General features: G+C 32.1%; 10 protein-coding genes, 1 long non-coding RNA gene, 1 other non-coding gene and 2 pseudogenes across 15 annotated transcripts; 6 read left to right on the top strand and 8 right to left on the bottom strand.

The window, feature by feature from the left end:
* Positions 1-5,966: 5,966 nt before the first annotated feature.
* On the top strand, positions 5,967-6,968 carry LOC122587945 (annotated as a pseudogene).
* Positions 6,969-10,080: 3,112 nt separating this feature from the next.
* On the bottom strand, positions 10,081-15,991 carry LOC122586633 (MLO-like protein 12). The gene is made up of 15 exons (XM_043758615.1): positions 15,581-15,991; positions 15,411-15,468; positions 15,105-15,262; positions 14,770-14,886; positions 14,595-14,655; positions 14,367-14,455; positions 12,640-12,714; positions 12,432-12,526; positions 12,259-12,308; positions 11,802-11,842; positions 11,246-11,419; positions 11,116-11,151; positions 10,912-10,979; positions 10,752-10,812; positions 10,081-10,642 (listed from the first exon to the last, which is right to left on the bottom strand). The coding sequence occupies exons 1-15, from the start codon at positions 15,704-15,706 to the stop codon at positions 10,184-10,186; spliced, it is 1,668 nt and encodes a 555-aa protein (XP_043614550.1). The 5' UTR covers positions 15,707-15,991; the 3' UTR covers positions 10,081-10,183.
* A 31,365-nt stretch (positions 15,992-47,356) lies between these two features.
* LOC122589108 lies at positions 47,357-50,684 on the bottom strand. Its single transcript, XM_043761351.1, has 4 exons — positions 50,542-50,684; positions 49,158-49,311; positions 48,794-49,078; positions 47,357-48,170 (listed from the first exon to the last, which is right to left on the bottom strand). Exons 2-4 carry the CDS (start codon positions 49,290-49,292, stop codon positions 47,541-47,543), a joined length of 1,050 nt encoding a protein of 349 aa, XP_043617286.1. The 5' UTR covers positions 49,293-49,311; positions 50,542-50,684; the 3' UTR covers positions 47,357-47,540.
* Positions 50,685-55,174: 4,490 nt separating this feature from the next.
* Positions 55,175-63,319, bottom strand: LOC122588566 (transcription factor GTE6-like). Of its 2 annotated transcripts, none has more exons than XM_043760703.1 (9): positions 63,183-63,319; positions 62,795-62,947; positions 61,813-62,028; positions 61,552-61,629; positions 60,758-60,982; positions 60,455-60,553; positions 58,344-58,402; positions 57,682-57,832; positions 55,175-56,037 (listed from the first exon to the last, which is right to left on the bottom strand). In XM_043760703.1, exons 2-9 carry the CDS (start codon positions 62,906-62,908, stop codon positions 55,816-55,818), a joined length of 1,164 nt encoding a protein of 387 aa, XP_043616638.1. In that variant the 5' UTR covers positions 62,909-62,947; positions 63,183-63,319; the 3' UTR covers positions 55,175-55,815. The 2 variants fall into 2 exon arrangements, with proteins under 2 accessions (XP_043616638.1, XP_043616640.1); XM_043760705.1 differs by having other exon boundaries at positions 55,967-56,037; positions 57,646-57,832.
* Positions 63,320-67,672: 4,353 nt separating this feature from the next.
* On the top strand, positions 67,673-71,352 carry LOC122589846. Its single transcript, XM_043762167.1, has 7 exons — positions 67,673-67,825; positions 68,920-69,006; positions 69,492-69,531; positions 69,968-69,995; positions 70,139-70,209; positions 70,448-70,574; positions 70,995-71,352. Exons 1-6 carry the CDS (start codon positions 67,763-67,765, stop codon positions 70,546-70,548), a joined length of 390 nt encoding a protein of 129 aa, XP_043618102.1. The 5' UTR covers positions 67,673-67,762; the 3' UTR covers positions 70,549-70,574; positions 70,995-71,352.
* Positions 71,353-75,693: 4,341 nt separating this feature from the next.
* TRNAP-AGG lies at positions 75,694-75,765 on the bottom strand. Its single transcript has one exon. It is a non-coding gene; the product is annotated as a tRNA-Pro (tRNA).
* An 86-nt stretch (positions 75,766-75,851) lies between these two features.
* Positions 75,852-78,572, top strand: LOC122588990. Its single transcript, XM_043761217.1, has 2 exons — positions 75,852-76,003; positions 77,602-78,572. The coding sequence occupies exons 1-2, from the start codon at positions 75,928-75,930 to the stop codon at positions 78,261-78,263; spliced, it is 738 nt and encodes a 245-aa protein (XP_043617152.1). The 5' UTR covers positions 75,852-75,927; the 3' UTR covers positions 78,264-78,572.
* Positions 78,573-88,125: 9,553 nt separating this feature from the next.
* LOC122587946 lies at positions 88,126-90,371 on the bottom strand (annotated as a pseudogene).
* A 2,817-nt stretch (positions 90,372-93,188) lies between these two features.
* Positions 93,189-95,691, top strand: LOC122588949 (pentatricopeptide repeat-containing protein At2g42920, chloroplastic). The gene has a single exon (XM_043761168.1). It carries the CDS (start codon positions 93,391-93,393, stop codon positions 95,050-95,052), a length of 1,662 nt encoding a protein of 553 aa, XP_043617103.1. The 5' UTR covers positions 93,189-93,390; the 3' UTR covers positions 95,053-95,691.
* Positions 95,692-95,960: 269 nt separating this feature from the next.
* LOC122588782 (elongation factor 1-alpha-like) lies at positions 95,961-97,639 on the bottom strand. Its single transcript, XM_043760979.1, has 2 exons — positions 97,168-97,639; positions 95,961-97,065 (listed from the first exon to the last, which is right to left on the bottom strand). Exons 1-2 carry the CDS (start codon positions 97,627-97,629, stop codon positions 96,178-96,180), a joined length of 1,350 nt encoding a protein of 449 aa, XP_043616914.1. The 5' UTR covers positions 97,630-97,639; the 3' UTR covers positions 95,961-96,177.
* Positions 97,640-103,845: 6,206 nt separating this feature from the next.
* On the bottom strand, positions 103,846-104,472 carry LOC122587947 (agamous-like MADS-box protein AGL61). The gene has a single exon (XM_043760098.1). The coding sequence runs from the start codon at positions 104,470-104,472 to the stop codon at positions 103,846-103,848; it is 627 nt and encodes a 208-aa protein (XP_043616033.1).
* A 24,535-nt stretch (positions 104,473-129,007) lies between these two features.
* On the bottom strand, positions 129,008-136,937 carry LOC122589747 (pentatricopeptide repeat-containing protein At2g16880). Of its 3 annotated transcripts, none has more exons than XM_043762077.1 (3): positions 134,553-136,937; positions 133,008-133,109; positions 129,008-129,398 (listed from the first exon to the last, which is right to left on the bottom strand). In XM_043762077.1, the coding sequence occupies exon 1, from the start codon at positions 136,896-136,898 to the stop codon at positions 134,568-134,570; it is 2,331 nt and encodes a 776-aa protein (XP_043618012.1). In that variant the 5' UTR covers positions 136,899-136,937; the 3' UTR covers positions 129,008-129,398; positions 133,008-133,109; positions 134,553-134,567. The 3 variants fall into 3 exon arrangements, with proteins under 3 accessions (XP_043618012.1, XP_043618011.1, XP_043618010.1); XM_043762076.1 differs by lacking the exon at positions 129,008-129,398 and adding an exon at positions 130,158-130,544; XM_043762075.1 differs by lacking the exon at positions 129,008-129,398 and adding an exon at positions 132,438-132,892.
* On the top strand, positions 129,186-130,348 carry LOC122589748. The gene is made up of 3 exons (XR_006322320.1): positions 129,186-129,264; positions 130,077-130,164; positions 130,267-130,348. It is a non-coding gene; the product is annotated as an uncharacterized LOC122589748 (long non-coding RNA).
* LOC122587948 (protein IQ-DOMAIN 2-like) lies at positions 130,354-132,207 on the top strand (the record flags this gene model as incomplete). The annotated part of the gene is made up of 5 exons (XM_043760099.1): positions 130,354-130,504; positions 130,571-130,614; positions 130,907-131,122; positions 131,542-131,661; positions 131,743-132,207. Coding segments are annotated over 5 exons (996 nt in total), but the record flags the coding sequence as incomplete, so codon positions are not given.
* Positions 136,938-144,179: the final 7,242 nt, after the last annotated feature.

The raw sequence follows: 144,179 nt of genomic DNA on the forward strand, positions 1-144,179 counted from the left end.
TTGTGACAAAATTTGTCTTAGTCAATTGATCATTAATTTGAGTCATAGTTTGACTAGTGGGGGTCCTGAGTTGATGTTCTTCTCTACGACTATACTTATTGGCTATGATTTCGGTTTAAAACAAAATGAGTATTATTCCGGAACTTATTTGAATACTCATAGATAAATGATCGCTCGGTCAAGTGGGAGAATGTTGGAACCACGTTAGTGTGACCGTCACTGATCATGTGTCATTCCTGATATGATAATTGACGATAATGAAATCCCTATGTCTAAGTAAATATTCGATGGACGTATATACTCTTAAAGGCATATTATAGGGTTTCCCATTAGGTGATTGGACTTGAGAGGACTAATGAGGCACGAATTAAACACCAGAGGGACTTAATGTGAAAATACTCTCCTTATATATAGAGAGAGTAATTAACCCTAATAAAAACATATAAAGGGTTAATCACAAAAAAAAAATACACAGCCTCCCAAATCATAAAATTCGTCCATCTTCTCTGTTGAATTCATTAGAACCGAATTCATCACTCCATCCTAAATCAATCATCTTATTTTGAGAATCCGAAATCCATGACAAATATGTTTAATGCCTTTACAGGTTCCTCTGGATCTCACGGTACGTATATATTACAAATTGAATCATATTATATTACAACAATGTTTGCTTGTTTGATCATAAATATTATCCTGATATTTGTGTAGTAGTAGTAGTGTGTCTGGTTGGAATGTTATCAAAGTTTTTCAAATGATTAATTTGTCTATTTGTATGATAAAATTTGACAAATTTAGAGGTAAGTTTCACATTTAGTGCATGATGTGAGGAGTCATATGTTTTGAGGTATCGTGTAGTACTACTGATAGTTCTTTCCTTTGTTACCACACATACTTTCTTTTTCTCTGCGAATCAAGACAAGACTGGTACCTTTGTGATATTGTAGCTAGGAACAAGTCAAGGCGGGTAAGGTACGTTGGGTCAGCTGACAAACTCTCCATGTTTCTTAGATCATCAATAACCAATACATTAAATGTATCACAAAACTATAATGTTTTGATAATAATCTAAAGTTTACATAATATATAGAGTGGTTTTGAACATTTATGTACTCGTATAGTCGTATATATATGAACAATGGCACCTGCTTGACTTAATTCCTTTCTAGTCAAATCTTTAAACCTTTTAATCTGTTCAACACATCACACGTTAAAATCCAAGATGTTTAAAATATGTAAAAGTGATGCTGAAATGTTTAGGTGAATGATGGTTTATTTTTTGTATCCTCTTACCCAAAAAACAATGATGATTTATTAAGCTAAAAAATTAGTTCAGCTGTCTCTTTGTTTAAACTTAAATTATCATTTTAACCACGCAAGGCGACGGTGGTTACGGCCATGATTGGTAGTGGTGGTGGCGTGACAGGTGGTGGCGATGTGATTATTATTGTAAAAATAATTAATTTAAAATGGGTAATGTAGTTATTTTAGAAAAGTTGATGGGTTTATGTTGTAAATTATTTCATTAAGGGTATTATAGGTATTTTAAGTGAAGATGTTTAGATTAATGTATAAAAAAAGAGAGAATTAATTAATTCATTAAGAGTAAAATGACCATTTCGTATGGGGCATTTTTATGAGATAGAGTGTTAAAAAATTTTTAGGAAAAAGAGTGTGATAATTTTTATAAAATAGTAAATATTATGGGCTTTCAAGGAAAATATTACTCGTAATAGTTTTATGGGCTTTTAAAAAAAAGATTGTAATCCTTGGCTAATATAGAACCAACAAAGTCCTGGAATATCTATACTGTATATTTATATATATACTGCCAAAGACCTCATTATCTTATTCGGTTTCCTATTGATATATTGTAGAGAAACTTTAACATGTAATTGAATGGTGCTTCTTAATAATCTTCTATATCTCTCATTTTTTCCATCATCATTTTCTGTTCTTTGTATATTTTTAAGGGTTAAGTGCATGAAGATGTAACAAACTATGATCAAAAAATTTGTGTGCATGAACTTATAAAATCTTTATTGCGTGCATAAACTTAATATATATATATATATATAGTATGCACGAATGACCGGATGTTTAGTTAGCCGGTTACAATTGTGAATTCTTTAGTGTTTTTTTTTTGAGTTCCTTACATACAATAGAGATTTTGTAAGTTCATGTACACAATAAATTTTCGTATAGTTTATTACATTTTTATGCACTTAACCCTTACATTTATTAACAAAGTTATAATGATGTGAAACGTGCATGAAAAATGGCAAACACCAGCAACCTAACTATCTAACATTCTAACTACACACATGTAACATCCTGAATTTTTATGACCAATGAAAACTAACCTTGATTATAGTTTTGACATTAAAATAGTTTCCTAGCATTTTATTTTTGAATACGGGATTAAATCAGTTGGAACTTTAGCGGATAGCGGGTAAAATACTCTTCTTTTTTGTCAAGGAAGTGGCACTTATAGGAGTTGCCAACCATTTTTCTTTGTGACTCATATCATTAGTTTCTTCTTATTCCTTTCTTCATTTCCATTGATCTTAATTTCTAGTTCAAATTCAAGTATTTTCATCTTTCATTCAATTTATTAGTTCTCTTAAATTACAATATCAATAATAGCCATCTTTTAGAGAAGAATAATTTTAGGAGAAATGGTGTATGTGGGTGTATGTATGTTGTGTGGGCTGAATTTCAAGAGCAAATAGAGTGGAGAAGAGTTTGTGATCTTAATCCTTGACTTTATTCTTGAATCCTTGAGTTAATGATTTTCCTTTATCCTAATTTTGTTTTCTTTTAGAAATTAGGGTTCTTACTATAAAATGAATTGGGGAAATTTGGGGATTTCTTTATAATAAGTTAATTTCTTCAATACAAGTTAGAGTTCTTGAAATTTAATAAATTTAGGGGTTTCTAGTTGGGTGCATGAAAGTTTAGATGAGTATTATGTGAGAACAAAACTGGACAGATTCTGTCTGTGATTTTGCAACGTGTAAAACACCCATATATTAGACTTTTCACCTTGTTGAGTCCTAAAAAGAAAATGTAGGTTATTGTGTTAGCTCGAAGTGGCCACTGGAATGAGTTTAAAATATGGAGTAGAACTCGAGTTATGGATTTTTGAAGTCAGTGTGGTCATTCTGAATTTTCAGCAAAAACAATTTTGTATCAGTTTTTAAAACGAGTAAAACACACTCATACGGGTCAAATCTTGTGTTGTTCACTGAAGATAAAATGTACCTAAAAGGGTTAGATTGAAGTGTCCACTAGAATGAGGTCAAAATATGGTGTAGAACTCAAGTTATGGTCATTTGAAGTCAGAAAGGTCAAAATTGTTTTGTTAGTGAAAACAGTAGCAGCGTTGGTTTTTAAAACGACCAGAAGTCATCTATGAAGGACAATTCACATATTGGTCACTAAATATAAAATGTAGGTTTATGTGTCATATAAATTTGGCCACTGAAATCAAGTAAAAAAAAGTTAGTAGAACTTGAGTTATGCTCGTTTGAAAGGCAGCCTAGTCAAATATAAAAATGAGGATTTTGCTATAAAAGTGAGTTTGGCATTATGAGAATGATATAAGATTAGTATAAGATTGTAAATGATAGGTTGGGTGTTGAAATGCTAGTAATTATGGCTAGACGGCCTAGTATGTGATTGATGATCCTATATGCTTTTGTGATTTGTTGATAGGTTGAAACATACATATTTTGTATTATTGCGGTCATCTTCATTTATGATCTTGGTTGTCGCGGAGGGGGTGAGTATTCTTGCATACTTTTATATATGCGTTGGGTCGATTACCATATGATGGTGGATTCCGTATGTGGTAATCGATTTGGCGTTAAATCTAATTTGGGGTATTGTGATTATGAGGCCTAAGAACCTCTTAAGATATGATGTATGAGGCCATAGAACCTCTTGTGAATGGGGCCTAAGAATCTTGAGATTATTGATATTGATTGTGTTGATATAGCTTATATGGATCCATGTAATGCGTTAAAGTACAAAGGTGAGCATGTAGATATGGTATGACGGTACCATAGGCTACATGTAATAGTCCTTTGTGTGTTGCCCTCTTTCGTGTGTATAAACGTATGCAAGATTATTCACTAAGCTTTGCTTACCTTTTAGTTGTTTACCCTTTTTATAGGTTGTCACATATGTGAAAACAAAGCTAAGTAACATAAAGATTGAAGTTGAATTGTAAAGCTTGAAGCATATCATATTCGCGGTAAAATGGAATGATGCTAGAACATGTAGTAGCCTTTTGATCTTAGCTCATGATATGTCATTTTGGTAAAATTGTTGTTATGTCAACTTTTAGGTTCAAGGAGTTTTTGGTTATTAATGAGTCATTTTGTAATAAAAATGTAGTGATTATAGTTAAATGTATTTTAAAAACTTATTATCTGTAACAGGTTTTTGATGTAGATTTTACAAAATGGTCATGCCGAAATTTCCAATTTTTATGCGTTGTCTTTTATAACGAGTTTTGGTAAATGTATTTGTCGAGATTTATAATTGAGTGCATTCTTAGTTAAAAAAAAATTCTTATAAAATGGTCGAGTCTAGTTTGGTCCCTTCAACACATTCATCAGAATTTAGAACCATAAGAGTTGGAAAAAAAAAGATCGGATCCCTATATCTTGATGATGATGATGCCAAATGAAGAACAAACACAACCACTGATGAAAAACGATGTTAACCCATCGCACATATTCCTTTTTCTGTATTTCATCATGAAACCCACAAACAAGTAATTCCTTTTACACACCCCGCCGCCGGAAAAACCATGGTATTGTTGATCGTTCACTGTTACCGTCTTTTGCTTTTTCTTCTTCTCTTTGATTTTATTTATTTTATCTATATATGTGGGAAATGAAAAAAAAAAAAGAAAAAAGTGAAAATTGTAAAAATCTTGATACAACAAGAGGAAGACACAATTTTGTGGTGGGAAGGGTTTTATAGTCAAAGACATCCAACGTGTTAAGATAACCAGGCCCACATAATCTTTTACCCGATTTCATGATACAATAAACATTTAGCAGAGTTCCTTACATATGATAGAGGTTTTGTAAGTTTATGCACACAATAACTTTTTGGGCATAGTTTATTACATTTTCATACACTTAACCGGCCGACATAAGTCTTTACCCGGTTTCATGATACAATAGACATTTAGCAGGGTTCATGCATATGATAGAGAATCTTTAAGTTTATGCACACAATAACTTTTTAGTCATAGTTAATTACATTTCCGTGCACTTAACCCTAATTTTAAAGAAGTAATAGAAATATCATTGTTTTTTATTTATTTATCACAATGTACATATTTCATGTGTTTGGTAAAATGTATAAAAATTAATAGTACTTAACTCACCTCCCATATTTTTAAGGTATCTCCTATAAAATTATTATATCTTTGTTAACATGAATTTTTGATTTGTAAGGTGAATTTTAAGGCCTACCTTATAAAATGCTAGAAATATCCATGTCTTTTTATCTGGCACAATTTGGTTTTTATAAAACTCTAGCACAATTTGGTTTTATAAAACTCTAGTTTAATTAAGAAAAATCTACATACAATAAAATTAATGTTAGGTATATCAGAATATTTCTATTAGATGAAGATTTAATTGCAATTAAAGTTAATTTTGATGACTTGAATGAATGAAGTCATCAGTTAACAAAAAAACCCTTTTAAAATTTGCATAATTGTTCATTAGATCACAAAATAAATTGTACCCAACCCGACCCGTTCCACCCGTTTGATTTTGTTGCCTTAAATAATCCAAAGGACCTAAGTTAGTTATATTGCTTGATAAAAAGGTAGTCATATACAACCGTTTATACGCGTATTTTTCATAAACCCTCACTAATTGGCATATTCATTCATTCGGCGTATTTTTGAGAAATAATTAACAAGAAATTAAGAAAGAATGGATGAGAGGTATGAAAGGATGATGGAAGTTGGGAGTGGAGCGTTTGGTGTGGTTTGGAAGGCAGTCGATAAGCAAACAGGGGAAGTCGTGGCGGTCAAGAAACTCATGGAAAAGTATGACAGCAACAACGAATATCTCATCCTCAGAGAGATCAAGGCTCTCAAGAAGTTGGACAACCATCCGAATATCGTCAAACTCAAACAAGTCCTCAAAGAACACGACGACCTCTACATGGTGTTCGAGTACATGGAATGCAGTCTCTACAGAAGTATGGTGCAACGAATCAAGAAGCCGTTTTCAGAAGACGAGATCAGAGACATGTGTTTCCAGTTGTTTGAAGGTCTTGCGCACATGCATCGTAACAAATACTTTCATCGTGATCTAAAACCCGACAACATTCTTGTGTCCGGAGATGTTATAAAGATCGGTGATCTTGGCTCTGCCCGGATGTTTGATGATCGATTTCCATATACGGATTATATCACCACACGATGGTATCGTGCTCCTGAAATCCTTCTTGGTTCGAATAATTATTAACCCTCTGTTGATATGTGGGCTATGGGTGCAATCATGGTCGAGTTATTTACGTTCGAGCCCTTGTTTAAAGGTTCTTCTGAACAAGATATGATCCATAAGATTTCCAGGGTGTTGGGCACCCCGACAGAGAGTACATGGAGCGATGGTGTTCGTCGTGCAAGAGAGATCAATATTCAGTTTCCAAAGTTTATTGGGATTGAATTTTCTGAACTGCTTCCGTATGCTAGCCCGGATGCAGTCAACCTGATTAGTTCACTTCTTTCTTGGCATCCGTGGGGGAGGCCAACAGCGTTGGAGGCGCTTCAGCATCCGTTCTTCGACAATAGTAACCATGTTTTACGTCTCAGATGGCATGATTCCAGAGATATTGCATCTGCCAAAAGTAACGGAAGATTTGTATTCAGAAAAGCGATGGAGCGGGAGCAGTTGAAGCAGCAAAGAAGGATGAACGATTGGATTTAATCAAGGGAAGAACTGATGATGATATCTATGCCTCTATCAGAAGTAATCAGTTAGTATATATGTTGGCTAGCTGTTAGCTAGAAACTAGAATGTTTGTTGTTGTTTAATTCCCGTTGTTGGTGATGATTTTTCTCATGTCTCTGTAAGTGGCTAAGTTGTACTTTAGCCCTCTAATATGGCCTTGTTGAATTAATATAGTACTATTGTTTTGCCCTTTAAAAAAAAAACTTGTGAAGTTACAAGATATGTAACAGATACATGTTTTTTTTTTTGTTTCTATTAATGTATAGTATGACTGTGATATAGGATATATGGTTTTTTGTAGACATGTATTGTTTTTGGGTGAATATGGGTTTGTAGCCATATTATTACAAATGACGTGCATTCCATGTCAGAGTAGCAATGTTGTTACGAACTTGTTTCATCTCATTCGTTTTTCCTCTAGATTCACCGTCGATGCTTGTGTCATGGTTAATTACTAAAGGAATAGTTCAACAAACTAAGTCATATATATTGGCTCATGCATATAAATTGTGTTGTAGGCTAGCTTTACGCATTAATTAGCAGGCAAAGTTTTGTGTAAAAGTGACTTATAGTTATAAGACGTTCAACTCATAATTAAATAAGAAATCTAAAAAATTAAATTAATGGTAGCTAAAGGTGTACACACAAAGGATTTACGCATACAACTATTCAAAGGATTTTTCTAAGTCATATTTTGCAGAATGCATGTATATATATGAAAGGATTTTTCTAAGTTATGCATGTTCATGTTCAGTTTAACTATGCAATCAATTAAGAGCACCACATTACAACAAGCGAATCAACCAATCTGATGATCCAGTCTATATATAGCAACTAAAACCTCGATCTTTCAGTTTCACTTTTTTACTAATATATGCCACAAACCTATATTATGACCTTGCATGAAACCTTATAATAAGTTATGTCATTCTTCTAGCTACTTGAATTGATTTCTTTAGCATTCAATTTAATATACTTATAAACAATATATATCCATACAATATTTTAAACAATCAATCGCAAACACAAAAAACAATTGAATTGAAAAATTAAACCAATATAGGTTGTCCGTACCAAAAGCAAAAGAGATGAATGGCCTGACGAAATAATTTTTAAGGAGTAATCCAAGAGAAAACCGGAATACGCCTATTAGGTTTTAGATGATTTCAATGTCGTATAGAAGAAAAGGATTTACGTGGGAGATTATCTAAAATATTGGAAGGTTATAAAGGTAATTTCATAGACTAATTAATACTCCGTAGCTTTTAGCTTCTTTCAAACGCTTGTCTTACTAGCGTTTCAAAATGGGCTTTTTCACCCAACCCAAAAGCTTCTAGCCCATCAACCAAACAAGACTTTTTTATTGGGTAGGAGCTTTTTTTAAAATGCTTAAAGCTCCTACAAGCTCTCAAAAGCTCATTGCCAAACACAACCATTGTTTTAGTACCAGCTGTGAAACTGGTCAGACTCTCTAAAGTTTTTATACACTACTATACTTTTTGTTTAAAATGGATTTGTTAATTCGAAAAATGATGCCCGGAACAACATTTGGAAGTCAATATCTGTCAAGTGGGAAAAAAGTACGCAAAGCGTTTAACAAGAACACTGATCAAGAAACTGTTTGAAAAGTACGAGTCGTGGAACGTGCGAAAAACTTGAGAGAAGTTAAGTCACTATTGAAGTTGAACAATCATCCTTCATTGCATTATTGCGTACTTGAAAATGTCATTCAGTTGTAGCAGTTTTGACCTATTGACTTATGAATGAGCCAATTCAGGCAATGGTTTATCTGTAGTGGGTCATACGGGTTATAATAAACAAATTCACTTTACAAGGAAATAGAGGCAATTGGTTCAGCATTCTCCTGCAGTATATATCTACACTATGTTGGTTTAATTGGTTTATTATGGTTTATCATAAGTTTTAGAATGCATGGAATAAGCAAAATTAGTCTTCACGTGTTGCATTAGAATATGCATACTGGAAATTGAAGATTATAGTTTTGTGGTTTTATTAATTAATAGTGTTTAGTCAAGTGGAATTGGTAAAATGCTTTGACCGGTTTTCTTGGAAGTGTACTTTGACTTGATAGTGGTACACGATATGGTTTAAACGTGGGTCATAGTGTACCAAGTCTATGAGTAGAAATAGTCTTTAGGCAGTATCTTTATTCCTGATTTGGTATCAGCCTATATATTTGGCCCGTAAGTGTTTCTGGTCAACCTGAATAGACTGGTACTGGTTTAAACCAGACAAAAAGTAGCACCATGACCTTATATATAGGCTGATACCTTGCCAGTCGATTTAGCTTTGCCATTTTAGTCTCAATGACACAATGTGCCGATGCAAATTATGATGTTAAGGATGCCTCTTGAAGTAGCACACCCGTTGGATGGCAAATTGTTGAAGAATTTACATCTTTGGGCGTGTACTAGTATCTAAATGCCATACTTCCCATCAAGTTATGCTCTACATACTGGTCATCTACCCTCCAACTGTTGTTTTGAACTTTGAAGGTCATTCGACACTTGATGTACTGTATATGATATGCAAGGTGTTAGGCACCCCGACAGAAAGTACTTTGATTAATGGTCGTAGTCTTCCACATATATTTTTTCAAGTATTGGTTCCCAGAGTTTCTTTGTTTTCAGTTTTATATTCTGCAGTGTTTCCATATGCTAGCCCGGCAGTCAATCTGATTTCTACACTTCTCTTATCGGATCCAAGTAAGGACCTACGTTAATTTTATTTATAGATTCGCCATTACTTGAGAGGAATTTCTGTTTAACTAATAATTTTTAATAATCTGTAATTAATTCAAATAAGGCCTGATTCTTTCAAACTGTTATACTTAAAAGTGATGCTCATATATGCTATTACCACCAATTAATCGATAGAGAGTATAAATTTCATTAAGCAAGAATACCTCATTGGTAATTTCTCTGTTGACCCCCTGAAGGACGACACTACAGTTCACTTAAATAAGCTAGGTCTGATTGATAACTAGAGGCTGATCCTAAGTATACAAATTGTGAAATTTTCATTTATAAAATATGATACTTTTCAAGCTCACTTGTTTAAGTGATTATGAATTTAAACTAACATATTTAATAAAAATCAAAATGATACATGTATGCAACGTACATCTTCAATTTCCTGTGACAAATTAAAAATCATTCAAAATGCAATATTTACTTGCTCTGTCCAAACGAAAAATCTGAAATATCAACTTCATGTTGAGTCCTAACCGGTCTTGGCCCAGGTGGCAACTGGGTCGTTGAGCTCGAGCTTGGTCTTTGAATCTCAATTTCTTGAAGATCATGTATGTCTTCTTCACTTGTGAACTGATCAGGCTCTTCATATTTGCGGTGGTGGTGGTGGGTCGAAGGAGACTCATTAGCCCAACCCTCATGTTCAAAACCCGACCCTCTTGGAGAGTTAGAAAGGCTATCAAGACTATTGTCTGGGTATCTATGCAAAAGATGCATTGGAGAACTTCCGTGGAGTGGGGTTCCGGGCCTGCTTGAGAATGGTGAGGTTGGAGCTGAATGGTTGCCATGCCTAATGTTCTTTTTTGCATTGTGGTGCCAACCTTTTAGTGCTTTCGCTACATTGTCACTAAAGATGGTTGTTTTCATTCTTGAACCCATCTGTTGTATAGTCGACAACAAACAAAACATACGCTAAAAGTTAGCTAAATCGTTCAGTGATGCACAATAACTGTTATTGATAACATAGATGTTAACCAAAAACGTTTACCTGTGTTACTAAGGCGTAGAGAGGCAATGTCACATAACTGCATATAAACTGTATCACCACCCTGAAATAGAGCAAGAAGCTACATTTTAGTATAAAAATTCTTTAGTTTGTTTTCACCACTACAACATAGTTTGATGCCAACTGGGGTGATTATACTTACGCCATTGTGAGCCTGATTATAATGTCTGCATTGTGCTCGTGATAGCAAGATTTCAAGCCAAATTTATTCTATAAGAAAAGAAAAACAGAACAAAAAGATACTTATAGCCATTGAAAAAAAGAACTATCAATGAAATTGGTCAAATACTATCAAATTTATTTGAAGAAAGCAAACAGATTTCCGTATTGAGGTGAAAATGCTTACCCAAGTCCACAAAAAATACGCCAGTTGAAATGCGTTCTGTAGAAATCAAGCAGAAGAGTGTAATTAGAACATAGTGTTAAGTTAACAATAGTGGTGAACAAACTCATAATTAGGAGATCGGTTTGTGAACCTGAAAGAGAACGAAGTTGATCAAGAGGAGAACAAGTCGTGGTCGACCAAACCAGAAGAGATCATCCCCGGGCTGAACCTTTGGTGTACCCTTAATCACATCTGCCATTTCATGAGTCCTTCTCCCCATCTTTGTGATGATCACTTGTAGCTTTGCCCCCACAATAAGTATTATCTGCATTGTACCCATAGATATAAGATTCATGTCATCAAACCCGACGACAATATGAAGGACCCGTTTGTTATTGCATTTTTTGAACAGCTAAATATTACATCAAACCTCTATCAAGTGGGCTAAACACACGTTAACGTGTACAATGGGACTCAGTAACCATAACTTTTTAGTTGTAAGGCTATCATAAATACGGCTCACTAGACCAGATGAAGGACCTTGGGACCGGCTTTGTGAAGTGGCTTATAAATAATTAAAAGGTAGTAATATAATGATCTGACAAGATATTGAAATCTTAAGAAAGCAGATTACATCATACAAATCGGGTAATCTGTCAAATATAATGATCTTTTATACATAACATGAGAATAAGAATAGCACTTACAATCAATGGGATGAAGGGCAGCCATAAGAATGAATACCAACCTGTTGCCACAAAGAAAAGGGTAAATTTCAAAACAATAAATAAATTATTTTTACCTATTTTTTGGAAAAGAAAATTATAATTATAGAGATATTTTATGAACTTATAAGCTCATTAGTGTCACAAAACTGTGATGACTGATGACTGTTTTGTGCATGATTTAGAAATGTTTCTAAGTATTATTTTTTAATTACTCGTAGAAATCAAAGGTACCAAAACAAAGGATCTAAAAGCTATAGTTCATTTGTTACAACTTTAATAACACAATTGACTAATATGTTGTTTAACTTATTACAATTTTAATTACATGAAAGATGCTTGAGTAGAACTTATTGGAAAGTCAGTTTTCGTGTCATTTACACAACTTTGATCTAATAAATACGAAAAATAATAAAAAAAAATATATATCGTTGCTTACCATGTGTGCTTGTGAGAAGGAGCAAAACGGCAAATAACCATACTATAGGACTGCATTATATAGAGATACAAATTATAAGGTGCTATAAGCGTAAATATAAAGACTTTATTTTAATGTCTATATTAGAATTATAATAATGTAAAAAGGTAATACAAACAAATAAAATGAGCAACCTTATTTCAACAATCGCTTTGAAATCTTCATCGAGGGATCTACTGATATAATTGTGGAAATCAAATGATTGTTGGCTCTCTGCTGTTAAATGTGTCTATATATTTTTTTAAAAAAAATAATTACTTAAGACAAAGTATATATAGATAAAAATAAAAGAAGTATTCATTGATGATAACAATATTTCTTTAACATATATATGGTACTTACATTGATGAATCCATGTCTCAGTGTCATATAATCAACTTTGGCTACTGACGTGAAAAATTGTCTGAAAAAACATCCCTGTATTTATATATCAAATTAAAATTAGTATTCAAAAATCAGAGATTGTACTTCTTTTGAAAATTTTGGTAAACATAGCTCGAAAATTCATGGTTTATATATACATAAACGAATCCTTAAATGCTTTTCTGAAATACATTAAATAGTTATATATTTACCATAGTTATTAGGGACCGTGCTTTTAATATGAAAAAATACAATTTTTTTAGACGTTAAGTAAAATCGTAAGAACTTCATTTAACATTTTTTTAAAATTATATATAAAATTACCATGTATTTTTAAATAATATAATTTTTAATCATAATATCTGATATTTTTTTACACCTTAACGATAGATCAAAAAGTTAAATTTAAAGACATATACGACTTTTAATAACTCCAAAAATATGATGATTATTATTATACACATCATAAAAAGAAAGTAAAGCATAATATAAATAAGAAATAGTTATATTATAAGTAGATTATATTATTTTATTGTAGCTCACTTCTAAATTGCTCATGACTATTTTATGAGTCAATCAAATATTACTAGAGAGGAAGAGACGACAGAATGTGTAAGTGTACGCAGCCCTCTAGGTGAGGAGAGACGAGAGGGCGAGAGATGAAAAAGATTGATTGTGGTTTCTCAATCCATCTATCTTATTCTCTCTTGTTTTATCTATTTATTTATAATTATAATTGTAAAAAAGAAAAAAAGAAGAAAAAAAAAAAAGAAAGAAAGAGAGAAATGAGAGATGGTAAAAAAAAAATTGTATATTAGTTAAGATGGGGAGAGATGGATGTAAGAATTAGGAAAAAAATGTGAGAGATGAAAAATGGATGCTCTATCCTCTGTAATGCTCGTTTAGTAATATGTACTCTAATCCAGTCATACCGATTTGACCTTCAAGAATTAACGATATAATTATCTTTGACCAATTATTACAAAGATATGTTAGTAAAATAATGGTAAAAAGATGAATTCAATGCATCGCTCCTTCTTGTAAATCATGTGTGGAATTATTTATTATATTAAAAATTTTAATATTAAAATATAGTTGGCTAACTTCTATCCATAGAAATGGTCAAAGTCAATTTTAATTATAGCGTAATGATGATATGTAGATAATGATTATCATAGTGATAACGAAAAGGTAAGGTCTTGATTAAAAAAATATCGTATATTCTTTATAATAACTAACTAATAATTATAATTGTGCATATTAAAAGGTTTTTTATATTGTACGTCAACTTGAAATGGTCAATATCTATAGTTTAATGCTAGTTTAATGCATAGCCTAAATGATCACTGCAATTGGCCCCTCTTGTGTGTGGTGGTGTTTCGATTTTATAGTGATCAGATATTGATTGTACGTATTCTTTTTATGAGAACCAAAAATTTTGCACATGTTTGACTTTCTCAAATTCTAGATATTTTTTTGATAAAAAATGATATGATTTAAATATATATTGCATATAGTTTTGGATGAATTAATTGAAAAATCCATATATACTAGCTTTATCTATCTCAAAATATTAGGAAGGTATATTTAAAAACGCCACAAAGTTCTAGCTATAAGCTTGTATAACAAGAAAACTATGTTTTCAAACTAAATTGAAGTTATATATAACACTTTGGTTGAATTTGATTTATTTATAAGCTACTTACAATCCATAAGAGAGTTGTCGAGTTGCTCCAAAATCTCATATGCCGACGTCCAAATGTCGTCTCTCTTGCAAATCTAAATCTTTCTGGATCTAAATACAAATAATGAATAATAAGCGAATTTTCTATCAATTAACTACTATACGTTTGAAGTTTTTTCGATTGTTTTAATTAAACTTAATCAAGAAACTAACCAACTTCTTACACTCTTAATACAAAATAAATACTTACCATTATGATACTGGTATTCAACTGTCTTTGTTTCATCTTCCCAAGCCCTCCATTTCCTCATCTATAATATAATTATAATCATTAGTAATCTTAATTAGAAGTCACATATTATAAATGTACGTATATAGTTAAGTTATACATTGGTTACATACATAATTAAGATATACAAATATACCTTGAGTCTGCCCAAAATTAAAGTAAGAATGCAATAGATGACATGAACCACGGCCAACACAAATATAAATATGTGGAGTTGATGTATGGCATAGTTTGACACCAATTGCACCTTTCCCTGAACAATTATTCAAAATAATTAAGTGCTTGCATCAAGTGTATACAAAACTATTATATATAGTTTGGTGTCTTGAACATTGCATACATATTATTTAATTTGATTTTCTTTACATAAATGCAACATATATACAAGGCCGGCCACAGATTAGTAAAATTAAATTTGACAATAGAACATCATTGTGATACAAAATGACAAACATATTATTCAATTCGTACCTTTTTATAACAAGGATCATAATCATAATAATCTTCGTCATCTTTTTCAGAACTACAAGGGTGCCATGTCCTTCCAACTGTCTTTGGAATACATATTTCGGATATCGGTTGTTGTAATACTGTTAGTAGCAATGAGATGAATCCTAGAAGCATCAACTCTGGGAACAAATTTGCCAAAATATAACATGTTACAAAACTATATATATATGACAAAAGAGAATATGTGTGGCTGTTAGATACCTAAGCTTAGGTATAAAACCCTTCACGTAATACAATGAAGAAAAAATAGATCGATAAGTAATTTACCTGCTTTGATCTTCTCAAGGGCTTCATGGAGTGCTTTCTTGTGTTTATGTTGTAACCACTATGGAATTTATATAAACATCAATTAGACCATATATATGTGTATATATATTTTTTAGAAATGTAGATGATTTAAATAATTAGGATATGCATAAAAGATAGGACATATATACATGGCCAAGTAGATGAAGACCATATTCAAGAGCAAGTGAAATGGCAAGTATTACAAACACAACCACTGCTACTGCCCATGTTGGTGTTATCTCTAATGGTCTCTCTTTTTGCTTCTTTGCATCCATCTCTATTATTTCGTTTGTAACCTTCTATATATCGATCTATCTCTATTCCCGTCTTCTTATAAATCAAGAATACAAAGATACGCGCCTATAAAACAGATGTTGTTCAAGTAAAGTCGTGGTATCTCTCTATCTATCTTTTTTGAGATAAATTATTTCACTTTCTAAATTTGTATATCACTAGTACTTATTAATTTCTCTTTTCTCTTTGACAGAACAACAAGTGTAAGAATGAGGTGAGTTGGGTGATACAAGTGTGGTGTTGAAGACAAGGTTATTGAAGTTGGGTTCCAAATTGGGAATAGGTTGGCTTGTATATATACATACTCATCAAGTTTGTATAAATGACAAGTTTCAAAGACTTTGACTTTACCTAATCAAACACATAAAGATAAGAATAAAAATTCAAATAACACACATAGAATAGCAAAACTAAAAATCAAGTTGAATAACCACGCGGCCCACCCATCATCATGACTTGGTCCCAAAATGGCACCAAACTTTTGGGAACCAGTTTTCTTTCTTTCCAGTTTTTGATTGGGTGCATTAATTAATAAATAAAGTAGTTAACTATATATGCATTTAATCTTAAAATAATATCTATATTAATCAAAAAGGAAAAGTGAAGGTGGGATTGTCTCATACTCAAGCTGAGTGAAAAAAACTCTTCACTTTTTATTCCATAAAATTCATGGGTGTCTCATCATATATAAAAAATATTTAAATAATTATATGAAAGGTTTTTCACGTACGTAAGTTTGGTGGGTGACAACCATACACTTACTTAATAACAATAATCCCTAACGGTTTTTGTCAATAGTTTGAGGGTAAATAATATAACCACGTTTCTGGCTAGCTAATTGAATCCGTAACTATCAGTTTGAAAACACGGACGTTATCATTTAATGATACACCAAATTCCTTATCTAAATCCTCAATTTTAAGGGGTGAGTAAATGAAGCAGACTCACTGTTAAATGGATTCTTTTTAAAATTCAATTAACTTTATAGATAAAGTTTAGAAAATCTTGACTCTTTGATTAAAATTAAGGGTTAAGATCTAAAAGATGACTTTTTAATCTTAACTATTGTTTTTAATTCAATGGTTCAAATCCCACAACTTTACCTATAAAGTTCATTTGAACTTTAGACGATCTCAATCTCTGTTAAATACCTCTTTGGATGACAAGTTTGTCAACTTTATCCATGAATTAACTGTACGTAATTAAATTTGTCAGTTTATGGCCTGCATCTTATGGTCTAGCTTCAAAATAATAATTCTAAGAGGGCATAAGATTACGTTTGTAAAAAAGATTTTAAGTTTAGAAACTAAGTTTTGATAGAAAAAAAAACAGTGTTATTTCAATATCACAGTTTGTTTTTATAAAAACACATATAATTAAAATTTTTTACCAAACTAAAATAGAATGGACACATTCTTCCCCCAGCAAAGGACTTCATTATAAGTAAACTCAATAATCATGTAATCGTTTAAAACCGAAATTTCAACGGTCATTTTAAAACAATTACAGCCTGATACCTCATTATTTTTGCTTTATAAAAATTAATTTTTAAACCTATATAAACACAAACCTGTATAAACACAATACGATGAAAACAACTTGAGTATTTTATGTGAGTTGGTTATGGCGTTCTCAACAAAGAAGAATGCACGAGCAAGTTTTGACTTTAATTAAGAGCAAACGGATTCTATAGTTGAGATAAAGACTTTGGTATGTTTAGCACAAAAGTTTCAACCGGAGGTTATGGTTAGAGGTAGGGATGGTAATGGGGCGGGGATTGTCGGGGATCTCAATCTCCATCCCCGTACCCGATTTTCACTTGTAATCCGTATTCTTGTCCCCATCCCCTACGGGGAATTAAATTACATCCTCATACCCGTCCTCATCGGGTATCGGGGATCCCCGTCGGGTATCGTTGATACCTTTTTGAATGAACATGATTTATTTTGTTAGAAGATATGTAAGAGAATGTGTATTTTGACGTTTTTTTTCTATGTATAAATTAATATATGTGTTAAGTAAATGATTAATAAAGTATAACACATAAAAAGTATTAAATAAAAGTTTTAAACTTAAAATTGATTCTAAAATATAGATAAGAACTTAAAGTGATTCTAATAAATATATATAGTATTTTCGGGTTCGGGTATGGGGATCGGGGATTTAAGGTTTTCCATCCGTATCGGGGATGAGATTTACATCCCCGTACCCGTTCTCATCCCCGGTCAACTCGGAGATTCCCCGGTCAAATCGGGTACGACTATCGGGTTCTCCGTTGAGTACGGATATTTTTGTTATCCCTAGTTAGAGGCTTGGAATTGGAGTTTGTAAATGGGCTAGGGCGGCCAATCTCAACAAAGAAGACTACACGACCACTTTAACTCTAATTAAGAGCAAACAAAATCTATAGTTGAGAACTTCGTTGGACAATAATGCATTTATATCAAAGTTTTTCGCTTCTATCTTGTTTTTTGTAAGGAAAATAAAAAAGATAAAAGAAAAAACACACATGACAATTGTATTTAAATTAACGACGAACAACAAATGGGATGTCTAACCAAATTAATTAATTTTCTTTTAAGACTATTTGAAATTTGTTGCAGCAAAGGACAAGTCCACATGCCCAAACAGGTTTGCTAACAATTCACTTGTTAGACAACTATATACAAAAGTACAAATACAAATATACAACCATGGAGAACAAGAAATACAAGTATACATATATGTAAGAAGAATAAACAAGTAAGTAACGGAGAATGGCTTCTTCTACGGGTTTTGGGTCCCAATACCTCGACGGTGTATGAGGGAGGTTAAGATGTAGACAGGCTTACCCCTACCACGACGGTGTTGAGAAGCTGCTTACAGGTTCTATCTAAAGAGAGAAAAGGACCTCTAGCCTTGCAAGGGTGTTAACCACTTGATCCAACTTTGCTGCTTACATATATGTAAGAACAATGTGAACTACAAATTTATATCTATCTCTACTACATTATAAAGCATTTCTTCCCTCTATTTTTTCAACTTTACACAAATGAAAACCTCAAAATACCCTTATCACTTATTCATAATACCCTTAGAATAAATCTCAACCACTCATTTTTCTCTCTACTCTATAAATTTTACTAATTCATTCAAAATCTTTTATCTCAAAAACCGTAAATTGATAAATTATAAAAGTTATATGGGTGTTCTTAAAATTTCATGCTCTTTCATTAGAGATGTCATTCTATATACTTTTAACGAATTTTTAAATCTGAGGTGGAGCCCGTACGGCTAAGGCATTTGGTTATTACACTTTATGACATGTCACAACTTGTGACCTATCACAACCTATAACTTATCACCCTACCATCTTATCACCGCAACGCGCGGGTACTTGCTCTTGTACTATATTATAAAGCAAATCCCCCCTGTCTAAATTTTAAGTTTCAATATTTACTTTCCCAAAATATCCTCATATCTGTTCTATATTTACCTAAAGGAACTATAATACTCTTTCTCTCTCCTTAAATCTCAACCAATCATTTTTTTTCTCTCATCCATAAATCATTTATTCCTCCAATTCATTCAAAATCTTTTATCTCAAAAATCGTACATCAATAAATTATAAAAGTTATATGGGTTTTCATAAATTTTCATACTCTTTCATTAGAGATGTCATTCATTATACTTTCGACGAACTTTTAAATCCGATGGCGGAACCCACACGTTTAAGGCATTTGACTATCATACTCTATGATCTATCACACTTTATGACCTATCACCCCCACCATCTCATCGTTGTAACGCGCGTGTACTTACTCTCATATACATTAATAGCCATATTAATCACCATATTATGTCTAAATCTTAACTCCGAGATAGCTAAGAGGGATAAGAAAAACTAGAGAACGGCTCAAAAAAAATCCACAGGACTAAGTACCGAGGCGCTGATTTTCACCTTAACTAGCTCATTTTCTAACAGCTCGTTTAGATTTGTGCTGTGGAGGGGCATTTCAAAGATAAATGTGTTAAATTTACGACTTTTCTTCTCAATTTGTTTATATGTACATTCGTAGATAGGGCTGTCAATCTCGACCCAACCCGAAACTCAACCCGAAAAAAGTCAGGTTAGGGTTGGGGATTTTTGACCCACCAACCAGAATTTTTTCGGTTTGGGTTTGGGTTGTTAGGTTGTCAGGTCGACCCGTCAACCCGATATTTTGAAAATATTTGATTTATATATAATATATTATACTCCACTATCTACTTATCCATACGCTCATTTCTCATTATACTCTACTATCGTTTTACTTTGTTTGTTAGAATATGTTGGAATGTGCTTTACTGTTTATCGTAGATCCATGTTTATTAGTATTTCATATTGTTATAGGTTCTATATCTGAATATATTAGTTTAATTATAATGGTTGTTTATGATCATACACTAGGACTAATATGCTAGGATGGAAAACACTAGTCGGTCTATAACTAGATATAAAAAGCGATTCACTTGTAATCGAGGGATCTGGAACCATAATAATTAGGATGAATTGAACATGATGCTTAACAATATCAGATGCGATCCAGTGACTTGTAATTGAGCACTGTGGTACCGGAGATAATTATATCTGGTCATGGCTTAAGAGCCGGGTAATTAAAAGATGAACTAGTAGCACAAACTTTAGGTTATTAATGCTTAAACAATAAATCTAACGAGAATTTGTTTATAGGGTAGTGTGTCTAACGACAACACTAGTAATCAGGAAAAGTGAATCTAACGAGAATCTAAGCCATGATTAAGTTTTCAACTGTTTAGCAAACATGTAGGATAGTATTTGGTCGTACCATGAGATCGGAAATGCCAAACAAGTATTTTAATTTTATTACTGTTATTTGCTTTTCTCAAACTACTTTCAGACTGAGCCTCTCGCTAAATAAGCGGTTGCGGCTTTTATTTACTTTTTATTGCATTAATATAATAGGAAATCGTGACAACCCCACAACCGCTAGAATTACACGCATTATTAGATTAGGTAGTGCAAGTGTCCCTGCGAATGATCATGTAATTTACCACTAGACTATACTACACTGACCAGGTTCTCTACTCGTAAGTGTTTGTGTGTTTTAGGTTGATTACTTGTACAACATTTTATAAATTTAAAAGCAGAAATAAAAACAGACATCAATTATTCCGTTATATATTTATATATATTTTCTTATCAGGTCATATGGGTTGGGTCATAGGTTGACGGGTTGTGGGTCAGGGTTGAAATTTCTGACCTGAAACTTTTAACGGGTTGAGTTAGGGTTAGAGTTTTTCAACCCGCCAACCCGAACTTGAACCCATTGACAAACCTACTCGTAGATGGTATCTGTTTCTTTTAATAAAAAATTTATAAAAAAAAATGGAAGCTACTTTTTTTTATTGAAAAACAAAACGGGCTTTAAATTTATTTCCTAGAGTTTATAATTTTGATGGAAGTTAAGCAAATAATTAAGCCGAGTTTTATGTCTAATTAGTAATTAATCATTAACATATATGCATGGTTGAAAATTAGTATATAAAATTAATATTCGATAAGGTCTTATCATTTCATATTCTCTTTTAGGCTCAAGAAGAGTTGAGAGTTGAGACGTCCTGAGGCAGTGAGGCGAGATGTGTCATTCAGTATATATTTAAAGATTTTTTTATTAAGTTAAAAATATTCAACTTATCATTGGGAATATGATGTTAGTATGTGCGCGTCGCGTTGAATCTCTCTATATAACGTAACTAGTTCTAATACCCATACAATGTACGGTAGCTATATAGATTGTATCATAAAAAAATTCGAACATGTTTCATACATGATTCGTGAATATGAAATAAATTGTTGTTAAAGTAAATCGATTACCGAATGTAACTTATAATATATGGTAACGATAAATATAATATATGTTTAGTTAGAATTTTCGATTAACCTTAAATTTTAGAAACACATCAAAATCAGAATTTGTAAGCATAATGGATGATGATAAATAGCCTTGTGATTTCATATGGTAAACTTAATTTTTGAAGTTTTCATGTTAATAACTTATTATTGTAATTAATATAGGTATAATAGGAGTTGACAGACGGAAGATACATAAAACAAAGTTAAACATATGTATTCAATAAAAACTAGGGAAAATTCCATAAAAAAGTAACATATTTACATGAAATTCCTATTACAGGTAACTTATTTTGTTTTCGTCTATTTAATGGATCCTATTTTCAAAAAATTCCTAATAAAGGATATATCGTTAGTTTTTGACAGACGGAGCTCGTTAAGTGTCACGTCACCGATGTCACATCATCAGTTTTGATTACGTGGCACTTGACTTTGACCGACTCATATATATATCGAAACTAGACCGGTCAAAGTCAAGTGCTACGTTATCAAAACTGATGATGTGACATAGGTACGTGGCACTTAACGAGCTCCGTCTGTCAAAAATTAACGATATACCCTTTTTTAGGAATTTTTTGAAAATATGATCTTTTAAATAGACGAAAACAAAATAGGTTACCTTTAATAGGAATTTCATATAAATATGTTAACTTTTTATGGAATAAACCTTAAAAACTAAATGACAACGTACATGAGAAAAACATATAAATTGCAACTAAAATTTATGGTTACCAAAAAGTAACATCGTTTGAAATAGGAGTACGCAAAAGTAAGGATAATAGATAATGGTATTTATCACAAGAATATATATGCAGAGAATGTGTAAAATATATACAGAGATCGTCCCGATTCTTGTTGATATATTTATATTAAGAAACAATTAGTATTGCATTAGGAGATCAATAGAAGATCGAATTTAATAAGGTATCTCATAATTTTAATTTTAAGGTATCTATAAATTAAGAATTAGAGTAGATTAGATTTACACTAAATATGACGCATGTCGTTCAAAGCATGTGCCATATGTCGTTTAAAGAATGTCTCAGTCCTGATTTAGTTTATTAATAGATAGATAATATAAACTATGTTTAGACTAATTATCACTTGTAGTCTATGTTTGATTTCTTTTGGCAATAATCCCTTAATTCCCGTAGAATGTAGAAATTCAAATAAAACAACACACAACTCATATAATATATGTTTATAATAATTAAAAGAGAAGAAACATTAATTTAAACAATGATTTAACATAACACTTCCAACTTTGAACCGTTCTTTTCATCTAGCGAATAAATGGTTTTATTTAACAATAACATAACATAACAAATAGGTACTAAATGTCACGAGGAACTTAATTGTTAATTAATTGAATGTTTATACATGTTGACGAAGTCTTGGTTCTAGTCTTTCGACTAACAATTAATGACAAATGGAAAATGCCAACAAAATTAGCAATATGTTTTTGGCCACTGATATTCGGTTTCTATTATTTTTAATGTATTCTGTGGGGTTAAACTCAATTTGAATCGTTTAGGTTGTCACGAAATTGTATATGCATATTTCATCAAGAATTTATAGGAAAAGCCTTTTAAACTATTATAAAAAATACTGTATATGTGACTATGTTTATAATGTAATGTATGTAATATTCGTTTCAAGTTTCAACGGTAAATAAAAGAATGGAACGGTCCCCTCAAATCTTAGTATAATAATCCATCGGATATTGCCATACTAGCTAATACATTTTGTTATATTAATCCATAGAATATTTCCAGACCAATAAAATTCCCTTGATTTCTAGATGATATACAATTTATACATCTAAGCGAATATACCATTTTTAACTTACCTTACATTTTGTTTTCCATCCATCTTTTTAAATTTAACTAGTGTTCAGGTCCGTCCAATGGATGGATAGTCTCAAAATATATTAATCAAAGCATAAGGTCAGAATTCAAATATATTAAATAGATACCAAATTTAACTTGGAGATTTGCTAGCCGAACAGCCACTCCATCGATCAAAATACTCATACAATTTTTCGCTCATCCACCATTGACTGAGCCATGTATGGTATTGCCCTGCAAATAGCAACAAAAACATGGAAAAATCTGGTAAGTTCTCTTAGTGTGTTTCTATATATTTAATCCAATTTTAAAAAATAAACCCCAAACAAATTAACCAAAAGAATCGAATAAACATCTTTGCATACGGAATCTTACAGGAGAATTATTATGGATAAAAAAAAGGAACCCAACCGAGGACATTCCAAACGTCGATCAAATGATTTTATTGGCTAATGCAAAAAAGATAAGGAAACAAATTCTTGATCAAAAAAGGAGTCGAGCCAAAAACCTTGCAAAGCCATTTCCTGTTGTGGTAACATAAGGTGGATCAAAGAGTTTTATCTAAAGGTATTATTTAAAATTGATATCATGTTTTTCATAAGATCTGAAGTATATCTGTCAAACACAATCTAAAATGATGAATTGTTGCACTATGCTAAATAATCATACTAAAACATTAAATACCATCTCAATATGTAGCATTTTCTCCTGATAGAATAACAGCGACTAAAAAATTACACTATTAATGAGCTAGTTTCAAAACAGATTCAAAATAATCATAATCTTACTCATAGCAAAATTCAACTATTTATCTAAAACCTTATAGAAAAATATAATCGTGAATCTTAAGTATATACCATTAATGAGCTAGTTTTAAAACATAATCAAAATAATCAAAGTAAAAATATTAAATTAATCAGAAACCAACTCATAGCAAATTTAGACTATATATTTAAAAGGTTATAGAAAGATATAATCATAAATTCTAAGAGTTAATATATAGGTTACAAATAATATATAATATTTAAATTAGTTAAGTCATATATCACAACTTAATCAATACGAAAGATAAAGAAGAAACTTACGAAGATTAACTCCATATAAATATTGATTCCAGTTTACCCCTTTTTTTTCAACTTTAGTTAAATAAAAAATTTACAGTTTCTTATATTCTAAAAGTGTAAACTATATAATTTGAAAAATACATACCAATTCATCAGCAAATACCATCTCGAACGTTTTGATTTTCATCAGGTTGTTCCACTCTGAAACAGTCCATACATGCACAACACGGAGTCATAAATGATGGTTAACATGTGTTGGCTTTAAAATCTTCAAGATTGTGGTCATATTTTTTGTAGTTGAAGAAGACGCCATAACTAACTATAATGTACAACAAGCTAAATTAAAAGAAATAATAATAACGATAACATAAGAATTCAATGTTAAAAAATAATAATGATTAATTATGTGCAAAGTACATAAAAAGAAAACTCTTTTGTACCAATAAAACCGAAAAGTGTAAATTAATTATTTTTAAAATTGGGTGAAGTTGTAAATTGGTGATGGAAAACCAAAAATTATAAATTAATTATTTTTAAGTGTAAACTGGTGATGGAAAACAAAAAGTATAATTAATTATTTTTAAATTGGGTTAAAGTGTAAATTGGTGATGAAAAATCAAAAAGTGTAAGTTCATTATTCTTAATTTGTGTTAAAGTGTAAATTGGCGATAAGAAACCCAAACTGTAAATTAATTATTTTAGATTGAGGTTAAAGTGTAAATTGGTGATGGAATACCAAAAAGTGTAAACTAATTTAGATTAATATTAAAAAATTTGGAGGATTAATAAAGAGGGGAGATTAGGCTTTAGGAGGGGAATTAGGGGTGCCAAGTGTACCTCCAACCCCCTCTTTTAGTTATATTATAGATAGATATATAGTTTATAGTAGGACGTCATATATATGTTAAAAGATGACTAGCACAATACCCACACAAAACAATAATATTAAATATTTTGTTTAGACTATCCTATTTCACGTACTACAAGAAAATTCATGTCGCAAAATCCATACTAATATCTACAGTAAGAAAATGTCCTCGCGGAGAGGAAGTTGTCGAAGCCTCATACCTAAAAGTTTCCCGCAACAACGGTCATATTATAAAACCAATTGGACTTACTTCTTTTGTCTTTTAGCAAGCTTTAGTGAACACATGATTTCTTTAAAAAAAAAAAGTTGCTTGTTAAAAGTTAATATTTTTATAGTGTGTGATTGTAACAATCTTATAAGTGGTGTCAATGGCGGAACTTGAACACTTGTTATGGAGGGGCGGAACTCAATGACACATAAAATTTAGTTTTGTTAGAGAGACTAATATGTATCATGAAAATTATTTTTGAAGAATATATAAGTAAATTAGTATTAAAGATAAATACTTTTGAAGGGGCTGGAACCCCCTTTGGCCCCTTAAAAGTTCCATCCTTGAGTGGTGTAATAGTAAAAATATAATGCTTTGATTATTAAAAAAAAATGAATTACTATTTCTTATAATTAAAGATTATAAACTATAAAAGTTATAATATATTATAATGATAATTATATAAAGGGAAAAAATGACCAGATTAATAGGGCTAGTATAATTATATGATTATATCTATATATTTAACTTATTTTACATATTTATGTATGGATAAAAATAATACAACTTATTAAAAAAAAGTAATGGGAGGAATCCTTGCTTCGGTACCACAATTGAATACTTATCGACTCATTTCGTATGAGACATTTGTTCACACTTTTAATTAGTGTGAACAAATTAAAAAAGAATATTCATGCTTTTATGTATGTAAAAATATGCAGAATTAAAAATGTAGAAATTTATCCTCACTAAAAAGTGTGCAGTTCATACTTTTTAGTGTGGACTTTCACAATTATTTTGTAACACTCCATTTGTCCACACTAACTGACTCACTTGGTATGAGACATTTGTTCACACTTTTAATTAGTTTGAACAAATTTAAAAAAAATTCACACTTTTATGTGTTTAAAAATATGTAGAATTAAAAGTGTGTAGAAATTTATCCATACTAAAAAGCGTGATAAAATTTTTATCCACACTAAAAATATCTACACACTTTTAATACTACATATTTTTACATACATAAAAGCGTGACAAAATTTTTAATTTGTTCACACTAACTAAAAGTGTAAACAGATGCAACATCATTTGTCGTGCATCCTAATCCTCACATGATCTTGGCACCCCCGAAAGATCGAATTCATGCCTTTAGAACTTTACACGCAGGCCTAGACTTCATTGGTAATAAATATTTTAAAGGATTTGTTTTTAATGCTAAATGGGGATCGAATTTGAGACCTTATGGTCATTAAATACTCTACTTACTTCTATGTCAATTCCTTATTAGTAAAAATAATAAAATTTATGTAGTAATAAAAAAACAAAAAATATAACCTAATAATCGATCCAACAATATAATGATGACACTTCGACACTTTGAATAATCAAAAGAAAATTTTGGAGAGGGAATACGTGAATTACGTTTTTCAAGTGATAAAGACTTTAGATGATTAATTAAGTTAATTTGTGTTTTTTTTAATTGAACAGTAATTAAGTTAATTTGTTAAGTTATACATCATAAAATAGTTTTAACTTTAAACTTAAAAAACATTTTAACCATTGATTATTTTAAATTTCTTAGGTGTATACATGGGGCTAAGTTATTATAGTTTTTGTTAATTAACCAAAAAAAAAAAAAAAAAGATTACTTAAGTTGACGTTAACAAATAAGTCAAGAAAGGTCACATATGGGGGAGGAATGACTCTGTAATGTGTTTAGAACACATTAAAATATAGGTGATCAATTACGTATGATAGAATTAGTCACTGATAAATTTTGTTTTGTTTACGTTACATTTAAAAATCAGGAAACATATATTTTTTTCGGCAAACTATGTAATTCTAGACTAAATTATGAACCTTTTAGGTTTTTAGTTATAAGTGTTTTAACTCAAGTAAAATATGATATAAAATATATTTTATATATGTATTGTAAAACCATATAAAGAAATTGAATATAGTTCATGAATTTTTTGCAACATTATTCCAATGACGAAACAAAAGCTCCCGGCCAATCCCTCTAGACTTCACGATCGCAATAAAAGCTTCACGAGGTTGTTTGACCTCTTGCCTTGATCTCAACTTAACGATCTTGATCTTCATTAACTCCGTAAGCCAATTTTTGAGTCATATCAACACTAGTTGTCTTGGCACCAAAAATTTCCTTCTAGCACCAAAATTTCAGTCGAACTTCATTTAGACTCATTCCAAGCTCGATTTTGCATCATTTCTTGGCTTCACTTGGGTCCAAACTACACGTCAATTTCAACACTACACGTACGTTACTTGGTTCTCGTTTCTTTCCCCATTTTCATCCTATTTTCTTTGCTACTTTTATGGTATTAGATATTTATATCTTTTCTTTAATCATTTTTGATGACGTATCCACCCAGACGTTGGCACGTTGGGTACGTCCCAAAGATGAACTTCGCGTTCGATAAATAAGGAAAAGATATGTGCTTATCGTTAATCCCCACATTTTAGGGAAAAGATAGCACCATATCACTTATTCTCGGAAAGGATATATTGCATATCAAAAACACTACTTAGGGGCTAAGTCACGAATCCCCTATAAATAGGGAAATGATGGCTAAATCGACTAATAATCACACACACACATACTCGTCGTACAAGAGGTACAGTCTTACCATAAGGGAACCGCCAAATAACAACCATATCCACCCTCATTTTCTCGTTCTAAGTTACTGGATTGGCTATACAAACAATTTTTTTCCTTTTTTTCTTTTGTTTTCGGATATGCTATACATTTGTTGTTTTTATCTATTATCTTTATTTATTATTTTTATCATTATCATTAATAATAATTGTATTCGTTCAGATTCATTTTTTTTTTGTTTGATTGTGATGTTTGCAACATTATTTTATATTAATATTTAGGTTATTGTATTATTTATTTATTGAAGTATATGTTGGGTTTTTTTCCCTTCTTGGCTACTAACGAATAGTCTTGTTAGTATGTTTTTTGAAATATGTTTATTTCATGGTTACTTATACATATACATAATAAAATATCATCTAGCAATATATTATAACCTATATAGCTCATGTTAGAGTGTCGTTTATAGAACAAAGTGACCATGAAATTATAATTATGATCATTGTTTGTTGGTTTTGATTGGAGAATGTTTCTATGACAAATAAAAGAGTAATTAAGTGACATACAACTTATTGCCGTTAACACCTATATAAAAGGTTAAAATGGTAATTTTTTATTCAGATTATACATTTAGAACAAGAATCAAACATATTTTCTCATTCAGAACCAAGTACATTCAGAGTGTTTGAACCATTCAGAGACTTTAAAATCATTTAACACAAAATCATTCTGTGTTATCAAACACAGTCTAAGTGATCAATATAACAATATACGACTTAAAATGAATACAAATAACGGATTCCTAATTGTGACAGGAAGCACCATTGGTAAGAGTGGATCACGAACCCTTTGCTTGTAGGATGAGCACCAAAATGAATGATGTCTGTGAAAGTCAACTAATAGGTTTCCTCGCTGAGTGTTTTCTGCTTGTTTTGCATTTGGTTTGGATTTTCCATGAGAATGCATCAATAACATGTCGTAATTTCGCGTATTAGTTTTACTGCAATTGACATGAGTTTTTCATCAATTTTGAAGTAGTTTCATGATGGGTCTAAGATTATGTACAAAAGTACACATTGTTTAGTTACTAGACTTTGGATTTGTAATCAGTATTTTGTTAGATATTTTGTTAGAAGATTTTATTTATGATATGATTTTCTATTTGTTAAAAAAAATGTATGCTAACAGATATAAAAATTTCTAAAAAGGTATTTATTCGCTGATGGTATAACATTAACAAAAAGTTAAGTTAGGTTTGAGTTTTCCAATGAAACAAGTTTAAATCTTGCAAATGAGACAAAGTTTTATCCAAACTAAATATCGTGTCTTCGGACGTTTTAGTTGGGGTTTCTCCTCCTACTGGGTATTGATAGTGAGGGGTTCGCTAACGCGGATCCGGTTAAGATAACATAAGCTAGATCCCCTATTGCAAGCAAATGATCCACACCTTTCAAAAATAAAAAATTAACAAAAAGTTAAGTTAGTTAACACTTCAAGTTTTACTGATTAAAAATTTGGAGAAATTAATGTTATGAAGAAATAACTTATATATATAATGCTGGTGGGGTATTGAGGATCGACGAACAACTTACTAAACGGGAATTTCTCTATATGTAGAACAATCAAATTTTAGCAAATATTTGTTTGTCTTTCACAACTTTTTTAATTTTAATGTTTCGGACATCCTAATTTCAAGTTCTGATATTTTTGGCCCTTCCAATAATTCCATTCAAGTTTGGCGACTGTATACATTCGACCAACGTTAAAACTTAAAAAGAATGTCCATTAGCCTATCCATAAAAAAGAAAAAGAAAATGTTAGGGCTTCATTTAACGTGCATAAAAAGGTTGTACATTTCCATATCAAAAGTCCATCCTCTAATTTTTATGATAAATATACAACTATTTAATGCACTTCAATAAAAGCCTTTAGAGCTTTATTTAGCAAAACAAAAAAAAAAAAAATGGAGAAAAAAATGACCATTTGGTTGGTGCCTTGGTGGTTTATGGGCCCATTGGAGATACGTTTAAGTGTTTAACCATAGAATACTTTGGAAATAAATGTCAACTTGATTTGGTCAACGGAATATAGACTGATATGAGTATATTCAAACTTATACGGAGCATAAATTTAAATTAGTCTTTGTTTGGACTTTCACAAACCTTAATATTCAAATGTTTTTAGGAGGTGCACTCTAAAGTTATATAGACATAAATCATATGGTGGAGGTGTTTTATGGACACAAGTGATAAGCGTTGTGTTGTTTTTAATATTTTTTCTTTACCTGAAATAGTATTTTGGTTTAAAATTAAAAATTGCTGTGAATTTTGATAATTACATGGTTTTTATATACATTTGCATAAAGTAGGATTTTGTAATTGAGTGTCCTCTGTTATGAATACTAGATGGTGATAGTTTTGAGGATTTATGACTGCGATGGTGATAGACTGCGGTGATTAACGATAGTGGGTGTGATAGGGTAATATATACACTATGTGTTTGTGTGTGTGTGTTCATTGTGGGCAGAGAAGTAAGAGGGGAATGAGGAGCGTGTAGGGTTTTGTATGTGTACAAGAGTATTTTGGTAGAAAAAAATGTTAAATTAACAATTTTCAGTGTGCATTTTAAGGTAGGATAGAAGTATATATAGATTATCTATACAGGTGTCGACGGAATCAATGTCATTTTTACTCGCCCTTGCTAATTTATATTTTAGGTCTAAAACTTTTAGTTTGTTTTAATTTCGCCCCCAAAATCGCAACTTTTTGATCTTCTCTCCATTTTAAATATATTACAGTTTGTCAATGCTAGGTTTACTTTAGTTTTATCCCTTCTCGTCGGTTTTTATGTAACTAAAGTTTTCTGATGCTTAAAGATCCATAAAGACAGATTGTGTAACATATGATTAACAGAGATTTTAATAAAGTAAGTATTCAAAAATAAGATGTCTAATTCAAAATTTTATTATGGGAGATGATTAGGCTTCCTAATTTAATAGCCTAAAAATCTTTTTAATTCATAAGATTGTGACATGTGAAAATTTAAGGGGTAAGATTAGCAAAAAAGATTGAGTAGAATCCACTTGTCACACTTTTATAGTTTTAAGAGGATTTTTATATTAAAGTTTAAAAGGACTAATTATTTTCCTTTTAAGGTCGCCCACTAAGCTCACGTCGACAGGGTCTTCGACCGCTCGTCGACGAGGACAACATAGAGAGCAACTTCGTCGATAGCTTCTTCCTTCGTTTCCTTTTGATCGGTCGATGCTCATTGACGAGGAGAGGAGCGTGTTTGTGGGACCAATTCCAACGTTAACGGCTACTTTTGTTTTTTTTTTTTTTAAATCAAACGGCTAGATTTATAAAAAAAAAAAAAAAAACCTCTTCTATAAAAACCAACTTCTATTCAACCATTCTCATCTCATTCACTTCTTTTCACTCATATATTTTTATACATAACAACACACACTCTATACATTTTCACTAAATATGTCGAGTTTCGACGAAGATTCAGTTTCATACATGAGTAAGTATACAATAGATGCCGAAATGTTAAACACTTTCATTACTTTAATCAAAGATGAAGAAGCAGAAGCAGAGAGCTCCAGAATGGCAATTAGACCAAAAATACCAAGAAGAACAATGACCAGAAACCATGTGGAAGCCTCCACACGTTTATACAATCATTACTTTGCCCCGCAACCCGTTTACCCTGCCGATTATTTTAGAAGGCGTTTTCGAATGCCGAGAGAAATGTTTCTTCGTATAGTGTACGATATATATCACTTTGACGTCGTACAACCATTACCAAAACACTTTGCATTCTTCCACAACGCTCCAACCGACGTTGTGGGTCGCCCGGTGTTAAATATTTTTCAAAAATGTACTTTCGCTATATGCCAGCTGGCTTATGCTTCTACTGCCGACCAGTTAGATGAATACCTCAAAATGGGTTCTCAAACGTCTGTTGATTCGTTGAACTACTTCTGAAAATGTGTTTGTAACACCCCAAACCTTTCAAGTTTGACTTTTGACGTTGACCGTTAACTTGTCGTTGGTGACTGTTAGTTACTATGTGAATTATATGTAATTGTGTGATTTAAATGATTTACATGAGATATGTGTTAAAGTGATTTAAATTAATGAAATTAAAGTTGAAAATGATTAATAAAGTCAATTAATGTGATCGTTAAGATATAAGCGTCGATAAGTGTTCACGGTGGCGTTAAACGAGTCGTTAAGAGCCTAAACGAGTTATAACGAAGTGTGAGGGCCTAGATGTAAAGTTGTGAAAGTTGTTTTAGTATAAATAGGACTCAAAATTCGTGCATAAGGCTGGAGAAACAGATCTGAACCCTAAGAAAGCTTCACACACAAACCCTAGGTTAATTCTTCAAGTTCTAGGCGATTTCGGGGGATTTCGGAAGGGTTTTTGCTTGGTTTTCAATCTGTTGATCAATCTACAGATAATTGAGTTATTATTACATGGATTTTATGCCCTTTCAATCATATAATCAGATCCATAACTGGTCTAGGTTATTAAAGGATCAATTGATGTCAAAAACGTGTGTTTTGATCGATTCGGTAACCTAAAACGTTTGTTGTTGTGATGCAAATCAAGTAGGGGTTAATCAATGATTTCATTGCATCATTATGGTCTTAAAATGATGAAATTTGAGGTATAAAAGTCGTTCATAAGGTTATGGGTCGTTTGGGATGTGTTTGGTTAGGTTTTGGAGTTGTTTTTCACGTCTGGTCGTCGTAACTCCCGTTACGATTGTGTAACTCCCGTTAGCTGGGTAACTTGTTATACACCTGCACTGTAACTCCAATTACAATTTTCGTAACTCCCGTTAGGGACTGATTTTGTTAACATTTTAAAACGACCATAACTTTTGAACCGTAACTCCATTTTTGACAAATAAACTATCCACGAAATCGTGAGAAGGTCTAATCTCCTATGGTAATGGTTTTAAAAGATGATTATGATGTCAAGTTTCCATAAAGGTCTAAGGTGTCTTTAAGTGTCTAGTTGACTTATGATTCATTCATACTCGTTATAAGTTGTCAGAAACACTTGTCAAGCATGGTAAACTCGATTGTGATTGTTGAGTACTCCATTGAGGTAAGATACATGACTTTTCTTACGCTGGAGGCACAACAAAAGTAGTTTTCTCTAATTAACCTCTTAATCGGATTATCTTATGTGTGTCGGGTTATCCGGGTCATGCGGGAGGTTATATGGGAACATATGCATGTTGAAGTAGTTAATTATGTTGTGATGACGTTTAAAGTTGAAGTAATTATATCCATATGTAGCGTGATGATTACAATGATGTTTCCATGAAGTGTATATGATATGTGTTGTTGAAATGATTTATGTTGATACGTTGACATTTAAAGTAAAAGTAAGTATGTGCATATGAAAAGATGATGATTATAAGGACGTCATCATGTTATGTTTATGATATGTGATGTGATGTTGATAATGTCGTTGATATGCCTTAATGTTGATATGTGATGGCTTGTATGTGGGACTTAAGTATGACATGTCTAGTTCACTAGATACACGTGAGAATTGCTATGAGTTGTGCACGTTAGTGGGATTAAACGTTAAAGTAGATGTGGGATTAATTAGGTAATGAATACCTAATGTTAAAGTAAAGTGTGAAATGTGAGAAATCGTTCTAGCCTTAGTGTTAGTGCGTAAAAGTAAGAAAGATAAATACGTGGGAAATGCTATAGCTAAATACGTGAGATTGACGTGGGAAGTGTTAAGCTTAACCCGTACTAGTTGTAATGCTAGTGCGTAAGACGTGGGAAATCGTGCTAATTGTAATGCTAGTGCGTAAGACGTGGGAAATCGTGCTAGATGTAATGCTAGTGCGTAAGACGTGGGAAATCGTGCTAGTTGTAATGCTAGTGCGTAAGACGTGGGAAATCGTGCTAGATGTAATGCTAGTGCGTAAGACGTGGGAAATCGTGCTAGATGTAATGCTAGTGCGTAAGACGTGGGAAATCGTGCTAGTTGTAAAGCTAGTGCGTAATATGTAAAGATGTAAGACGTGAGAATAAGTCGATTAAGATAGATATATGAATATGTGAGAAAGATGTACATGTAATTTAAAACGTGGGATTACAAGGTGATGTGGGATTTAAAAAGATGTGTTGAGACGTGTGAGAAGAACGATGCATAGGCACAATTAGGAGTATATGTCCTACATGTGCTATGCATATATGTGCGATATGTTTATGTGTGATATGTAAGACGTAAGATGAAGTCGATTAAGCTAATTAAGATGATAATAAGATATGTGTGGAAGAAGTATATGTGCTTTACGTTGTGAGACCACCATGTGACGTGAGAATATGTGCTAATATGAATACGTGTGACAAGTTTATGCGTGATATGCCAAGATATGATATGAAGTTACGTTTAAGTGGTAAGTCTATGTTGATATGATATAAGATACTCATTAAGATGTGGGTATATGATAATATGATGTATATGTTGATATGAAATGAAATGTGATGCAATGTGGGAAAAGGGAAGTATGGGTTGATCTATAATAATTGTGAATGAAGTGTAATGTGATCATGTTTTGATAAGTAAGATATGACGAAGTTTTATGAAAGTAAAATGAAGAACGTTTTATCAAAATGTGTGTATCTTACTTAGCTAATTTTATTAGCTAACACTTGCTTTTATGAAATTGTTGTGTCCTTCAGGATAAGCAGGTTTGAGCTAGGAAAGGATTAACTCAGTAAGATGGGTAGATGCAATAAAGAAGACTAGCATAGTATGTTGAATGCTTAGACTCCCCCTTTTAGCCTTATGTCTTGGCTACTTTCGTTCATGATTTATGAACATGTATTAATGATGGCATTTATGTTGGTGTCATAACTTGGATTTCATTTATATTGTTTTGATGATGCACTTTAGTAACACCATTTTATAAAGGTACCATCCGGTTACGGATGAAGTAGTTTTAAAGTGATCATTTTCCGCTACTTTTTATACGCCGTTTGGCAAAGTTTTTGAAATCCAGGTTTTTTAAAATGACGGGTGTTACAGTGTTGTTCAGTTATATCACTCAGAGTTTTTGAGAAAACCGACACAAGAAGATGTTAACCGCGTGACCGTTAAACACGAGGCGGTGCATGGTTTTCCGGGTATGCTTGGAAGAATTGATTGTATGCATTGGGCTTGGAGAAACTTCCCAACGGCATGGCAAGGCCAATACACTCGTGGTGACAAAGGACATACGACGATTATGCTTAAAGCGGTTGCTTCATATGATTTGTGGATTTGGCATGCTTACTTTGGACCCGCTGGTTCGAACAACGACATCAACGTCCTTAATGAATCTGACTTGTTCGACCAGGTTCTCCAAGATAGAGCTCATGCGGTAAATTTCACCGCTAATGGCCAACAATTTACAAAGGGTTTTAATCTAGCTGATGGTATCGATCCAGAATGGGCTACACTTGTCAAGTCTTTCAAGTGTCCCATGGACCCTAAGGCCTCTAAATTCAAACACTTCCAAGAGTCTGCAAGAAAAGACGTGGAGCGTGCTTTTGGGGTACTTCAAGGCCGATGGAGAATCCTTCAACAGGGTGCACGTCCATTAAGTATTAACAAAATTAAACGCATCATGTACTCCTGTGTGTTGTTGCATGATATGTCCATTTATATATACATTCTCACATCGTTTCTAAGTCGTTTTTAAGCTTAATTATGAGCAAATTACATGTATATTCCATGCTTCGATAGTATTGTTAGTGGTTGCAGGCTTAGAGCAGGTGAAATGGTTAGAAACGGCTTTCGGATAACTAGAAGATGCATTAGGTTGGTTCATGGACGCATACGAGTGAAGACGGAATGAAAACTACAAGTTTTGGCTGAAAACAGAGCAGGTGCGTCGCACCTGGAAGATTGGTGCAGAGCATTTTCTTCTCAGAAAGTTGGAAGATGTGAGAAAGCAGGGAGGTGCGGCGCACCAACCCTGTGGTGCGTCGCATATCGGGCAGAAGGATTTTTGGAAACAAGGCTAGGTGTGTCGCACCTGATGCTTGGTGCGTCGCACCTATAGGTCGGTTTGTGAAGACTTTTTGAGAACTCTATAAATACAAGACCAAAACCCTCCCATTCGATATACAATCACCTCTAGTCAATTTTAGGGTTCTTTGGGGCAATACTCAGCAGCTTTTTTGTCCATAAAGGTCCAAGGGTTGTTCGTGAGCTTCAAGGCATTCGATTATCGATTTTCTTAGCATTTACTTGTTTTCTACACATTGGTACAATATGTTCTCTTATACTTTTACTCTTTGTGCTTTGTTTATGATTATGAGTAGTTAAATAATTCATCATCCACTGAGATGAAGTGATACATTGAATGATGGTTGCATAATCTTTTGAATTCAAGTTGATTTGATTTAACGTTGTGTCGTAATCTTAGCTTATTAATTCTTTGTTATTTAACTCTTAATTGCGGATAGTTTTTGCATGATCTTAGTGGTAACTAGGCTATGTAAAAGTTATTTTGATTGCTTGGTTAGAAGCGATTGTTTCTATGACGGGTACGGTAGAAAGTAATTAATAGTTAATAAGAGTTAACGAGTTAACGGTTGGGTACAATCAATAGACACAATTGTTATCTAAATAACCAAAACAATCAGTTGACTAGGAAAGTTATGAAAGGCGTCTTGGGGTATCGGTCTTAATAATCGAACTAGTTAATTAAGGGAATTGAATAAAGTAACGAACTTGACGGGTACGGGGTGAGTCTTTGTTTAGTTCTCGGTTATTAATCAACATATTCGAATTGGTTCTTCATTTAAGTGCAACCTAAATAATGTGTGTCATGGAGTCGAAGTGGATGATCTTCTCATCCTATTTCATATAAAACAATTTTCTTTTCGATAAATTCTTAGGAATTTCTAACTCTTTCAATCAACTAACTTTTAATACAAAATCAAGATGACGTGGTGTCTTTAAAAACCAAAATCTTTTTAACTACTTAAAACTCGCTAGTTCTTTGTAGTCTCCGTGGAACGAACCTTTACTTGCTTTAATCTATATTGCATACGAACGGGTCCACTGCCCGATTATGTGTGGTATTCGATTCGGAGTATTTTTAAGGATTTTAATTTAACTAGATTTTCACACACCATTGCACAACACGGTCGTTGAATATAACGGGCTTGCAATCGATCCTTTGGATTTGGAGCTAATTCCCGATACCCCGCCAACGCGTTCTTAGGACGAACGTGTAGACATTAAGTTACGCATGACAGGAGAGTTACGTGATAGGGCGACACACAACCGTCTAAGAGGCGCCCTAATCGAGCACATTTGGAACTTGCCGGAAAACAAACGTGAACGCTGCGTGTAGTGTTTTTTTTAATTGTGTTTTTTTAATTAATAAATGTAATGTATTGTTTTTTTTTAAATAAATGTATTGTGTTTTTTTTAATTAATGTAATGTGTTTTTTTAAATAAATGTAGTGTGCTTTTTTAATATTTAATTTTAAATAAATATTGAATTATTTATTTTTTATGTAAATATAAAATAAAATAAATAAAAAGTGTGGAAGAGGGGTTATAGGGAATGATTATGAAAGAGATGGATGAAGAGAGAGAAAAACTGATGTGACAGTGTGGAAGAGGCTTAGCTTAGAGAAAGGCCTAAGGGGCAAGGGTGTTGGCAAATTGACAAGTTTTAAGCCAATAGAATGGTGACACTTGTTTTAGCCAAAAGTTAGCCAAAACTAGCCAAAACACATGCTATAGGAGGTAAAAAGTTGCATATTGACACATTGGCAAGTTGTATTAAATTTTTGTTTTTGTTGACATGTGGCAATGTGGCACTTGCTATAGGAGATAAAAAGTTGTCTATCATGCTCCCAACGTCTATTAGCATCGGCGAAAACATGCCGATGAAAGTTGCCAAAATTAGCCGATTAAATTTGCCAAAGGTAGCCGATACAAGTGTTATAGCGTTGCCAATGCTTGCCGATGCTTTTGCCAATAAAACAAGCCAACTACACCCTTGCCCCTAATATACATTCACAAGAAACCGTTTTTAATGTCTTTATATCATATAGTTTTCCTCTTTCCAATGCAATTGATATCAATTGATCAATTTTTGAGCCGGAATTACCCATTGGTTTTATCAACTCAACAATATCTCTTTAGCTAGGGATCCCCGTTTCATGTAGCTTACATTGTTGCAACTCTCTTTTCTTCCTCTTTGATTTGGTGTTCCTCGATCTCAAATCCGGCCGACCACCTTTATCTGTTTAAATGATAAACTTTCACATATGATCTAAAGCAAATAACGTAGGTTACATGGTCTAGGTGTTTGTATTACTCTTTTTTGTATTGTATGTAACACGATTATGTAGCATGTGTGATACATAGTTACATACAAACGCAACTGATTGTACCAACCTATTATCACAGCCAGCTCGACCTATATTAAAGGTCAATCAATCGTTTTAGGTCTCTAAAAATATTAGGTCTCGATTTTTTTTTATATATAATAGACTTAATATTTAGAGTTTGAGTTAGATACCAATGTACCATTATACAATTTGTATTGTGATAACGCCTTTATTGATTTTTATATTAATTTTTATAAGTTTTTTTACTAATAGTTTAACAACATATCCCGCTGATAGATCCAAAAACAAGCTGCTTAATCTCATCATTGTACATACTGCTAGACCATTTGGAAGCTTAAAAACGAAAGTCGTTTCTCCAACAAAACCTGTCTTTATTCAGATTCACAATTAAAGAACTCAAAGCCTTGAGTTTCTCGTGGCTATCGAATCGATCCACCAAACACCACATTGCTTGGCGAGACTAGTGTCGATCACTTCAATTTAGAGCACGTTTGGTAGGGAGAAATTTAGCGAAATGAAATGATGTGGAGAAATGAAATTCAGATGAATGAAATTGAATGAGAAATCTAATGAATTCTATTGTTTGGTAAAAACAGAGAAATTATCTTGAGAATTCATTTCCACTGTTTGGTATAAAATTTAGAGAAATGAATTTTCTCACAATATAATAATATTATTAACAATTTACAGTATTATTTATAAAACAAAATAGAATATATGGATTGTTATCAATAATTTTACACGACTAAATAAAACTGAATATAATAAATTAACTGTAACAATGTTTATCGAGATATATATTATTAAAGTAAAGTAAATAAAATAAAAACACTAGATGGATCTATTTGGTACTTTGTTGGACCTTTTATTTCTTTCCCAGACATCGTGAAGGTTCATAGATAGTTACGATTACTTTTTCTTTCTTTTGAATCAAACAAAAATTACCCAAAATAAAAAGCATGTTGCTTCTTACTTTTTCTAGGAATTTCAAAGAAAAACAAATTGGATTTTAATTCACTGAGTAATGAATGTTGACCAAGGGTGGTCGGAATTTAGGGAAGGAAGATGCGGTGGTTGGTGGCTGAGTTTGATGGTAGAGGTTGAGTTAAAGATGACATTCAATTATTGAGTAGTGATTGTTTGCAGATCTAAAAAGAGAAATGTGACTTGCACGTGCACTACTTATTTATACCCTTTTTTTTAAATTAAGCCAACTCATTTCTCACCTTTAGAACACGATTTGTTGTTAAGAGATCTCATTTCTTCACAAAACAGGTGGAAATCAAAATACATAGAAAGTGATTTCCCGAGGAATCTCCAATTCTCCGTGTTGGTATATCTCATTCGAACCAAACAAAGGAAATCAATTCATTTCCATTTCTTTGGGGCCATTTCCCCTTACTAAACACACCCTTAGTTTCTTATAATCCTTGTATCTTGTTGTATGCTCGTTTCAAACTTTTCCTTTGTACTATCTAAGTACCAAGCTCCTAGCTAGTTATTTTAACAGCATAAGTTGAGCTAGTCTATTATTTTTTTTCTTTTTGGTTTACTTTAATTATTAGGGATAACGGCACAGGAATGTAACCAACTATGCCCAAAAGATTATGTAATGTAACCAACTACTCGACTAGTTATGTAGTGTAGCCAACTTTGTTTTTTGGGTTATACAATGTAAGCAACCGGATACAAAACAAGTTGTCGGTTACCACTTTTATTTTTATGGGATAATGGCACCGAAGTATAACCAACTATGACCAAAAGGTTATGTAATGTAACCAACTACTCGAGTAGCTATGTGGTGTAACCATCTTTGTTTGTTGAGTTATGTAATGTAAGGAACCGGATGAGAAACAAGTTGTCGATTACCACTTTCATTTTTATTATTTTTTTAATTAAAAAATGAGCCATGTGCCAATATATATATATTTTTTCTAATTATTTATATATAAACAATTATATATATATATACACACACCCCTTTTCTCTATCAAATACACCACATTGATCATGGTGGCGGCGGTTTTGATTTTGAAGATTCCGGCAACAAGCGACCTCTCTATACTATCAGTTTAAGTTTGAAGATTTGTGGGTTTTATTGAGAAAACAAATTTGTGTGTAAATGGCTAGATTAATAGATGGATATTTATCGAGTAGATGGTGAATGACAACAGTGAAAAATAACACCAGATTCTGTCGATAGTGAAGAACAACATCAGATTCCGGCAACAGTGAAGAACATTAGCAAATTCTCATATTTTTCTACGACGTGGTGAAACCATTTGTCTACGACGGCGAAGGAGAAATTTATGTAGATATAGATATAGATATATAGTGATAGATAGAAGAAGATATATTGATTGATGATGATATGATAAATCGGGTGGGTTACTATATTTGTGTTCAGATTCTCATTTTGGGTTGTGTTGCATAGTCCGTGTGATGAAATGAATAAAATAAAAGAAGCAAAAGAAATGAATAATTCTATAACTTTATTTTGTTAGTGAAATTACAAAGGTGGTTACACTATATAGCTAGTCGAGTAGTTCACTACATTATATAACCTTTTGGTCATAGTTGGCTACACTACATAACCTTTTGTTCATAGTTAGTTACACTCTGGTGTCATTATCCCTAACTTTATTTTTGGCTTAACCGGATGGAAACTTGAAATAGCCGGTAACTTACATGACATAACCCAAAAAATAAAGGTGGTTACGTTACATAGCTATTCGAGTAGTTGGTTACATTACATAATCTTTTGGTCATAGTTGATTACACTCCGGTGCCATTATCCCTAATTATTATGCTAATGAAGTGTCCAAATATAATCTCACCTCCAAAAATCTAAAACCAACAATGTTTATTATAAACGGGAGGAAATTCCCTCAATTTACCCCAACATGACTAGTTCATGTTTGGGTAATCTTGACTCTTAGATTAAAATTACCTAAACACTTTTTTCCTAATCCGAAGATATCTTCCCTGTGCCTTTCACGTGGCTTTTTAAATGGTAACTAAACCGTCTCTTTTCAGGAATATAAATTGGTTAGCCTCCTTCTCCGGCCGATTCTTATTCTCCCATTAACCCAAACATAGATTTATTGTACAGAAAAACAAAGTCTTCAACAAATTCCTATCACTATATATATCATTATATCTGCATAAGTTTAAAACACATTTAATTTTATCTCCTTATGATGCATATAATATTATAACATGCATGTTATCATTGTCAATTTAAATTTAACGACTGAGTCACATAAACCACTAAATTTAACGATAGAAACCACTAAATTTAACGATAGAAATCACATATGTTGTTAAACTCGTGGTGGTTACCTTTGTAAAAGTAGTCTCACGGTTCTTACACTCAATTGGCAGTTGAACTAACCAAACCATGATCGAAAATGGTGGTTACATACTGATGTAGCGAGAAACGAGATAAATAATTGAAGCTGTTGATTCACTTGAGAATGTCAGGAACAATTCTTCTAACTATCGTTGATTCAAGAAAATACCGATAATTAGACAATTTCACACACACTAACACACTTGTGTATAGGGAGGAAAGAAAAGAAATTTCTTATGATCCAAAAAACTTATTTGCAACAAAGTTTTGGTCCCGATTAGACACACTAGTACTTAATAACACCGGTTTTTCACATGCCTAATTATTCAATAAGCCCTAGATTATTTATGAAGAAGTAACCTTTTATAAACTTGGACCTTCATCACATACCATCCACTCGAATTATCAAAACTACGTTATAAAGTATTTGACCATTTTATTTTTTTTTAAAAAAACTTGATATAACCAAACTATTCATTTCTTTTATTTACTAATTTAATATCTTCCCTCTACCTGTACTACAATACTTATTAACTTACTTTCATATTAATTATCACGCCACTATATATCTATACTTCCGCCACCACAACCACCCGTCGCCTTCGCCACCATTATCGCACCGCCACATAGCGTGGACATATAAATAATATATTATAGTCCATTTGTTTTCCAAATTAAAGGATGTTGCAACATCTTGTGTGAGAGCATCTTGAAGTATGTTTTGATTGTCGATCTAAGTTTTACGATCGACTTCATATGAGCTACTTATAAGTTTGACAATAGATCGAGTTCATGTCAATCGTTAAAATTCGATCCTTACATATATATGACATACTAATAAGGCACAAATGCACATAAATAGAGCCTCTAGTGCAATTAACGAAACAACAACTTAAGGAAAAAGTAATTCAATTATCGAGCGAGGGATACTTTTTTGTTATTTTGACAGTAAAATCGAATCACGTACGTTTTGTTGTGTTATGCGCGTACCGTAGTTACTTCTCTAGAACAGCATTTAATTAGATGTATCGAAACGTATACAATCAAATTTAATTGTAAAGTTATATGTCGACAATCACTACAAATTGATTATTTGGCATTACTAATAGTAATAATTTAAAATCTACACACATATAATAGCAATGGTAGCAATCCCAAACATGACCTTAATTAATAGTCGTTCATACGCGAAACGTACTACATTTGCAACAAATCCACATACACCTAGCTAGCTAGCGATGGTTGTGATTTTACGCCAACAAGGATTGAGACAAAATCGTTGTTTGCAACTTATGAAGCTATGTCAAGGTCTCGACTACGGTCAAAATTGGTTGAATCGATCAAAATATATTAGAGAGCGACGCCTAGAACAATATGTACTTTATAAAATTTGGATTGAAATCTAAATTCCATAGATTATTAAGTGAAACTAAACTTCAGATTCTAGATGATAAATATATGCATTTTTGCTTGACCGTTATTACTGATCCCTGGCTTTAAATTCAGGATGAGACTTTAAAATCTTGACAAATTTAGTTTTCAAAAGAAGATGACTTTCAGCACTTTGTTGTAAATTAAGGTCAAACGCATATTTATTTATTTATATTTTGAACAAACCAAATTTTATTTGTTAGTTTTTCTCAAATTAGTAATTAAAATCTATCAATGTTCAGATTTTAATTTAGGACCTATAACAACAAACTTCATTTTATTTTTTCTTATTTCAACTAAAACAAAAGTCTAAGGTACACTATGTAGTTTGATTTTGATAGAAAGAAAAATTACTACAATAGTCAAATATGAGTGTCTATATCCAAATATGTACACCTACAAAAAAATTTACCATCCTAAATTCTTCTTTTTGTATCGAAGTTTTTGTTGATAAAAATAAACAAAGAAAGGACGTCTCATGATACTTTATGATTGTGATGTCAAAGCAAAATGAAATTTTGTCAAAGAATAATCTGCTAAAAGTATAGCTTGCAATAAATGCATGTTATAAGGCTAATACATTTTGAATACGAAATCCAACTTGGGAGCTAGTCGTGATCCTAGAATTAATGGATTTGTGCAAGTTGATTGGAATATGAAAGCAACGTAGACAGAAAGACCAAATTTGTGCAAACACAATTCGACAATATATGAACCCTACTCAAATCTTATAATAATAATATCACACACTACATCAAGAAAATATATAGAGATCGAATTTATTAAATTTATTAGCTTTTCATGATATTCTTCCCGTCCATGTTACGATACGAAGCTATCACCGTACTATCTTACGAAGCTTAACTTCCGTAACTAAAGATGGAATAGATATTGGTAATATTGATCAATACAATATATTTAATGTAAAAATCTGAATTATTACAATTTAAGTACATGCCATTGAAACCTTTTTTCCGTTTTTCCTCCTAGCTACTTCTGATTCACAAAATGCTTAAAGACATAAAAACGTAATGTTTTCAAACACAAACTGACTTGACAACGGATTTTTTTTTAAATACCAGTTCGTTCTTTGTTTTTCAAATGCTTAATGTTGTTATGATGTTAGTTCCTTGATGCAAATACAAATATAATTAAGTAAATATGTTACTTTTAAAGTGACACAAATACATTTTACATTTTTTATTATTTTACATTTTTTATTATTTTACATTTTTTATCTACATGATAGTAACTTTTTATGACTTATTTTTATGTGATATTTAACTTTTATTGTTACATGTTGCTACTTCCTCTATGACTTGATACATGACTTACAATATGACATGTATAATTGATGATGTCATGTAGTTGACACCATTAACACAATACATTTCTTTTTTTACTTATTTTTTTTTAAGAAAATGATTAATCTTTCTAAAACTTTAGCCTAATAATCCTCTTAATACCATAACATTTTGACATGTGTAATCCACTCATTATCTTTCATACATCACCTTTTAATTTTTCCATATGGCTTTATCATATGATTAGGAGGATAATTAGGTTGATCTATTAAAAAGATTTATCATTACTCTTTTTTTTATATTATATTTTCATTCTATGATTCTCTTTTATCAAACATTTCCTTATTGTTTTTATTTTTTTTCTGGATTATGAATTTTTTATATTATTATATCTTCAAGAACAACATACGGGTTACACAATTTGTCTATTACAAATCTTGAAACTTTGAATTAAATTGTATAATGATTATAAGTTTATTAATGAATTGTTTGTTTTTCCTTATGGACAGCTATTATTATTTTGGTATTTAGAGGGATGATATTTATGTAATTAATAATTTGCATTGTTATATAAGTTGCTATTAGGCAGCTCATGGGTATGGTTTCTATGGACTTTATGTTTGGTTTTTATTGAACACTTCTAAATAGAGAAAACAGATTGTCACTTGAAAAACTAATCGAATACACATTTTAAAACCGAGTGTATGATTCGAAGAGGCAATAACGTATTATAGAAAATGTATTTATCATCATAATAATTTATGGAAAGTAATAAACTAATAGACATATTTGTTAGTTTTGTTAATAAGAGCTTTGATAATTGGAAATGATATTGGTACATCTCTTTTAAATAATTTAGCAATACTGTATAGTGGTAAATTAATCAAAGGACAAATATCACTTCCATTTCATAATCTATCATAAAATCTATAAAAATTTTCTTAAGATTAGTCCAACAAATGGGGTATTAAAAGTTTTAAGCCACTTGAATGAATGTGGTAGGGAGCTATTTTCCACCATCTCCCCTTCACATGCAATTTTCATGGCAATATGCACAAGTTGAGGGCATTATCCCTATTTAAATAAGAAAACTTTAATTTTGTAAACGGCTTGACAGCTAAAATTGTGTTAGATGTATTTTTTAAAATATAATACATAACATGGTAAAAACTTTATGGCCAGTCAAGTGAAACTTTAATACTTCATCCGTTCCATTTCATTGTCCATCATTATAATTTTTATACCTTTATATGTCAGGTACGAATTGTAGTAATCATCTATTTTGTGACTGTAGTTTTTTGCAAATAAGGTGCATGATTTGGTATGCCCTTGGTTGCATATTGAGATACCTCGGGTCCCTCCCTTTGAGTTTGAGGTAATACATTGGATTTATTCCCTTAAGGGGTCGGCACGATATAAGAAGATCATGAACGCTAGCAATTTCGTTTGAATGTTTAATGGTGGTCTTTGTGTAAGCACGTAAACACTACAGTAGTCAAAGCAACTAAGTGTTCGTCTAGTGAGGTATTTCAGTCGATTGTCTCTGTTTTTTGTTTCTTTAGATTGTGAATAGGTGTAAGAGAACCCATTTTGTATGGGCTTCATGGATTATGAATCCTTTGTAGTTTTTCATTAATGTAATTTTTGCTTCAACGCTTCCTTAAGTGCCTTGCCGGAGTGGGTAGTTTGTTACTATAAAACTCGTTAAAAAGAAATAGTAGTAATATTGTATTATACCTTTCTTCTTGCCAACTTTCCTTGTTTCAATTCCAATAGCAAACAAAGTCTTCTTATCTATGCCAACCACAAATTTTCGCAATTCATGATTAAACCAAGCTGTTGAATATGGCCAATCTACTCAACTTGATACATCTTTTGTATGTGTCTGAAATTAAAAATTGATAGAAAATAAAGCTCAAAGTTTTTTAGTTAGAGGTAATCATGTGGATAGATTTGTTTGACACTTGATAAACATATCTCCAAACCGCTGTACTAGCAAAACATGAAATGGTGTTGCTTAACATGACCGAAAATAAACAAAGTTATGAAATTCCCAGGTGTTAAGCATATATTCTTCTTTTGTAAAACTTTGAAAGTGTTCAACAGAGATTCATCTGCAATGAAATGGGAAGAATGATTGATGATTTGATATAGTGGGACCTGATGGTGAGAATTGGATTGACAAAATATTACACCTTTTACTACTGTCTAGCAGAAACATTTCCAGTCAACATACCAAAAGCATGTGCAGCTAAAGAATACAGACATATTCATCATTATGAGCTTTACTGTTAAAAGGTGTATGGGTTCTTAAACCATCAGCAAATAAGAGATAAATTAGGAGTAACAATCGTGTCGTGCAAGGGTTAATGAGTTGAGAATTTGATATTGGTGCACAATTATTAAACGAGAACATGTTTTTTCTGCCCAAACAAAACTCATTTATTAAACGTCAAGTCATGTCGAGCCCATTGATGTCTTAAACGGTTAAACCTTTTTAATCACAACCTTAAGTTGTTTATCTTTGTATCGTGTTCTTATTAATGCAGCGCGTCATGTCAAAATTTACAACCTTTATCTTGTATAGTACCAATTTCCAGACGGGCACTATATTGGATCACAATTACAGAATACACAACATTTTAAGCATACCAGCATAATTACTTGTACTAGATTACAGGCCGAGTCTTTTGGGGAATTTGGCAACATTTATAATAACAAATTAGTATCTTTTATTGACTCACGCTCAACAAAATGGCGAACATAACATAGCACACCCAACGACAATGACTGAAAGCTTACACGCATTAAGCAGATGGTCCGGCAACCTGCATAGGGGCAGACTTCCACTCAACAGCTTCACCACAATGCCCGCTCGTAACCTTGGCCAGGCGAGACCCACCCACATTGACCTCATTCGGGTTCAACTCACCAACCAAAGTTTCCATCACCATAGGAGGTCTGGCAGCAATAGCTTTCATGCGATAGCGCTCAGCCCTAGACCCAATAACCTGGCCCAGAATAGATGCTGCAATTGTAAATGCCATGGCGGCTTTTGGCATTAATACCGACTTTCTAAGCATGCCTATAAAAGGAACCGCTGCATGAACAGCTACAAACCAAGAAGGTGAGAATTTCTTTGTGTGTTCTCGCCATACCCCTAACGGAACATTAGCTGCCATGCCCAGTACTCCAATTGCTAGTACCTTTGCAGGTAGGGGTTGTGGTCGGAGGTTCTTTGCGAAGGCAGTTCGGGCTATTGCCGCGCGTGCTGCCACGATTGCTGGTGGGCATTTATACTTAATCCCTGCTGGTGGTTTAAATGCCTTCGCAACAAGTGGTAGAACGTTGCTCACCGCTCTATATGACTTGGCAATGGGACAATTTCCACTTTTCAGCCATTCCTCACCCGTTGCCTCGTGGTTCGACTCTCCTTTCTGAAAATTTAAATAAAACCAAGTAAGATCCCCATTGAGACCCATTGAGCCACTATCTTAAACATGACATCATTAATCAAGTATCATGAGGCATTTGGATTTCTATTAAAAAAGAAATTAGGTATATGTAACAATCACATCAGGTAATCAGCTGTAATATAGTGGGCTGAAGAAAATAACAATCGAATGAACTTCTGATGTTTAAAGTTATAATAATATGATGTATGACAAGAGGTGATCGTTCAAGGAACCAATAAAAACACGTTTTGTGACATGCGAGTAAAAGTGTCTCAAATTAGGTTGCTAAAACCAGTAAATCAGTAAATTTGGTCACCCTCACAGAATCAGCTTTGTTGCAGTTAGTATGAAACTAACTATTAGACCATACACAATGAGATGACTAAAAGTATAATATGGTACAGAACTTTGACAGCTGATTATCACGACTGGTCGACCGCAGAAAATCAATTACAAAACGCAAGTCCAAAGGCCTCCTTCAGTACCCTTGGTGGTATTATTTATCCATATCTAATGTATCTCACCCATTTTTCCCACAGTTCTAGATCATTATTATGGGAAAAGACACTAATGTAAATATGTGATAGTGTTAGCAGCTATCATACCTGAGAAGAGTCTTTCTTTGACGATTTGTGCTTTTTTTGTTGATTCTTAAACATCTCATTGAATGCATCGAAACCGAAGGCCCCACCCAAACCTGACAGACTGATAGTGGCAGCCTTTGCTGCTAAAGGATTAAACTGCTGGGACACAGCCTCAGCCTTAACTTTTTGAGAAAATTGTAACGATCCCTCAGAAAGCGGGACAACGCCATTCTGTCCATGGAAGAGCCTAAACGCCGTATCAAAATTGGGACCGTCCTCGAATATAGGACCTTTGGTTCCTCGAGCCTGATAAAGTGGTGACAACATTAGTTCGTTTCCTAGATAATTGTTCATTTAGGATTGACAAGGGAAATAAGACACTTACGGGTAATGGGATAGCCATGGACGGAGAAAAGGAGAAGTTAGTCGGCTCATTAATGTTACGCAAAAATGGGCATCGTACAATATCATGCTGTGATGGTGAAGATTCCTCAGCCATACTTCTACACAAAAAATTCATTTCTTGACAGCAGGATGGACTGCACATACAAGACAATAACAAATTAGCAATTTGACATCAGCACAAGTAATTCACCAGCCGCAAAAAACAGAAATTAACAACGAGATTAACTAGGTTTCATATGTAAACGTCCTAACAATCAGATGGCACTAAGAACGTAGGCATTTAGGACTGCATAACCAAATAGGTTAATCTTATTGGTAAGTTATATAGTGCATTGGGAGATGATATTGTTTAGCATAAAAAACATACTTATTTAAATCAATGAGAGTGTGATACCAAATAACAGTTACTCCATTACCTTTCACTATGTGGGCATAAGCCAGTTATACATCAACGTTTTCTATACAATATATCAATAAAATACACAACTATATGAACATGTATACACACTTGTCCTGTTTTGCTAATGTACCAAACCATGGAATAATCCATTGAACATATCGAACTATCGATTTATTGGTACCGTATGTATGTGACCTTTTATAATATGTAAATTCCTAAATTGCAACTTATATGACCTTCATGTCAGCAAAAATACTTGTACCTGATACGGAGGTAACCAAATACGCCCAATAACAATAAAATGAAAGTTTAATGCATACACTAGGAAGACGCAACAACTTCAATACAATTCCGTCATCTTATCTCCATTAAATCACAAATTTAATCAAAAACGCTTGTACACGCACACGCACACACGTTATGTGCAAAATCATGTGTCTCTTTCATGTCGACAAATTCGATCAAAAAGCTCTTACTAGACCGAAAAAAAGTTTAAATTTTTACAAAGATAAACAACTTTTTTGTCCCTAAATCAAAGATCAACATCATGACATCATGAATTTTTACATGATAAAAAAAAACTACTTCTCAATTTTTCCATCTGAAAACTAAAGTCAACACCATCAAGTCATATATTCACATCCAAAAAATATGTATAAAATCAACATTTAAAGTGTAATTCATTAATACATACACATATACATATATATATATATATATATATCTGTATCTATACATTACACACACACACACACAAATATTCTTTTTCTTTACTTTGTAATAAAAAACACTAAATAAGGGAATTCAGGAGAAATAAAATTAGAGATCCAGATACAAAAACATGCAATTAAACCTAAATTAAATCCAAAATTGAATGAAAAACTGAAAGCCAAACAATGAAAATTGAAGTAATCAATTATATAACAAAGTAAAATAAAATAAATAAAAATAAGAAGAATAATACCTTAGAAATTGACGATGCGGAAGAATAAGGAGATTATTATTATTATTATGTAAATATATATAAATATAAATTATATATAGATGGATACAGATGAAGAAACAATCAAAGGGAAGGGAAGAGTAGGTGGACCAAATGCAAAATCAATGAAAATGAATATAATAATTTTAAGAGGTGTGGGTAATATGTTTTCCACACTCCTTTATTTAGTCGAACGACGTCGTGTTGTCCACACGCTATAATAATAAGAAGGCCTTAGCTAGCCATATTTGACAAAATGGAAAATATTATGTGATGTGAAAATATCAATTTTGGTGGGTATTTGATTTGGTGGATCTACCACATTTTACTTTCATGTTGTGGTGATGGATGGATGGATGGATAGGATAGGTTTGCGTACTACATCTATAAAATTAAAAGGGAAATATGGATGTAGTGAACTATAATAAAATGTTTATTTTATATATTTGATCTAATCGGAGGTCTATGTTATGTAACGAACTTACCAAAACTGTCTAAGTGATGCATGTTATCGGGTAATCTACAGGTAGCCGGTTACCATCCAAAGGGATAATCACCTGTGAATGTAGTGAACTATGACAAAATGTCTATGTTATGTATTGATCTAATCGGAGGTCTATGTTATATAATCAACTTACCAAAACTGTCTAAGTGATACATGTTATTTATTGTTTCCAACTCCTCCAGAGTATTTAAGAACTGGTATTTTCTTGTTTCAATTTAGTTATTTATTAATATCCCGAAAAGAGAAATGATGAATTCTAAGGTTAAGGGGATTTGATCTTTCGGTTTTAGGCTTGTAATGCGTTCTTCTAAGTTTGTTGTTTTGTTGCTTTAACTAAAATCTAGCAATTAGTTATTCTTTCTCATTTCAATTATAAGTTATGCTTCAAGAAGCCATGTAAGAATACGTCCCCTAGTCTCTCATTGTTTGTTTGTTTGGGTTGTATATATATATGTACTCTTAGATTTGTGTGTGTCAATGTGTATATGTTTAAGAATATATGTAATGATTGGTTTCAGGTTCTTGACCTTATAAGGAATCGTAATCTTCAAATGCGATTTTAATTTTTGAGACTTTGATTTTTTTGGTATAAGATTGTGTTAGGGTTGATCGGAAAAATGGGGAGGTAGGTTGCGGCCAAAAGATATGAATTTGTTTAAAGTTTTTATATAATTACAGAACTTATATACATATATGTTTCCATAACTTATATTTATTTATATATGTTAAATAAATAAATAAATTATTAAGATTAAAAAATAAAAGGAAAAAAATTGATGACCAGCATTAGCCGGTAACATGCATCCCTTCGACAGTTTTGGTAAGTTCATTACATAACATAGACCCCCCGATTAGATTAATACATAACATAGATATTTTGTCATAGTTCACTAAATCCACAGGTCATTATCCCTTAAAAAAAATTGATGGTAACCGGCTACTTGTAGATTACCCGGTAGCATGCATCACTTAGACAGTTTTGGTAAGTTCGTTACATAACATAGACCCCTGATTAGATCAATACATAACATAGACATTTTGTCATAGTTCACTACATCCACAAGTCATTATCCCAAACTAAAATATAGCTGGTTATATATGTGTTTTTAACTTTTTATTGAGTTTAAATATATAATATTTTTTTCTTTTTTTTTTAAATCTCAATTAAAGATTTGAGCTACCTAAATTACTTTTTTTTTTATTAATTAATTTAAACATCTTTACCTAATATACCTATAATATCCTTAAATATCAACCACTCATTTTTCTCTCTTTTATCAAATTTTAACCACTCATTTTTTTCTCTCTCCTCCACAAATCATTTTAATCCTCTAATTCATTTAAAATCCTTTATCTCAAAAACCGTATATCGATAAGTTATAAAAATTGTATGGGTACTCTTAAAATTTCATGTTCTTTAATTAGAGATGTCATTCGCTATATACTTTGGACGAATTTTTAAATCCGAGGCGGAGCCAGTACGGCTAAAGCATTTGGCTATCATACTCTATGACTTGACCTATCACCCACACCATCTCACCGTTGCAATGCACGGGCAATATCTCTCGTATCTTTATATAAGAAACGGGGTGTAGGTTTTAGTGGTTAGGTATTTTAATATTTTCTCAAAAATGTTTTAGATTCTATTATATTATGGATTGAATTAAAAAAGAAGGATTGATTTTACGTCTTTAAACTCGAGTATTCATGTCATTTCTTTTTCTTCTGATCATTGTTAAGGAAGGTTGTGGCGTTCGGATGCTCAAGTTTATAGGGTTTCGATGGCGGATGATTTAAACGCAAGGATTGTGATTAAAAAGATGTCATCAATTAAGTTAAATCTAACTAGTTTTTCTCAACAAAAAAAAATGATTAATAATTGAAACTAAAAAGCATCACAAAAGAAGAAAAATACATTTTGAAAAGTTTTCTAGGATACTACTAAAAACTCAAATAACTAAAGTAAGTACAGTATCCTAATTTTGAATTAACTCAATAAGATGATATTACTAATTCAAATTTCCCATTATATAGAGTAGACCAAGTTAATGATCACAACATAAAATTGAATCGGATATAGATACTTTAAGGCGTGTTTGGTTCTTGAAATCTTATTCTTACTTTTTTTTTTTTTTTTTTAAATTTTGCATTCATTATACTGTATTTGTATTTATATTTATATAGTAACGGTTGGTGAACAATCATAAGAGCACGCCCAATGGGTGAACCCAATACTAACCAATACATTGCCACATCAGAAAAGCCTATTTCCAATACATTTCCTAGATTCACACTCAATACCCAATACATCCAATACATTCCAATACACTCAACATTAATTTTACACTTTTAATTAATATTTAATTTTCACACTCTAAATAATCATAATAATAATGATAAGGGTAGTAATAATATTTATATATATATATATATATATATATAAGGGCAATAGTAATATTTATATGAAACTATAAGGACTAAATTGAAAATAACAGTAGTAAGAGTCATCCTCTTCCTCCCCATCACCTGAAATACATACAGCCGCCGAAAAAAGCAAAAACATTCCCCTTCTTCACTATGATATATAAACAACACACACACACACCATATATATACATATATTGGAGAAGGAAATAAAAAAAAAAAGAAAAAGAAAAAAAGATGCTCGAATACGTCCGTGGTGGCTACCACGATTCGCTTGAATACGCCGGGAATACGCTCGAATACGGCCCACACCCAATGGTGTGGACCGTATTGGTTACTGGAATACGGAGCAATACTACATACATAAGGGGTGCTCTAAGAGTTTCAAATGAACTTTGCATTTTTTGTTTGGACTTTGGAGTAACATACCCATACATATCATTTAATAACACCAATAAAGTTGATAAATATAATTATAGAGAAAATAAGTTCATCTTAGAAGTTAGAACAAAAACTAATGAACAATCTGGAAATGAAATTTTCGTCATAGAATTATACAACTCAATTGTAGTGTCGTTTTGGTCTCTAAAGCTTATAACTTCATTACAACAAAGTGATCTGAATCAAATCGAAATATATCATTTTATTTATTATTTATTATTATATTTGGGAAATGATCTGTACACCACCCGATTTTGACCGTACACCACCAAAAATACTATATAATATTATACTATACAACACTCCAAAGCACATTTAGTGGTATCCGGTCAAAAACAGGTGGTGTACAGATCATCTCTCATTATATTTTCTAGTTTCTTTTCATGGTAATCAATGCATATTATCTATCTAATTATATTTTCGGTTTATCTCAAACACACAAAAAAATTATTTTTAATTTGATTCAATTTGGTTTTCAATTAATAGAAAAAATCTAAATTGCTAAACACACCTAAATAAATCGATATTTTTGACAGTTAAATAATGAAGTCATCAGTGACACAATATTTACTAAGATTTTGGATGAAAAGGTCCAAAGAGTTTGCCCAAGTGCTTGAATGATGATACTATCAATGAAGTTCGGAGCATTGTATAAAAATGACACATGTTTAGTATGTTTGGCCAGTATTTTATTCGTGAGCAAACCAACCGACCCTACACCTATCTCCAACACCCCACAAAGATATATGATATATGGAGTATTTAAGAAGAAAAGCTTTTTCTAAATATTATATTTAAAATATCACATGAATCACTCATTTTAACACAAGATAATAATTCATATCAGAAAAAGATTATATTGATATATACATAGTTTTGAAAAGTTTTTAGTTTACGATATGAACTTAAAAAGCATATGAAAATTTTAAGAAAAAGGTCCACTTGATATGTTAAAAGCGTTATGTTTACTAATTTACTAAGTTTTCCCATTATCATAACATCTTAGATGAGAAGGTCCTCTAAAATTTGGTAACCGCAGATCAAAAATAATAATGGACCTAATCTGTGATTCTGTTCTTATTACTTGTATTATAAATATAAAAGTGATCATAAATATGTTACTGAATTTTAATATACTTATGATGCCATCAAAATAAAGTTTTGAGTATTTTCACATTATTCTTACTTCAATAGTAGTCTCATTAGAATTTCCATATACATATTTATAATCAGGAAAACCTAAAGTATTTTCACACCTCCACCAAACTAAAATTTTCATCAGAAACAGAAAAAACTTTTACAGGAGTTATTCAGAAGGGATTCATAACTCGTTGTCTTCCCAATCTTCTCTAGTACCCTATATGTATACAAGTATGAGATAACATGGAACTTGAGAGGCATTTCGGCCTTTCAAGTATGCGCTTTATATCACTCTGGTCTAAACTCACCAGATACAAAACTGTGATGGCCAGAGGATTTAAGTCTTACTTGAAACAACCGGTGTAAATAATACATGGATCACAATGAACCAACAAAAAAGACTACTATGGGTGCAGTAAACTATAATTCAAAAGCCGCACCCTGTTAACTTACTGATGCATGAATCAAAAAGATAAAAACAGGGAATATGACATGATCCTATACATACTATGAGTCAGTCATACATGCATACATTGTGTAATATTACATTTTACATTAATAAGATTACCTTCAAAGTGGGCCATGGCAAGAACATCATGTTCTGACAAAACCCTGATTCCACCTCTCCGCTCAAATTGAAGGAACTGCGCCACTTACTTGGTTTAGTAGGTCAAATAGGCTAATTCTAGTGCTTCCTCGAAGCCCAAAAGAATGCTAGACAACATGTGTGTAGCTATGCATCATTCCTAAGAAGGGTGCTTCTGATTCTGTTTCTTTGCAGTCCGAGCTAGTGCATTGCATATCTGCTTTTTCCGTTTGGAGGCGATGGTTTTGGTGATGTTTGCTGTTTTCGTTATGTTCACGGGATTGTTAGATCCACTGCCAACTCCAATGGTTGCATTTTTTATCCAATGACCTTTTAGAGCATCTTTTACAAAATATTTTAACCTCCATAATGTGGATTCACTCTGCACAAAATCATGCGAGATTACTTAATTAGGGTGTAACCTAACAAAGATAAAATTTCAACTCTAAAACTCAGAAATGGCAAAAAGGGGTGTATCGGATAACTGGTCAAGTTTTTTAGCTCTTTTTACGAGTCTATACTTCGTCCAAAGTTTGTCATCTTATTTCATAAACCATTAATGCATCAAAGATAAAGTTTTCAGCCATAATTAAACTATTGTATGCAATAAAAAATAGAAGATGGCCGCCTTTTGCCCAGAATGACTTGTTCCCACCCTATTGGCCTTTTTAGCTTAAATTATTTTGTTTTACCATCTTGACATACACCTAGTATAGATTAAACAGAACCCAATTACATACACTGATAAATTAGCAGAAATCATTTCCACTAATTATCGTGGCTTATTTTAGCAAAAAAATGATATAAGTTAATGGATGCAAGTAGTGTTAAGGTAAATTAAGATGGTACTAGAAAATTTACATGAGCAATTTAGAAAAACTGACTACGTAGAGTGTAATACACTGTGTACTCGGGATTCTGGGTTTTATTTAATTACATAGATCTATATCTATTCTATACTATATTATAAAGCAAATCCACTTTTCAACTTTCAACATTCAATTTCAACAATGTACACATGATAATGCATGATATACCATACATCAATGCGTACAACTTTCTCTCTCCTCAAAATCTTTTATCTCAAAAACCATACATGGATAAATTATAAAAATTATATGGGTGTTCTTAAAATTTTATGCTCTTTCATTAGAGATGTCATTCGATATACTTTTGACGAATTTTTAAATCTGAGGACGAAGCCCGTACGGCTAAGGCATTTGGCTATGACACTCTATAACATATCACCTCCTATGACCTATGACACTCTATGACATATCACCCTCATCATTTTACCACCGCAACGCGCGGGTACTTGCTCTCGTTCATTTTAAAGTATAAGTGACATGTTTGACTCTCGTTGCAATTTTAATACCCGTTACAAAAATTATGAAAATCTCACAAACCCGAACCAATACCATCTTCATTTTTAATGTTGCAAATATTTAGTATTTTTTAATTTTTTTTGGTAATCATGCGTGTTTAACTCGCTTTGCAAGCAGACTAATCCCAAGAGCTAACTCCCTTTGCGAGCCCAAAGTCACAACAGGTGAGCCTCTGTGGCCACTAAGGTATCTTTTTTGAAGACACAAAGAATTGAACTTGGGGCCTCCAGAGAGTTTCACCGTTTTGGGACACATGCCCAACTAATGGACCAACCACCCTAGTGGTTAATGTTGCAATTTTCACCAGCTATCCGATAAAAAATAATGTAGTAGTTTCCATGTAATGAAGCAATACTTCGAAGGTTAAGGTAAGAAGGCTTGGTCTCTAATAAAAAAGGAAGACTAAAGTCATAAAACAACAAAGGTGGTGGCCTAGTGGTTAAGGCTTGGATCCTAAAGGTGAAAATAACTAGAGGTCCCAAGTTCGAATCCTAGGAGCAAAAAGAAAATACCCTTGTGGTCATGGACACCTGCAACGACTTCAGGCTGACCACAAAGCGGGTGTTTGTTCAGGGATTAATAGGATCGGAAAGAGAGTCAGATACCTAGGCTAACCAGTAAAAAAAGGAAAATAATCTGACCAGAGCATCGATGTCAAGATCGATCTCTACTGCTGTTGAATGAAAAGTAGGGTTATGCCGAGCTACAATATCTAGTGCCTTGCTAAGATCTTCTGGACACAACTGAGTGAGAGCTATTCCAAGGTTTCTTTTGTCTTCAATCGACAATTTCCTGAAGAGATTTATAGTTTCAGCTTCAAATGCTTGTAAAATGACAAATCAATGCATAATTGAGAACTGAACCATCTACAACTGGATTAAAAGATCATTTATAAAAAATCATTAGCTTATAATCACATAGAAAACTAACGGCCACAACCAGCATCTTGTAAGGATTGATAATGGCTGTTTCCATTCACAAAATATTGTCATTTTACCAAAACGGAGAAAATTCTAAAATTCTAAATTTGTGAATCGTGATACATCATTTTTTGTCGAAAATAAGGTTCGGTAACAATATAATAACTTGTGCTATTAAGTTAATGACTCAACAAATGACTCTTAAAAGCTCATCTCAAATGATTCTTAGAAGCTTTCAAAAAACTCTAGACACAAATTTGATAGGATTTCTGGCACTCCTATAAGATTTGATGGTATACAGTTAAGCAGTAAATCTATCTGAGTATAGTTGTATATAAACCAACATATAAATGAGAGTAGAAGATACAATGATGGAAATAAACCTGCATTTTTTAACCACAGTTTCTCTTAATTCTTCTAACCGCATATCCGCTTCATACAGCTGACATAAAATAAATGTCAGTTCATACTCAAAGAAAAGCAACATATCATAAAAAACTGCAAAGCACTGAACAACAATGGGATTTGGTTGTCTTATATCTAATATCAGTCATATAAAAAAATAGCTACAAGGGGAAGAGTCAGACGGTGATACGAACCCAATCAGATTCGTATCGATAAACACAATAAACCAAGAAAACGATAAAAAGGGTTCTTGCAATTCGAGAAGCAAGGACCTCCTAAAAGTCTTAAGACCTTAATTTAATTCATCAATAATTCTGTTACAGCCCTAATGATCTATATAAATACTAATACTAAGCTTGATAAGCAAGCTAACTAAATAATATTATTAAAGATATCATAGAATATCTATAGCAATAATAATACTTTCCTAATAATAATAATAATATAATTAATAGTATCTATTAATAAGTTATCAATAATCCAGATCGTATCATTACTACGTCCCCCAAAAACACCTTGTCCTCAAGGTGTTGCTTTGAAAAATTTCCTGAAGTAATTCCAGGATCCCATGTTTTGATATGTGGTGATGCCTCTTCTGGAACATAGTAATGCAGCAAAATAGAACCCGGGATATTCTGCCATGACTGTTCAAAAATAGCGTCGTCTCTTGTGTCAAAGATTAACCCATACATTGCTGCATTGTTTGGACGTGAAACGAACCCAACAAGAGCCACATTATATTTAGATTGAATTCTCCTGAAAGCCTTATCTGCCATCTTCTTACTTGTATGAACAAGAGGACCATTTGTATTATTTTTGCCCAACCCATGTTGAATCTCTGGTATCAGGATTTGCATCTGCCCAACCTTCAACGCAACCTCATCACCACCTTCACAGCAAGTAGCCTCATCACTACCTCCACCACAAGAACTCTGATCAACTTTATGATCGGGACCACCAACATCGATGTCGTTATATTCATTCTCATTCACACAGTCTATTAGTCCGACATCTTTCTGTTTTGCTTTTATCTCTTCATGTACTGGTTTAAGAATCTTTTCTAAAGGCTGGACACTTGATTCGGTTTGAGGAGGTATTTCAAAATCTAAATCATCAAAACGAGTTCTAGGTTGTGGTACCTTAGGTTGTTCCAGTGTATTTAGCTTAACGGGCGAGAATAATGTTGTTGTTAAAGCAACCGGATTAGCTAATATAGCAGTGAGAAGTTTCATTATCTCCGTATGTCTCTGATTCACTTCCCGACGCAAGGCTCTAACCTCTGACTCCAAAGCAGTGAGTTGCCGATCTGCTGCTGCTCCTGTTTCTTCCTTCTTTGTCATTATTCAGCTTGTTTTTTCCCCGATGAACAGTACCTCGTGAAGAGTGTCGATGAACAATTCTTATTTTAAAAAATAAATAGGCCTAGAAAAGTGCTCTGATACCAATTGATACGAACCCCAATCAGATTCGTATCGATAAACACAATAAACCAAGAAAACGATAAAAAGGGTTCTTGCAATTCGAGAAGCAAGGATCTCCTAAAAGTCTTAAGACCTTAATTTAATTCATCCATAATTCTGTTACAGCCCTAATGATCTATATATAAATACTAATACTAAGTTTGATAAGCAACCTAACTAAATAATATTATTAAAGATATCATAGAATATCTATAGCAATAATAATACTTTCCTAATAATACTAATAATAATATAATTAATAGTATCTATTAATAAGTTATCAATAATCCAGATCGTATCAGATGGGTCGATCAGATCAAATGAGTTGAAAGTCACCCAATGTCTAGTTTTAATGCACACAATGATCATAATCCGTGTGTTCAAACGTCAAGATTCTTCTTGTAATAATATTGTCCTTGTAATCATAACAAACACATTAATTGTCTATTATAATATTTAAAAATAATGGGCAAAAAAAGTTTATGGGGTCAGCTAGACTGACCCGGTTTCTCTTGACCTGTACAAAGAAAAGCATGTTAAAACCTAAACCCCTTTTTACCCATTACCAACTAGCCTGATCAGCCCACACCGCCACCACTTAAAAGTTCAAGAAAAGACAAATCTTTTACCTCGTTACTTAGATCCCTAGCCTTTTTAGCACGAGCTGCCTCCTGAGAACGCTGCAGGTTCAGCTGTGCTTCTGCTTCTTCTTCATCTCGCTTTTTTTCCTGCTCAGACACCATATAATAGCGTCTTTATATTAAGTACTGGCATATCTCTTCACATGCATATTAGTAATGTTAACCTTAAGGGTGACACGTTATCTACACTGTTCACATTTCTAGCTTCTAATCTTCTATGAATGGTCATAGTTTCAACATTATTAATAATTTACAGAAGGGTCAACTTCCAACTCCAAGTATAATAATTACCTCTTCAGTAACCCTTGGTAAAAACTGAAGCCATTTCTCTTCAAACTTCTCCAGCAAAGTTTTGGCCATCATATAAACATTACTTTTATCATCATTATATTGCATGGCATTCTGAAAAACCAACCTCACATCCGAACATATATCCCTGACATGTTTGTATCCAGTACCATCCTTCGCCTCCATTTGATTCTTTATTGTACTGAAGTCCATGGGCCTGTCAATCACCTAGTACACACCAGCGTTTAATACATCAATGCAAGAAAAAAACAGTACATATAACTAAACCATTAACCATTGGTAAAAGATGGCTCTCCATGAACAACATGAATCCATCAGACACCATCTTGTACTATGCCGGAGCCCCTCCACTTATAAAGTACAAAGATATTCTGGTCAATTTGTTTGTGTAAGTTATATATCAACCCATACTTGTATCCATCAACGCAAACAGTGGATTACAGAAGGTCAAAGAACTGTACGATAGTAATGGTAACTATTACTTTTTACTACATAAAACTTTATGACAATGAGATGGGCTATAATAGGAAAAGGAGTAAGAATGTTTCCTAAAAATATGAGTCTTTAATTTAAGCCGTTAACAATAAGAAAGAGTTCTAATTAGCTCTAGTAGTTAGGTGATCAAAATATATAGCTTCGCCCCTGTTCTGTACTGAACAGACCTCTACTGAATTGTACATAAAAATCAGAGTGGTGTTGACCAGGGTACATAACAAGAATATCAACATATACATCAACATAGAGAAGGAAAAAATGAAATTACGGAAGGGCATTACCTCATAATAGTCACGCAATCCATAACCTTCAACGTCTACTGGTTGCATAAATGGCCAGGCAAACTTGTGCTGAGTGATCTGTATTATGATACATATTCTTTAGCTTAATTTATAAATCAACAAAGAAAATCTAGATATTGTTCAAAACCTGAATAAATGATGAAACCGGATAGCAATTAATGACATTCTCAAATTTTGTTAAAAGGTTCCTTTAAATACATTAGAATCATCAAAATGATATTGTCAGGCACAGATTATAACCTGACGCAGAATTGAGCCAAATTGTCGCATAATGTCCTGCATTCTCTTAGCAGCAGCTGCCTCTCTACGTGCTGTTTCTTGTTGATGTTTCTTAATTCCTGGAATATGCCTTACCTTCTCTTTATCTTTCGCAGACAAGCTTTTCGGAGAAACAACAGATTGCTTTTTGCTTGACGTCAAGTAGAACTCCTCAATCTCATTTACTTTTTGCTCAAGCTGAAAACAAGCATAACGGAAGAATAAATAAGGCACAAAAGTGTCCTGACTCTTACGAGTCGAGTCCATTTCAAGTATATATAATTATACAATATTATGTAGTATATAAAAGTGTCCTGTCTCTTACGAGTCGAGTCATGTTTCAAGTCACGAGTCAAAAATTAGGTTTTCGAGTCGAGTCAAAAGTTACGAGTCGACAACTATGGAGAACAAGGTTTGTTGATTTAGAAAGCAAAACACGTTCTGACTTTTTAACTTTGACTATCGTTTATTTTCACCCCAAAAGTTGGTTCTGTTACAGTTTTCGAAAAAGCAACCACCAACAAGTTTCCGTTCATATTATGTCTATAAAATGAACAACCCTAACTATCTAGATTACATCAACAAGGGATTTTTGCATATAATAATAGCGAACTTTCTCATTCTACCCAATAGGGGTAACTTACAACTTTTAAGCGACAATACGTCAGACTTTTAAACATTCCGAAAAATTCAACCGTCGCAGGCATTTAATGTCACCGAAAAATTAGTATGTTCCAATAATTCGGACAATGAAAGATTGCATAGCTACTCCAAATCCAAACCACTATCAATAAATATCGAGAAAATTCAAAATGTCGTATCACTAAGAGGTCATCAAGGTATAGATGCAAAGAATATCAATGCTAAATAAAACTAGCACAAGCTTAATTGCATTTAAAATAAACCATAAAAAAAAATGCAACTTGTGAACTCAACACACTTATAGATCATTAAGTAAAACAACCTTCTCGACCTTCGCAAACAAATCATCGACTTGATGTCCAATATCATCATCATCATTATCCACATTATTTCTCTCCATCTTCTCTGCCACGTCATCATCTCGAATGCCCGACATTGTTTCTTCTTCCAATTCCTTGTTTTTTATACAAAAAATCTACACACATTTTATTTACCCAAAAAATAATTCAATATAAGTGAATGAAATACTAATTACTATTACTAAATGAGCAAATATATAAAACCAACATAATTATAATCTACAGAGACAATATATAAACAATCTACAGAAACAATATATATATAACCTATTTTCCTGAGCTTTGAAAATTTGATTATTATATAAATTTAAAATTGCAATTTGTAATATTTTCGGGAAAAAAAAAAGATACCAGAATTATGGATAGATAAAGCAGAGTGAAAGATACAAGTAGATGACAGCTAGTATGCCGCCGGTGAAAAAGGGTCCGGCCAGTGAGTTTGGTGTCACAGGTACTGCACTATGTTTTGCACTATGTTTTTTTTTTTTTCTATCTTTTTTTTTTTATTTACATCAAATTTGAGAAAGTTCTCATTATTGACCATTTGACCCTATGGTATCTTCCCACTTTAGTTTTTTTTTTTTTTTTAACGTTTAGTCGGTATGCGACATCAGAGAAATCTCACCGTATAATGGTGAAGCCTTTCACGTACTTTATACAATGAGATGTTGACCATGGGGCATTACAAGTATTCGGAGAAAAAAACCAAAGAGTTGTCATCCCAAAGGATGGAACTAAAGGCCTTGGATAAAATCTGAGATGTCTCTCACCAGTTGGACTAGTCATCATTGGCTCCCACTTTATTCTATTTTTTCGTTTGTTTAACTTCAAATCTATAATGACTAATGAGTGAGTATTTTATAAATCTTTACATTGTACTTAAAAGGTTGATCCATTCCGTTAATGTATCGTCTTCTTGTATTTCAACATGAAGTGTCGTTGTTGCTTCTTGCTTGCAATGTTTCGTTTTGATTGTCTGGTTCAAAATTACTAAATTATCGTCAAGTTCATTATACATTAACTTCTTTAAGTTGATAATTCATTAATTTATCGATATAATAATAACTTGTTATATTAATAAAATATCCCGGTCTTAACATTATTAATGTATAGACGTTAGACTATACTGACTACCATGTATGTAAGAGTTATAGGATAGTTCTTTTAACTTGAAGGGCGAAATTAAAAAGTCTCAACCTATATATCTATATTTACTACTCGTACTATATAAAACTATATTCATATGTTGAAATGTTTAGAATTTTGGTACATGCAAAACTACCATTTTACCTTTGATTAATTAACTTGCACAAATCATTCCATAATCTTTTAAAAGATATTCACTATCCTTAAAAATCAAATATCTTTGTATCAATTACTTACACCACTTGACGTCGACGCCACCACATCATAACTAATGTCATCACTGCCGTATTATACAGGTACCATACTCATTAAAATTAATATTCATGATATAAAGATAATTATTGAATCTTGATTTTTGATGTAATATAAAGGTTGAGATTCTTTCAACTTGATTAGACAAGTTAAAAGAACTTAAAAAAAATCATTAAATTTCAATATAACTTATTTGTTATTATCAATTATATTATAAGTTATAACAAAATATATTTAATCCGCATATTACACGAAAATAATATAGTTATGATTATACAATAAAATAAAAATAAAAAAACGAGGTGACAAAACTTGGTTATTGGATAAAACCAACTACTCATATCCCATATTTGATACAAAAGGGTTATTAGGGGCAAAGGTGCAGTGACAAAGTTGTGACAATTTGGCAAGTTTTGGTAAGGAATCAACAAATAAGGAGCTGCCACGTGTCCAAGCCAATTTTAGCCAAAAACTAGCCAAATCTTGCCAAAGTGCATGCTATAGTGCCAATTTTTGTCAATTGAAAAAATTTTACAAAACAAACCTTAAACTTTATTAAACTTAAAAAACACAATACAACTAATTAAAACATTACATTTATTTAAAACATAAAACACACAAATACTTAAAAATAAAAAAACAAGATCATTAAACATCGGCTCATCCACAGAGTACATGTTCATCAATCTTTCATGAGTTGAGTGCCGGTCTCTCCAAATATATCTTCGTGAGTGTGTAGAAGAAGATGCAGTGTCTTTTTCTAAGGCTGCAAGAGAAACAGACGCCAAAAACTCGAAGCCGCTAGAAGACGATGACGACGACAAGAATTCAAGAATTATATACACGGGTAGTTCATCGTCAGACATTTTGCCTTATGAAATTTGATAGTTTGGTGTTTTATGATAGTATAGATGTTTGTTGTTTGAGATGGTAAATATGTGATAAATATGTGTATGTATATATAGAAGTTGGAAAAGGAAAATAAAAAACATCACAGACGCTCCCAATGTTCACTTCCACAAAAAAAAAAAAAAACGGTCACTTTTATACGCTCCCAACGTTCATATGCATCGGCAAAAACTAGCCGATCTTGCTTGCCAAAACTTGCCGATTGTGCTTGCCGAAACTTGCCGATTCACGTGCTATAGTTTTTCCGAATTTGCCGATGGTTTTAGCCGACTACACCCTTGCCCCTTAGGGATGATGGTGTAGTGTTAATATTTGGCAAATTGGTAGTTTGGCTAGTTCTTTAGCCAATAGGAGTCCGTCACGTGTCGAGCCAAAAACTTGTCAAAAGTGTCGAAGGGAAGCCAATTTGTAGGGTGTAGTACCAATTCTTGTCAAAAGAAGCCAATGAGAGCCAATGAGAATTTCAAAAGGAAAAGGGTAACAAATATGCTCTTAACGTTCACTACAATCGACTAAAGGAGCCTATGGAAAGAACGGATGTGACTTGCCAAAAAGAGCCAATGAAAAAGATGCAATGGAACCGATTTGTTAATTTTTGCCGATGCTATTTACCGACTGCACGTTTGCCCCTTACGCTTCATTCTCGAGATTTTTTTAAAATAAAAGAGAGGGGAAGATTGGATAGGAGAGGAAATGATAGAAAATTAGATAAAAAAAAGTCATTCTCGAGTTGAAAGGAAATTAAAAAAAAACCTGTCATGTCCAGCACCCCTTCCACCACCTGCCGCCGCTGATGAACCACCCCTTCCACCACCTGCCGCCTATCATAATCAATATATATATATATAGCAGTGACAGTTTCACAAACCCACCACCTGCCATGTTCTTTTTCACAAACCCACTTTTCATATCAACAAACCATAACTTTTTGGATGAAAAAATCTGATAACTAAGAAACAAGACCTAATACCGATGATTAAGATCGAAGAAGGAGTAGAGAGTGAGGAAACGATGATACACACACACTTTTCCATCCAAATCAGGCCATGTTTTTGGAAGAAAAAACCCAAACTTTTCCTTCCCTACACTTTCTTTTCTTTTGAAATAAAAACTCAAGAATGCAAAAAGGTAGAATTTTTTATCTTTCCTTTTCTTTTCTTTTGAAAAAAAAAAACTCAAGAATGAGTGTTAGCTCTACAATGATTCGTCTTCTCTTTTATATTCTTATTTAACGTTCGACTTATCAGTCCCATTTACCGGCCTATATTATTGGAATTTTCAAATAACCACAAAGAGAAAGAAAACGACATAGTACTCCTTCCAGATTCAAACATGGGTTACCCAGCCAGACCGAGGACCGGGATACCACTGACCTCAACTAGCTAAATAAAAATAATTTTTAGTGAAAAAAAAATCAATCAATGACTCCAACTCAACCGGTAAGTATTACTAGATAATTTTTTTCTAGGCTTTTATGATACACGTAGGTTTTAGGTTAAAGTAATTCGATAACTGTAGGCTAATAATGTTAAAGATCGATTATATATATATCTATATCTATATATCTAATAAAACAATAGTTATCCTAGCTTTTTAAAGTCATCCAACTCAACTTAAAACTATCTTTAGATTTTGCCAAATAAGATATTTCCTATGTGTCATCTTTATACATTTTTCCCATTTAATATATACTACATTTCTTTTTTGTTACAATATCAATAAAATAAAATTACAACATATTATGAATAAAATAATCAATTTTTGATTTGTTTCCAAATAAATAATTGCTAGCACTATATATCTAATAAAACAATAGTTATCCTAGCTTTTTAAAGTCATCCAACTCAACTTAAAGCTATCTTTAGATTTTGCCACATAAGATATTTCCTATGTGTCATCTTTATCATTTTTCCCATTTAATATATACTACATTCTTTTTTTGTTATAGTATCAATAAAATAAAATTACAACATATTATGAATAAAATAATCAATATTTGATTTGTTTCCAAATAAATAATTGCTAGCACATTTTTTCCAATATTTAAGTTTGTTAATTACTAACATATAAAAGCGTCTATATCAATATATGTTTTATACTAAATCAATATAACAAGTTTATTTCACAAAATTGTTGTTGCTAATTGTTTAAATGTATTCTAATATTTTGTTTGTCCACTCATTTATGCAGTGGATTTGACTATTAAGAAAATTTTGAATATTTGATTTTTAATTATTTTATATAAATTTTTTTTATCTAAACATTGCTTATTAGAGATTTTATTGATTCAATACTAAAAGTTTTGAAAAGTAAAAATCCTTGTATATATATATATAAGGGAAAGATAATTTGAGACCAACTAAAATAAGTCCAAAAAGGACCATTGATTTTTGTAACTTACACACCACCATCATCATCTACTACGATATACAAGATTTTTTTGTAAAAACACTAAGACTTTCCAGCAGACCCACAGAAAAATCATGATCGTGGTAGATGATGATGGTGTAAAAAAATCAATGTTGTCAAGAATATCTCACCCCTATATATATATATATATATATGAAATTTGATTTGAATTGATGGTGTATGTTTTTATATAGTGAAGATCTATTATTATAACGATGATGAGGTCAAGCATGAGGAGGAAGGCTCTATCTCTATGCTCATATGCAGCGGCAAATAATGTATGTATATTATTTCTTACATCATCTGAAACAAGAAATTCGCTTATGCTTTTGTATATCTTGTTTTTAGTTTATGATCCGGTACGCTAGTGCGTTACTGAATTCGTTGAATTAAATTTTGTCTAAGAAATGGTTATGGGTTCGATTTTGGGTTTCTAGGAGTTTATCAGTTCTAAACTGATACGAAATATGTGCCTTTTACAATCGATTTCAATATACAGTATTAGAAGAATTACTTGTAGGTGTAATCAAGAGCACCATTTGAGAAAACATTGTTGATTACTGCCTTTACTCCTTTAGTTTCGAGATGAAAATGGACGGATGTCAGAAATGTTGAACACTCTGCCTGCCATGATTTTCCTTGTCATAATTTCGGATAGTTAACTGCCATGTTTGCTTGACTAGTTTAGGAAGATATTGACCTCCGTAGCTCCGATGTCCATGCTATCAAGTCAAAGTCGTATGGTGACATTTGTTCTTAAATAACTGTCTACTGGCATGCACACACACACACACATAAATGAAGCTGCACCAACAGGTTTTGACTGTTTGTTTGTTTGTTTTGCCGACGTGTGTGTTGTGTTTATGGAGACTTGATAGTATAAACACAGCTTAGAAGGCTGTTACAGCAGGCCTCTTAATTTATGTAGGTCCACTTTAGCTTTTCTTGGGATTAAGTCATTAACCCTAATCTGTGTATTATAAATATAGTGTTGTACTTGTAATTCCTAATCACGAGTGTTGAGAGGCAAAAAAGCTTTATTAATATATTCTAGTTGCAGCCCATGGATTATTTCACACAATTTAGTGTGAGATACCACGTTAAATCTCTCGTGTTCTTCATTCTTGTCATTTTCTCGTTCTTGTGTGTGTGCAGTTTTATTCCTAACAACACGGTTTTGGTTTTCAAATGGAACAAGTAATAGTAGTAGGAAAATTGAGGATTGAGATAAATGTAAATTTGCTTAACCATCCCTTGCTTTAACCAGCTAATTATCTGATTTTTGTAAGTTAAAGCTATGACTTTGAAAGTTCACTTCGAAACACTTCTATGTGTACACAGTTTGAAAATAATCAGTTTATGCTGTTAACAGGGAATCACACAATCACTGGAGAGGGGTCAACCTGCATTACTAGGATCTGCATCACGAGGATATGTTGCTGGCATCCCTATGCTTGAGGTAGTGGCTTGTATCGTCTTTTATGTTGTATGTTAATGTACGTGTTTGTTCATTCTGATACTTCTGGCTTTATATGAAAAGAGGGCTGAAGGATAATGCTATGTGGATATTTTATGCAACTCTATAAGAAGTATCAAACCTTTTTACCATGTTCAGAACATATGACTCTCTGAATGCTAATTTCTTAACCAATGAAAATAGATTACATACTATGCTATTAATTAAATGATGTTCCTAGCTTTAACTATTCACTATCTGTAATTGCATTTACTTTATGCGGTATGTCTCTTGTTTCTATTCTTTCGTTCATGACATCACTGGCAAGTAAATTAATAGATGATTTGATCAATGTTTACCTCTAGTGAAAGGAACTTGATCAATTGTAATGGTTAGTGCCCATTCATATCTTTATGTCAAAGTTGGTATGCCATTCTGACTGATAAAGTTGCTTGTGGGCTTGTGGCTATGATGTTTGATCTTGCCAGGCGTTTGGAAAATCAAAACTTGTACGAGGGTCTCATCAAGGTATATGTTTACCTTAAATTAGGGTTCGTCTGTTTTCTATTCTAAAAACTAGAGGTGGCACTTTTGACCTATTTGCTTACCAATGGGTGATTCATTTTATGTGTCATCTTTGTGACTCTATTGGGTTGAATGGGTAAAATGTAAAAAAACAGACAACGGGTCAATCGGGTGGAAAGTTTAGTGAAGTGTATTTCATTGCATAAACCTCTTCTACTAAAGTATTATAAATTAATGATTAAGTTATATTTAATTCAAGCATTTATTGATTACTACAGTAATATAGTTTTGTAATCGCATTAACAAACTAGTTGTTTGTTTAAATAATATAGTACTCCTATAATATTGTATCCCTATACCCGGCCATTTTGCCACTTCTACAGAAAATTCATGAATGTGGTGACATAGTACTGAATAATGTATGACTTAATGATTGTAGGTGTTCCTGTATTTTCAAAACCCTCGAGGTAAATAATATGCTTTCGTTATATATCTCTCCGTTAGTTACATGAAAATGAAGGATGTACTGATTTGTTGATTTTGGTCTTCTTTTATAATGTTGAACTAGCATTTTACTAATACTTTAATTTCAATAATTTATGTGGCACAGGGACATTATATCATTGTTTAAATCAGATTTCCAAACTCAGAGGTGGATTAGATCTTTTTCTACATACAGTGGTATGCTCTTCCAGTTGTATCCAGCTAAACTCATTATGATCTTTGAATTGTTAAATACTTTCATTTATGTTGAATGTGATTTTGTGTCTGCCTGCATTGGAAATTCAGTACCATGACATTATTTAATAATAATGTTTATTGACGATTTGGTCCATTTACAATGAAAATTCGTTTTGTCAAGTCATATAATCATTTTCTTTAAGTTTTTTATACGTATAATGCAATTAACTTGTAACAGAACCTGTTCAAATGGAGAAGACAGTGAATGCCTCAGTCAAAGGACCCATAGTGGCCCTGGTTATTTCACTGCGTCTGGTGCTGTGGTTGGAAGCCTGTTAAGTACACCCATTGTAAACGCTCCACAGGTATGTGCTAGATGTTTTTATGTTTGAATGATTGATATTTATTACTTTTTTCAGAGTTGTAATTTACTTTGTCAACCAAGTGTTGCTTGCCAAACCCAATGTCTTGCTGTTAAAACTGACAAAATTAGGCTGATTCATGGAGAACAATTCTTCAAATTTTATCAAAGATAATGGAATTTACTTAGAGCCAAATCATTGACACTAAAATGAAAGTCTTGTATCTCTATGAACTCTGCCAGAATGGAAATTATGGCAACTCCGCAACTTTTTTATCGAGTGCTAATTAACTTATTATACTGATCAAAGTGAGTAGATAGGTCACTAATCTCTTGAAAACTTCCCAACAAATAAATAGCGTATCAGATTTCACGGGGATTTCATTTTCTGTTTGTTTGAAAAGACAATTTTTAATGTTTGTAGGCGGCTAGTATGAGTGTCGGGGCGACACTCTCTTCAACTTTTCTACCCAATCTTGCTCTATTCTGGCATATAAATAATGGAATTGAAGAGATTCTGGCAGATTATGTTCATCATGAAATGACTCGCAGCTTGGTTTTGTCTTGATGAGACTTTTCCTAATAGTGGCAGCAAAAGATGTTTTCGTGGCCACAAATTGAAAAAACCACCTTTTTCCAGTATCCATAGATTTGATTGCATGATGTCATGATGATGATGTTGATAAAATTCGAATAAAGATTAGTCCTAGAAATATAGGACTCTTGGCTACAATGATTCAGTTTTGAGGATTTAGTTGATGGAACATATGATTGTTTACTTATTTTTTGAAAGTTTGCTTTTACTTTTCGAAGCTAAGATGCCTTATCATCCAGAAATGGTCATTTTAACAAATTTGCATGTTACGTACTTCAGTTGAATTGATTTTACCCTGGTTCGTGACGTCGGTTAAGCATACGTGCTCAACGTCAATCAACTTTATTTAGAACTATTCACTCGATTAGAAAAATGAGTGGATCTGTTTAGCAACAATTCTGCTTAGGCACATAGTAAACTGTAGAGAGTGTTAGGGTCGGTTGAGTTGCAAGGATGTCACACATGAACAAATAAATTAGGTAGGGTCACACATGAACAAATGATTATCGTCTAGGTGTACTTAGAAAGGATGCTGATAGTCTTGGTAAATGTATTGGAAGATGTTATAAACAGGAGATAGACCATTTGTTTTGGTTAGGGAGGATTAACATGACCAATCATGTTACTTTCAATAATTTAAGTCCATGAACATCGGTTAATGGTGAGTAAAAGACGATAAGATCTTGGTTGTATTATCCGTTGAATGGTTACCATCTGACTTAAAAGTTACACGCTTGTTTTCCAAAGTTGGGATAAATATTTGATCTGGCTTTTGCAATTTGTGACCATGACTAATTCGCAATTTCAATGATACATCAATATATATGCATGTTATTTTCTCTCGTTCTAGTTTGCGTAAGTTGTTATTGCTGTGAACATGGAACCCTGAACAATCTCTTCCTTTAATGGGTTCTAGTTATTCTGATCAGTAACATAAGGTACAAGATTTTGAGCCAGGTGCATTGTCACAAAAGTACAAAACTATGCATGAAAGAAATATATGAAAGATAAAGAAGTGGTTCCGAATTAATTTGATGTGCAACGACCACCTAAAATGCTGGCAACATGAGAAAAAATGAATAAAAGAAAGGGTTTGATATATCAGATCTGCCAAAGGCTTGGGTGATTGTTTCTATTTCGACATAGGTCAAGAAAACTCTCGATTTATAATGTTCTATCCATCGGGTAGCAGCCAAGAACGCGAAGAAAATTCCCGCAATCATAATACAAGAGATGTATAACCCATTTGAACACATTTTTGTTCAATGTCATTATATTCTTTTACTACTTTGAAGCTTATCATTCATGCTTGACATTTTGACTTTAGATGTAACCTAAAGTTTTGATATAAATTAACAAAAGATTATGGATTCATTCAATCTTTCAAACAGGAACGAGTTTATGGAAGAAAACACTCTTTTAGACAGTCTCAAAACTATTGTCCGGCCAACATCTTAAGTGTCCGAATATAATTGTGAAGAATGTTAGGATAACTAATTAACTTTTTCATGTTACCGTAATTAAACTTCTGATTACCCATAGAATAAATAGTTATGGCCTATGGGAAACCTTCGTTATGATAAAAGAATTCTCCGACGATTACATGCTGCATTTTTATTTATTATATTTTTAGAGATGACTCCAATCTTACATCTTACAATAATAATAAAAGAGTATCCTAAATTTTAAAATGAAAAAATAATAGCCATTAGATGAAATTTAATTTTGAATAAGAGCCTTTGGATGAATATGATGATGTCATATTTGACTTAAGAATTAGTCAATATCAATATTAATCGTTCTATTTTATATCATCTTTTAATATACCTTTACGTTCTTAATGAGTATCCAAAATTAATTTGAAAGTATTTAAAGACATTGAAATAATTATACTTACAAGGTCTGTATAGATATTTTGACTTTGGTTTGTAATTTCATCTGTTATTTTATTCTATATATCAACATTCTTTTTTTTTTTTTACTTAAATTGAACCTTTATATACTCATATTTCACATAAATAAAAGATATGAACTAATCATACATGCAAATATGCAATGAACCCTTGCAGGCTTGGATCCTCACGTAATTGGTTTTTTCCTTAACTTTGAGTTCAAATATTTAAAGAAAGATATTCCTATCATAATTTTTAGCGTTGCAACATGATAATACGTGATTAATGTAGCTACATAATGAGAAAATTTACACGATAATATATTGCTTGGATTCGTGATGAAAATTAAGAGATAAAAAAAGTTAATTAAAGATATAACTAGATAAAGAAAAATATAATATCTTTTGAAACTCTTAAAAACTTTTTAAATCAAGCTCAACCATTAATTATTTTATTACATGATTATTTTTGAGTTATTTATGTCTAATTTTGGATTTTATAACTATGTGAAGACATGAAAAATTTAATCCGTTATACAATTATGTAGATACATGAATTTATAAACATATGTGCATGAATAATGGTCTGAGCATATGTATGCAAGCTGTAAATAAACATTTTATGAGATGGTTTAGTAATAGAAGTTCTTACATGTTAATTTTTTAATCCATAAAAATATGGGGGTCAATCATATATTTATTATACAATAAATATTAACATATTAGTATGTGAGAGAGTTCTATACCTAGTTTAAATACATGACAACCACACACTCACTTTTCCCTATATATATAGGTGCAAATTATTTTAGGACCAATTTTAGGACATGTGTTTTTTGTAACTTACACACCACCATGATCATCTCCGACCACCACCATGATTTTTCGGCCACTGCGTCGCCGAAAAATCTTAGTGTTTTTACAAAAAAGTCTTGTAGATTGTAGTAGATGATGATGGTGGTGTGTAAATTACAAAAAACACATGTCCTAATTCGTCCTAAAATAAGAGGTGGTCCTAAAATAACTCACCAATATATAATCATAGCAATATTCGTGCACATGTGATCATGAATCCAAATCTCTACATAATTGTATAACGGATGATAATACATGCCTTTAAACAAGTATAAACTTCAAAATTACACATAAGTTATTCAGAAAACAATCAAAAAACAATTTTCATGTAAAGAATAATCATCGGTTGGGATTGATTTGAAAAGTTCTCAAAGGTTCTGATAAAAAAAAAAGGTTCTCAAAATAACTTTTCAATATATATATATATGTGTGTTTTTTTTTTATATATATCAAATTTGACCTTTTATTTGTCGCTTTTAAAGGTAAAGCAATACCATCAACTACGTTCTATGTTTACCTTGATATTATTAATTATCGCTTTAAAAGTATACCAACAAAAACAACTGCGTAATACGCGGGAAACATTTATAATTAATGCATATTAGATTTTATAATTATAGGTTGACAAATATTTAATCAGGTAAGAATTAAATCACTAAAAAACATGAAGTTACATTAGTGGTCTTTGAGATTGCGGTTAACACTAACACTGACCGCACAGTTGAAAAATGAATACATCATCTGTTAAACGTATCACTAAGTAAGGTTTTATTTGTTTAATTGTCTTTCGTTCATCCGAATATGTCTGCATTATCATTTTACTTGTGCTCTAATGTTTTGATCGAATAATTTATTTATATACTAAAATTACTAATCAATTTGTTTATCAATTTATAATTCTATAAATCACATGTTGTGTTGATATAACTTGAACTTATGCATAATTCTTTACAGTTTTCATATATTTATCTTTTCGATATATAATTGTGATAGCTTACTATAGACTTCGTATTTGTGTTTTAATTCTTTATTAAAAAAGTTTTGACATCCAATCAGATTTTCAAAACATTATTGAACTAAAAAAATATATGATATTAATGATGTAAAAAACTAAATACTTATAACCAAATTTTATATGTTATATGATAAAAATCTTATACAAAAACATAATTTAACATTAATTATTAATATTTATAAATTTAAAAAAAGAAATAATAATCATTTATATTTATTAAAATTAAATTAAATTTACAAGAGTTATAAAAGAAAACTTTAAAGTGTTCTCCGCGTATTACGCGAGTTAATAATCTAGTAATTATAATAAACGACTCTTAAATATGCACCTCATAATAAACATTTGTTCTTTTACCTAGCTTATGAAAATGGGTCTAAATAAGCTAACAGCCTAAGCAAGTATGGTTATCCAACCTCTCTGTAATTCTAACAGTTAAGGTTTCGAGTTAATTCTAGATTGTGTAATTACTTGTATATCTAGAAGGAAAACGATAAATCCTTCTAAAGATTAGCCTAAAAATCTTTCTAAAACTATAAGAAGATGACATGTGTTATTTTATCTATCTAGAATTATCTACCACTTTGTCATTTAGCATCTTGCTAGGTAGATTTTAATAAAAAGTCTTTCAGCCGTTCTAAAAGGAAAATAGTTATCCAAATACTAAAAAAATCTTAAATAAGCGTACAAGCGTCAAGCCTATAAAATAAGCCTGAACCCAAACACCCCGTAATTCAACATCTACTTCAAATAAAGAAAAAGAAGTTATTGGGGCATTCCGAGAATTGAACTCGGGACCTCTCGCACCCTAAGCGAGAATCATACCACTAGACCAAATGCCCACTTTTGATTAATATATCAGATTTGAAAAATGTAATCAATAATACAGAAAACCCTCATAGTAGAAAACCATAAAACCCTAGTGGTAGATATACAAGAAGAAATAACAAAGAAACAAGATCCAAAGATACAGTGTGTCTGTGTGTTTTATTGTTACAGAAAACATGGGGAGATCGATTTTACTGCGACTGGCCCGATCCCAAGCACGCCACCATCTTTCTTCTTCTAAATTCCAAACAGGTTTTCTTCATTGCATTTCTGTTCTATTTTAAACCTTCAATATATATATATATATATATATATATAATTTATATATGATATCTTTATTTATATTTTAGGATGACTTTAGGGGTTTATTTTTTATGTAAGTGTTGCGCAAACACACACACACACACACACTATAGGGATATATATCTGTTTATTGTATTTAAGTGTCAAGTTGAACTGAAATGACCCAAAACATATAACAGAATGTAAAAAGATTGGCAGAGGTTCAATTATCTTAGAATAGAAAATTTCGTAGTGCGAGTAGGTCATTTGAAAGTGTCCTGTTTAAAGGCGTTCCTCTTGTTTTAAAAGCGGTAGTTTATTAAAGTCCATACGCTCAATATCGTATGCTCATAAGCCGGAAAAAGATGTGCCTGCTGAGTCTTGGATAAAAAAAGAATATAAGTTAACCGATATATACCCACTTAAAGTTGGAACGTTTCTTATTACACTCATCATATGCCTGTTGTCGTTTTGAGCATTGTATTTATGTCTTTCGTCTATTGGAGTGACAGGCATAGTGTAATAGTTTTTTCACTAGCGATTGTATGGTCCTATAGCTATAGGTGATCATACTTTTTTTTTTTGTGGTTCCTTCTATGAATCAGAAGGTATGTTAGAAAAAGTCAATAAGCGGCCCTTTATGAACTGGAATGATTAAATAATCAAGGATGTCATATTCGTCATGAGCATCGAATAAAAGATTGAGGAAATGGAGGACAAGGTTTAGACCTTTGGCTAGTGAAAAGTAAATAGAAAAAGTTACAACCTTGTGTAGCCATGCCAGTCTTCCTTGTGGGAGCCTTACTTAGTTCGAGTTTTGTCAGTTTGTGTGACCGTGGACTTGGACCTTACCTTCAGGATTAGTCGGCTAAAGGCCATACACCACGATTACCAAAATCTAGAAATGTTGAAAAAGTTATATTGTAGCTTGGTAAAGTATGTTTGGAAGTGTTTCTCAATCACATACTACAAAGTTATGGAATCTGTCTGAGTTCATCATATCTGGCTCTTTTTGACTAAATTTTTAATCTTTCCAATATCATACAGAAAGAAGATTCAGATTCTATGTGTTTGTACAAATTCCTTAGTTCTACAAAAGAAAATAAATTGAATCATTTTGTAGACAACACTAGTTTACATTCTACTCATATTGGACACTTGGATATCTTTGAAACAATATCTGTTTGTGGCATGCATACATTCTTGTTTCTGTTTCGTATCTGGCAAACATATTACATATGTATCGATACAATCCTTCAGTTTACATGTATATCTTTTAGTATATGTATATCTTTTAGTATACATGCATATATTTAAATACCAACATGACCACATTTAGATCCGTACACTTGGCCAAATTTTGTAAATGATTATGTAGAGTTCTCTTCTCATGTGCTCTATCCATCCAATGAAAATCGTGTTTGCCCTTCGTGTCTTGTATACTTGATAAATATAATCAGTCTTCGTAAATCTTACTTATTATGCTAATGAAAAGTATTGAAAGTTCTTTTTAATTCTACATATTATGCCATATTTTGATAATCTTTCACTATTTGTAACTTCTTCAGGCTTCTATCCACAGAAACTCGGAAGATGTCTAACTCAGAAAACTCACACTGCGACCCCCTACTTTAATCCTGCAAACCATCTTCCTGCTTTGCAGAAAAGATGGGCATCTCAATCTGCTGCTGCAGAAGATTCAGGCAAGATTACCATTGGACCTCCAAAAGGTGCCGATTCAGAAAATGATGACAAAGATTCAGGAGTGGTCTACCATGGTCCAATATCAAGCACCATTAAGAAAGTGAAGCTTCTTTCTCTATCTACTTGCTGCCTCTCTGTATCTTTAGGACCCGTAATTACCTTTATGACCTCACCGGACATGAATGTGATTTTGAAAGGTGCAGTTGCATCCTCTGTTATTTTCTTAAGTGCCTCCACTACTTTGGCTCTTCATTGGTTTGTGAGCCCTTACATTCATAAGTTAAGGTGGCAGCCTGGTTCAGACACCTTTGAGGTGGACATGATGACGTGGCTAGCAACGTTTGCTCCTAAAACTATAAAGTTTTCTGACATTAGGCTACCAGAAACTAATAGGCCTTTTGTGACGTTTAAGGCCAATGGGGAGTTCTATTTTGTAGATGCTGATCATTGCCATAATAAGGCACTTTTAGCAAGGTTAACACCAACGGCAAAAGCGACCCAAGATTCTGCTCTCAAGAACTTATGATGATGATTTTGATACGATCAACTTGGGTTTAGTTGTATTGTTCGGGATCTATCTAAAATGAAATGAACGTGATGCATTTCAAATGCCGAGACACTAGAAATAAATATGTATACGTATGATGCAATATTTTGTTGAAAGTATGACTTTTAGAAGCAGGGTTTTGTTGCTATTGGTGCTTACATTGTTATTGTGACAGCATCTCTTGCTAATATATGTATTCACTTTACCTGCACTTTGTCCTGTTTTGCTTCTTTGCTTGTTCTTGGTTATAAACTTATAATGAAGAACCCTGATTTACTGTTGATTCTATATGAATTTTTTTTTTTTTAAAATTTTTTTAATGTTTTTAATGATAGTTAATCTTCTTGTATTTATTCTTCTTATAATGTCATCCTTTTGTACCTTTTATTGTGAATTATTGATTATGTGTCAGCAGTGGCGGATCTTAAAATTTTTAGCGGTGGGGCCAAGTTATTTTTTTTCCCAATCGTTATGTTCTGGGTATTATATTATGGTCATGTAATACACTTAATCGGGTCAAATAAAAATAATACTAATAATCTAAGTTTTCCATTCAAATAAACAATACATAGTTTCTAACTAACAAAAAACTACAAAGACTTATGAATATACCAAGAGAAAGGGCGTTGGATTGTGGATCGTGGGAGATATACCTTGTTACGTGGATTGTAGATTGTTGGCTAAAACATAAAATTATGAATAGACTAAATGAATTGTGGGTTATAAAAACTAAAAAGGTAAATTTATTTTTTTCTGTAGCCTAAAACTCAAAAAAAGAATGAAAACCTTATTATGTGGATTGTGAATTGTAGGCTAAAACATAGAATTATGAAAGGATTAAGTGAATTGTGAGTTATAAAGAAATCAAGTATAAATCACTTGCATTATCACAATTGAACTTTTATAATCTTGAGATAAAGGCATGACAGTGTAACCAACTATGACGAAAAGGCTATGTAATGTACATATCTACTCGACTTGCTATATAGTGTAACCAACTATGTTTTTTGGGTTATGAAATGTAAGCAACATGCTACAATAGGTTTCCATCCGGTTATACACACATGTGGCCATAGTTGTTTCGCCGGAAAAAATAATGATTCACCCAAAACATTAAAATCGCGATAACTTAATTTGTTGTTTCTTCCAATTAAGACTTCAAATTACACCAATCGACACAAAAATTGATCCCGCAAAAACCCTGACCAAAATTTTTTGAATCCACCACTTGCTGGAAAAAATGGAGATTCGCCAGAAAAATTAAAACCGTGATAACTTTGTTGTTTCTTCGAATTAAGACTTGAAATTACCACTAATCTACTCAAAAATTGATCCCGCACAAACCCTGACCAAAAGTTTTCGAATCCAACACTCGTCGGAAAAAATGGTGTTTTGTTCTATGGTATTTTGCTTGTTTATGAGGCCAGAATGTCGTTGATGTGCTGACCTGAGTTCTTATGGGCTGCACGTTGAAGAAATCTTTTAAATGATTCTGATCGCCAAGGATTTCCTCGTTGAAGAAATCTTTTAAATGATGTGCTCAAATTTTCAAAAAGAAACGTGGCCATTTCATAATCTTCAATACCGTCATGGGGATTCAACATAATACCTACATATCGTTTTTTCTTTTTTTTTTTCTTACTCTTTTTTCTTTTTTTAATGCTTCCCCATTCGCATCAATACTTGCAGTGCCACCTTCACAATGTCCACCATGAGCAATATTTATGTTATCTTCTTCTTTTGACACCGATTTCGCATCAAGGCTTATACTTCCACTTAATCCGATCTCGCCCTGGCCTTGACCCATAAAAAGTATTTGAGTTGATCTTACTATTAAAAATGATATCCTAGTTTATCATATGGTTTTGTTCCCAATTATTGCTTCAGGTTGGATATTTTTTAATAAAAAAGAAATAAAAATTAAAGTGGTAACCGGTAACTTGATGATTAACTGATTGCTTACATTGCATAACCCAAAAAACATAGTTGGTTACACTAGATAGCAAGTCAAGTAGATGGGTACATTACATAGCCTTTTGGTCATAGTTGGTTACACTCCCATGCCTTTATCTCTATAATCTTTTAGCGCTCTGTTCCTTGAACTCTGTGTATTGCGGCTTTTGTAGAATATATACTAAGCAAGTTGTATATATATATATATATCATGTGCCATCGTAGATTTCTGCTACAATGACTCCATCCAGACAGGGAGACATGGCTGGACAACAAGCAAGTATAGCAAATAATATGAGATAGGGGGCTTTGTCATGCGCAGAGTAGGGCTTAGTGATTTGTTAATTCTAAAACATGATGTCCCAATCAGGCCCGTCCCATAGATTTTAGATACCCTGCTCAAGAATATGAATAGTGCCCCAATAAACGTCAAAAAATTTCATATAAATAAATTAGCCAACAAGTACTTATTTTTAAAAGTATCAAAACAACTATGACAATAATGTAGTAAATCATATGTTGTAACAATGATTTGCAACTTGGCTCTTTGCGACTTGCTCCGTAAATTAATGTCAAAAAATATACTCCTATATTATTAGTATGAGTTATTATTGTCTTGCATAATGAATCATAAACTAAGCAACTAATATAGTATATATTTAAATGATTTCATTTTCATGTATTGTATATAAACTACTGATGATATAGTACTTGATACTTCATTTTTTGAACAAATAGTATTTGATGCATAAAACTTAAGATATATAGTTGGGCTTAATTATTTATTTCCAAACAAACATATATAAACGTATGGTATAAATTTTGGTGCTCAGCACAATTGAGCCACTTGCACATGCTCTAGGCCGGACCTGGTCCCAATTACAGGTGCTACGAGGAGATGCCTCTTCAGGAACTGCAAGCAACTCAACTTAGGAACAACAAACCATTTAGAACCTTTGTGACGCTCCGAACTATTTTACGATTATCAGGGAACAGGTCTGTAATTTAGATTTTCAAGTATTTAAGTCAACCAACTAGTTTGAGTATTATAATACTAGCACGGTACCCGCGCAATGTGGCGGTGTTGTGGCGACAACGGTGTGGTGGTTGGGGCCACTGTTGGTGGAGGAAGTGTCGTCGAATGGTGTAGATAATTGATATAAAGGTAATTGGTAAAAGGTTAATGGAGATATTTTGGATAAATGACTGATATTGTAATATAATCATTAATGGTATCTTAGATAATTCCTCCATAACTTTTAAAGAGAGAGTTGTTTTATTTATTAAATATTATAAAAGTATAGATTAAGTGTATAGGAAATTAGGATTAAGAAATAAGGGTATTTTGAGTATAAAAAAGTGCTGAATTTCCTAAAATGTAATAAGTCAATATGCTTTATAACAACTAGAGATATCAAATGACCTAGGGGACTGGGACCTCCAGAGGTGCTAACCAAGCCAAGCCCAGTTCCCGCCGATAGGCCGTGGTAGCTTGCTTCCAAGCCTTGCCTTATATGATAGGTGCGGCCATGGCCCGAAGGAGCCTAAGGGTTTATAGATACCAATAGGAGTCAAACCCAGGATATATGTAGTGGCTTATCCACCATACACCACTCTAGTCTTGAGTTTTATTTATAAGAAATAAGAGAAAATCGGATAAAGAAAGAAAAAGGAAAAAAAAAATTTATATATCAAAAAAACATTCTCGAGTTACATGGAAAACAAAAGAAAAGAAATTACAAAGTTAATAATGTTCTTGAGTTAGAAAGAAAAAAAAAAGAAAAAGATTATAAGTTTACAATTTTGTCGTTTTCTTTTTAGGGTTGTCATTAGTTAATAAGGGTAAATTGGTAATTATACACATGAGTTAAAAAGTTTCCATCCTAATCAGCCCAAAAATGGCTGGAGGTGGGGTAGTGATGGCTGAGGTGGTGGTGGTGACGGGTGGTGGGGCCGACGGTGGGAGCGGTGCTTGTGGTGAATGTAAAAATAATTGATGTTAAATGTCGTAGTGTAGTCATATTAAGTGTTAAGGGATTTATATTGTAAATTATTTCATTAAGGGTATTATAGATATATTAGATGGAAATGTTTAAATTAATAAATAAAGGAGAGATGTATTTTTGGTTTTTTAAAGACAGAAACTTTAGTGAAAAAAATGATGATTTATTATATTAGATAGTATACATAAAAGCCCTTAGTTTTCTTTTATTTTCTTTTAAAGAAAAAACTCAAGAATGAAAAATAGGATAATTTTATAACCCTTTCCTTTCCTATCATATAAAAAAAAAACTTGATAATGAAGTGTAAGAGTTGTCAATGGACCCTGCTTACAAATTAATATATATTAGACTATCCACGTTAGTTTAGGATGTCCATCTAACAAACATCTTAATCAGCATGTCACGTCGGCTTTTCATCCATCCTTTTCACAAACACTTTTTACCCACAACAATATTATATTCATCCTTCCTACAAATAACCAAATAATTTCCAAATCATCAATAACTTTAAGCTTCTAATTTTATTATTTATATGAAATCTTTTAGATAAATAGTTTATAATATATACACAAACAGAAACACGATTATATTAAATAAAATAAAACCATACAAATAAACAAAAACACGATTACATTAAATTAAATAAAACTACAAAGAAATATAATAAAGTAGACAATACAATATAATATTGACAAAAAAAAATATAAGTACCGGCTAGTCGTCCAAAAATGTTCAACTAAATCGTTACGTATAACATAGTGGGCCTCTTGGTCACGTAAATATTGAAACCTTTATAGACGTGTTTGAAATTGTGGTGGTGCTCCTTGGATGTAACTAATTGGTTCGGGATCATTCTTGCTTGTTTCCTAGTCAATAATGGCACGATCTTCATCCTCTATAATCATGTTATGTAGTATAATACCACTATTTATTGATTTCATTTGTGTTGCAGTGAGCAGTTCAACCACCACTATTTATGAAAGTGAGCAGTTCAACCACCACTATTTATGAAAGTGAGCAGTTCAACCACCACTATTTATGAAATTCATTTGTGTTGTAGTGAATAGGTTCAACCACCAGTATTTATGATTTTTATTTGTGTTGCAGTGAGTAGGTTCATCCACAACTATATATGATTTTTATTTGTGTTGCACTGAGTAGGTTCAACCACCACTATATATGATTTTCATTTATGTTGCAGTGAGTAGGTTCAACTACCACTAATTAAGATTTTCATTTGTTGCAGTGAGTAGGTTCAACCATCAATATTTATGATTTTCATTTATGTTGTAATGAGTAGGTTTAACCACCACCATTTAAGATTTTTACTAACATGTTAGGTATAGTTATACAAAACTCAAACAACTTCACACCTAAATTTTCATTTTATACATTTCAATTAACTCATTCTTCATTCACAAGCCTTTCAAACTGCTAACAATTAAGAAAATCCAACTCCACCACAACCTTCATATCAACTACAACAATCAAATTTTACACAATTTCAACAACCATGTTACATATAAATTCAACAACAACAACAAATTCAATGGAATCAATTTCTTCAATGGCAACAACAACAACCACCACAATTCACAACCAGATCCATTTTTGTAATGTATGTGTAAGAACTCAAATAACTTCACACCTAAAATTATATAAGAAAAATATATAATTCATGTGTAAAAACTAAGGGTGTTCGCAGTTTGGGTTTTACCCAGTTAACCGATGAACTTCCTTAGTAAAAACATACATATGTGCAAAAACATACATATATTGATGATTTTATTCTTTCTATTAACAAGATCCATTTTTCTTAGTGATTTCATAATCACATATATATATGTGTTTTAAATACAAATGAAACATTTATATCAGTAATTATGTTGGGCCAGAGGAGGCCCTTTGTTGGGTCAAATGAATATATATATATATATATATAGGGAAAAAGGAATATAAGACTGTCCGACACCTAAGCTTAGGTGTGGAACCCCTCACATACTAATATTTTATTATTTCTTTTTTAATGAATAAATGCATGGGCCCCATGATTTTTATGGATTAAAAAAACAATATGTGAATCTTCCACACCTAAGCTTAGATACCCGACAGCCTTATATTCGCATCCCCATATATATATATATATATATTCAAAGGGTTATTGTTCACTACTAGCAGTAGTAAGGCCAGAGGAGGCCCCTTTGTTGGGCAAATGAACATGTATATATACACATTCATAGTGTTATTGTTCAGTATTAGCAGTAGTAGATTTGATTTGAGGTTTTATAATTTTTATATATTTTATCATCATGCAATATAATTCATGATTATATATATATATATATATATCGGAAAAGGAAATATGAGGCTTTTAGACACCTAAGTTGGGTGAAAAACTCCTCACATACTTTTTTGTTAAACCATAAAAATCATGGGGCTCAAACGTCAATCACTTATGATATCAGTTCTGCACATTGATTATAAGGTTTGTTTTTATCTCTAATTTTAATTACTTTATATCATTATGCAATATATTTCATTTTATTATATATATATATATATATATATTTTAAACAACTGATATAGATAAGAATAAGTAGATACAAACAAATAAAAGTTGTTTTAAAGCCAAAGTATATAATTTATAATTCATAATTTAGTCTTTGATTTATAAATTTGAGTTGTGAATGATATGATTGTTGGTGCAATTTAGGGTTGCTGTACAGAAGACAAGTTAAACGTCTTTCACCTTAAATCCAAACGGTTTCTTATGTTTATATGGCAGGTATGTAGTTGACTAGTATAATAGTGGGACTTGCAGGATGAGTTTTGTGCATAGCGAATGTAGTATAGTATAGGATTTGTATTGCGTGACCCTAAAGGCGATAACGATAAAATTAGTATATTGGATATGGAAGGAAAGGAACACTAGGTTGTTTAAACATGTTAGCATACCAAAGGATAGGTTAAGAGATAAAGTGGCCGGTGGAGTGCATCGATGCTTATGATGAGCTGAAGGTTGAAATGGGAAATGTTTTGTGTGGGAGGTATGGGATTTGTCTAGATATGACATATATATTAATATACATGTAAAGCTCTTTAGTTATTTGAGTTGCGAATGAGGGTTTGCTGTCAGCTACATTTTGTGCAGAGTGAATGTAGCGAAGTATAAGAATTGTATTGGGTCAATAATGGGTTTATTTGTTTATTGATAGTTTCTGAAGTTATATTGATTTGTTGTTGTATTTAATAAAGTAATTAAGGTTTCGGCCTCATAAAAATGAATAACTCTATTAAAATAACACTATATATAAAACACAGTCGCACATCACATGTCACACATCAAGTAGTTGCATTAGGGGACACTAGTAGGTTTCTTGAAATATCATAATTTTTTTTTTCTTTTTTTGTTTGAAGACAATGACGGTACCAGGATCAGAGTATTGGGGAGACAGTTGTTGAACTTCACCAGAGACAAAGTTTGAAGTGCTGGAGCAAAGACCAAGCATGCTAGAAGTAGGGCTCAGTCAACCCCTACTACGGGGTGCTTCTTAGACTAGTGGTGGGAGAGTTTGACTCACGCATTACCTCTGTCTTAGGTGGTGTTGGGGTAGGCTTTATGACATGGGGGTAAATTTCTAATTATTCTTCGTTTCTTCCTTATTTCCTTCTTTCTCTTTAATATTTGCTAGTTTGTTTTTACAGATACGTTGACGAAGGCAGCGCTGATTACCGGAGCAAGTGTACTGGATGTGGGCAATGCTTCTTCGGGGTGCTAAATTAGGGCAAGTTGTTCCATGGAAAGTTAAGAGATCCCTCTTTAGGGATAGCTACATAAGGAAGCTCCTTGAAAATGGGTCACTACGAATTCCCGGAGAAGTTTCGGGTTATGAGGCTGCTGAGATGAAAGCCGGGATAAAGGGTCATTGGGTTAAAGTCACTAGATCTTCTCCGGATGCTCCGACCCAGGGGGAGGAGTGCAACCTGTATTATGCACTCCCTATGAGGGAGTTGTATGATTGCTCATTGGCGAATGCTAAGCTAACAACTGGGTTACCGGTGATTGTGATACCCTGCGGTGAACTAAAAACAAGGGGTATTCGAGGTTACAATAGACTAAGTACCATTTTATAAGTTCGTTAACCCTCTTTGTGATGGAATTTTGATGTTTATCTGTGACTACTAAGTTATTTGAGTTGAGCATCCACAAAGGAACATCAAAATTTCATCTCAAAAAACCGAGCAGTCATAAAGAAACATCAAAATTCCATCACAAAGAGGGTTAACAAACTTATAAAATGGTACTTAGTCTATTGTAACCTAGAATACCCCTTGTTTTGGTTCACCGTGAGGTATCACATTAACCAATAACCTAGTTGTTAGCTTAGCATTGGCCAATGAGCAATCATACAACTCCCTCGTGGGGAGTGCATAATACAAATTGCACTCCTTGGCTCCCCCAAGAGCAGATCTAGAGACTTTAACCCAATAACCCTTTATCATGACCTTTAAGCCCACCAGCCTCATAACCCGGCACTTCACCGAAAATTTGTAGTGACCAATTTTCAAGGAGCTTTCTTATGCAGTTGTCCCTCAAGAGGGATCTCTTTACATTTCATGAATCAACTTGCCCTAATTTAGCACCCCCTGAAGCAATGCCCACATGGAGTACACTTGCTCTAGTAATCACCGATGTCCTGTTAACGAATCTGTCAAAACAAAATAGCAAATATCAAAGTTGAAGAAAAAAAAGGAGGAAGAAACTAAGAAGAATTAGAAGTTTACCCCCATGGTATAGAGACTACCCCAACACCACATAAGAAAAGGTAATACGTGAGAGTCCAACTCTCCCACCAGTAGTATGAGAAGCACCCCGCAGTAGGGGTTGACTGAGTCGTGCTCCTAGCAGTTTTGGTCTTTGCTCCAGCACTTGAAGTTGTCTCTGGTGAAGTTCAACACCTGTCTCCCCAATACTCTGATCCTATTAGCCGCCATTGTCTGTACCAAAAAAGAAAAAAATATATGATATTTTAATAAACCTAGCTTGATGTGTGACTGTGTGCTATATATAATAGTGTTATGGCTTTTTAATAGAGTTATTCATTTAAATGAGGGCGGCACCTTAATTACTTTATTAAAAACAACCAATTGGAGATAGCTATAAGTCTATAATAATTGAGCATCCTTAATCCTGGTTTAAATCGTTTAGGTTCCAATAATTGCTTTAATAGCATTTGAAGTCGGATATAAGTTGTTTTAGTGTTTGACTCTTGTATCTCATAATTTGTATTCGGGTTATAAAACAAGTTAACTTGATGGACATAAGCATGTCAAACAGTCAAAGTGTTGCAGAGCGTCACATTTTTGTTTGCAGGTTCATTTCTTGGAAAGTGACTTTTCTTGATTAATTATAACTTGAATTTATTTAATTATATTACTCATAAAGTTTAACTTTTTATTTTGTGTACTTTTGAGTGTTTTTTTTTTTCATAAAAGAATAAGAAGCTATATATGACAATTCTTTGATAGACGTCTCGAATGGTAACTAAATTAATGGCTCTATAATACAAGGAAAATGCTGGATTTGGTTTTACGGCCAAGTTTTTATTAATAAAGTGTCTTGCAAGTGTACTACAGTACTAGTTTTCTGTTATCTTCATCCTTACCTTACACAATCGAGTTGACTAGGACACCCAGGGAGACATTTTATATCAAAAAGCTTGCAAAAATGACTACTTTCAGCATTTTTAAGTAGTCATTTTTGCAAGCTTTATTTGATTAGTACATGGTTTTTTATTAGTACCAAAATGGTTTTTTATTATTCTACCATATAGTACTAACATTACAGCACACTGTACAAGTTGATAATGCATGATAGTGGTACATGAATAAAAAGTTGTGGTACTAATGTCATTGCCTATAAGGCTATAACATATAATGTGTCTCTCTAGTCCTTTGTTTCTTCAAGCCTTAACTACAAAGATTACTTAAAATCTACATAAGTCGGGGGCCTCATCATGGTTAGTGTTGTCAGTCAAAGTTTTCTACAATAACCACTCAAAACTGCAATGTATATGTGTCTGCTACTGCAATTGTGCACTTGTGAAGTAGTTGTGATCAAGCGTCTTTCCAAGCAGACAAGCCAAATATAGTCTCAAAGATCTTCGGTTCCAATTAACTTGAATTGGCAAATCCGTTTTCATTTAATTTATCGCACCTCTTTCAGCTTTTTCAAAAGGCGGTAATCTCTAGTAAGTTCCTCGCCATCCTTGGCTGACTGCATCACACGTCTCTTCTTGGCTGTTCTCTTCTTCATGACAGCAGGCACTTTCTTGGCTTTAGCTTTGTGTGTTTTCAGTTCTTGTGGGGTATCCTTCTTCACTTGCTAGTTTTTCTTTCTTTGTTTCTCTCTGTTATTATCCCTGAACATTAATAAAGATAAGCCAAAAGGATAGAGGTTGGCTAGCGTTTTAGTTGCTCGATCAAATTCATAGCAGGACATATAGATTGAATTTCTTTTTATGTAATAATAGTCCAAAATGGGTCTTCAGCTGATTAATTATATATAGAGATTAAAGCAAACTTACTTGTCCTTGATCTCTTCCAGGTTTAAGTCTTCAGCAGCAATTAAGCCTTCAGTGGAAAGTGAGTTTTGCTTTACCTCTGACATTCAAGGTAGCTGCAATAACCCGTATCCCATGCCTAAGTCTTCAATCTCTAGACCTGATGATGTAAACATGGTTAAGAAATCGGTTGAGCAGAGCAAGTATCAACTACAATCATATCAGGAAGAAAATGGCACCAAACATCACCTAAGAATGAAGTTGCAATGATGCTCTTTATTAGCACGAATGTAAGAAACAAATGCTCTTAGCCCTTTCTGCATAACATCACGATCCTTCTTTGCAGCAGCACATATCTGAATCATAGTTGTGTTTAATAAGAGGTAACTAAGTCATTGTGTAAAGCTCATAACTTCAAAATTTAAAATACTCAAATCGAAAGTTAAAACTGCAAGTTTTAAGAATGATTCATCGGAAGAAGAATTAAAGAGTGTCGGATGTGCCACTTACATGGGGAACCATCATCATCATCATCATCATCATCGGAAGAAGAAAGATTAATTTAATTATAACCTTAGGTTAAAGAAACACACTGGCACTTCCTTGCCGTCCCAACCTAGCAGTCCGGCCAACTCTATGAATGAACACATTAGGATCTTGAAGAGGATCATACTGCAGGCAACATTTGCAGATATCAGTACATGGGAATGTGCTTAAGTTTGGAAAAATTCAATCAATTTATATCCAAGCAGATTTTGTTAGTTACTACAATCTCCAAACCCGCACACAACATGGAATGAACCTGGACAACGAGAACTGTGCACATTTATCTTAAAAGATTTTCAAGGAAAGTTTGGATATGGTGATTACATTGAAAAATCAGAATCTAATAATCAAGTCTAAGTAAACAAACCATAGGATATGATGTTTGGATGTGCTATCGTTGTTTATGGTGGTAATAAACAGATACTCGGTTGTCCAAGTATTTGACAAAGTCTGAATATATCAAAACTAATACAGAAAAACGACATTCTTACAAAAAAAGTAGAAGTTTGGTAGATTTAACTAACCATTTGATAATTTAACTTTGTTGCAGCTAGTGTGAAATTGATTCTTTGACCATAATTAATCAAATACTTGGAATTTAGCTAGCGAGCAATTGCTCTACCTGCACTATGCAATCAATGCCTGGAATGTCAAGCCCACGCATTGCCACATCAGTGCAAAGACATGTAAAGGATGCTAATGCTTTCTCCCATGCTGACTAGTGAAAGATGATATGTACATATTATACAAGTCCCAGCTTTTAAACATCGACATTTGATATTAACCTCCATAACCAAACTTATAGTCTTACCTGCTTCATCTTTCCATGAAGAGAAACTAAAGATAGCCCCTTTAGGGCAGAAAGACGTATAAATACAACTCTCCAATAATCCACACAAGGAGCACTGGTTTAACACCTGGAAGTGATAATATAAAAGGTGGTGCAACATGATAGATTTGTGATGATAGATTTGTTCATGTTCCTAACACGTGTCTGCGTCTTCAAGTATATGAAGTTTCATTGCGTCCTAAAGTTCCAAAAAAATCACTAATCACGTTTCGTTAACATCGCTAAATGAGTGCTTTTTTGAGGTTAAACTAAGACTTAAAAAAGCAAAAGTTTTCAACTTACTTTAAAAGTAATCAGCAAAAATTTGATACCTCAGAAGTAGCAACGGAAATTGTGGCGGCCTGAACAGGGGTGCAGAAATCGAACCCAGAAGTAGATAAGGCGGCAAAACTTCATCGTAAAGTGTGGGGCTGAGGTCCGAGAAACGGGTGTCGGTTTGGGCTCGGTTGATCCCATTTGTAACTGAAAATTACATCTACGGAGTGTATATTCTTTTAACCGCCACCTATTTTTGCTTTTACTTTTATTATTAATTAATAATTATTACCGGTATTATCATGTACTACGGAGTATAAAGATTAACTATAGATATTATCCCAATTGTTTCTTTATTAAAAAAAAAATGGATTGGTCAGGAGTCTTGGGTTTCAGTTTTAGATTTTTCATCTCAAACTATTTTTCATGAGGAGGGGTTAGAAGTCTAACAAAAAATTGTTTCCAACACAAATCGAAACTAACTTTAAAAAAAAAAAAATAATAAAATAAAATTTCAACATGCATAATACTCTCTAAATTTTTGGTCTCCTTTTCTTCCTAATAGTTGGAAACATCACAAACATCTAATTGCGTAAAAACCTATTGTATCGTTTTATAATTGTTAACCATGTTTCATCATATTATTAGATAATTAATTTGACATATTCTATATATTAACTAGAAAATGATTGATCGCATGTTGTTATAGAAGTCCAAAGTTGTGTTGGTTTAGAATTTAACTAAATTAATTAATGTAATTGTGCTAAATTTCTTTTACTAATTAACTCTTTTCGATACATAAAAAAAATATAAGGTTACTCAATTGCAAAATTTTGATGTATCTATAATAAGAACCACGTTTTCGTTAGTTTGTTACCATACTTTTATGACGATGTGATGATAATAGTTTTGATTGTAACAATATTTTCCGTGTTTTACATGTTCGAATATATTGCAGATTTTAGATCATCGAGCACAATGCGATGATATCCATGAGGCACTGTGGAGTCATTTAGAGTAGATTTTGTTAAATCTGTTGCCAATGAGTAATTAGCTCAAATTATGATCAATTAAGCTAGCTAGTAGCCTAGTATAGCAGTTGGGAGTTGAAAACAAGTGATCAAAGGCCATTGAAATTCAAAATTTGATCATGCGACTATAAACATACTAACAAATAACAAGCTTTCTCAAACAACCAATTAATTAAATGGTCCGGTTTGGTTAAACCGGTTTGATAAAAGTCTAAAACCACGAACCAAACCATTAAAAAGGCAAACCAACGGTTTAAGTTTTTCATTTTAAACCGACCAATCCGTCCAATTACTTCGGTTTAAACGGTTTAGCCGGTTTAGACCAAACCGTGCACATCCCTACACAGTATTATGTTTAATGTTTTTTTATTACATTAAAGACCAACCCGACCCATCCTAATTTAACCCATGGGGATGGTTTTATGCATTAAGATTTTACTTATTGTGATTAATTTTTGTTATTAATAATGTGTTACCATATATGTTAGCTAAAACTTCGTTATATGAAATACATATTTGTCAAAAACCACCAAAGCTATTAAAAGTTTTAAAGTAAAAAGAGTATATTTTATAAGTGCAATAAAGATCAAAATGAAAGAATAAATTTGAATGGAAGTTTTTAACATATAGGTTTAAAATACCAAAAAGAAACGTGTGAGAATAAGTAAATAGTGCTACATAATGATATGGAATATGCCAACGAAAAAGTTGCAATATATTAGTTGGACCACAAAGGAAAATGTGTTAAGAAAACCAATAAGTAACTCCGTGAATGAAAACCAACATAGGATGCGATGTGACAAAGACGGAGATTTTTAATTTGGTCAGTGTCCGGGGTTACTTAAACCCGATCCATACCCGTCCCGTTGCCACCTCACTCCTCATGTGTTTATGCTGGATGTTATTGATTTCGATATTATCTATTTATAACCCCTTATAAAACATATTGAATTCTCTATTTTAAGAAATTCGGCACTTCTTTATATCCAAAATACCCCTATATCTTAATCTTAATTATCATATACACCTAATCTATACTTTTATACTATTTAATAAAAGAAACAACTCTCTCTTTAAATGTTACATGGAGAAATTAAAATAACATTAATGATTAAATTACACTACTAGTCAGTCCATTATCTTATAGAACATCTTCATTAACCTTTTAAATTAGTTACTTTTATATCAATTATCTACACCACTAACCTCCGCCTCCACCACCAACAGTCGCTCCCACCACCACACCGTCTCCACCATCACACCGTCTCCACCACGACCACTATCGCATTGCGCGGATACTGTGCTAGTGAACTTCAATCTATTTTGACTCGGATGTAAACGGCTTTGCCGGAATATCCCTGTAAACAATTTCAAACATTTACCCTGAACACCCCTAATATAGTACGTACCTTTTACCGTTCACATACTTCAGTTGAATTAATATAACCCTGTGCCTAGCCAAAAGTTTAGCTAAAACACCCTCTCATTCTACTTCCGCCTCCATTCATCATCTATGTTGTGTAGAAAATTGTTAAATTTTTATGTGCTTTTTTGAACTAGAAAATAATAGTTAAAAAATGGATATAACTTAAACACCACACATATTTTATCCTCTTTTGCGCCTTATTTGTAGGAAATGCTAAATATTGACAAAAAGAAAAAAATGTATACAAAATGAAGTGAAATCTTATTTATATGAATTCAAAAAGTTAATAGAAAATTTTATTCTTTATGAAATTGTTCAACATGACATATCACGTGAGTTGTTTGTAAATCTATATTCGAATCAGAATTCTGTTGATCACTTGCGTTAACTATGCATCATAGACTTGTACCGTACTACCAAGTAATGCACAAAGAGACTTATCTAATCCACCAGCAAATCTAAACCAGAAAAACCAGAAAATGGCGCCATACTATTTCTGCTCATTAAACCCACCCTCATCTTCAAATTCCATATCCAAATTCATATCAAACCAACCTTATCTTTCAATCCTAGAAACCAAATGCACCACCATCAAACACCTTCAAATCATACACTCTCAAATCATCAAAACCGGCTTAATCAACGACTCAATCGCAGCCTCTCGGTTACTCTCATTTGCAGCCACTTCCCCTGAACCCGACATCACTTATGCATACAATATATTCAATCAAATCCAAAACCCGACTAGATTTTCTTGGAATACTATCATTAGAGCCTTCTCCAAAAGCCAAAACCCGATATTTGCATTACATTTGTTTCTTGATATGTTGGTTTGTTCAAATGTGGACACGGATAGATTAACTTATCCGTCGGTTTTTAAGGCGTATGGGGAATGTGGGTTGGCTAAAAATGGTGCTCAACTTCATGGTAGGATAGTGAAACTTGGGTTACAGTTTGATGGGTATGTAAGGAATGGGATTCTTTATATGTATGCTAATTGTGGAATGTTTGGTGAAGCGTTTAAATTGTTTGGAGACGGTGAAGATTTTGATGTTGTTGGTTGGAATTTGATGATTATGTGTCTTTGTAAGTATGGAAATGTCGATGAAGCGCGGTTTTTGTTTGATGAGATGAGTGTTAGGAGTTGTGTTTCTTGGAATAATATGATAAGTGGATATGTAAAGAATGGGAAGTGGGTCGAGGCGTTAAGCCTTTTTGGGATTATGCAAAATGAGAAGGTGAAACCGAGTGAGTTTACATTAGTTAGTTTGTTAAATGCTGCAGCGCAGTTGGGAGCTTTGAAGCAAGGAGAGTGGATTCATGATTATGTTATAAGAAATAATGTGGAAATAAATGAGATTGTGGCTACCGCGATTGTTAATATGTATTGCAAGTGTGGGAGCGTTGAGAAAGCATGGGACGTGTTTAGATCAGCTCCTGTTAAGGGATTGTCTTGTTGGAACACGATGATTATGGGTCTTGCAATACATGGGCTCGAGAATGAGGCGTTTGAGCTATTTTCTGAATTGAAGCCGTCTGGTTTTAAGCCAGATGATGTAAGTTTTGTTGGTGTTTTGATGGCCTGTAGTCACTCTAGATTGGTAGACAAAGCCAAATATTATTTTTATTTGATGACAAAAAAGTATAAAATTGAACCATCTATTAAGCACTATGGTTGTATGATAGATGTGTTAGGCAGAGCAGGGCTACTAAAAGAAGCAGAAACACTTGTTAAAAATATGCCTATGAAACCAGATGCTGTTATTTGGGGGTCTCTTTTATCATCTTGCAGGAGTTATGGAGACGTTGAAATGGGACAATGGGCTTCGAGTAATCTGGTTGATTTGGGCGTAGACGAGAGTTCTGCTCATGTGCTATTGTCAAATGTGTATGCGGCTAATGGTCACTTTGAGTTGGCGGTACAAGAAAGGTTATTAATGAAGGAGAAAAAGATAGAAAAGAACCCTGGATGCAGCCTAATTGAAGTGAATGGTGAAGTTCATGAATTCATTGCTGGTGGAAGGTTGCATCCTCAAGTCAAAGAGATACACTTTTTGTTAGAAAATTTGACTTTGATGCTGCAAGACATCAGTTTCCACTTTCCACAATTCCTGCTCAATTCTTCATCATGCGCACCATAGTTTTTTCACAGAATTCGTATAGGTAGCATAAGTTTTTCACGATATTGGATAAAAATAAAGTTCAGAAGTTCCGACTGCTAAACAGTTTTGTGGAAGTACTATTTACATTCTTTTTGGGATCGTTTTAAGGATACCCAGTACAAACTAAAGAAAAATGAGTCTTCTTTCTAAGAGTAGGTGCGGGATAGGATGGGTAGCACCAGCTGCCCCACATACCTGAAAAGAACAGAGACGGGTCTTGCAGGGTCTGAAAGGCACTATTCACAGTTATCCCAATGGAGTCCATGCATACAAAAGATGTCTATTAATTTGGCTTGTCCTTGAATGTGTGACGTGTTAATCGTAAACTGTGTGCCCGAAAATAAGGTCACCTTGGAGTCCTTTCCTGACAAAAATGGCAGAACTCACAGATTTCTCTAGGTTACTGTGTCATGTCCTGCGTCAAAGGTTAGAGTTGCACCAGTTCTTTGTTAAGGTTCATGTTTTTATATATAGTTCAGTTTAAATATGGTTTTAAGTGTTCTTCTTCTCGGATGTATATATATGCTAAGCACAGTTAAAGTTCATGTTTATATGTATAGTTCAGTTTGTATATGGTTGAGTTTATATATGGTTTTAAGGTTACTGCACCTTAGAGTATGATTTCATTTGTATCATTTTTTATTTTTTTTTGCTTCTACTTCATGACATACAAATCTAACACAAAATTTAGCATTTCACAATTCCATCAAATTCATTATTTAAATACTTGTAGTAGTGGTCTAACGATGAAATTCAATTGTCAGAAATATCAATAACTGAAGTCTATGAAACTGCTTAAGATGAACAAACTATAAAACTTCATAACCAACATCAGCATAGCAAATTGAAAAAAAACTCCACTGAACTAAAAATTCATTTTACCGAAACAAACGAAAAAACCACTAACTCATACTATATCTAGCTGCTTATTTAACCCAAACTACTAGTGCAGCACATTTAGACTCGCCACCGCCTATCCAACACCCAGTTTTCAGACCAAGTGTTAGCTAGTGGCAACAACTCAAAACAAAAATGACTCAAACCATTCAACCATGAAACAAAGACACCAACAAACCAAACCATCTTCCTAATAACCTGCACGATTCATTTCCCAGACTTCTTCACAGCCACCTTAGTAACCTTTGCTCCAGTGGGTTCCTTCTTATCAACGCTCTTGATGACACCCACTGCCACCGTCTGCCTCATGTCTCTTACTGCAAAACGACCAAGTGGTGGATACTCAGAAAAGGTCTCGACCACCATTGGTTTGGTTGGAATCATCTTGACCATACCAGCATCACCATTCTTTAGGAACTTAGGTTCCTTTTCAAGCTCTTTACCTGACCTTCTATCGATTTTAGTCAAAAGTTCAGCAAACTTGACTGCAACATGCGAGGTGTGGCAATCAAGAACAGGAGCATAACCGCTGCCAATTTGACCAGGGTGGTTCATGATGATAACTTGAGATGTAAAGTTGGCTGCACCTTTAGCCGCATCTTCTTTAGAATTAGACGCAACATACCCACGTTTCAGATCTTTCACAGCAACATTTTTCACATTAAATCCCACATTGTCTCCAGGGAGTGCCTCTTGTAAAGCCTCGTGGTGCATTTCAACAGACTTAACTTCAGTGGTCAAACCAGTTGGACCAAAAGTCACAACCATACCCGGTTTGATCATCCCTGTTTCAACCCGTCCCACTGGAACAGTCCCGATACCTCCAATCTTGTACACATCCTGGAGTGGAAGACGTAGAGGCTTGTCAGAGGGTCTCTTGGGCTCATTGATCGCGTCTAGAGCCTCAAGAAGGGTTGGACCTTTGTACCAATCAAGATTGGTGGATCGTTCAATCATGTTGTCCCCTTCAAATCCAGAGATAGGAACAAAAGGGATCTTATCAGGATTGTATCCAACTTTCTTCAAATAAGATGAAACTTCCTTAATAATTTCATCATACCGATTCTTTGAGTACTTGGGAGTTGTGGAATCCATCTAAAGAAAATTTTTTATAAAAAAACCCAATTAAAACACAAACACGAAAACTATTCATAAGGCGATATTAGTACTAGAGATAAACAAGATTATAGAACAAACCTTGTTGCAACAGCAAATCATTTGTTTCACACCAAGGGTGAAAGCAAGAAGAGCGTGTTCACGAGTCTGGCCATCCTTAGAGATACCAGCTTCAAAGCCTCCGGTAGTGGAATCAATGATAAGAATAGCACAATCGGCTTGAGAAGTTCCAGTGATCATATTCTTGATAAAATCACGATGGCCAGGAGCATCAATGACAGTGCAATAGTACTTGTTGGTTTCAAATTTCCATAGGGCAATGTCAATCGTGATACCACGTTCGCGCTCAGCCTTCAGCTTGTCAAGCACCCAAGCGTACTTGAATGAACGTTTGTTCATCTCAGCGGCTTCTTTCTCAAACTTTTCAATCACTCGCTTGTCGATACCTCCAAGCTTGTAAATCAGATGGCCCGTTGTGGTTGATTTCCCGGAGTCGACATGCCCAATGACCACAATGTTAACGTGAGTCTTTTCCTTTCCCATGATGAAATCTTAGGCTAGCTGCACTCAACAAGCACAACAAATTAATATCAATTCTACTTAGAAAACTAATTACTCGTATCTGTTAATAACAAAAGAGTACATGCATACTTAACATAATTCCAAAGAGAGATATATATGATCTCTTCAATTCAGACAAAATACTCACTAATTAAATTGTGTTTTATACGATGATAGATTAAATCTCTATACATGGACAGTACAAAACTCGTACAAGATGCATATTTCTTTATAGAAAAATGATAAATTCTCCTAAAAACATGTGGTATGAACTAATTCTCTTTCTTTATAGAAAAATGATAAATTCTCCTAAAAAATGTTGTAGATGGCTAAAGAGTGATGTAGATATATCACCCCTTGTAGTTTAATCTATTTATTTAATTTAATCTTTCAATGCTAAACACAATTGAAATATAAATAGAAGCACCTCTCTACAAATTCGCAAAAGGCAGCGTTGAGCAAGTTTCTTTTTTTAATGCTAAACACAATTGAAATATAAATCGTCACGTGAACGGTAATATATACAATTCGTTTTTGAAACTTTTAGAATGTAACAAATCATATCTTTTATTATACTAAAACACAGTTGCTCTAATAATTTATTAACCAATCACATCTCTTGATTTTTCTAAATTCTCAATTTTGACTTTTCTTGACTTTTTTTTTATATAATACAAAGATATATATTTAAACATATGACTATGTCAATGCCGACCATTTAATCTAAGTATATCTAAACAAAGATAACTATTACATTACTTATAAATTATTATAAATTTAACTAAAGATAACTATCACATTAGTTATAAATTATTATATTTTTAAGTATCTAATTTTTTATAATTATTATTTTAATCTTATCTTAATCTTAATTTTAATTTTAATATATTCTGTAAAACAGTTGAACTAATAACTTATTGACCAATCATATTGCTCAATTTCATCAAATTGATTAAAAATTTAAAATTGAAATTTGACTACAACATGTAAATATTAAACTAGAACTAGATAATCTTAATCCAATAATTACAACTCAACCTAAAGACAAATATTAGGTTATTAAAAACTATTAAAAATGTATAGCAATAATTTATAAACAAAATATAAAGTCGACTATTCATCCATATGTATAATATTAGATTAGATAATTATAAATTACATATGTATAATACTAGATTAGATAATTATAAATTATAAATATGAATATTTAATTTTTAGTATAAACAAAATACACAGTATGAACTCTAAAAATCTTAAATAAAATAGGAAACACAAATCCCTATCCCACATCCAATATCATATACAACAAATGGTAGATTTACGATTATCTTAATTGAATCTTCAATCCAAACCAATATAAACTGCATTCAAGATTAATATAAATAAAGGTACAATTTTTCACTTTTTATGAATTAATTTTATGTCTCCATAATGTTCTCAGTTAATTGTTATCCAAACATTTCGTATAAATAATGTCATAAGCTCTGTGTCCAGTGTTGGACACGAGTCTAATATCTAGTATTAATCACAAAACTATAAAGCTTTAATTAATTAAAGAGAGATGGAATTTACCTCGATTTGATGTGAAGAATTATAATAAAGAAGACTATATATAGTGGTACGTACGTAGAGAGAGTACTGCAATCAAGTTTGTGTGTTTGATGTACGTCTGGATTTATATATACATGTAAAGAAAATAAGAGGTAATTAACTAGGGATAAATGGGCTTACGTTGGGCGGTGTTATGAATTATTCAGACGCAAATCTCGGATGCAATTGACTACGTCCTTGGGGCGTACGTTTCGAAAGGAGATTTATCAGGAGTAAATATTTGGTTACTTAAACTGTAATTAGCATCAATATATTAATATTAACAAACAATTAGATGGATACCTGCACGATGCAGCAGAAATGATGATAACGGTGGTGATGTGGCGGCGACAAATTATGGTGTCAGAGTGAATATATCGTGGTTAAGTATTAATTGTGATGATAATGTCCATTTTAAACCTTTTCTTGTAATTTGTGTAACACGCGCGTAGCTTGAACTAAAGATTTTCCTCCCACTAATCCCGAACACTACCAGTTTATATAAAAGGTGAATCCGATTGACCGGGTCAATTTGACCCGTTACGACACTTACATTCCCAAAACACCCTAATTATTTATATCTCAACGAGTCAACATCTACTCAATAACAACAGTCCTTAAATTCGAAAACTTTATAAAAAGAAAAACCTAACATCAAAAACTTGATTTCAAAAAAGACAGTCCATGGGAGCATATTTGTCATCAAGTTTAGAACATCGGTGGTAGAACTCACTGAGAGAAAAGTTGCGGTAGGGAGATTCAAACCATTATCAAAAGATCTCCAATTAGTAGTAGACCGGTGTCGGTTTAAGCTTTTTGGTGTTCTTAAAAGAGCTCAATTTTGAGTGCTTAATTCATTAGCATACATGAGAGGGGTACCCGCGTAATGCGGTGGCAGGACGATGACGACAGGTGATGGTGACGTTAACGTTGTCTTTATTAATATAAAGATAGTTGACGTAAAAGAATAGTATAGTTAATGAAAATGGGCACTCGTGAAGTATGAGATATGTGTAAAGATGTTTGGTTTTATGTAAGGGTATTTTAGTCATATCAAAGACTTAAAGTTTAATAATAATAAAAAAGAGGTTTGCTTTATTGGGTATTATAGAAATTAAAACCATTAGGTAATAGCCCAGTGGCCACCAGCCGTCACTTTCTAAGGAAGGTCATGGGTTCGAGTCTTGTCAAAGGCAAACTTGAGATAATCAGAGGTTATTAATAAGGGGTAGCTGGTGGAAGTGATAGATCATAGAGGGTGATAGGTCATAGGGGGTGATCGGTGATGAGTGATCAACCTAACGAGTTTCGCCGTTAGTCATCATGGCTTCGCCATAAACGGAAAGGCTTCTCCTATAGTTTACGGACTATGCGCTTTGAAAAAAAAAGTTTTAATTTTTTATAAAATTTTTATATGAAATTAGTTGGTTAAAGAAAAAATGAAAAAAATCTGAAAAAAAAAAGAAAAAAAGTTCAAAAAAACAAGCTAAAAAAAACTGCATAAATGTTTAACAAGTTACACAGGGAACTAAAAAAACATATATGGTAATTATTTTTTTTGAATAGATTTACTTTTTGGTAATATCAAATTTTAAACATACAACCTCTAATTGCGTAACTATAAATAATAATAAAAGTTCATATATCAATTATTCTTCAAAGTAAAAAGATTATACAAGGTACAAATCCATTATTAAAATTTTTGAGTATACATAAGTTTACCAATTAGGTATCTGACACACTGACAATTGTATGTTGCAATCTCTTGAGTTAAATCAAACAAGATATCAAGTTGTTAATTGCCAGATCGGTCCCTATGGTTTTTCCATTTAAGCAATAGGGGTCCTTTCTGAGTTTACTAGCAATGATGGTCCCTTCTGTTAAGACTTGACAACATTCGCTAACAGTTCTGTTAGAAAGGGACCAATCTTGCAAAAAAGTCTCAAAACAGGGACCCCCATTGCAACGATACTTAAAAAGGGACCCTCATTGCTAAAGTGTGTAAACTACAGGGACCAATTTTGCAATTAACTCAAAGAAAAAAAATGCTTGTTTGTTTACTTTTTTTTTTTTCTTGAAAGAATGTAATAATAATTTTGTCATTGCCTATGTTTTTTTTAAGGTGAGGCCTGCTATTTTTTTTCTTGAGACACTACTAATAATGATTAAGTTGGTATCTAGCCTAAAAGTCCAAAATATTAACCCACTATGTAAAAAGAAGATTGAGGCCTAAATTTTTGGGGGCCCAAAGCCATTGCTTAGCCCACATGAATAGTAGAGCCGGCTTGGAATTCAACAAAAGTTAATGGAGTATATGCTAACTTGCTAAGAGGCTTGAACAAAACCATGCTTGGAATTCTCATCTAGAGAACCCAATTGTTAAGGAAAATTTAGTTAAATTGTATTTAATACAATAGAATTTGTGAACTTGCAATTATCATTCTGTAGTACACGATGTCGATGCATCAAAACTACATACATATCAAAGAAAACAATAGCTAAAATGGTAGCCGGGTTACTTGCAAATGGGTCGACTTGGAATCTTGGACTATATGTTTATAGCTCATCAATCAAGTAGATAAATTTTAAAAAATAAATTTTGAAACATAACGGATTAAGCAGTCAAGGGTAACGCCAAAGCAAGTATCATATGCCTATAAATAACCAAAAAGATAAACTACGGAAAAGAAATTTAAGGTTTTCACTCATATACAGTAACCTTTTGATTGAACCACACCAATTTTATACAACGCTAGTTTTAATCAAGGTTCTTAAAAAGCCAATCAAAATATATGTAGAATGGTATTTAACCCAAATCACATATCAAATGTAATACGGAAACAATGCATATATAGTTATAGAAAACATATATAAAGATCAAGGCTTCCTCCATGTTGTGTTTTGTTTTGTAATATGTACGTCTAAAATAACCAAAAAAAAATAAAAACAAATAAATAACAAAGAGAAAAAAGTAGATCCAAGAGGGAGGCGCAAAAGATTGGGGCACATATGCGGGTGACGATGTCGGCGTTGTTGGTGTTGGTGGCAATGTTGGTGGTGATTCTGATGGCGGGAATGTTGGTGGTTACTTAGCTCGCAGAGTAGATAGATCTGAAGTAGTATCTTTATACCGTCGTGATCGATAGGTGTAAGGTTGTCGACATATTAACCTTCCTTGTACACTGTCGTGGTATTGAGACCCAAATCTTATGCTTACTTACTTTCTAGAACATAGTATTCATGACAAATACGCTTAATAGGGCTAAAACTCTCCATAGGAGATTTTCCTAGCTAGCCATAAGTTTATATGAACGGTTTTTTCCTTTTTACTCTTTTATTTGAAATTCTTTAAAATAAGAGCATTTTCAATGGGCAGTTGATTAAAATTTTTTTTGTAAAAAAATCATTTAATGGTTTTTTCTATTGGGATGAAAGACTTTTTTGTTAAGGAAAATGTTTTAGAACTTTACTTAATGTGCATACAAAGATTCTATCTTTCTATATTAAAAGTCCATCTCTTTAATTTTATAGTAAAATATAAAACTATTTAATTTACTTTATTGAAAGACCCTAGCACTTCGTTTAACAAAACCCTTTTGTTAAATAGGTTGAGAAACTTCAAAGTAGTTCAACACTAATTGATATGAATAAACATTCTCTTTTCATTAAAAAGCTTACTATATATGACTTGATCGCTATGGAGATGCCCTAAAACTTAAAGAAATATAGGCAAATCAATAAATCATCATTCTATCTTCGGAATAATTATTTCGAAGCGAAAACTTTATAACATCATTTTGATTATCCTTAATAACCTTAATAATGTTAGTAAAAGATAATTGTGTTAAAATTCAATCAATCGGTTATTATTATGCCTTTTGGGTGCCGTGGTCAAAGTTTAAAATATAATGTATACTTACCATAAAACTCATAGGTAATTTTTATATAGAGGATACATGTGGGTTACATTTTTTTCAATAAAAAATCTCTACAATTTACTATATTATTAAGGTGTTTGGTAAGGGGTTATTTCAGAGCTTTTAAGAGCTTAAAAAACCCTTAGCTTACAAGAGTTGAAATAAAGTTTCGGCTTCCGGCCCCTAACCACAGTCCACAGTCCCAACATGAAACTTTTGTCTCAAACATGCCCTAAGTTTAGAGGGTATTTGACATTGCGTTTATAAAATAGATTGTGCGTTTAAAAATTATGTTTTGTAAAAACATGTTTCAACATGCTTTTCTAAAAGATGAATGCTATATTTACAAACTATTTACAAACATAATCCTACAAAACATGTGCATTGGACCAATAATAATTGATTGTTTTTTCTTTCTCCTTTTTCTTTTTGTGATTTTTATTGGTGGCCCATGAGTTTGTAAAAGTTTGTTTTGTAATTTATGTGTTTGTAAATTAGTTAAAAATCTAATAATTCACCATAGTCAAAAACTCAAAACCTCACATGCATGGACTTATAAGCAGAAGATAAAACTCAAATATGTCAATATCATCTAATCATCATCAGATATCTAATAAGAGTAGAAATATAAAGAAACATTAATCATCAATCAATCATATATATATATATCCCAGAATATATGTCATATATATCAATAACTAGAATTCTTAAAACTGGCAACCGAATTCGGACCAAAGAGTCCAGCTGGAGTTTTGTTAACCATCATCAATTCATCAGCTTTTGTCACCACTTTCTTCTTCATCTCCATAATCGCATAAAGAAACTCTTCCAATTCACCCACATTATTCATCCCATTCACATCTTTTTCAAAGCACATTCTATTATTATCACTTTTTTTCTTCATCATCGAAATCACCTCTTCTTTTTTCTTCTCCACTTCCAACTCCCTCAAAACCGCCTCATAATGCCGATTATATTCACTACTAATCCTTTGAACTTCTTGAGGACTAATTAACTGATCATAATTATTATTTACGTTAAGATATCGATTTAGGAGAATGTCGACGTCAGGATGTCCGTACGTGTAAAGCCTACCACCGGGTGAAATTACGAATATGGCCATCTGAGCTCCTGTCTTGACGCAAATCTCTGAGGCTTTTTTGAATAATCCGCTTCGACGTTTCGAGAATGTGACCTGACGAGTGGCGGGATTTTGTATTTTTTTTGTTACGTCTATTTTTTTTCGGCCTTGTGTTTTTTTCTTCTTATTATGGCTGGTGCTAGTACTAGCCATGTCTCCGGCGCCGGCAATAACCATGATTATCGATGGTTATGTAATAATAATGAAAGACAAGAGCGAGAGATGTATATATATAGGTGAAAAATAGTATAAAGAGTTTGTAAATCTTGTCCAAGATTTTTTGTAATTGATTTTATGTGTTTATTTAAGGAAGATTTTAATTGAGAAAAATAGGTTAAAACGCGTACGTACGGTCACTTTATTTATTTATTTATTTTAGAGAGGGTTTTGAAATTTGGAAATCGATTTATAAACGGTAAGTAATAATTTTTAAAACTTAAACAACCTTTTTAAAATATAATTTTTGCTATTATATCGGGTAAGAAAGTTCATAGCAAATTCACATGATACAAAATCGGTACAAATTATTAGAATTAGAATATCATTAAAGATCAAGGTTATGAACAGTAACTTTTTAGATTTTTCTACACAAATAATATTTCGAATATATATGTGATAAATGGAATAATAAATGAAAGTTGAGGTAGACCAAGTGGTCTTAGACACCACTTATTATATAGAGGGGGTGGGTTCAAGCCCCCCATCACCACCTTCTTTTTATTTTTTCCTTTAAGTTTTTTTAATCTTGTCATTCCAACTTTTCAAAGTTACGTATATAATCTTGATCTTTTACATTTTTTTTAAAAACTTTTTTCTTTAAGTTTTTTTAATTTTACCATTTCAACTTTTAAAGTTACATATATAAACCTGATCTTTTACATTTGATTAATTTAGTGTATTAGTTTAGTTTATTTTGTTGAAATCTTTTAGGCATTTTAAAAAGTTTTATTTTGCAAAATTTTTACATTTTTATAGAACCTCTTAATTTATTTGTTTCCCAATTATTGTTTTTCATATATATTTGGTTTTTTTTTTTTTTGTGTTTTTATTTTTTGTTTCATTATATATTCCTTAACCTTCTATAACTTTTCTACATTTGGTTTTGTATTTGTTTTTAACCCAAATATATGGGATTCGTTTTAAGTAGTAAAGAAATGGAAGATAACACTTTTAGTATTTTATATGCAATTAAACACATATTTCTACCGTTAACCAACTTTCTTACCTCAAAAACTTCTTGGTAAGTACCGGTATACCATAGTTCGCTTCAAAAATCGACGCCGCCCATCGTGCGGCATCCAAACTTTCTAGTTTTGATTAATACTTAAAAAAAATGCTAAATGAAGCTCTTAAGGCTTCACTTAACGTGAAAAAATGTTTTATATTTTCATATCAAAAACTCACCCTTGATTTTTATGGTAACTGTACAACTAATTAATCCATCTTAACGAAAGCCCTTTGGGTTTCGTTTAGCAAAACCCATATTTAAATAACAATATTGTGGAAAATAGTAATGATAAGCTTAACTTACTACACACACATAATAATGTTGATTTTTTTTTAACGGCAAAAATATATTATATTACTTATAAGAGGCAACCTAGCAAGACACTAGTTGCCGAGATATACATTTACAATTACAATCTAGAAGAAACTCAATAAATTCAACACCTAGCTAGACTCATACCGAATCATACATAATGTCAACTAACATATACTGTTTTTAATAATGCAATCTAATATCATTATATAAAAGAAGGGATTTACATAGATCCCATGCCACCTAGCATCGGAATTGAAAGTGTGAGGAAGATTAATCAGGATATTTAGGTGGCAATTTCCTGCTGGTAACTTGTATAATGTATATCTTTTTTATGACATTTAATTTTAAGTACTTTTGCTATATTTGATAGATGATGATTTGACAGTTGTTACTCAAAGAGATTCTACTATTCTCTATGTAAACCCACCCACCCCCCCTAACGTCGTTTAGCGGCTCAGTTAGTGACATATTTGAAGTTAGCAACACAGTTATCGTTGTCAAGTGAGAAGTTTTTATTCCATATATTATTCACTTTGGATAAATCTTATTCATTTAGATAGATTTTATTTCAGATATTATTCCTTTAGATAAATACTAGATTATTATCCGCGTAATACGCGAGAAATATATATAATTAATGATATGTTAATTTTTTTATAATATTATAAGTTGATAAATATTTAACAAGGTAAGAATTAAACCACTAAAAAACATGAAGTTACATTAGTGGTTGTTTGGATTCCGGATAACGGTGACCAGACAATTAAAAAATGGATATATCATCTATTAGAGGTCTCGCTAAGTAAGGTTTTCGTTTCTTTGGATGTCTTTCATTCATCCAGATATTTCTACATTGTCATTGTACTTGTGCTTTAACATTTTACTCGAATAATTTAGTTTTACACTAAAATTACTAAGCAATTTAATTATCAATCTATATATTGCATGTTGTGTTAATCTAACTTAAAATTATGCATAATATCATTGCAATTTTCATACAATTACTTTTTTGATATATAATTGTGATAACTTACTACTCAATATTTGTTTTTAGTTCTTTATTAAAAATGACGGTTTGACATCCGGTCCGGTTTTCAAAATATTTATTTAATAAAAGCGTTATATGATAAAAATCTTATATAAAAAAATCCTTATAACAAGTTTTATTCGTTATATGATAAAATAACTATAAAAAAATATAATTTGATAAAGGGTTTATTCCATAAAAAGGTAACTTATTTACATGAAATTCATATTAAAGGTAACCTATTTTGTTTTCGTCTATTTAAAGTATCCTATTTTTAAAAACTTCCTAATAAAGGGTATATCGTTAGTTTTTGACAGACGGAGCTCGTTAAGTGTCACGTCACTGATGTCACGTCATCAGTTTTGATAATGTGGCACTTGACTTTGACCGGCCTAATTTCAATATATATATATGAGTCGGTCAAAGTCAAGTGCCACATCATCAAAACTGATTACGTAGCATCGGTGACGTGACACTTAACGAGCTCCATCTGTCAAAAACTAATGATATACTCTTTATTAGGAATTTTTTGAAAATATGATCCTTTAAATAGACGAAAACAAAATAGGTTACCTTTAATAGGAATTTCATGTAAATAGGTTACCTTTTTATGGAATTTTCCCTTTGATAAAAACGGGTTACATTAAAAAAAGAAAATTTTATTGTAAAAAGAATAAAAACTAATTTTAAAGATAAAAAATGATATAAAATATAAAAATATAAGTTTCCATAATTATATCATTAAAAACATTAATTAATAATGTCTACAAACTTAAATAAGGAAATAATAATAGATTAAACTTATTAAAATAAATTTAAATCTAAAAAAGTTAAATAAGGTATATGATATAATCATTTAATTTAATGGCAGTTGAATTTCATCTAAGGGTCCATACTTCTCCAATTACGAATTAAGGTTTCTCTTTTATATATATTTAGAGATGATTTCTTTGGAATTTATTCCTTTTCAATAAATATTATTTCTTAAGAAAGATTTTATCTATTTAAGTAGATATTATTCCTTTGAATATTTTTTATTCTTTTGATATCGTACCAGATTATTACCCGCGTAATACGCGGGAAACATATATAATTAATGACATGTTAAAATTTCAAAATAGAGTCAGTCAATCGATGAAAGAAAAAGTCGAAGGGGCAAGGTCCTTTCTTTTATGAACCCGTAACCAAAGGTTGACAAATATTTAACCAGGTAAGAATTAAACCACTAAAAAACATGAAGCTACATTAGTGATCGTTTAGATTCCGGTTAACAGTGACCAGACAGTTGAAAAAATGGATATATCATTTATTATAGGTCTCACTAAGTAAGGTTTTCGTTTCTTTGGATGTATTTCATTCATCCGGATATGTCTGCATTGTCATTATACTTTTTAACGTTTTGCTCGAATAATTTAGTTATATACTAAAATTGCTAAGGAATTTAATTATCAATCTATATATCGCATATTGTGTTAATCTAAGTTAAAATTATGCATAATATCATTGCAATTTTCATACATTTATTTTTTTGATCTATATAACTGTGATAGCTTACTCTAGACTCCATATTTGTTTTGTAGTTCTTTATTAAAAAGGCCGATTTGGCATCCAGTCCGGTTTTTAAAACATTGATTTAATAAAAACGTTATATGATAAAAATCATATAAAAAAATCATTATAATCAAATATTATCCGTTATATAATAAAAATCTTATACAAATAATAAAAACGTATTACATTAAAAAAGATAATTTTATTGTAAAAAAATTAAAAACTGATTAAAAAGATAAAAAAAAAAAATAATGATGTAAAATATAAAAATATTAGTTTCCATAATTATATCATTAAAAACATTATGTATACAAATTTAAATAAGGAAATAATAATAATTTAAATTTGTTAAAATAAAATTAAATCTAAAAAAGTTAAATAAGGTATATAAATATGACATCATGATTTAATCTAATGGCTTTAATTAAAAGTTAAAATTTATCTAAGGGTCATACTTATTTAATTATTAATTAAGGTTTCTTTTTTATATATATTTAGAGATTATATTATTATATCATATGTATAATATTAAGCCCCCCATGTCACATGTATAATATTAAGCCCCCCATGTCACATGTATAAAAATTACATATTTTTGAGACACATGAATTCTAAAATAATACACTAGTTGATCAAGAACTAGAATTAGTGTTATTATTAATGGGTGACCCAATAAAAATTGCGGATAATTTATCATGATCAATCATGAATGATAATCTCATTTTTTTTATACTTTATATGTAACAATCGCTATTATGATATGGTATGGAAAGAAATTCTCATGTACCTTATTTGTACTTAAATTTGATTACTTTTGTGCTTACTTGTATATCGTCATGTTGGTGTGGCAGTTGACCACATAGTTGCTTTTTTCTAATTTGTAAAGAATTTGTATATTCGTTGACTACAATGAAGAGATATCGTTTCTCCAATCATGTTGTACCTATCGAATACATTTTCAGAGTAACTTTTTCTCGTAAGGACAAATGAATTTTTTTTCTCATACTTATATAATTCGTGTATAACTTACTATTTTGCGTTTTTACATTGTTTGTGTATACAACATTATTCATTTATACCACCATCCATGCATTAATTTACATTTCACGTTTATACATAATTCGTATTTCCCCATTGATATACTATCTGTGTAAAATTTCTTTTTTCGTGATAATATTGTCGTGTACTTTCACGATATTTTATGTTTATACACTGTGTTTATAATTAACTATTTTTTTAATTAATACATCCTTCGTGTATTTTCATGATATTTCATGTTTATACACTATCAATGTATAATTTAATTTTTCGTATTTATACATTCTTTGTGTATTTTCGCGATATTTCATGTTTATACACTATTCGTGTACAATTAACTTTTTTTGCATTTATACATCTTTCGTGTATTTTCATGATATTTAATGTTTATATACTATCTGTGTATAATTTAATTTTTTTCGCAATTATACATCATTTGTGTATTTTTGCAATAATTCATCCCTCTAATGGCGGGATGTTTGCATGCATTCTTTAAATATAATATAATTGAAGGGATAACTTATTAAAGAAATAAATTACATTACAAATTTGTTTCTCTTGCTTATAATTAAGTAGTTCCACCCTCTTATTTATTTGGGCATGAACAATAATACCCTAATAGTAGTTAAAAATGTTATTTGTCTTTTGAACATTTATTTTTCTTGTCTCACCCTTAAGGATCACGAAATCGTCTTTCACTATTGCTAAAATCATCATCTCGTATGAAGTTGTGAGTTTGAGTGAACAAATCTTCTAGTGACGTTGGTGGTCGCGCAATAAGGTTTTTGAATAGTCTTCCAGGGCGTAAACCACTAATGAAGGCTCCGGATACCATGACATCTTATGGATCTACCATGTGCAACGTTTCATTGCTGAATCGGGCTACATAGTCTTTTAGAGATTCATCTGGACGTTGTCTTATACCAAGGTTTTGTGCATGACTTTTTTGGAATCTTTGTTGTTGTAGAAAATATGCTCTAAACTTGTATCGTAATTAGTGGAAGCCATCAATGCTTCCAGGTGCGAGGTTATCATACCAAAATCGAGCTACTCCACTTAGCGTGATATGAAAGAATCTACACTATGCGGGTTTGAGTAGTTTGTGCACATCCATTGTTCCTATGAAAACCGTTAGATGGTCATCGGGATCTGTCTTCCCATCGTATGCTTGTAAATTGGTTGGAACCTTTAGAGCATCGATCATGGTATACTCATGTATTCTCTTGGTGAAAAGTGAGGCCACCAAGTCTCGCACATCCATGTCCGTTTCTCTGAAGGTGGAAGGCTAATGATAAAAGTCTATATTTAATGAAAGCTTTCCTCGTGTGGGTGCTATGAATTTTGTGGTGGTACGAGCTCTGGCATGGTCGTGTATCTTTTGTTTTTCTTGTAGTTATGTCATATGAGCCAGAGGTCCATGGTTCTATAAATAATGGATCAAAATATGCAGGCAAGGGTTGAGTGATGTCTTTTGATTTTTGCATGAAAGCAGTGTACATAACGTTCATTCGATTGTTCACTTGATCAAGTCTTCGAACTATAAATTGCACCAGAGGTTCATCTAGGTCTAATTGTGAGGCTAAGTTGTTAGGTTACCTTGAGGTTTGATGAGTTAATGTAGGCTCAATGTTTGGGAGTGTCACGTTTGTTTGTGTAATGATTATCGATGTCTGATTCAAGTTACTTCAGCCACTTATACTCTTACTAGCAATGCAGTAATGTGTATTTCTTGATTTTCTTTGTAAATGAGGAATCAAAGTTTCGGTCCCACGGATGACACCAAATAATTATATGTCGATTAACATATACTGTTTTAGAGAATGTAATCTAATATCATTATATAAAATAAGGGGTTTATACGGATCCCATGCCACCTAGCATGGGAAACTCTAAGGAAGATTAAGATATTTAGGTGGCAATTCCTTGCTGATAACTCGTATTATGTATATGTTTTACGTCATCCAATCTTAAGTGTTTTTGCTATGTTTATACGCCATCCGTATAAACCCACGTGGTCGTGGGTTCGGGTCTCACGGATGGCGCCAAATGATGATACGTTGATATGCATATACGATTTGGGGGTATATAATCTAATATCATTACATAATACAAAGAGTTTATACGATCTCATACCACCAAGCATGAGATTGTGTGATTAAGATTAAGATATTTATGTGGCAATTCCCTGCTGGTAACTCGTATTAAGCATATGGTTTTGTGTAATCCATCCTATAAGGGTAAGTTCTTTCGCAATGTTGGAATAAGGAAGAATAAGTGAAATTTTTGTTGGTTTTCATAGTGTTTTCTGATCCTTCGTTCTTCAAATCACGTATTTATAGGGATTTCATAGATTTCCTTTCATTATTAAAATTTCTCTTTGAATAAATTTTATTCCATATATTATCCGGTATAATGTGATATTACTCGATTATTATATTATTCTTTTGGATAGATATTATATCAGATATTATTCCCTTTGATAGATTTTATTGCGGATATTATCCTATATTATTGATATTATTCGATATTCGATATTATTTTAGATATTATTTCCCTGGATGGATTTTATTCCAGATATTACCAAATTTATGGATATTATTTGATTTTTATTATAAAAATTATGTATGTATAATTCATGTGATAAAAATATATCATTATGAACATATAAATTATTCAATTGGTCCAGATATACCCTATATTCAATTGGTCCAGATCGATATCCCCTATCGGTGGAATATATTCGTGTTATATTCGTATGTTGATATAAACTCTTCACAAATAAAGGGACATTATCGTTAATTCGTATGGTGATATACCAAACTTTAGTTGGTGCTTTAATTGCCCGTCAAAAATAAATGAAGAAAACTTAGTATTCTTATTTTCTAACATGGGTTACTTGAGAAAAAGAAAAAATAATGTTGAGCTCAGAGTGCAACTTGTGTGGTAAGTCTACACGAAAGATTTTCTAAATCCAATAGGATATATATCATCCGAGATTTTCTAAGTCTACCATTGGGTTAACAGCCCAGTGGTAGGGGGGTTTTGCTTGTAAAGGCTTTCGTCCTTGGTGACCAGGATTCGAACCTTGCAAGGTGTTATTTAATGGGGAGACACTCTCTGGAAATGTTTGATTGTTGGGTAGATGTGGTATGTTTAGTCTTACCTTCAAGCCGTAAAAAAAAAATATATAAAAATGTAAAATTATTGACCAATAGCTAGGGATGTAGGTTGTATGAGTAATCTTTCTATCTATGCTTTATTATTAGTCATTGTGTTGTAGGAGTGACAAGTGTATTCTCTGTGATTGCATTTCTATATATATGCCACCTTTTCTTTTTCTACCTTATCCTCACACAAAAAAAAGTTTTAATACTAGTCTACCATGGAATCTCATTCTAAGGTAGTATTCGCCTATTCGGTTTTTCCTTTATAACTCAAATGTATTCTTTTTAGCATATATTGCTTGCTTATTTTGTTGTATTATAACTTTTGATTATTTATTATTATTTGTAGTTTTATCCTACTACTTCAGTGATACTTTGTGGAAAATGAGGCTACTACTATAGTGTTTTTTGTTGAAATGGATCTGATGATTGCTATGCCAAATTTCAGCTACTTTCAACATATTTTTGTGTCAGCAGGGAATATGAACTTCAACACCAACCATCCTCCTCCTGTTTCACGTGACACTTGATTGGTAAACCATACATCTTATTTTAAATCCGGATTTTTTCACATATAGCAAAAATGGACATTCTTAGTATCCTAAAAGGGAAACTGGATTGACATGGTTCGCTCCACCACCACAACCAACTTCAGTACTAGTTCCAGTCAAGTTGCTAGCGCAAGTAGATAAGCTCGCGATCCATCGTATGAATCTGATTCATTAGGCCGTCTTTCTCTCAAGTTAGACGGGTGATATCCATCTTGTACACCACAACGTCCTCCCTCCTTGCAATGACCATACCCCTAAGCCTGTGGCTATCGAGTTCATACTCATCAATCGTGATACAAATGCGCGGTTGGAGGAGGTAATTCAAGAAAGGAACTATCTAGAGTGCAACAACAACAAGCTTAGGGGTATGGTCATTGCAAGGAGGGAGGACGTTGTGGTGTACAAGAAGGATATCACCCGTCTAACTTGAGAGAGAGACAACTTAATGAATCAGATTCATACGATGGATTGCGAGCTCATTTACTTGCGCTAGCAACTCGACTGGAACTATTATTGAAGTTGGTTGTGGTGGTGGAGCGAACCATGTCAACCCGGTTTCCCTTTTAGGACACTAAGAATGTCCATTTTTGCTATATGTGAAAAAATCCGGAATTAAAATAAATTGTATGGTTTACCGACCAACTGTCACGTGAAACAGGAGGGGGATGGTTGGTGTTGAAGTTCACATTCTCTTCTAACACAAAAGTATGTTGAAAGTAGCTGATATTTGGCATAACAATCATCGGATCCATTTAACCGAAGAACACTTAAGTAGTAGCCTCACTTCCCTCAAGTATCACTGGGGTAGTAGAATAAAGTTACAAATAATAAAAAATAATCAAAAGTTATAAAACAACGGAACAAAAAAGCAATATATCCTAAAAAGAATACGTATGAGTTATAAAGGAAAAACAGAATATTACTTGAGAATGAGATTCCATGGTAAAATAATAGCAGTTTTGTAAATATCGGTCGACGGATGTCGGGCTCCAACCTTTAGAATATATAGTATGTCGCCCAAATATATATGGGGTTTTGTTAAAGACGGTCAGATACGGTCATTATCGGACTTTAAAGGTCAAAATCGGAAATATCCGGCCAAATAGTTGACGTTGGCTGCTAGAAGAGAAAAGTGGGAGGAGAGAGATTAAGAGAAAATCAAGAGGAAAGAGAGCTAAGTACCTTGGAATATAACCTCGGATCTAATCTTCACCATGGTTGTGGTGGTGAACACAGGAAAAACAATGTTTTCTTTCTCTTTTTCTTTGCGGGAGATGGTAAAGACATGTATATATTTTCGAGTTAAATGCAAAAAGGGTCCCCGTGGTTTGTCGCTTTTCGCAACGGCAGTCCCTCTCTTGATTTTTATGCAACAGTGGTCCTTAAATACATGTTTTAGTTGCAACAACAGTCCCTCTCTAACGGATTCGTTAATTAGTGTCGTTAAGTTTGTCACGTGAGTAGCACGTGAGGGGTATTAATGTCCCTTTACATACACAAACATAGGGTGTTCAAAAGTATCCGTATCCGACCATGTAATATAAAATTCTGATCTGATATTATCTGAAAAGTTGAATATTCGAACATCGGATATCCTAAATTTCGAATCCGGATAACGAATTTTGGAAACATCGGGCATTCGAATATTCTTTGGATACTGAATTTCACTATGCGAAAGTTCGAATATCCAAAAATTGGATAGTTGAAACTTGGATATCCCCCCAAATTTCGGATATTCAAATTTTCATATAAAAGATTTCAATACCCGAACATATTTAAAATTTTGGATATTCAAAGTTTTTAGATATCCTGAAGTATCCGAATTTAGAAAGAAAAAAAAAATATCCTAGATATTTTCGTATTTAGACTAAATTTTAGATATTTTTGTAAATTTTAGAATATTTCTAAATATTTTCGGATATTGAAATAGTGTCTTTTGATATTTTTTGACATTTTCGGATATTTTTGGATTTAAGAAAAAAAGATATTGAATTTCTTAAACTTTTTCAAAAGTCACTATCCGAATTTAAGTCTGAAGTATAGGATATCCGACTTTTCGGAGAAAACCGGATCAGATTTTGGGATAGCAGGTTCGGATATAGATAGTTTTGAACATCCCTAAGTTTGTGTAGGTTAAAAGACATTAATACCTTTCACGTGCTACTCACATGGAAAACTTAACGACATTAATTAATGAATCCGTTAAGGAGGGACTGTTGTTGCAACTGAAACATGTCTCTAGGGACGATCGTTGGAAAAAATTCAAGAGAAGGACCGCCTATGCAAAAACTAACAAACCACATGGACCACTTTTGCATTTAACTATATATTTTCCCTGTATCTTTTTTCTTTTGAGTGAGGAATGTAAAAATTATGTGGCCAAATATAGTACACGTATGATGGTGACTCCTTTTTGAAAAGGGAGGTAGTCCCTACACAACATAAATTTATCATACACAACAATATGTGCATCAGACAGTTGTACTGTACAACTATTTAATGTACATATTGTTGTGTATGGTAAATTTGTGTTGTGTAAGGATCATTCCTTTTTGAAAATGGTGAATATAATATACCTATATTTCTATCTTATGTATCTTTTAATTTGAATTTCAATATAAATTCTTAATTTTGAGTTTCTTTATTTGTATTTAAATTTTAGTTTGGGATGAATATTGAAGCCAAGATATCGAAGATAGTTGGATAAAGCAACCATTTGTAGCCTTTTTCTGCAAAAGGGGATAATCTTAGGCTTTCAATTTTATTTCCCCTGAATTGTTATTATTTAATATTATATAAATATTGATGTTTTTTTGTACCAACAATTAATATTAACAAATATTGCTGTAGATTTATTAAAATTAGAATTTTATATAAATAAAGATAAATATCCCATTGTTGTAGATTATAAACAAAAATTTAACATTTTTGTTTTTTACGATTATTTATTTATTTGGTTATGATATTGCTTATATTTTAGATTATATTGTTAATATTTATTTTTTAAAGTAAATTTCTTTATAGTTTATGGTCCCCGATATATCGGTGATATATCCTTGATATATCTATATATCGCTTCTTGGTGGTCGACCGATATATCGCTACGACCGATATATATATATATATATATAAATGAAATCATAGGGAAAATCCTTGTCAATAAAGCCCAGATAGAAAATTACTCATACAAACTACATTTCTAGCTATCGGTCAATATTTTTTTTATATACGAACAAAAAAAAATATATATATATGGGGTGAGAACGGTTCGGTTTGGGTCGGTTTTTGACTAAAACCGAAACCGAACCGTTATAATTTGGTTTTTGAAAACTAAAACCATTGGGTTTCGGTTTTTTCGGTTTGGGTCTTATTCGGTTCGGTTTTTCGGTTTTAGTCGGTTTTTAACCGCTTGTGGTTTGGGTCTAATTGAGCTTGAAAAGTTTATAAGTTTATAACTTATAATTACACCATAATTAATTTCAACAAGTTTTCAAAACAGTATTAGTAACAATAACAATACAACAATGACAACAAATCCATTAAAGTTATACAAACTTCAAACAAATTATATATATAACTGATTATATGTTTTATGCATTGTTTAATTATACAATTATTAAAACAAATTAATTTTGTTGTGTATTTTCGCTTAAAACATATAGATGATATTATTATATACACCTAAAAATGCAAATATATTAACATATTTACCAAAAATTAATAATAATATGATATAAATATAAAATAAAGTAAACAATATATATTTTTGGTTCAGTTCGGTTTTTATGGTTCGGTTTTTCATTAAAAACCAAAACCGAACCATAACTTTTGGTTTTTAAAAAACTAAAACCAATGATTTTTGGGTTTTTCGGTTTTTGGTTTTTTCGGTTCTGTTTTTTCGGTTTTCATGGTTTTTTCGGTTTTCGGTTCGGTTTTTGCTCACCCCTAATATATATATATATATATATATATAGGGATAGGGATATATTAGCTACATTAACATGCAGCCAATTAACTACATTAACTAAACACAAATACATAATTCCCACTAATCGTGTCAAAAAATCAATTAATGGCGGATCATTTTCGGAAGTACTTCCTCCTCCACTTGGTCTTAAGCCACTCCCGCAATCTACCCCTCCTTAGATACCATTAAGACAAACTAAATAGGCTCCTTCGATACCAATAAGACAAATTAAATAGGTTTCACTTTATAGAATTATAAGTTTTTGTTTTATGGCATTAATATAAAGGAAAATGCTAAATACAGCCCTAAGGACTGTATTTAACGTGTATAAAATAACTTGTATCTTCCATATTAAAAGTCCTCCCCTTGATTTTCATAGTAAATGTACAAACAATTTATGTACCTTAAACACAGCCTTAAGGGCTGTATTTAGCAAACCCCTAATATAAATTACATCTTATTTTATTTACTTTATATGTTCTTTAACATATATTAATTACCTTAATGGTCACAATTTACAAATGACAATCATATAAGTGACACGGAGAAGGATGACGCCAGTGATGATGACGACTTTTTGTCGAAAAGTGAAACTGGATTTGATTCAGATTTTAATCCATATGATGAAATTATGACGATACTTATGTTAATGATGAAATGTTTGACAATCATATAAGTGACGTGGACAAGGATGAGGACAGTGATGACGACAACTTTTTGTTAGAAAGTGAAACTGGAACGGATTCAAATTTTAATCCATATGACGAAGATTGTGACTAGAGGTGAGTATGAGTCGGTTTGGGTTGATTTTTGCCTAAAATCAAAACCCAAACCGATCCGTTTAGTTTATTGGTTTTCTGGTTCGGTTTGGATCGGTTTCGGTTGTTTTTTTTGGTTTTTTTAATTATTTTTCTACGTTTTTGGTTTATTATGATATAAATTTAACTTTCAATAAAAAAAATATGATGCATAAACTAAAATAAAGAGATGTTTTTTCTTAACTAATTATGTTATTTTGGTGTTAAAATTGGTATAACTTTTATAAAACGAATTGATTTATTGTACGTTTCATATAAAACATACAATTTTTATAAATTCGTACACTAAAAAGACAAAAATGGTAAAACATATTAACATATATACAAATTATAAGTAATAAATTAAATGTAATATGATATAGGAGTTGGGTATTGTAAAACAAGTATTAACATAAAACAAATTGAATAAGATCTTGACTCTTAGATCATTGTTGAATTGATGTCACCGGCGGATCTAGTGTAGTAGTAGGTAGGTCCTAGGTCCTAGGACCTACCTTATTTTTGAAAAATATTTAGAGCTTCTATACAAGTATTTTTAGGACCTACGTAATTTTTCTTTGAGGACTTACCTTATGTGCTAAATGAATATGGACTGAGCTTTTTTATAAACAAAGTAGCTTGTAATTTAACCATTAAACTAGTTGTTGAAGAACAAAGCAAGCTTCAACCTTTAATGGAGGTTTTGGGTTAAAACTTAATGAAAGAGATGACACAGCTACAGAGAAGAAAGAAATAAAAAAAAGAATCTTTGAGTCAGGATTTTCTTTGATCATATTTCCTTTAAGTCCCTTTAAGTTTAACTAAATGTTCATTATAACCCCATTCTCTTTATCATACACTTTTTCAACCATACTTTTTTGATCGAGGGAAAAGAAATATTTATAATAGGATTTCACAAGAAAATGTTTTATGACTTTCGACTATTTATATAATAATAATGATGTATGTGACTCTTTTTATGTAAACTATATAGAAATTTTCAAAGATTTAAATATCTTTCAAAAATAAAATAAAAAGCATTTAAATTTGAGTAACAAATACCCATAATACATGCTATCGAATATCGATGGTGTTAGTATCAGCCAACCCGACCCGGCCAACCAATACAAATTTTTTTGATTTAGATAAGCTGAGGATCATGACCTACCTAATTTGATATCCTAGATTCGCCACTGATTAATGCACGAAGATTCACGAAGCAATTGATGCACGATGAATTTCATGATGCACGGTGATTTTCAGTTAAAAGAAAACTATTGTTTTATTTGTTTACTTTAATACTTGTTTTATTTTACCTAAAACCATATGATATAAATATAAAATAAATTAAAATATATTTGGTTCGGTTTGGTTTTGATTGGTTTTTTGACATATGAAACCGAAACTCGAACCAATCCGTTCGGTCCAAGAAAACCAAAACCAATCCAATGGGTTTCGTTCTGTTTTTCGGGTTTTTTGGGTTCAGTTATGTCGGGTTTTTTCGGTTTTGTCGGATTTTTTTGGTTTTTTCAGTTATGTCGGTAACCCAATGGCCTCAATTTAGTGACATAAGATATTACCCACAAGGCAAAAGTTCGAACTTCGCTTTCTATTGGGTTTTTTTGGTAGTTGAGGCCATTGGGTTACCTGAAACGGACTTTTGGGCTTCAAGTACATGGGCCGTTAATTATAAATAAACCAAAAATTACAGACCATTTTTCTCATGGTATAAACATTATAACACAACCAATAATATTTTGTTATTATGTTCTTTTTAATCGGCTATAATAAATGAAATGTATTTTTCATAATATATATGCGTGCTACACGCCTGCATATAGATAAAAAATTTTTAGATAGTATCGTATATAAACTTGATTAGAATCTGACGTTACAAACAAGAAAAATACATATGATGTGTTAAACTAGCTATGGGGTATGTTTGGCAAAACTAGCTGGTAGCTGGTGGCTGTTAGCTGGTAGTTGTAGCTGTAACTTTTCGGATACAAGTGTTTGGCGGAGTAGCTTTAGCTTTTAACAAAATGCGTAAAATGACTAAAATAGACATAAATAATAGTTAGTATTAAATTATATATATGTAAAATATTTTTCAATTTAATCTATAAAAAAATATTTAATTTGTTTCGTATACACATATAAAATATAAATAAAAAACTCTAACTAAATATATATATAATATATTAAGTAAAGAAAAATGTAATTTGATATTAATACTTTATTATTGAAAATATATATATGCTCCAGCTAGGCGCTAGCTAGAGGTTTATAGTGCCAAAAAACATTACCATAGACATTATGCTAAAAATATGTATGCTGCCAAATGCCAACTCCAAAAGCATTGCCATAGTCAACACTGAACCATTAATGTAAGTTGATGATGGGTTTTGTGTTTTCTGATTTAGTTTTTGCTCACCCATAATTGTGACGATACTGATGCTGATGACGAAATGCTTGATGGCAATGAATCCAATGATGAAGATGTATGGTAATATTTAGATGAATCAGAAAAAGGTCTTATGTTTGATGGCGATTATTCTGATAATGAATATGATTCCGATATCTATGATAGGCCTTTCTCAAAGTATTAGTTTATTACGCATTACTTCTTTAACTTTTTGGCTTACTTGGATTGTTTAAAGTTTTAATTAATTAATTTATTTTTACTTAATTTTTATTTAATATACTTCAATTTATATTCCGTCCAATGAACGAGTGCGTGCACTAGTTTATATATATTTATATAAGTGGAAAACAAAAGTTATCTTACTTGTAAGACCGGTCTAAAATGTAGTGCGTGCAAAACTACATGACTGATTTTATTATTCTTTCCTCTAATAACTCTAAACCCTAAATAAGCCTTGTTCATTAATGTGACATCGTAACTTTTGTCACATGACGCATCACTCATCATGAGTCATGACTGTATATTAGTATCGGACATTCTTATCGGTCCTACGCTAAATTTGGGTCGCTTTTGAAATATAGGCCAACAAGAAGATGGGTTTCCTTTTACCTATGATACACCGAAACTCCAAACAGGTAGTCGTACTCATTTCCGAAACTCCATGAAAACGTTTCCACGTACGAAACACATATGAAACGTTCTTTCGAATTTTCTATAGATACCGAAACATTTCTTTGAAGTTTCTATACGGTTTCTAATTAATATCAAGGTTTTAATGAACTTTTCTATTCCCCAAACCCAAACAGGTTATATTATATATAATTTGATCAGCGTTAAAAAAAATTTATTCCAAAACCAATTATTAAACACTAAACATACAATGAATGATCACTGATCAAGTATGTATTATACAATTATGCATATACCATTATACATAATCTCTCAAGTCAAGTCTATCTCTTTAAAAAAAATTGATATAATTTATATTTGTATATATTTTATTGTCGTACCCGTATCCTGGATTTTGTAGTTTTGCCGTTCCCAGTTCTCGTATCGTTCCTGTACCCTTTTACTGTACCCATTTCGGTGCTACATAGCCTTTTACTATTAGATCACTTTGACAAATGCCACCTAAATGATTAAATCCATGCTCGAAAACCATATTTTTCTTCAATAAATGCTTCTTTTTAATATCTCTAAATATTTATAACTGAAGAAGTATGGACTCTTAAATAAAGTTCAACTTTTAATTTAGGTCATTAGATCAAATGATGATATCATATATTTTATTTAAATTATTATTTAAAACTAGATTATTTTCTCGTGTAATACGCGAGAGAAATATATTAAACTTAATAATAATATGTTTACTAATATAGATAAGATAAGTTTAAATATGGTGATATTATTATTTAAAAAAATTTATGCATCAAAGTTGTTTAGTAGAATATACATGTTGAGTCATAGTGTAATTGGTTAGATTTGCTGATAACAAACAATGTAAAATAATGTTTAAGTCTTTAATTGTAAATTGGGTCAGCTTATGCTATCTTTTAAGTTAGGTAAATTGTCTTAAATTAGATCATCTTGGATCTCTAATCTGGCATAATATTCACATGTATCGATATAATAAGTTAAGAAGTGATTATTCAAGATGCATTAATGTAGATTATAACATTTGATCTACATCAAAGATGAAGAACAAAAATACAAGATAAAGTTGGGTGTAAAAGTTAGTTTGGACTTACAATTAGCTAGGATGAACAACCTTGACACTTATATCATACAAATGTCCTAAGCTGCTTTATTTTCAGGTTATGGGAATCAACTTTGGGATTGGATAAACATAATATATAAAAGGTACTGAGTACCTAACCGATCCTCAAGCGTTGGTGGTTGTCCTTTATATAAGTTCTTCTCTTTCTAATTGGCCATGAAAAAGTTTGTTGCTAGTTATAGGGTACAAATATTACTATAAAAAAACTATCTTTATGCAAAGGTCACAAGATCATTGCACGTAGACAAAATTGGACGATATTTAACTAAGATGCATATGAATATTGCACTTGATGTCTCATTTAAGGTATGCATCCATACCATTCTTTATTTCACATCATTAAGTAAAACATTTTATTCAACATAATAATAAAATTCAGTATATGATAAGGTTACCAACAACATGCATGATTACAATTTTAATAATTAGTATTTTTGAAATTGATTATTATAAAGTTTTGTGAAAATAATTGTTCTTGGTGCAATATTGTTGGCTCATAACTATCTATAAAGATCAAGTCTTGTGTTTAATCGTACCTTAATTTAATTAATTAACTGACTATTATAATTTTATTAAATTAAATATTTACAAAAATATAAAATAATATACATACTAAATTTACATGCTTTAAAATATAAAAAATAAAATATACTAAAGACTTTTGTCTAAATATTTAAAGTAAAAAGACTGGTGTTATGATTGACCAATAAAAGTAAATAATATCATTATCATTTTGATTTAAAGGCTTCAAAAAAACAGTTAAATTTTTAATGGTCTTTTCATTTACATAAAATAATTTAAGAAGTGATCCAGATAGAAGGTCTTAAGGAGAAAAATGATTTAAAGGCTTCATTTTTATTTTTTATTATTTAACTTGTTTTTTTTGTTTTCACTTTTTTGATCCTTTTTTTTTATTAATTCATTCTATAACAAAAAAGTTTTAGTTAAGAAATTTTCTCTAATCCGAGTTAGTGAACTATACATATAAAGGTATGGTATAGACTTCACCATTAAGGATATTAATAAGGGGTAGCTAATGGGAGTGACAGACTCATAGGTCATAAAGAGTGATATGTCGTAGAGAATGATCGGTAATGGAGTGATTTACCTAATGGGCTACGCTCCTGATAATCTCCCTTCGTGAAATAATTAGACTATAACATTACATGCGAGACACCTCTGGCTCTTGATTATAAGCACTTAATTAAACATGTATACCTTCACGTAGTAGGAAAAAAAAACCCTATACCGTTGGTATTAGTATTTTTTTTATGGTATCTACTAATAAACTAAAACATGATTGATATGTTCTTCAAATGACATGTGGCGTAATCATTGATCGACACATGACCTTTTAATTTATTTATTTTATTAAATTAGCCTTTTTAATTGTATGCCCTCTAACCTTTGCATGGGATGGGTTCGATCCTTATCCCATGCAAAGGTTAGAGGGTCTTTCCTACCATTTAGGTAGAAACTGAAAGCAGGTTCTCTACTTAAGTAGAGGTAAGGTCTGCCTACATCTTAACCTCTCTCATACACCGTCGAGGTATTGGGGCTCAAAACTCGCGGAAGGCGGCACTGAGCAGTTACTTACTTACTTACTTTTTATAAATTCAATTTCCTTATTAGACTTATAATTAAACTCTAACTCTTGGCTTATTAATACAAAATTAAGACATTATAACCTTATATGATTGATCGTTTTTTTCATTAATAAATTGTCTCTTTTTCTTTCTCGGTTCTTCAACAGTTATTAACATGAATACTTCAAAAACCTGAGTTTACGATCCGAAATCACAAGGGTATTTGTTGTCATCCATTATGCTTACAAATTCCGATTTTGATGTGATTTTAAAAATTTAAGATAAATCCAAAACTCTAAGTAAACATATTTGTATTTGTTATTGCTGTTTATTAGTATAATTTAGCTTCGATCAGCAGTTTATTTAACCATAAATTGTTTCATACTCATGAATCATGTATGAGACATATTTAAATTTCTTTATGATACAATCTTAATCTATATAACTACCGTACCTCGTATGAATATTAGGAATAGTATTGAATATAGCTACAATATATATGAACTCATATGCATGAATATATATATATATATATATATAACTTCGTTATCACGTTACTGATTGATCGATCTTGACTTCCTAGGTAGTCTTTTTATAATATTATTATTGTGATGTTATTATTTATGGTATATTAACATAAATTAAGAAGGGTATATTTTAACAAAACATATAAAGTATAAGTATTAATACTGTCATTTAATAAAGATGAAATAATTAAATTTGATTTAACGGTTATAAATCAAAGATATACATCATCTAAGGGTTCGTATTTGTTTAAAAATGAATTTAGGACCTTGTTATATATATTGGTAGATTATTATTATTTCTTTATTTAAGTTTGTAGACATATATAATTATATATATTGGTAGATTATTATTATATATGTCTACTAATGTGATTTTATGTTTTTTAATGGTTAAATTATATGTTTCCTGCGTATTACGCGGGTAATAATCTAGTTAGGTTTGTATACTAGGATCATCCAAAAATCAAATGAAAGATGTATTCTTAGTTTTTTTCACAGGTTTTGAGTTGGACTATCTAGAATGACAAGTTTGTGATTTTTTTTTTCAAATTTACATGTAACGGCTTATGGTGTATATCTCGTAAATTAGTGTATATGTAAAGTTTCATCATTGTACGGTGAGAGTATAACTATTAAAAAAATCATCCAAATTAACGTGCACACCCTTATGTAATATTAGCTACCACCAAACTTTTGTGTATATTCACATTTTTGGCAATGTCACGCATTCAGTTATGTTGCAAAATAGATAGAAACTCAATTTAGTGACATAAGATATTACCCACAAGGCAAAAGTTCGAACTTCGCTTTCTGTTGGGTTTTTTTGGTAGTTGAGGCCATTGGGTTACCTGAAACGGACTTTTGGGCTTCAAGTACATGGGCTATAATATTTTGTTATTACGTTCTTTTTAATCGGCTATAATAAATGAAATGTATTTTTCATAATATATATGCGTGCTACACGCCTGCATATAGATAAAAAAATTTTAGATAGTATCGTATATAAACTTGATTAGAATCTGACGTTACAAACAAGAAAAATACATATGATGTGTTAAACTAGCTATGGGGTATGTTTGGCAAAACTAGCTGGTAGCTGGTGGCTGTTAGCTGGTAGTTGTAGCTGTAACTTTTCGGATACAAGTGTTTGGCGGAGTAGCTTTAGCTTTTAACAAAATGCGTAAAATGACTAAAATAGACATAAATAATAGTTAGTATTAAATTATATATATGTAAAATATTTTTCAATTTAATCTATAAAAAATATTTAATTTGTTTCGTATACACATATAAAATATAAATAAAAAACTCTAACTAAATATATATAATATATTAAGTAAAGAAAAATGTAATTTGATATTAATACTTTATTATTGAAAATATATATATGCTCCAGCTAGGCGCTAGCTAGAGGTTTATAGTGCCAAAAAACATTACCATAGACATTATGTTAAAAATATGTATGCTGCCAAATGCCAACTCCAAAAGCATTGCCATAGTCAACACTGAACCATTAATGTAAGTTGACGATAGGTTTTAATGTAATTTACATCTCAAAAGCTTCAAGCTTTTGGAAAACGCTTGCATAAGTAGCGTTTGAAATTTTAGCTTTTTGATTAGTTTAGAAGCTTGAAGCTCTTTTAACCAAACGAAGCTTTTTATTTGATATGAGCTTTTTCATAAAAGCTTGAAGCTTGAAACTCCTAAAAGCTCCAAAAAACTTCTGGCCAAACATATCCATGAACTTAGTTGGTTATTACACTGGATCAACCTTTGAGTATGATGTTAGAGCACTAGAAATACTTGTTTTATTATGTTTTATTTAGAACACGTGTTTTTCGAGAATTGTGGTTTCAAAAGCTCAGTTTTTAATTTATTATTTATTTTTATAGAGAAAAGTAAATTAATGCAACGAAATTCTGAAAAATGATATTTACTAAAAAGTTGACTTTTGTTAATAAAAACAAAATACAATTTTTATATATAATCGAGACACTAGAAAATTGACCTAAATATGAATGGAATATATTTATCGCAAATTCTCAAAAATGCAATTCTCACCAAATTGCACCACTTTGCCACTTGGCACATTCACGTATTTTCCCAAATTTAATAGTATAGTCATGACATCACATGATATAAAATTATGAATAGTTGTTAGCTATATAACAAATGTACATATAGCATTACCCTCTCATAATATAAGTCATTCATAAATTTGGGGTTTTATTTCATAAACTAACACACATACTTCAAGTCCTAGCTAGTCAATGGAAATACCGAACCATTTCGCTAATTGTGATTCAAATGAGGAAGAGGAAGAAGACACACTCTCTCTTTCTGGTCTTCCTATGTATGGGGACCAAAACATCGAAATATGGGTAGAGGATCCAAGTATTAGTAATTACGATGTCGAAGAACAAGATTTCGAGTTCTCAAGTGAGATGATGATTACTTCTCATGATTCATCGAACCATGTCATATTTTGTGGCAAGATCATCCATGTTTCTTCCCACAACAACATTCAAAAATTTGATTGCACTACAGAAAAACGTCGTCTCAAGTACCCTGATAAGTCAAGGAAAGTGTCTATATTGGCTTCAAAGACAATATCACGATGGTACATTTTTATGTTTGGGAATGGATCAAGTAGGTTTCCAAAGGAGATGCAACTTCATGATTTGAGAAAGAGACGGGCACCACTCATGAAAAAAGGAAACGATTGTGTCGAATACAATCGCAATGCAACAAGATCTCGAGCATTCATAAGGTTCTTAAGTTGTGGTAGTGGTGGTATTGTAGCAGACGAAAATGAGATACTATGCAAACACCATCATCAAAGTTTATAGATACATGACAGGGAAAAATGAATTTAAGGTTGTTAGTCACTTAAGCTTAAGCGTAAAACTTTTCACATACTAAATTTTTAGTATTTTTTTTGTTTGATGAATATAAGTTTGGTCCTCATGAATTTTATGGATTAAAAAATGTATATGTCAAATATCCGACTGCCTTATATCACCATACCATCCTGTATACAAAATGGCTTACATGAGATTCAAGTACATTATGGTGTAAGAACTTTGATTTGATTTTTAAGTTCTCAAGGTTTTGTTGCATTATAGTTAAAACAATATTCATGGTTGATTTTTAAGTTCTCAAGGTTTTGTTGCATTATAGTTAAACAATATTCATGGTTACATGAACTCTTGGAATCTAGGTCCTAGCCAAACTAAATATTAACACATTCTTCATTGTTGTTACCTTTAATTTTTGGTCATATGTTTCATCATTGCGGTCTGGAAATTCAAATTATGATTTTGTTTGCTAGTGATAACTATTATTTTTGCTATTTTTTTATTACCTATTTGCTATTTCGGTTAAAATTTTAAAAGAGTAAAAACGTATTCATGTTTATATGTTTGAAATTGATAGTCGTTACAATCCATTTCATTTTGATCTCTGTCTTAATAATATGGCAAATTAAAGTTAAAGATCTACGTTTGTTGCAATCCTATAAAAATTTGGATTGTTATAACTTCTTTTAGTGGTATTTCATATTTGAATTAATTCCTTCTAAATTAAATAAAGAACGTACGACAAAACCTCACTATGTGTGTCTTATTCAACGGACTGGGGTTGTGCTTGTTAAATGTCAACGACTACATTTTATATAGTGGTAAAGTAATATCGACATTTTACGCACTCTTTTTATCTCAAATAATATACTAGTGGTCATGTACCCGCGCGATATGAACATGTAGTTGCGGCGACGGTGGTAGTGGTGGTGGCGAACATTAGTAGTTACGGCGATTGATAGTGGTGATAGCAACAAGTAGCGTATGTTATTGATGTAAAAGGACCAATGAATAGTATAGTTATTTTTGAAGCTAAAAGTAGATGATGTGAATTAGTTTCTTTCAAGGTATTATAGATATATCAAGTAGATTTTATAGATATATTAAGTAGATATGTTTAAAATAACGAATAAAAAGACATTATAGGGTTATCAACTACTTAATTAAAAAAAATAAAGTGAACAGATGATTTAGAGTGTTTGGCATTGTGTTTATAAAATAGGTTAAAAAGTAACTCCCAATGTCGTCTTTTACGGATTTTGGGTCCCAATACCGTCATCGACGGTGTATGGGGGAGGTTGATATGTAGACAGCCTTACCCCTACCAAAGGTAGAGAGACTGCTTCCAGGTTCTACCATAGGTAGAAAAGGACCTCCAGCCTTGCTGGGCATGAGGATCGAACCCGTGACCTCTGTTTCCAGAAGCATGAGCTCCAACCACTGATCCAACCCAGAATCTCTGTTTATAAAATAGGTTATTCGTTTAAAATTCTGACCTGCTTTTCTAAAATTACGTTTCTCTCTTCGAAGACGCAAATAATCGCTTATTTTTCAAAGTTTGAGAAATAAGTGATTATTTTTCATTATTTACGTTATACAAACACAATAATCAGATAATTCATTGAAAATATAATCACGAAACACCCTCGTAGCATAGATAATCGTCTTGTGGTAGATCACTTATTTTTCAAACACATACTTTTATTATTTGCATTTTAGAAACGCTATCAAAACATAATCACAACCACCGTCCTTGTGTGGTTGTCGATGATGGCAATTTTAGTTTAACTTGAAAATGTACAATTTATGTACATCGTTTATAATTTAATTTTAACTTATGATATAATGAAATAAGTTTGCAAATGTACATATGCATGTTCTTTTCACAATTGTATGGTCAATCTAAATATGGAAATAGAGGTTGTGCATACCACCACTTTTCTCGTTACCAGAAAAAAGCCTTTTGTTCATGCTATTTATTCATCATCCTACCCTCCCATTTCCCTCCATCTCCATTGCCTTTCTCAACAACAATTTTGTCTGGATCTCTTGACATCCCAAATTCTCTTGCAGCAACACAGATTATCCTTTTCTACTTCTTCCTTTACTTTTAAGGAAGATCAAGACAAGGATAACATCTTTTTTGCGGTTGTTGCAGGTATAATTATACGTCTTAACAATGTTTATCATACTCTTTGAGATTCTTGGATTTGCAATCTCGGATCTAAGATAGAATTGTGTGTTTATGTTTATTTTGCCTTCATCTTAATCCCGGTTTTTAGATCACCATTTCTGTCGATTGGTTTTAAAATGTTAGTCATTTGGTTAAATAGTTTGTATAAGCGAATGCATAATGAAAATGCATTCTATTTCTTTTGAATCTGTTTATGGGACAATATATGCATAAGCTCATTGAAAATGTTACACTATTGTCATTCAAATTCTAAAATGATGCTCCCTTCATCCCATTTTAAATGTCTTAATTTGATTTTTCAATTTTATTCTACTATTCAAACTTTAAACGTAAATATCTTTGTTTGTGTTATAAATTAGTTGATAGAATCTATACCAATGAAAATTATATTTAAAACTTAATTCATTCATAACCTTTTATCAAGTGTCATAAAATACAATCAAAGATATTTACGGTTAAAGGTTGAGGACAGAAGACTTGACAAGTCAAATTTAGACAATTAAAATGAGATGGAGAGAGTATATAAGACCATTCAACTATCAGGTAAATTTTCATGCACGTCGTAGAAAACTTTGCCCAAAAAATTTATATACTTTGTGCGTCGATCAGTTTTTGGCCAGAATTGACATAAATGAAACCAAACTGATAATTGATCGACCTTTTGAATGCGATAGCATAATCAATAATTTGATAATATGGATTATGCAAATACATTCAGAGTCTTAGGAGATAATTGAGATTTACGGATGTTAATTTGAGTTATTTTTTTGGTGAAGAGGATTTGAGGAGCAAATGGGGAAGAAGGGTTGGTTTTCTATTGTGAAGAAAGTCATAGGCCCTTGTTACAAGGTTAAGAAAGCCAAGGTATGTTTCTTTGGGTTTCTTCTTTATATATATTGAGTTCTTATTGCATACAATTCGTTTGATGAAATTCGTTTTGGGAGCTAAGAAGTTTCATGATGACAGAGATCCCAAAAATCAAAATCAAATCCCAAAAAGCAATGGCATGGAAATCAAATGAGGTTGGATACATACTCATCTCAAGGACAAGTGACATTGGCTAACCCTCCCCATTACTATCTTCCGAAAGAGGAGACAGAATTCAAACAACCCGAGAGTGAGCAGATCAAATATGTAGACTCGGTCTTCTATGTCACTAGCAGGATAGAGGAAGTTGAAGATGCGGCGTCAATCCCCTCCATCAGTGTCAAGGAACATGAAGTTGAAGAAGTGACATCAAGCCCCTATTTTCAAGTTAAATCAAGGGAAGAGATTAGTGTCATCAAGATTCAGACAGCTTATCGGGGTTACATGGTAATGATCTTTTCAAGTTCATCTCCATCGTCACAAACTTTAAGTTGTTGATAGGGTGGCATGATGGATGGGTTAGGTAACCTGCCAAACAGGTAGTTTTAGTGTGGTCAAATAGGAGGGCTTGGGTTGGGTCAACCCACGTCCACATTATTGCCCATTCTTTAATTAGTAATCAACATGCTAAATGAGTTGACTTATTATAGAGCAAATGAGTTGAAGGCACCAACTCTAGATATCTGGAACTGAAACATGCCATACATATCTCACTTTTACATGGTTTGTTGTTTCGCAGGCAAGAAGGAACCTCCGAGTTTTGAATGCACGAAAGAGACTGACTTTGTTGATTCAAGGCCAGGCAGCCAAACGTCAAATGACATCCACCTTAATGCGTATGCAAACAATGGCTCGTGTCCAGTCTCAGGCTCGGGGCAGGAAGATTCGAATGGCTGAAGTGAACGAGGCTCTCCGACGACAGCTATTTCAGAAGCGTGAAAAGGAGCTTGAAAAGGTTAGATTCTCTGGAAGTAATAGACTGATAGCCCTACACTAATGTTCATGAAAAAATCTACATTATGAAGAGTTTACGAGATTAAAAAAACCAAGTTGCCTCCTTATTGGTGAGGTGACTAGTGTTACTGCAACCATTTAACTTGCCTTTATTAACCAAAAGTGCAAGTTTATGAGTCATGTAGAGCTTTATCATGCTTTCGACCTTTTTCCAAGTGTAGAGTACAAAGAAATCACTAGAGTAAGTTAGCAAAGTGGTCAGATATTTCACACTACAAAACATAGGGAACAATAAAAACGGACTTTTGGTCATGACTGTGAGTCATTAATATTTACAAATCAAAAATATAAAACAAACAGCTATGGATTGTATATCAGTTCTTGCATTTGTGATTTGTAATGTGTGGCTTGTTTCATTAGCAGAGAAACGGCTGGGATTTCAGTCCCAAATCTAAGGAACAAGTAGAAGCCAGTTTACAAAGGAAAAAGGAGGCTGCTGAAAGAAGAGAAAAGGCATTGGCCTATGCATACAGTCGTCAGGTACTTAACAGTTAACACTCAAATCCCTTGATTTATACACAAATCATGTGAATTTGTTCTAAAGATGTCTTTTTAAAACAGCAAACGTGGAGGAACTCATTGAAATCTGGAACTCCAACATTTATGGACCTAAAGTATCCTGACTGGGGATGGAATTGGACAGAACGATGGAATGCAATTCGACCATGGGAAACTGAAACCACCAGCGATAGTGAGCTGGTTGGATCCAATAACAAACAGGTTAGCCTGCATGTGCCATCCACACAACTCTCCAAGGCTCTATCATCAGTGTCTACTGTCAAGGGTTCAAGAAAGACTGTTTCCTCACCTACAGCCAGTAGTCTCAAGGTTGCCACAAAGTCCATGAGTGCCAGGTCTCGTATATCAAATCCTGGTCGGAGTCCATTAGGCTCAGTAAAAAAAGGAGGCTCAGATACACGATACGGGATGGGGTTAGCTAAAGAGCGGCATTTGGCCTTCAATTCATCTTCTAGCACTAAAAGGTCATTGGCAGCACCAAGGAAAAAGACTAACACCTTAAGGTGAACCAATAAAAAGTATTGCTTGAAGACGTGTGAAAAGGCAAGCGGCCGAAATATATTCTTGAGACATATCTATAAAGGGTGTAAAATAAGCAGAGATCATAAAGTTGAATCTGATATCCCAAAATTTAACCAATTGTGCATTATTGGGATGTAGTTTCATTGATCTTTGTGGGAGAAAAAAAACAACATATTTTCATTGTACAAGTATTAATGTATGGATGAAAATAAAAGTTTCCAGAACTAAATCGCATATCCTAATCATAAAAGGTAAGGGTTGGAACCCATACCTGAAATTTACAATATAAGAAAAACACCAAACAAAATGGCTCTATATACTTCTCAACGACTGAAAATTTTCTTTAGCCTGTTTTCCTAAACGAAAAATACCATCGAATAGATAAAATACTGCCCCCAATGCCAAACGAATGTCCCACCATACCTGCTAAAACGCTTTTTTCAACTATCATTTTATCATACATTGACATGTCTTGCCTCAACCCTAAAAATACCCACGTCAATGTCATGGTTAACGACTTCACCAATAATGCAATTGCACTTATAATCAAAGGGGCTTTAACTTTCCTGAGCTAGATCTGTTCTCACTTCTCGTGTGTGTGTGTGTGTGTGTGCGCGCATCTCTCTCTAATAAGAGTTACCAACATGTTTCCAATATGTGTCATGACCAGCTGAGTTCAAGGTGTCATTCACTAAGGTTAAGCCAAGGTAATGGAGTGCATGCATAAAGGCTTGCATGTAGTATATTACTAAAATGGAAAAGATAGGTTCAAATGAATGAAATACCTTAATATTTGAACTGTCTCTTGAAAGGTTGACTGTTCTACAAGAACCAATGTCTAGAGAGCGGTCCAAATACCATCGCTTAAATATTCAACTGTGAAAGTTCTGCAAGTTAAACACAGCCTAACCATCAAAACAAGATCCTGAATGAGAAAAGGTTGTAAATATCGTTTTTCGGTATCATCTCGGTCGACCAACGATAAGCGATATATCGGGGATATATCGAGAATATATCGGATTTATCGGGGATATATCGGGAATATATCATCTCGGTCAACCACCGATAAGCGATTTATTGGGGATATATCGGCCTGAGATAACCGAGATTTACAACCATGATGAGAATTGAGAAATTTATTAGCTACATTGATACATTGGTACATTGATAATCCTAATCCTAATGATGACTCCACAACTTCAAGAAGATATTTTGGAGATGTATAGTAACGTACAGTCAAGCAACAATGTACCATAACTTCCATTGTAGTAGATAAAAGGTATATACAAGACACTATATGTCATGATAGTATGATACTTCGACAAGTTAAGAAAACATACAGTCAAGCAACAATGTACCATAAGGTCCATAACTTCCATTGTTGTAGATAAAAGGTATATACAAGACACTATATGTCATGATAGTATGATACTTTAACAAGTTAAGTAAACATATGGAGTTGGTTTGGGACCTATACTAATACAATGATATGTGTACATGGCACGTAGATAGATGATGTACACCATGTTCCCTAAAAGTTTATTTGAGATGTATTTAGTGTACTGCGGATAATATGTTAACACTGGACTAATATAGAAACAGATGACGAAAGGGTCAAGCGGGTTGGAAGTCACCATATAAACCTAACATTAAGTTATTTTATAAATTAAATTATCATTTTAACAATATAACTTTGATATTTGTATCGTGACTAACAGAGTAACACATTAACTATTTTAGTGTTCTAAAAAAATACATTAACTAATTATAAGACTACAAATAATGGACAAAAGAGTGTTCACAAAACCCATTTTAAACCACTCTGTCCATATTTGGACCCAGAAATTGGAGATCAGCTGTTTAAGTGGTTGAAGATAAGGTGTGCATCACTATAGATACAAATCTAAACCCGATCCAGTAATAAAAAAAAAAGTTGTTTATTATCCAAACATTAAACATATTAACTGTGGACATTAAGCTCAAGCTTCAACATGCTCTAAGACTTTGTGTCTCATATAAATTATCAAGAAGCTAGAATTCTGTAAATTGCCTGACTTACTTCCTAGCTGTAGTCTTAAGAAGTACATGAATTTCTACACTAAGTAGATATAAACTACCCCGGTGATGCTCTTCACTTATAAAAGTTGGAACTAAGTTTGACATTAGATCTATAACGATGACATAACATTCATATTCCTTGGTTATTATTTAAATTATAGTATTAAAGGGGACAAGGGACAATAACAGTAATACAGTACCAATTGTGTCATCTATTAATCCAATTAAATAAAGTATGAACTTCAAACTTCAAAGTGTGTTTATGGACATACCTTTGACTTTTGCAATCAAATAGCATTCGCGCTAGTCACTTCTCTCTTGACGAGTGCACACATCAAACTGATACAAGAAGACTTCTTCACAGCCAGACCTGTGTCTGACAATTCTCCAAAAAGACGCATTGCATCCCTATATTTTCCTTCTTTGCATAGCCTGTCAATCTCTTCTGAATAAGCTACAGAACTTGTATCTAATTCCTCTGGAACTCCAGCAGAGCTTACATCATCAGGTATATTACCCCACTCAATCATCTTTGACATCAATTCCTCTGCCTCCACATGCTTTCCAGCATCAGTAAGTGTACTAAGAACAGCGTTATACGTATACTTATCAGGCCCTAAATTCTGCTTCTTCATTTCTGTAACAAGATTCATGGCATCTTCAAATCTCCCCTCTTTACACAAACATGATACTAATGTATTGTAGGTTACTGCATCTACAGGTTTTCCATTAGTTATCCATGTGTTGAAAAGGGTGAAGGCTTTCTCTACCAACCCTTTACTGCAAAGCCCATGGAGAAGAATATTACAAGTGTATACATCGGGTTTAAAATTGTTCTTAACCATGTCATTGTGAAATTGAAATGCTTTTTCAACATTTCCCTCCCAACAGTACCCGAGAATAAGCGTATTGTATGTGGTTTCATCTGGTGACAATCCATTTTCAATTAGTTCATTCAACTTGACCATTGCTTGATCGGTTTTTCCGGACTTGCAGAGCCCTCCAATAATCGAGTTATATGTAACAATACTAGGAACAATCTCTTTCTCCTTCATCTCATCCCAAAGCTTTAAAGCCTTATCAGCATTTTCATTCTTAAAGTAACCAACTATTAAAGTTCCGTAGCTTACTTCATCAATAATATAACCCCGCCTTTTAGCATCTACAAGTAACTGATATGCCTCATCCATCTTCTTCTCCAAACACAAAGCATGAAGAACGGTGTTAACCGTAAAACTATCCATCTTTAAACCTCTCCCGCTCATTTCTTTCAAAATCTTTAATGCTTCTCTTAAATTACCCGCTTTGGAATAACCATTTATCAAAGTATTATACGTTACACTATCAGGGCCAAATCCACTAGTTTCCATATGCTTTACCGTATCACTGGCTCTATCCAAATCACCTTCTTTACAATACCACTTAATTAATATATTATAGGTAACCTCATTTCTCTTTACTCCTCTTTCACTCATCAAATCAAGCAACTTTATCGCCTCAGAACTATTTTCCCACTTAAAATAACCATCAATCAACGTATTGTAAGTAATCACATCCGGTAACACTTTTGCTTCCTCCATCTTTTTAATAACTCTAATCGCCTCTTCAATCTTCCCCTCATCACAAAGTCCACTAATTAACGTGTTGTAAGTCCAAACATCGGGCAAAAAGTTATTCTGTGTCATTAGTTCCAAAATATGAGTAGCTTCTGTCAAACACCCTCTTCTTTGACAATACCCATGAACTAAAGTATTATACGTATGACGATTCGGAAATAACCCTTGACTCTTCATTTCCAACAATAATTCCCTAACCTCATTTAACCTACCTTTCTTACATAAAGCATTTAACAAAGTATTATATGTTACATTATCCGGAACACAATCAAATTCCTTCATTTTAATCATTAAATCCCTAGCATCACTAAACTTATTCTCTAAACAATAACCATTAACCATAATATTAAACATATTCACATTTGGGACAACCCCAAGTTTAACACCATCATTAAAAACCTCTCTACAATACAAAATAGAACGAGAATTCGAGAGTTTTACCATCGAGTTAATCAATGTATTGCACGTAATCACATTCGGGCAAAGCTTCAACCTTTTCATCTTTCTAAACAAAATCATGCCAAAATAAGGAAACCCCACTTGCACATAAGCCCCAATTGCTGTATCGTAAAGCGCTTTCGACGGTTTAACCACGTCTCGGCCAGGACGGAGAATCTTTCGTAATAGAATCCGCCCCTTATCCGCTGCAATGAACTCGACAAGCAAAGACTTGGCATCTGACCATTTATTATGGGCAAAAAGAGTTTGTAAAACAATAAAGAATGAAGGGAGTGATGAAATAGTGAAATTTGAGACATGGGTTTGGCTGAATTTGTAAAAAGTTAAAAGATTTCGGGGGTTTGATCTCAGGGGTTTGGAGGAAATGATTGTTTGGATGATTTTTGGGGTTAAAAAAGGAATGAACTTTGAGATTTCTGATGATAAAGATGTGTGATTTTGTGTTGGATTTGTGAGGATTTTTGTTAGGGTTTGTGTGATTTCATCAAGATTAGGGTTTAATTGGGGTTTTGGAGATGATGATATTTTTGTTGTGTTCATCATCAGTTTTTCTTTTTCTTTCTTTCTAACAGTTTTTTTACTTTTTTCTAACAGTTGTTAGAGTAGTTTTGGAGATGTTAACAACTTAGCATGCGTACAAAAGTTGTAAATTTTGTAAGTTCAGGTCGAAATGGTCGACACTCGTCACCACTTGATACTTTTACACATTGATGAGATGTGCATTATGTAAGTTTGTCCGTAATGCTTTTATAATGTGCATTATGTAAGTTCAGGTCAAGATTTAACCTTAAAAAAATTAATTTTGAAGGTGTAGCTCATTTGAAAACAATAAAAACTAGATCAACTAGTACAATACCCGTGTGTAACTCGGGTAACATTTATTTAAGTAAATCTATATGTCACACTAAAAAACACAAAATAATTCATAATAGTCAAGAAACAAAATGACAAAGTCATAAAAAAAATATAGGATCTAAACATAAGTTACAAACCTCAAATGAGATGTATTCAAACCAATAATACGAACACTTATGAAAATCCATATTTATGCAGTGAATTGTAAAGTGTCTTCATTCTTTTTCAGCATCATCTTTCACGCCTTTCATTTCAAACTCATTTTTCATATCTTCATTTTTTACTTCCTCATCCTTCCATTTCCAACACAAAATGTTATGTTATTTTAAAAAGTGAAGGGAAAATTGTAACTGAAAATTAAAATTCCAAAATTTTCTCAATTAGTTTGATTACAATTCAGTTTTATAATATTTCAATCCTCCTGTGTTATATATGTAACAAAGTCATCTATTTTATAGGATAAGTGTTATGTTTAACAAAAATACGGCTAAGATATGTTAACAAATTTTGCTGCCAAATAAATTTCCATGTTTTTCTCATCTGTATGCTAAAATACTGGGTTATTATTGTTAATGGCATAATTCTCGTAGTCATTATATTTTAATCCTAAAAAAATATTTGTTATAATACTTTAAACATATTAATGTAAATATGAATTAATATATGATACACAAAGTTAGATGATGATTAAATTTCATGTTTATTTGTTAAATTCCCACTAAATTTATGTTTATTGGATGACATTATATTTGGTTTAATAACCTGAATAAAAGTAAATATATCAACTAATATTTGGTTTAAGTAAAGAGTTAAAATATTATTATTTTAACTTAATGATTCATGAAGCTACACATTTTAATACTTATATCTATAATTGTTTTCAGTCAATATTTATATTGTACTATGCATATGTAAAAGTATTATTGTAGCTTGACAATTAATCGAGTGGTATGAAATACAGTACAACTGAATAAAGTAATCGAACATTTTTTACAAATAAAGATGGTACTTATATGGTATTTAGTATTTGTATTTATAACTTGTTTAAACAATTCAAAATATTGTATGCGTTAATATTAAAGTAATATCTTATTTAATATCGTGATCCTAGCTTAAATAATGTCATACGAGTAATAAATATCAGCAACTCAAAGTATTCATATGTACAATATCACATGGATTATGTTCCAGCATACCACAATATAACACCAATGTAAGAAAAAGTTTATTAAATCCTTAAAAGATGACAAGCAGTTAACTTTACATGGAATAATTCAAAGTAAAAAACCAACCTAAAAGTAAAATAGAAAACATAGTTAGTGAAACAACTAAACCAATAACTTATTCAAGAAAGATGATATAAATGACATCTAAACATCTAGTCGTCAACTTCATCATCTTCATCACCTACGACAATAACACCTACGGTTCATTTGGTTTCTACTTTTGACAACGACTTGATCCTTCTTGCTTCGTTTTATTGAATGAATTGGGATCTCATTGTCAACGTCGTAAATATGATATATAGCAAATAAAAAGAGAATTAAAAACGACAAATGAAAAGCACTCGTATACAATGTGGACATGTTATTACGTACCAGATTAGCATGACCTTTGTTGGGTTGAATTTCATCCAATATAACAAATTCATTCATTGAACATATCAAATTCATCATCACCTTACAAATTTTCCTATATAGAACGTCATTATTTTGTTAAAATATACATTAAATAAAAGTTGGGAGTTAATATTGTAGATATGTTACTTACATGATTAAGATTATTTTCGATAAAATGAACATTATCCATGACCACAAAGTTATCTAACAAAAGAAAATCATCATCATCGCCATCGTAATGCAATTCGGAAATTTTTCATCATCATCATCGTAATGCAAATCGTCAACTTCTTCATCTTCCGCATCGCTAAGCACAATCACTTCTTCCCACTTACATTTTTTCAAGTTATCCTCGAGTTTTTGTTTTTTGAAATCGTTAAATGACAAGGTAACATTTGTTTTGTTGTTTAGAGCCATTGTGTTTGAATCTGTATTTTCAATGATTTGAAAAGCTAATGATTTAATTAGTAATACTGTAGAAAAAAGCTTAGAAATGTATTTCTATATATACACGCAAGTTTGTGTAATTGTTGGAGGGAAACATATGAAATTAAATTTTTAAATAGTCATAGATTTTTCTTTAGTTTGTTGTTATCGAAATGTACGGTGAAAGTAAATTTTGTTTAAGATAAGGGATAAGGCCATAAGGGTAACATTTAATAGTGACATGTATTTTAATTTGCCAACTAACTATCATTTTTAAATGGGAACCTTAATACGACATATACTAAAAAGGTATAGTTTAAGCACACATTTTTTTATTATAAAGCAACAAACTTGTAGATAAAGTCCTTGTTAAAAGGAAGAGTTTAAACGTTCAGGATGAGGCAACAGATTAATCTAATGGACCATATTAAATTTAAAGTCCACTCATTGGTGGCAATAATTATATATAATATTCGGTCGGTGATCGGGTAAACAATTAATATATGTATTATACATTGAAAACATAAAAAGATCTTAATTAATTTATTTTAAAAGGTTGAGATTAAAAGACAAAATTATTTTTTTCTTTTGGCTATGGTAGCCATATATATATAATTTCTCATAGGGTGGCTATCAAATGAGAACCAAATTAAAATGAGAACAAATGAGAACACTTAAAAACTACATTTTGATGCATTAAAAGTCCATAAAACTGACATAGTGCATAAATAATTATCATTATTTAAGTGTTTAATAACATATTGATCCGTTAAAATAAAAAAATCACGTTTTTTGTTGGATGCATCATTTTGAGAATATGCATCCAAGATGGATGCACAAAACAAAAAATGTGATTTTTTCGAAATTGACAGATCAATGTGTTGTTAAACACTTAAATAAATGATAGTTAGTAATGCACTATGTTAGTTTTATGGACTTTTAATGCATCAAAATGATGTTTTTAACTGTTCTCACCGTCTTATTTTAAAAGTGTTTTCACTGGAATGTTACCCTATATATATAATTTTTCACAACCCACAACCCATTTGAACTAAAATCTACCCACCAACCCACAACCTAAATGACTCGTTTGACTTAAAAATCAACTCACCAATTTATTTGACCCGTCAATATAAAACTCGACAAGACAACCAGCTAATCCAAATTTTTGAATTTTTCATTAAAAAAAATCATATCTGAAAATCCTTTTCAAAATGCAAACTTGAGTTTTTTCATTTGATAAACATAATAAGCTAAACAAATTATTTTTTTTTACAATAGGTTAAAGTAAACACATTGATTAGCATTTTCTGTTGCTCATTCTTTTAGAATGGCATACTATGTTAATCTAAAAACCATCTTTTTAATTATGATTAATTATTTATAAATAATTTATAAGTCAACTCGTCAACCATTTGACCCGTTAACTCGACAACTTACAACCCACAAACCATTTGACTTAAAATCAACCTACCAACACAACCCATAACCCAAATGACATATAACATGTTTGACCTGAAATCAACCCAACAATCCATTTAACCTGGCAATTCAAAACTCAGATTTATATAGATTTTTCATAATAATATACAGTCAATGTTGAAATATTTTGGCAAAACTTGTTCAAAAGAATTTTAATTTGATAAACATAATAAGCTAAATGGGTTTTTTTTTACAATACGCTCAAGTAAACACAATGATTAACATTTTTTGTTGCTCAACTTTTTATTTAAAATGACGTACTATCCTACTATTAAAAACTTATATTCAATTATGATAAATTGTATCCTTTTTATAATTTTTTAAATTATACTATACACCAATAAAATAAATAACTTAACTATAATAACATAAATATTTTATAAATAACTTCGGCTTTGCAGATTATATTGATGATTTCTTGCTATTCATATAAAAAAGTTGCTATTAAAAAAAATATATTGATGATTTCTTTACTTTCCATGACAAAAATATTTAATTATTTTCATTTCAATTAGTCAAACTTTCTTTCATATGTTAACGCAGCATTTATGTTTAAAAGCAAAAACTTGAGGGTAATTACTAAGTTGCCTAGATTAGTTTTTATTTTCAATGGTGAGAATTAAGTTTTTAGTTTATTTTAAATGATTGAGATTAAAAGACAAAGTTATTTTTTTCTCTTGGCTATGGTAGCCATATATATATATATAATATAAATTAACTAAAATCATTAAAATCAGATTTACAAATTAATTAAAATCATTAAAAATAAATACAAAAAGGAATTACAAAAGGCGAGCAACCGAGCAGTGAACCTAATGGTACGGACGCCACTGGACCTGGTGGTGGTAGACATGCCAAAGTGGTGGTGCCGCCGCTAGTTCGTAGTTTGTTGCAGATTGTAGTCTATAGAACACTAATATTTCGCTTACAAATTTAAAGTCTAAATAAAATATTAAGCCTAAAATATAAAATTGAGAGCCTTTGTATTTTGGGGGTCTTAGAGTGCTTGTAAGGGGTGGTCGGAGTGGAAGGCAACGACCACTTGACCACCTGGGGTTGACCCATTACAACATCTGTGTGGATATGGTGTGGAGTCTTCAAGGTTGAGCAGTCAACGACGAAATATAAAATGAGGTGGTGGTGTGGAAAGTCGAGTTCTTCTCAATTATTTATGACCCTCCTGTTTCAATCAATTTATTTCATTTAGTTTTCACTTTTCACCATACTTTCATAGTTCCATTTAATATCTACACATAGATATCTTAGTTTTTTACTTTGAGTCTTATTCTCATTTTTGCTCTCTGGGTTTCTATGTTTACAATGTACATCATTACTTTAATTAGGAAAAATAGTATTTTTATTTTATTTTTCATTTTTGTTTGATTAAGAAGATAATAAACGTTAACTTTTTAAAAGGCCGCAACTTGGTTGATTTTATGTAAAATCAAGTAAACTTTTAAATGCAATATTGGCTTTTTGTTCATATAGTTTCAAGTCTTACAATAAACTTAATTTCTTTTTAAACTATTTAATGCTTGTTATGATTTAATTATTAAAGTAAAAGTGTTATATTTTGATATAAAAATATGGTATGGTATTGTTATTGTTACAGATATAGTATGGTTGCTGGGTGGTGTTGTGTGATTCTGATGTGGCGTTGATGTGTCACACCACCTGGTGTGGTGGTGTGAAGCATTACTAATGCTCTTAGGCCCATATCTAACCTATTACTATAGTTAAGCCGGGAGTTTCTTTATCTTTATAGCTATTTTAAATACTTTGTTATTTTACTGTAGCTACTATGATTCATGTTAAATAATATGAGATCTTTATACCTCGATGATCATAATTAAATTATTTAATGACACACAAATTCATATCTTATTAAAAATTGATGTTTTAAAAAATGTTATTAGTTTTTTTAATACAACCAGTATAGTGTCCATGACGGGTGGTGATAGGTGGCGGCGACAACTGGTGGTGTAACAACAAGTAGTGATGTATATCATTGATGTAAATATAATTGATATAATGGTTAGTGTAGTTAATTTATGACTTGAGAGACTGAAGGTATAATTTTATTTCATTAAAGGTATTTTAAGTATATTAGTGCGGATAATTAATATGATGAGTAAAGACAGGGGTGATTTAGAAAAGAAAAAAAGGAGAGTATATATAACAAATATGTATATGGCGAAATATATTGAAAACGATTGTTAGTTGTTTAATAGTTAATAAATATTAATATGATAGAATCGTAAAGAAACCCAAACAACTTTTCTAGTTAATTATCAATATAAAGAAAGAAAGGAAGAAACCATTCAGTGTCGTTTTTTTTTTCCAGGTTTTAAGCCCCAGTTACTTGACAGTGTATAAGGGTTAAGATGTAGACAAATTTTACCTCTAACTTAATAGAAAGACTATTCTTATTTTCTACCTAAATGGTAAAAAAAAAAGCCTTCCGTTTTCTCCTAACTATCAATATCCATATTAGTAATCACCATATATTATTTATGATTGTATTTTCTCTTATAGCTCAATGATTGAGCACCAGATTTTCATGCTACAGGCCGCGAGTTCGAGACATAGTATTTTACAAATAAAGTTCTCCAATGAAACAGGTTTGAGGGCAGGGGTTTATCCCAATTAAATATCATGCCTTCGGACAGTTTAGTTGGGGATTTCTCCTCCTACTAGGTATTGAGAGTGAAAGAACTCTATAGCACAAACTCGATTAACACAACGTAAATGATCCACACATTTAAAAAAAATATATTATTTATAATTACTATTAACGTGTTTATAAGTACTTTTACTATATGATTCGGTAAGTTATTATTGGTATAAAAATACGTTTCTTTCATATATTTAGGGCTTTGCAACAAATTTTAGTATCATACCATAAATCAATATTCATTCGTAAATTATATATATCTCTAACAATACATACTTTGCTTCTCATTCATTCTTCTTAACCCAATAACCAAATAATTTCGAACGAACATATACATGGCCAATCTTCTAACACACCAAACATCCTGCAAACAAGTCATCTTCGTCGATCAAAAGAAAACAACAAAATTCGAATGATGCTGTCATGACCAGTACTAATATGAAGAAAATCAAACCAACACATTATGAAAAACAAGAATTAGTAAGAAAATCGGCAGATGATGAATATTCTGATGAAGTTAAAGAAGACAGACTCACAAATTTGCCCGAACCCATGAAACTTCATATTCTTTCGTTTCTTAGCCTCAAACAGGCCGCTCAAACATCCATGTTATCGAAATCATGGGTGTCTTTATGGACTTTGATCCCCATTCTTAATATCGATTCCGACGATATTGTTACTCTTAGACTCCCTGATTTCGATAAGATTGTTACAAAGATTTTAGCTTGTCGTGATAACTCCGTAAAGTTGAACAAGTTAATCTTCAAC

The sequence above is a fragment of the Erigeron canadensis genome, chromosome 2 (assembly GCF_010389155.1).
Source record: "Erigeron canadensis isolate Cc75 chromosome 2, C_canadensis_v1, whole genome shotgun sequence".
Classification (NCBI taxonomy): Eukaryota; Viridiplantae; Streptophyta; class Magnoliopsida; order Asterales; family Asteraceae; genus Erigeron; species Erigeron canadensis.

Excerpts from the sequence above, each read along its gene's own strand:
- LOC122588990 (XM_043761217.1), top strand. The coding sequence starts at position 75,928 with ATGGGGAGATCGATTTTACTGCGACTGGCCCGATCCCAAGCACGCCAC. Across the intron at positions 76,004-77,601 it reads TTCTTCTAAATTCCAAACAG|GCTTCTATCCACAGAAACTC; the intron begins GTTTTCTTCATT and ends TAACTTCTTCAG.
- LOC122587947 (XM_043760098.1), bottom strand. The coding sequence starts at position 104,472 with ATGGTTATTGCCGGCGCCGGAGACATGGCTAGTACTAGCACCAGCCAT.
- LOC122588566 (XM_043760703.1), bottom strand. The coding sequence starts at position 62,908 with ATGTCGGGCATTCGAGATGATGACGTGGCAGAGAAGATGGAGAGAAAT. Across the intron at positions 61,630-61,812 it reads TTGGCTCAATTCTGCGTCAG|ATCACTCAGCACAAGTTTGC; the intron begins GTTATAATCTGT and ends ATCATAATACAG. Across the intron at positions 57,833-58,343 it reads ACTGTGGTTAAAAAATGCAG|GAAATTGTCGATTGAAGACA; the intron begins GTTTATTTCCAT and ends AAATCTCTTCAG.
- LOC122589747 (XM_043762077.1), bottom strand. The coding sequence starts at position 136,898 with ATGATGAACACAACAAAAATATCATCATCTCCAAAACCCCAATTAAAC.
- LOC122589108 (XM_043761351.1), bottom strand. The coding sequence starts at position 49,292 with ATGAATTTTTTGTGTAGAAGTATGGCTGAGGAATCTTCACCATCACAG. Across the intron at positions 49,079-49,157 it reads CCATGGCTATCCCATTACCC|GCTCGAGGAACCAAAGGTCC; the intron begins GTAAGTGTCTTA and ends CCACTTTATCAG. Across the intron at positions 48,171-48,793 it reads CAAAGAAAGACTCTTCTCAG|AAAGGAGAGTCGAACCACGA; the intron begins GTATGATAGCTG and ends TTAAATTTTCAG.
- LOC122588782 (XM_043760979.1), bottom strand. The coding sequence starts at position 97,629 with ATGGGAAAGGAAAAGACTCACGTTAACATTGTGGTCATTGGGCATGTC. Across the intron at positions 97,066-97,167 it reads TGATTTGCTGTTGCAACAAG|ATGGATTCCACAACTCCCAA; the intron begins GTTTGTTCTATA and ends AATTTTCTTTAG.
- LOC122589846 (XM_043762167.1), top strand. The coding sequence starts at position 67,763 with ATGATGAGGTCAAGCATGAGGAGGAAGGCTCTATCTCTATGCTCATAT. Across the intron at positions 67,826-68,919 it reads CATATGCAGCGGCAAATAAT|GGAATCACACAATCACTGGA; the intron begins GTATGTATATTA and ends TGCTGTTAACAG. Across the intron at positions 69,532-69,967 it reads TGTACGAGGGTCTCATCAAG|GTGTTCCTGTATTTTCAAAA; the intron begins GTATATGTTTAC and ends TAATGATTGTAG.
- LOC122586633 (XM_043758615.1), bottom strand. The coding sequence starts at position 15,706 with ATGGATGCAAAGAAGCAAAAAGAGAGACCATTAGAGATAACACCAACA. Across the intron at positions 11,843-12,258 it reads CCTTCTCACAAGCACACATG|GTTGGTATTCATTCTTATGG; the intron begins GTAAGCAACGAT and ends TTGTGGCAACAG. Across the intron at positions 10,643-10,751 it reads TCTACGCCTTAGTAACACAG|ATGGGTTCAAGAATGAAAAC; the intron begins GTAAACGTTTTT and ends ACTATACAACAG.
- LOC122588949 (XM_043761168.1), top strand. The coding sequence starts at position 93,391 with ATGGCGCCATACTATTTCTGCTCATTAAACCCACCCTCATCTTCAAAT.